Here is a 144,179-nt window from a genome sequence, read left to right on the forward strand (position 1 = left end):
TTGAAGTTTTCCCCTCGCCTACCTTGTCTCAGCTTAAAAGCACTAGGCATTATTTAACAGAAAGAAAACTGGAAGCAACTAAAAACAAATCCCTAATAGCTATTTTAGAAAAAGCCTTTAAGGTTTTAAATTTATAAATTCTACAGACAGTAAAAACAAAATCAAAACAATAGTACATTCAAAACAGAAAAAAAACCCATGCAAATCGACACCTGAGCATTCAAATTCAATAAACCAAAAATTCTTGGAAGCAACCCAGGGACTGGGCATTCAGAATACACACTATTGCAGAAATAGCATTTTAAAAGTTATTTGATACAGGTATTCTAGTGAAAAAACACAGTATTTTTGTTTTCCAGTCAAAGATTAAAACAAATGACTTGCATTCTGTCCTCAGGTTAAGAAAAGAGGTAGAACCATCCTACTGCTGGCTCAGGAAGCTTGACTTGGCCAGACTTGGCAGAACTAGCTAGAAAACACAATGCTTCCCATTTTAGAAGCTTGTAGTTTAACTTGGCTTGAACATCTTTTTGTCTCCTGGCACCATTTCACTGAAGCTTTCAAACAAATAACGCTTGATCTTTGCCTGGACATTTCTAGGAAAAACAGTCTTGTTTCTCCTGCCCCCAGTACACCTTCCCGTGCCAATGCAATGAGCTCTGGGGAGCTACTCCTGTGAAGGGGGGCAGGCAGCATGCAGGACCAGGAAACCACATGCTATCTTGAGCAGTTGCTTCTGCTGGTCCTTTAGTACCCTCCAGAGTGACATATCTGCCAGGGTCACTACCAGACTGTAATAATTTTAAAAGTGTTTACTACATTATCGCTACAGTTCTCCCACACCTATAGCCAGAAGATTTGAAAAATACTTGCAAATACTCACTATTGTGTGTGCCACTGCATGGTCCTGAAGCAAACAGAAGTGACTGTGATCCTCCTTGAAGCAAAATGCAGGACAATGTAGCACTTTAAAGACTAACAAGATGGTTTATTAGATGATGAGCTGTCGTGGGCCAGACCCACTTCCTCAGGTCAAATAGTGGAAGAAAATAGTCACAACCATCTATACCAAAGGATACAATTAAAAAAAATGAACACATATGAAAAGGACAAATCACATTTCAGAACAGGAGGGGTATGCGGGGGTGGGGGGAGGAGGAAGGAAGGTAAGTGTCTGTGAATTGATGATATTAGAGGTGGGGACGTCTGTGAGCTAATGGTATTAGAGGTGATAATTGGGGAAGCTATCTTGGTAATGGGTAAGATAGTTTGCGTATTTGTTCATTCCTTCCCGGAGAGTGTCGATTTTTAACATGAATGACAGTTCAGAGGATTCTCTTTCAAGTGCAGATGTAAAAGGTCTGGAAGAAAGGCACAAGGACCAAAAGGTGCATTCAGTCTCAGAAGTAAACCAAGACATGCAGCTCTCCAAACAGTACTTTCGGCTGCCTCAGATATTAAGGAGGAAAGCACCCAACAGCCTGCACCCTAAGGCTGTGTCTAGACTGGCTACTTTTTCTGGAAAAGCAGTGGCTTTTCCGGAAAAACTTGCCAGCTGTCTACACTGGCCACTTGAATTTCTGCAAAAGCACTGACGATCTCATGTAAGATTGTCAGTGTTCTTGCGGAAATACTATGCTGCTCCCGTTCGGGCAAAAGTCTTTTTCCGAAAAACTTTTGCGCAAAAGGGCCAGTGTAGACAGCAGAGATTTGTTTTCCGCAAAAAAAAGCCCCGATCACGAAAATGGCAATCGGGGCTTTTTTTCGGAAAAGCGTGTCTAGATTGGCCACAGACGCTTTTCCGCAAAAAGTGCTTTGCGGAAAAGCGTCCTGCCAATCTAGACGCGCTTTTCTGAAAATGCTTTTCCGTTAAAAGCATTTCCGGAAAATCATGCCAGTGTAGATGTAGCCTAACAGTCACTACACTGCATGGACAATACCTTCTTCGCAGGGCTAGATCCAAAACTCACTAACACCTCCCCTCCCTCCAGGTACCAGCATTCCCTGCAACATTAGTGATTCCAGTCAATGCACTTGGACAAAGAGAACTGCCATGACTACATGTACCTAATTTGTTATGTAGCCTAGAGCAACCAGCACCTTGCACTCTATTTTCTAGTGGCTGTTCAAACTCTATAGACAATCTTTCCACTTCTTTAATTCATCATGTTAATGTTTCCCCCTTCGTCTTTCAAATATTATGTAATACACACAACATACAGCAATAAGAACAGGAATAGTTGGCTCAAATATCTCCATCATCCCTTTAATTGCCAAATGCACACAACACAATCCAGCTGCACCTGCTCAAGCAATATTTAAATATTTCCCTAGCACTGTCCAGCTACTCTGCATGGGACAGGGAAGCAAAAGGATAAATTGGAATGCCTGAGAGTAAGGACTGGCACAGCAACCCCACCAATGTGAATATGTTGATATGGGGGGAAATGGCCCTGCTTGTCAGCTTTACAAAAACTTCTGAATAACTAAAGCATCCTGCATCTTCCCTGATCCCTCAATGGTAATGTTAGTGAAATGCCCACAATAATCCACTAGTGCTTGCATAAGCACAAACATAGTGGCTACGTCTACACTGGCCCCTTTTCCGGAAGGGGCATGTAAATTTCACCAGTCGTCGTAGGGAAATCCGCGGGGGATTTAAATATCCCCCGCGGCATTTAAATAAAAATGTCCGCCGCTTTTTTCCGGCTTTTTTAAAAAGTAGGAATAAGAGCCTCCGGAAAAGGGCGCTTTTTCCGGAGGATCGGGGCCAGTGTAGACGCTCTTTTCCGGCTTTTTTAAAAGCCGGAAAAAAGCGGCGGACATTTTTATTTAAATGCCGCGGGGGATATTTAAATCCCCCGCGGTTTTCCCTACGACGACTGGTGAAATTTACATGCCCCTTCCGGAAAAGGGGCCAGTGTAGACGTAGCCATACTGTTCCATGGTTATATGATCAGAAAAAAGATGGGGGGGAGGGGAGAAAGTGGAACAGAGGGATATACTTCACATCTATTGGCCCATGACAAACAGAGAAGTCCATTTCACCAATCTATTAACTCCTGCACATTGCACAGAGTCACAATGATAACACATCTAAGGGCCATGCACACGGAGATGAGAACCACTCCTAGTAGAAATCTGCCACTATCAGAGCAGTTTCCCACTGACTAATAGCATTCCAGGGTTGCAAGTGCCCAGTGGTGACTGTGCCCTATCTCTCTACTTCCAAGCAATGTGGGTGGGGTGAGCTCTGGGCTCACAACTGCAGGAACACAACTTTCCAAGTTAGGTGCAGCCACAACTGGCCAGGACAGGTTTGTATCACGCTGTGATTCCACCACTCAATACTTGTTTCAGAAGCCCTGACTCACCACTCCACCAAGTGTAGCTGGTCAGTATATGCCTGTAGAAGCTGGTGACTTCCAGTCAGTGTCTGTATCATCCACTGTTCTCAGTGTTCTCATTTTCATTCTTTCATGGCTAGCTGCTGTGGTGGTAGTTGTGACAAATATAAAACATCTGTCACTGTCTCTAAAACAGACCTGGTAGCCACCCACTGATGTGTTTAGTGCCCATGCTTCTGCCTGCGAGATGGCAGATATTGAAAACTGGCCTATAAATGGGGAAATTTTGGGCTGTCACAGAGGAAATTGTCAGAATATATTCAAAATGTCAAAAAAGTAGAGGTGGGTAGAAGTGAAGGAGTGGGACTTCTTGGCCCTTCACTCCAAACTTCTAGGATTCCAAGAGAACCACTGATATCCTACATTTCATAACCTAAATGTCCCACAAGGCACTGCACCAGATGGTGGGCCTAGAGACTCTGGGATGCCAATACAAGTGTGTGCTGTGAAGATGTGTAATAATAGCCCAGGCAGCCGTATGTCAATGTTACTTAGGGAAATAGCCATGTCTGCAGCTGAATGCTGCTGGAAATGTTATTGGCATAACTTTCTGGGGTTGCAAGGCCTGAACACCCATTTCCTCCTGAAACAGCCCCTTCCTGGAGCCCGTTAGTACTTACCCTCCAAGTCATGGAGGTGTATGGCCCCTATCTATTATATATTTTGAAGAGTTTATTTGTGGATTTGTTTGTACAAAATAAAGTCATACTATATGATTACCTACAGATACCACATTTTTCATAAACAATCCTGCCACTTAACTTAGCTGAGTGCACTACTGTTTACACCAGAATATGACAGGTGAAAGGTTTAAATAATTATTTTTGGTTTTCATCAGAAAAAAGTCATGACTATTATGATAGTTCATAAAAATATTGGCTAACAAAATTAAAATCAAGTCACCTATTCAACTATCATCATTTTAGTGCAAAAATAATGTTTACTGTTACAAAGCACTACATTCAAATTAGTTACTGAAAGAGTAATGGAGGTTTTACAAATTCACTATGTATGGTAATTATTCAAATTTACTATGCATGGTAATTATTCAATACAATGAATAATGTTTGAAGTTGAAATCCTACAAATTTAAAACTGTTCTTTCATTTCCCTTTTGCAAGCACATTAATCAAAAATTATATTATATATATTTCATTTCTTGAACTTTCCTATAAGTGTAATCTAGACAAAATGACTTTGCCCTGTCAATGATGGGCATCACCTGCTACTCTACAATACTTTGAGCTGTATTACACCCAGGGATAACAGTATGATAACTGGGGCCTGTACAGTCCTTTATCACTGTAGAGGAGATAGTGGAGTTTTAATAAGTCAATTTCAGCTCCTTCCACACTAAAAGAGAAAAATGAGTCAGTAGATCCACCACTGGACTGGGAAATTATAACACCTTGGCTATGTCTAGACTGGCATGATTTTCCAGAAATGGTTTTAACGGAAAAGAGCATCTAGATTGGCACAGACGCTTTTCCGCAAAAGCACTTTTTGCGGAAAAGCATCCGTGCCAATCTAGATGCGCTTTTCCACAAAAAAGCCTCGATCGCCATTTTCACGATTGGGGCTTTTTGGCGGAAAACAAAGCTGAGCTGTCTACACTGGCCCTTTTGCACAAAAGGACTTTTGCCCGAATGGGAGCAGCATAGTATTTCCGCAAGAACACTGACAATCTTACATGAGATCGTCAGTGCTTTTGCGGAAATTCAAGTGGCCAGTGTAGGCAGCTGGCAAGTTTTTTCGGAAAAGTGGCCAATTTTCTGGAAAAACTGGCCAGTCTAGACACAGCCCTTGCCTTTTTATAGCTCTTTCCACCGGGATCTCAAAGCACACAGGGAAGAGCCATCTCCTTATTATTTCATTTGGGGAGCAACTGAGGCACAGGGAGGCGTGATTTGTTCAAGGCCACCCAGCAGAGGAATACAGCCCAAAGTGTCTGGTTCCTAGGCAGTGCCCTATCCCCTGGAGCACACTGCCTCCCCTGCTAAATGTGTCTCTGGCGCCACCTCGGAGACAGGCTGTGGACACTTTCTGAGCCCAGCCGCAGCAATTGCCACACGCAGGTGCGGAGAGGGGCCTTCCAGCTACTTGCCTCCGAAACAAGGGAGGGAGGCACCGCAGGGAGGGGGGGGGACGCTCACTGGCCTCCATCCCCGCCAGTTCCAGCCGCTCCCACGTGGCGCACAGGGCAGAGCCACAGGAGGGAGAAAGCGCCCGGGCTGGACGTACCCGGGGTTGCCTCCCGCTCTGTGTTGACTGGGCTGGCCGGGAAGGCAGCTCTAAGGCTGGGCCGCGCAGGTCAGGCGGGCGAGGGTGTGCACGCAGCATTGCGCGCTGCCAGCCACTTCTCCCCACCCCCAGCCAAGTCCAGCCTCCCCGCCCTGTGCCCCTCCTCCCGCCGCAGGTAGGCGCCGCTCCCCCGACGAGCCCCCCTGGCGGGACCCAGGCTGCGCGGGAGCTGGAGGTGAGTGCGGGGCCGGGGCTCCGCAGCGCGCGGAAGGAGGCGGCTGGTTGGAATTACCGCGCAGCGCCCAGGGCGGGAGCGCGCAACAGGCGGGCTGGGCGCTGCCCCGCGAGCAGCCTGGAGCTGGACAGTGCACGCTGCACAGATTTGCAGCCCCCTCCCCCCCCATCGGGGCGGCTCGCGCTCCCGGGGATTTGTTTCCTCCTGGCTTCCCACAGGGAGGGACTGGCGCAGCCCCTGCTGCTTGCAAAGCGCAACCGTGGCGCGTACGTCGCACAAACTTGCCCTGATTGTCTCTAAGAGCTGCTGCTGGGCAGGGCGGGGCGAGAGCGCTGTTGTTCCAGGCTGCAGGTGCTTTGTGCTTTCTGGGCTGGAAATCCTGCGCCTGGGAGGAAGTTTTCCACTCCCGTGGCTCTTAGAAAAACAGCCCCTAGTGAGCCAATTACCCGGCAGTAGTCTGCCCAAGCCCTGCTGCTGGCGGCGTTTCGGGGGTACAGAAGCAGCCCGGTGTTCCAAACGCCTCTGAAGGGAGGTTGTGCCCACCTCTGCAGCGTGCGGTGCGCTGAACAGCACATTGGGGTGGCGCTTTTAAAAGTTTGCAACTGAACATTGACTTAATGCGGCTTCCAAACGTTATTCTGCAGAAGAAAAATGCGACTTTCTTTTTATGACTAGTAGTTTAGGCTTTACACAGTTCTAGTTTGTATTTGTTTTTTTTTAAACTCCTCCCACTAATTGAATTTGCAGTCCCAAATAAAGCATGGGTTGGTTGGTCCATTGGTAAGTCCGGTGTTCTTAAATCTGAAGTCAGGCCTCTTGGCCAACCAAACAATCAAAGTTCCCTATGGCCAGAAGGCGTAGGCAATCTAACAAAGCTACATCCTTTTGAAAGATGGGAAGTAAAGATAAAATGCTTCATTTTATTTAATCCAAGCACATTTTGTTAATAATTTCTTACAGATACTTGTTTTTGTGCTGCGTTTTGAATCCTGGGCACTCCTATATCCAGAGATATTTTAAAGCTCTCTCTCTCTCTCTGTGTGTGTGTGTGTGTGTGTGTGTGTGTGTGTGTGTGTGTGTGTGTGTGTGTGTGTGAGAAAGAATAGCTACTGCTTAAAAAAATGAGTAGTTCTGCGCACCTTAGCGACTAAGAAAAAATGTAGGTGGTATCATGAGCTTTCCTGGGCACAACCCACTTCTTCAGATTATCATGGCTACCCCTCTGAGACTTCGCTACTGCTAGGTTTTTATTATTTTCTCTGCTGTGTACAGTTATTCCTCATTTAACACTGTAGATGCGTTTCTGAAAATGTTCGTGCTAAGTAAAAGCGTGCTATGCAGGGACAATTTTCCCATTCAAAATAATGGAAAAGGTGGCGGTTGCGTTTCAGGTGGTGGTGGCAAAGTCAGTTTTTTGTTGGTGCTAGGTCGTCAACATTTGCTATCTAGCAATACAAGATAACTAGCAACACAAGTTGCCGCGATGTGTTAAAACAGAAAGATAAACACTTGAGTGAGTGGAGGAACACTGTGACCACGTGTATTCATCTACTCATGCATATTACCACTGTTTTCACCAACTTATACTGCTGTGCAAAGTAGTCTGCCACTTGATTATTTTCGTGTTATTTCGGGAACGGTCCTGTTATTCGTAAAACATTCCCTAAAAAAAAAAGTGCTATTGCGAAAACGTTTTAAGCGGGCATGTGTTAAATGAGTAATTACTGTAGCTAATGTCCAGAAATTTTAATGTTGAGCTATAATTAAAGTGCTTTTTCTGAAACTGATAGGGGGATGAGCAGCCATGACAGACATGTTCAGCAATCTGCCAGGGAACTAATAATTTCAGAGCCTCCTCCTGCAACCTAAACCCTGCATCCCCCAACCTGGTGCCCAGTCCCTTTCCCATACTCCTGACTCATACCAAACCTCTCATCCTCAGCCAGAGCCTGTACGTCAACCCTATGCCCCAACCTGGACTCCACTTCTGCATTCAGAATCCCTCATTTTTGCCTCACTCTGGAGTCCAACCCCTTGCCCCAGCTTAATGAAAATAAGTGAGTGAATGCGGATGGGGAAAAATACAGAGGGAGGGGACAGGGAGTGTGGGGGTGAGGTATTGAGGAAGGGGTAGGGTGGAATAGGGGTGTGTTCAGTTTTGTGCTATTAGAAAGTTAGGCACCCTCCCACACCCAAACCCCCTCCAGCACACCTGAGCACTCTGATGTAACATCCCATATTCTTTATGAAATATGCTTATGATATGAATATGCCGTAACAGAGCTATGCTTCATGCAAGATAATTCATGTAAGGTATCATTGGAAAGGCTGTGATTCACTGGATATGAGTATCCTATTCATATGCATGGGTTTGAAGTTAGGAATATTGACCTGTGTGACTGTATTTCATATTTGCTGCTTTGGGTCGCTCCCACTGCTGACGCTTCAGGGACTATAATGCAAAAGTCAGCCAGGGCTCGTAACATGGATAATCGACGGTGAACGTGGTTGGCCTTCCTGTGGAGCAAGAGTGGGCAAACTTTTTGTCCTGAGGGTAGGGATGTCAGTGATTAACCACCTTGCCGGGTGATGCTTAACGGTTACCGGTTAACTGGTGGCCTGGCTGGGCTGGAGCAATCCTCTGTCCCATGGGGGAGGGAGCTGCTTCAGCCTGGCTGGGCCACCATGCAGTGAGCTGGGGATGCTCTAGCCCGGCCGAAGCAGTCCCACCCCTCTGCCCATGGAAGGCTTCCTCCTCTCCTGCCCATAGGGTCCTGTTTAAGCAGTTAAATATTACATTTAAACAGGATCTTACATACCTATCTGAGGGCCACATCAAGATTCAGAAATTGTATGGAGGGCCAAGTAGGGAAGGCTGTGCCTCTCCTAACAACCCCTCACCTCCTAGCTGACTTCCTTGCTCCACATGGAAAACATTTAACCATTAGTTTTTATATGAAAAACATGTTAAACATTTGAAGATTAACATAGCAAAAAATCTGATTTTTTCTGTTGTTCTCCCATGATCTTCAGCTCCAGCCACCTTTCCAAATGATGTGCATTATATTATTCTGTAACTTCTCCACTGCTTCTTCCGGTGTTCTTCTCCTCCTTGCAACAAATCCTAGCCACAAACAAATGATTAAAAGCCTCTTCTTATTCAAATGTGGTGTTTCTAGCGGAACATTTTGGAGATAATCTAAGCAAAACAGTACTAGGATAATTTTCACTGTGTCAGTAACAGGAAGAAATTTTATACACGATCATTTTAAAGCTGCATCGGGGCTTAGACTCTGTGTAGAGAGTTGCACAAGAGAAAATTACATTTTTAATTTCTGAGTGAGGAGAATTAGAGGAAGATATGAGGCTCCCGGGGCTGCATTGTGTTTAGGTCTAGTGCTAAAATTCAAGGGTGACTTACAATATAAATTCTTCCATCTTGAATAATAAATTATGATGGTTTTAGAAATGTATGGGGAGGAAAAAGTTTGGTTTATATTTTTTTCTTTAAATAGGAAGATCGGTATTTCTGACCAAAAAAACCCCTGTTTTGGTGAATTTATCACGAGTAGACAAATGGAAATAGGGGAATTATGATGCAGTGGATAGATGCAGTAAGCTGTAGTATGGGTTGATGTTGAACACTGATCAAACCTCAGGCACTGTGGTCACCAGACATAGAATGCATTTGGGAACTGTGTTCCTTTGCTTGAAATTGCAGATTCTGTTTGGTTTAGCTGAGGGGTTTATGATATGCTAGGTGAACTGTAACCGTGTGTTGATGATATTGTAAATTGAAATGCCCTGTTATGTTACATATATATATTCAGTTATTTAAAAAGTCCTAATTTAATCTAGCCAGAGAAATCCCTACTGAATAATTCTGCAATTTAAAAAAACTGGGATCATGATGTATCCACACTTTGTCCAGTAGTTATCAAGTTAATTTAATTAAAGTTCGGTCTTTAAAAAATATATTTAAGTCTAAGATCCAAAGCGTTTAATCCCTGGAGACAGAATCTTTGGTTCAGCATGAATTCAGCCCAACATAATTCTTTCTCATTATTGCCTGTTACATTTTATTAGTTTAGTAGAAAGCAGATTCCTTATATTATTGCTCATTAATGTTAATTATGATTATAACCTAATAATGTTTAGTCAGTAAATATCTACACTGCTTCAGAAAGTGGTCTTGCAGTGTCTGATATTGCAGACTCTTTTTTTTATAATTTTTAGGGTTGTGAATGACTAGTCGACTATTCCTATAAGCAAATGCTTATTGGATAGTTGACACACTAGTCAACTAGTTACTTCCCCCACATACACTTGCTGCTTCTCTCAGAAAGAGGCAGCAGATTGGTGGGGGGGGGGGGGGGGGGGGGAGGGGTAATTCAAAGCTGGCCCAGGCTGCATGGAGTGTTTCAAAGTGATGGTGCTGTGTAGAGCCCAGGGTCTGCCACTCTGAAATGCCGCATGCAGCCCGGGGCAAACAGCGAGTCCATGTGACACTGCTGCTTTGAAACCCCTGCTGGCCCCATGTTCCCCGCAGCATTTTCGCCTTGGAAGTATAGCAACAGCCCTGGAAATGGATGACAGGAGAGAGATCACATGATAATTACCTGTTGTGTTCACTCCCTCTGGGGCATTTAGCATTGGCCACTGTCAGAATACAGGATACTGGGCAAGATGAACCTTTGGTCTGACCCAGTATGGCTGTTCTTATGATTATTTTCTCCTAACAATATAGCAAGGTTGCACAGTTTTCTATCTGGTTACAGGTTAGACAGGTTTATTCATGTAAATTTACTGTGCACGGTGAATAAATATATATGTTAAGAAAATACTGTTTCGGACATTAAAAGAGCATTTCTAAAACCTTTTGCTAGTAATGGGTAGAAATAGTTCTTTTGCATCAATACTTCTAGAACTGGGAATAGCTGATACATAGGGATTTTTGTGCCCAGAAAGGAAACAATTTTCATTTTGCTCAGGCTTACTTAATATCTTCACTCAGATAGCGTTGTTGTTTCTGACAACTGAAGAAATGACTTAAAAAAAACCACACATATGTTGTTGGCCCTCTGCATTCAACTGTGTGTATGGAGAAGAAATCAGTAATAAGGAATCTGGGTAAAATCTACTGGTAACGTATTTTCTTTATACCCACATACATGTGGTTACTAGTGCTTTTCTTCAAGGAATCTCCATAGGGTATGTCTACACTACAAAGTAAATTCGAACTAACAGATGTTAGTTCGAATTAACTTTAATAGGCGCTACACTAGCGCTCCGCTAGTTCGAATTTAAATCGAACTAGCGGAGCGCTTAGTTCGAACTAGGAAAACCTCATTTTACGAAAATTAAGCCTAGTTCGAACTAGCTAGTTCGAATTAAGGGGTGTATAGCCCCTTAATTCGAACTAGTGGGAGGCTAGCCCTCCCCAGGTTTCCCTGGTGGCCACTCTGGCCAACACCAGGGAAACTCGTCTGCCTCCCCTCCCAGCCCCGGACCCCTTAAAGGGGCATGGGCTGGCTACGGTGCCCGTGCCAGGTGCAAGCCTGCCAGCACCCAGCCAGCAGACCCTGCACCTGGCACGGATTGAGCCACCCACCCGATGCCCCCCAGCCCTCCCCCTCTTCCCGGGACCAGGCTGGCAGCTCCCGGGAGCTTGCCTGGGACTGCAAGAGGCGGGCACACGCCTGGGCTAGTGCAGACATCGTGGACCTCGTCCACGATCTCCGCACTAGGCACAGGAAAGTGGCCGGCTAGGGCAGGAGAGCTGCCAGCCTGGCCACCCAGGAGCAGGTGTGCAAGAGAATCAAGGGGGTCCACTGAGACCCCCGACCCTGAGCCCTGAGCTTACAATGGCCGTCCTGGGTCAGACCAAAGGTCCATCTAGCCCAGTAGCCTGTCTGCCGACAGTGGCCAACCCTAGGGACCCTGGAGGGGATGGACCGAAGACAGTGACCAAGCCATTTGTCTCGTGCCATCCCTCTCCAGCCTTCCACAAACCTTGGGCAGGGACACCACTCCCACCCCCTGGCTAATACCACTCCATGGACCCAACCTCCATGACTTGATCTCATTTCCCTTTAAACTCTGTTCTAGTTCTAGCCTTCACAGCCTCCTGCAGCAAGGAGTTCCACAGGTTGACTCTTTGCTTTGTGAAGAACAACTTTCTCTTATTAGTTTGAAGCCTGCTACCCATTCCTTTCCTTTGGTGTCCTCTAGTCCTTCTTTATGGGAACCAATGAAGAACTTTTCTGTATGCACCCTCTCCACCCAACTCCTGCTTTTAGAGACCTCTATCCTGTCCCCCCTCTGTCTCCTCTTTTCTAAGCTGAAAAGTCCCAGTCTCTTTAGCCTCTCTTCATATGGGACCTGTTCCCAACCCCTGATCATTTTAGTTGCCCTCCCCTCTCCCACCCTCTCCCACCTCCTTTTCCCAGTCTCCCCCAGTTTTGTTCAATAAAGACAGATTCCATTTTGGAAAACCCGTTATCTTTATTTTGTACATCAAGAAGAGGGGCTAGGGAAGCATAAGTGGAAGGAGGTGAGGGAGGAATGGGGCACGAGCCCCCGATGGGGAGGACTGGGCTGGCTCTGCGGGCTTCTGGGGGTGGAAGCTCTCCTGCAGCCCCCCAATTGCCCCCTCTCCCCAGATGGCAGCCTGCGGCAAGTGCAGCCGGGCTGATGTCTGAGTGGTGTGATGTGCCCAGTGTGGGTACTCCGGGCAATCCAAGCCAGGACTGCTTTGCAAGCGGGGCACCCCTGAGAACTGTCTGTCCGGGGTGGGGGTCGGGACCCTTTAAGCACAGCCCTCGACTAGCCTGAGACAGCATCTCCATGCTGTAAGTCCTCCTCTGATGCCCTGCCGGCACTGCTTCCGGCCATTCTTAAGCCCGGTTCAGGGTCCACTTAATGTGGACATGCTAGTTCGAATTAGCAAAACGCTAATTCGAACTAGTTTTTTAGTCTGGATCCGTTAGTTCGAATTAGCTTAGTTCGAATTAACTAATTCGAACTAAGTTCGAATTAACGTTGTAGTGTAGACATACCCACAGACAATATTCCCAGCGAGCAATCCTGCCTCACAACTGGACTTCAATCAGTTACCAAGGCAAAAAGAATAAACTCTCCTGCTGCCAATACAGCCCTATACAAAGCCTTGCATAAATATCAAAGTAACACACAGCGTGTCTTCCCGAAACATCACATTTACGAAGAAAATATATGTGAAGAAATAAGCTTTCTTCCTTAGCGCCCCCATGTGCATCTGAATTTGGATCCAAAAGTTGCTTGGATCATTTCCCACACATTGTTCTGAAACTAATCCTAAATTTGCCCATTTCCTGTGTCTTTCATGACTCTGCCACTTTACCCTTCTTAGACCTTAACAGTTTTCCGAACACTTAGAAACTAAGATGTAAAAGCTCCATTCTCTTATGACAGGATTTGAATCATACTCCCACGAGGAGGGAGTAATAGCTCAAGACAACGAAATTTGAATTCTTGTTACTTGAAGGAAAAATAGCCCTTGAGAAGGAGTTGGTTTAGGATAATACAATGGACAAGAATCTAGCTCAAATCAAGATTACTCTTTATGTATAGTGTCTCAACAAGGATTTTGTAAAAAGTTCTATTAATGAAGCAATGTGATAAACTTAGAATGCAATAGGAAAGGGATACCTTTGATTTCTGCTGCTCCGTGTAATTGTAACTGCTCCTTGTCAGGGTCCTGGACTTCAAAATGAGGTCTGTTACCATCGACTTCATATTAAATGAGAATAACTATTTATTCACTATATCCTATTACTCCATATCTGGAAAAATGTCGTTTTGAAATATTGCACATTTTGCTTTCAGGAAATATTTAGCCTTTAAAATAAGAGATGCTAGGCATTGGGCAATGACACCTCTGCCTTCTGATCTCCAGCCCATTGCAACATTACTTAATTCAAGCAAATGTGTTGAATGAGTCTAAAAAGCAAACAGACAAAATGTTGTTTGTTCTCCCAAACATTCCTTTTGATATGAGAAAAGTAATTATGATTTTGCACCCACCCTTCCCACGCTTTTTGATTTGTATAGGTGATGCTGATAGCTGACCCTTCAGTCCATTAGCCAAAGTCACCAAGACATTGAACAGACAGGTCAAGTTCAGAAATTTCAGTTGTAGATAATGTATCTAAAATGGATCTGCATACCAAAGATGTGCTCCTGACATTGTTTATACCATTCACTGCTGAGAATGAGGACTCATTAATACATGTAGATGTCTTTTTTGTTTAATAGCTATAATTCTGAAATTTAGCAAACACAGAATGATCATGTTTGACTTTTTTTAATAAAACACAATGCAGTAGCAATATACTTGAAAAAAAAAAAAAAAGCGCTGATAAGTTACCTGAATGACAGCATTGGAAACTGAAAGCCATTATCTGCTGCACAAAAACTAGTAATATAGTCTTACTAGTGCTTAATTTGTTCCAGGATGAATCCTAGAACCTCTAGGCTCAGCAGTTCATAGCCCCAGCAACTCTGAGCTTGCTCATCAGCTATGAATGTAAAAATAATTGCTTGAGACCTGGCACCTCTTTCATTACAAACGAAGTGCTGAAGCTAGCCCATAGTAACCCACAAACATGTCTCGTCTGTAGATGGGGTCTCTACACATTAGGGATGTTAAAAAATAGTCAACTAGTCGATCCCTCACCCCTTGCTGCCTCTGAGATAGAGGCAGCAAAAGAGGGGGGGAAGGGGTACTTCAAAGAGGCAGTGGAGTCCGGGGTCAGCTGGGTACTCTCCAGCTGATCTTGGGTTTCCACGCGGCACTTCCCCAGAACCTGAAGTGCCACGTGGAGCCCGGGGGCAGTTGGGGGAGTCCCCCGCTGATCCTGGTCTCCCTGGCTTTGAAATGCACAAGAGCCCCCACTGGAGACCCTTGTGCATTTCAAAGCAGGCACCCGCATGCAGCCTGGAGTCAGTGGGACTTTTCGCTGGCCCCGGGCTGTACGCAGAGTTCCGCATTCCTCCTATGAAATATACAAGAACCCCAGCCGGGGTTCTTGTACATTTCAAAGGAGGAATGCAGAAGTGCCTATTGACTAGTCCATCCACTAGTTAATTAACCTCATTTTAACATCCTTACTGCACATAAGGGTTGGCAATTTCCTTGGGAAAAGCTATTTTAGGACTGGGTACCGGATGCTGCATGCTGGTAATTACCAGTTTATAATTAGAATATCCTATGAAAAATAGAGAAAAAATATATAGCAATTTAGTAATAGTTTCACAGTGATATGGTCTTTTAAATTTTAATTAAAGTAAATAAAATAAAAAAGAAGCTCAACCTGAAGCTGTGTGTAATTGAGTTGCCTATCTTGGACACTGAAATGTCTGTATTTAGGAGTTCCTCTTCCTTGTTTAGCAATGAAAATTACCTACTTGTTTAGCAAACAAAATAGGGAGATTTCCAGAAGTTTCCATTTCAGAAGTTTCAGTTTCTGCATGGAATGAATGTCTTGCTAGTAGTATTTTGTCTCTTGATTTGGCTGACTGGAGTGCAACTGAACTCAATGAGTATAGTCACTCAATCAGAATATTCCAACATAAGCAAATATGGAAGACTACTTTGCTCAATTCATTGCTATTTTGAGAAAACATAAGGACGGACATATTGGGTCAGACCAAAGGTCCGTCTAGCCTAGTATCCTGTCTACTGACAGTGGCCAGTTCCTCTCTCCAGTCTGAAAACTTACCATTTATTCCTACCCTTTGTTTCCTGTCTTTTAACCAGTAATCAGTCCATGAATGTACCTTCCCTCTTATCCCATGACAGCTTACTTTGGTGAGGGACCTTGTCAAAGACTTTTTGGAAATCTAAGTATACTACATCCACTGGATCCCCGTTGTCCACATATTTGTTGACCCCCTCAAATAACTCTAGCAGATTAGTAAGGCATGATTTCCCTTTACAGAAACCATGTTGACTTTCCCTCAACAAATTATGTTAATTTATGTGTCTGACAATTTTATTCTTTACTATGGTTTCAACTAATTTGCCCGGTACTGACAGACTTACCAGTCTGTAATTGCCAGGATCACCTCTAGAGCCCTTTTAAAATATTGGCGTCAGGTTAGCTATCTTCCAGTCATTAGGTACAGAAGCTGATTTAAAGGATAGGTTACAAACCACAGTTTGTTAGTTCCGCAATGTCACATTTGAGTTCTTTCAGAACTCTTGGGTGAATGCCATCTGGTCCTTGTGACTTGTTACTGTTAAGTTTATCAATTTGTTCCAAAACTTCTTCTAATGACAACTCAGTTTGGAACAATTCCTCAGATTTATCACCTAAAAAAGAATGGCTCAGGTTTGGGGATCTCCCCAATATCCTCAGCCCTGAAGACAGAAGCACAGAATTCATCTAGCTTCTCTGCAATGACTTCATCATCGAGTGCTCCTTGAGCACTCGATCATCCAAGGGCCCCACTGGTTGTTTAGCCAGCTTCCTGCTTCGGATGTACTTACAAAACATTTTACTATTTCTTTTTGAGTTTTTGGCTATCTGTTCTTCAAGCTGCTTTTTTGGCTTTTCTTATTATATTTTTTACACTTAATTTGACAAAATTTATAAAGATAGCAGAATCTTTGATGAAAATGTGAGTGAGAAGGAAGACTATACAAGAGAGCATATTGCCTGGGGCTGAAAGCCTGAGCCCAACCCACTGTCCTGGTTGTCCAAAGTTTTAATCATGTGATCTGGCCTGGTCCCAATTAGATCAGGTCTACAGGGTTGCACTGTAGAAAATGTGTTAAACTGGTACAAACTAGTAAAAACTTGGATTTGCTTGGTTAAAAACACCTCTGATAGATAATCATGCCAACATCAAGAAGGTATTTAAACTTGTATTTATCCTCTCATCTGAAATTGCTTTTGTTTTTCCTGTTTTTTGATGGTGATTTGGTAATATTGATCTTGGCTTGAAGTTATGTCATCTAGACCAATAAAACAGGTGTCTAATAAAGACATTGGATTTCTGATCTCTGTTGACTCAGATTGGATTCTGAGCAATAAACTAGAGATGACAGGTCTACTGAGATATCTTGTTCCATCAACAATACCTGGTTTGGAAAAAAAAAAACCCTAAACAAAATCTGGCTAATTAAGTAGAAAAAATGCAGTTATTTCTAGAATTTTTCAGGGGAGCCTTAATCTACTGCCAGCTGTTGAGATGACTTTAACCCTAAATGAAGGAGCCAAAAAGCCTATGATATTGTACTAAGAAAAGCTGCCATGACCCGAGTGTATAATTTGTGTATTAAAATAATTGTGATCATCTCAGATATCTATGCTTCAGAAAGAACAGATTGTTTTTTAAACAGAAAGTGATTTTCTTTCTACAGAAAGTGAAAGAGTTTGTGAAATGAAAACAGAGACATTTCAAGAAAGACTTTATCAATACACTTCCTTGCTGTCAAAGAGCTCTTGTTGATAGGAATTTTAGCATCTAGTTATATAGTCGACTAATCAATAAGCAGGAGCTTATCGATTAGCACTATCAATGAGACGCTTCTCCCTGCTGTGGCTCTGCATTATAAAGCCCAGGGAAGCCAGCATGCAAAGTCACTAGGTTGGCCCCTGCTCCACAGGTGTCTTCATTCATCATGCACACACTCACACAGCTGCGGCTCTGCCTTGTAAAGCCCAGGGAAACCTGTGTGCGAAGTTGCTAGCTCAGCCCTGCTTTGCAGGTGTCTTTTCATTCATCACACCTCACACACACAGTGCATTGGCACAAGCCAAACTGAGCGCCACAACTGCTTACCATTGTCGACTAACAGAATAGCGACAGAAAATCTATCGACTATTCAATTAGGGAAGTAATTGCATTTTAACATCCCTACTAGTTGTGTGTATTTTTTTTTTTAATCTCATGGAACTGTAGATTCTTCTTTCAACTAAAAAAAAATTGGTGCTATCTGGTTGTCTATCTGGAATTAATTTTCCTAGATGCTGATATGTTTCCAAGGAAACTGGCCAATAATATGGAAGGGGTGAAGGGTGGAGGGCCTCATTGTAATTAGATTCCAGTGAAACATTTTTGGATGACAGGCTATTTTTCAGTGGCCATTTTTTTCTTCATTAGTGAAAACATTAGTGAGAAACAATTTAGTTAAGAGTTTTCATTTTTAAACAATGGTGACAAAGTGAGACTGTGCTCTTTTCCCAGTGGCTGGAATCTCTACCTGAGGAAACTTTGGTTCCATTTAGGTTCCTTTTTTCTAAATTTTACTGTTGTTTTGCAAAATATTAAAGTTCTGTAATTCTGTCCATTTTTTCAATTGTTGAAAAGTTTTGACCAGCCAAAACCAAAGTTTCTGATGAGCTTCTTTGCTGAAAATTTTGCATTCAATTTTTGTTTGAAAGGTTTTTTTTTTTATTAGAAATTCATTTTTAAACTAGAAATTCAGGAATTTTTCCCCAGCTCTGATCATTTTATTTGGCGTTCCCATATGTGCCCTGATCTCAACAAGACTAATACACTTGTTTACCTTTGCTACTGTGAATTGTCTTAATGAAATCATAGAACTACTCACAATAGTGAAGTTAAGGGCTTGTCTACACTGGCCAGTTTTGCCGAGGAAAAGTGTTTTCTCGTGAAAACTGTGAGTATGCACACTGCAACATAACTTTTGTTGCAAAAGATGGTCGTTTTTGTTGACAGAAATCTTCCAGCTCCATTAGAGGCTTTTTTCTTTTCCCTTCCTTGAGTTGTCAAAAAACGTGCAGTGTGGACAGTTCAAGGCATTTTGTCACTGATTCTGGCCTGCAGAATTTAGTGATGTAAATGGTTAGCTGGTTAACCAGTAAGCCTCACCCTTAATGGCCAGAGCAGCCAGTATGGGCACCTCGCAGGCTGGGCACCTCGCAGGCAGAGGTGATACAGCCCAGTCGCAGCACCCCCTACCTGCAGAGGGGGGGGTCTGCTCATGCCCAGCCAGGCTGGAGCAGCTCCTGCCCCACCCTACCTGGCCCCCCTTTAATCAGTTAACTAGTTGAACATTATGTTTAACTGGTTAACCAATTCAACAGAGTTTTACGTCCCTAACAGGAAATGTCCCACAATTCCCAACCAGCCACTCTAAGGATGTGTCTAGACTACGGAGTTTTTTTTTAAAAAGTGTCCTTTTTTCAAAAAAACTTCACCTGCATCTAGATTGCCATCGCGTTCTTTCGAAATTAAATTGAAAGAACACGGCGTTTTTTTTTTAAATTGGCAAACCTACTTTTAACAGGAAGAATGCCTTTTTTCGAAAGCGCTATTTTGAGAAAGGTTCTTGAACGGAAACAGGTCTTTTTCAAAAGAGAGCATCCATATTGCCTGGGTGCCCTCTTTCAAAAAAGAGGATTGCTTTTTCGAAACTCTTGTGGCTGTCTAGACAACCTTTTTCGAAAGAGGCTTGTAGTCTAGACGTACCCTGAGTTTGTACTCCACTGCCCTATAGCCAAGTGATCAGCCACCTTCCCCGCTCCCTCACAAATCTTGTGAAATGTAAATCCCATTTCTTGCAGGTCTGAGCACCCACTGTGAGCTAGTTCAGCAGTGGTCTCATGGTGTCTTCCCAGGTGTCCATGCCTAGCCATTGCACTAAACTCTCTCCCTCTTGAACCTCCATGGAGCTGTTGGATCTGATCAGTGTATGGGGAGAGGAGTCTGTCTCCAGCTGTGAGTTACCCATAGGACCTGGGACACATACGGGCACATTTCTTGCTCCTCGGGTGAAAAAGGATACGAGCAGGACACGCTTCACTGCAAAGCAAAGATTAAAGAACTGAGACAAGCCCATCGTAAAGCCCATGAAACAAACTGTCGTTCTGACACTTCATCGACTGAGGGCATGGAAAAATGGCTGCGTTTCAGGAGCTGCATGTATCCCTGTGTAGCTAATTGAGATGGCCAAGTAGGATGTTGGTGCTCGCCGTGATCACAGTGAAATCCAGCAGAGAGAGACTTTTGAAACTTTTGGAGAGGTACTTGTAAATTTTCTGCTGCGGATTCCATGGGCAGTGCTACTTTGTCCCCTCCCCCAATATTACACGCTAGCCCAAACCATTCATCAATCATTTGTGCAGGAACCAAAGCAGAACATAGGTGAGCTGGATAAGGAGCAGGGTGAAAAAGCTGAGTGAAAGCCATAAGCCTGGAGAAGTTGTATCTTGTTTACCCTGATTACCCTGGGCAGGAGATATCTGCCAGGGTGTTACCTGCCTCTGGAGAACTATGTTCCTACAAAGAGAATTTTGTAGCCCGTTTGGACTTTCTTTTGTCCATGTGCACAGCTGCCACCACAGCCACCCCTTGCTCACCATGATTAAAGTGCATATTGAGATGTGTTCCTTTAAGGGTCAGCAGGAAAGTGAGTGGAAATGTTGGAAAAGGGGTTTGTAAGTGAAATGTGACAATGTTGGAATCGATGTTAACCTACTCATGCTGAAGGCATGGAAGCTGCATATATCCCTGTCGATAGGGCCAAGCAGAACGTTGATGCTCGCTGTGGTCTCAGTGGAATCCTGCAGAGAGAGACTATCAAAGTTTTGGAGAGGTGCTTGTAAATTTTCTGTAAATTATCAGAGACCCTGGCGGCCCCGCTGTGCAGTGCCTTTGAGAGTTTGCAACTGATAAGGAAGCGCCGTTGGAAAAATAGGGAGGATTTGGTTTGTGAAGTGCAAAATCACTCTCAATTGAGTGCGGATGTCAGGAACAGCGCTAGGTAAGGGAACTGAGGAACCACAAGGATAACCAGGCCTTTGCCCTGCAGGCCACAGAACGCATGATCAGGGTCATGAAGGAACAGACTGAGTTCCTAAAGTCCTTGGTGAAGCAGCACAGTAAGCCAACATGCATCGCTTAACAACGCAATCTCACCAGTTGGTGCTGATTTCCCTAGCCCAGAAGCAACGATCTACCCTGTACAGCTGCTCTGTGATTGCCAAATGCAATGACAGGTTGCCGCTGTCCATATCATGCACTGTCAGGCTGCTCCAAGTCGTCTTCCTCTGTCAGTAGCTTCAGTATGGTCTCAACTGCCATTTGTGAGGTCCTCGTGACAGTTAACAGACCATGTGAGAGAAACCCGGTTCCATTCTTTCTTGCAGATGCTGGAGTGCACAGCAGAGAATGGCAATTGGAAAAAGGGTGTGAAAAAACTCCAGAAGCCCCTGAACAAAGCAGTGCCTGACAGGACTTTTGGTTTGGTCCCAAGATGCCCCACACTCTGTTCTGTGGTCCCACAATACCTAGTGACAGACGGTTTTGCCAGGCACTGTAGGATACATACTCATAATATATTGTTCCCGCTATTGACGGGGGGGGGGGGGGGGGGGTCTAAAAGTGCAAACAATCTGTCAACAGAGTGAACAAGTGTAAACACGCTTTGATGACTTTCTTTTGTTTTTTGGCAACTTCTGCATGTCAACGTTAGTTTCCTCAACAAAGCTCGGTATTGTAGGCATACCCTTAATGAGCTTTGCAGGCCCACTACTGTCTTTGTTAGTCACTGTTCTGGTCCTTCCCCTCTGGGGGCTCCTAGCTTTGGCAACTGTCAGAAAACAGGATATTGGGCTAGATGGACTTTTGGTCTCACCCTGTATGGCCGTTCTTATGTTATATTCGTATATACTGTTGTGCAGTGCTTTTTTTTGTAAGAAAAAAGGTGCCAGTACTCTGGGGCAAACTTGTTAAGCGAAATTTTTTTTTAAAAGGAACACTTGTTAAGCAAAAAAATTTTTTAAAAAGGAAAACTTGTTGAGCCAAACAAAAAAAACCGTGCCTGAAGAAAAACCCCGGGGGCGTCCTGAGCAGGCTTCTGTCAGTAGCCAATCCGCCCGAGAAAAACATGTGCCAGTACGTGCAGGGGAAATCCCATTCCCTTTTTGTGGGCTGGGAAAATAGGTGGCAGTACGCCGTTCCGGGCAGTACCATCGCAAACAAAGCACCGTCTCCCACCCTCGCTCATCCTCCCTCACTTTCACCAGGCTGGGGCAGAGGGTTGGGGTGTAGGCTCTGGTCTTGGATTACGGGATTTGGAGTGGGAGGGTCTCTGAGTTGAGCCTGGGACAGGCAGTTGGGATGCAGGAGGGGTTCTAGGTGCAGGCTCTGGGAGGGTGTTTGGATACAGGGGTGCTCGGGGCTAGGGCAGGGGCTTGGGATACAGGAGGAGGTTCATGACTGGGGAAGGGTTTTGGGATGTGGGCTCCAGCTGGGCATTGTTTACCTCAGATGGCTCCTGGGTGGTGGTGCACTGGGGCTAATGCAGGCTCACCCCTACCCTGGCCCTGCACCACTCCCAAAAGCAGCCAGCAACGTCCATCCCTGTTGTGCCCCCTCTCTGCTCTGTGGAGAAAGGATACAGAGTGGGAGGGGGCACCTTGACATCAGCACCCCTTCTCTCACTCCCCTGCCTACCCAGAAAGCAGGAGGCTCTTGAGGGGACAACTCCAAGGCAAAGGGCAGGAGGTACACTGCAGTGTGGGGAGGGGCAGCTGAAGTGCTGGCACTTTATGGCCTCTTGGCAAACCAGTTAAGATCACCTGTCAGAGGCTCAAAGATCTACCAGTAGATCCTGATCCTACTGATTGGTGACCACTGCAGTAAGGCGAGGGTGAATTTTTCTGTCACTAGTAAATAGGGATGTGAACGGGTAACATTACTGAGTGATACTTACTGCAACCAGTTCCCCGGGAGCAGTGCCCCACCTATGGCCTGCCACAGACAGAAGATTGGTTAAGTCCTGCCAGGCCCCTGCACAGGGCTGCCAATCAGCAGCTCGCCCCGGGGGGCTGACAGCTGGGGTCAGGAGCCGGCAGTCAGCCCTACATGGGGCTGGGAACAGGAGCGCTGCAGGCTGGGACTGCTCCAGCTGAGTTGAAGTGGTTCCTCACTTGGGATCCCATTTAGGTGAGTTAACCAACATTTGACCTGATTGATCGGGATTTTACATCCCTACTAGTAAAATAGACATGATTTCTATGGATACCTTATGGTTGTACGGGTCCTTGATTTGCCACTGTCTCTGAGCTGCATTCGGACCTAGTGGAGACTGATGGGTACTATGATGGCATGGACAAAGCCCAATATCCCTGCTGGAGGCCTTTTAGCAGCCTGGCCAGCAACCGGAGCAGTAGAGAGGTCCTCCGAGCAGAACAGAGTGGCAGCCTCCATTGCAGCCAATAAGGGTGCAGCAGGCTGATATAAAAGGAGCTGCTAGGCCAGGGCCTATCAGTTCCGTACTGGAGCTCAACCCAGGCAGACCTCAGTGCTGACTGGGGAACACCAGCAGTCTGGACAGCTCCAGGTGGGAGCTGGGCATAATACCTGGTCAGAGCCAGGTGCTACAGCTGAAGGCTAGCCAAAGACAACCCTAGACAAGGGGAACTTGATCACAAGGCCATAGAGAAGGGCTGGAAGGAACAGCATCCTGGGGAAGTGGCCCAGGGACTTGACAGCAACTAATTACTTGAAACTCAGCTGGTAACTACTATTTGTAGGGTCCCTGGGCCAGGACCCAGAGGAGTGGGTGGGCCTGGGTCTCCCCCAATCTCCCTGCAAACTGCACCCGGGAGGAGAGGGGGGTAAAAGAAGAGGCCTGATCTCCGTCCGCTTACTGGACACTGCTTTGCCTGCAGACAGGTGAGTAGAGACTGTAAGACTCCCCTCAGCCACCAAGGCGCGAAGGGTAGACCCCGTTACAGGTACAAAGAGTGACTTGCAGCTCACATATCTTTGGTTGCCCAGCCATGGCAGAATTTAGCACAGCACTGGGCTATTCTAATTTCTGCCACTGACATGGTGGAATGAAGTGCCATCAGGCACCAGCCGCACTATACAAGGCTCCTCACATGTGCCCTGTTTTAAACCCAGAGGTCAGGAAATGACTGGAGCTGGAGGCAGCAGATCCGCATCACCAGCTTTCTATGGCAGGAGAGTTCCCCTGTGCAAGTGAATTTCTCCATCAAATAGATCATACCACAAGTAACTTTAGCGGACTGGAGATTTTGGTCCTATGCATTGTTGTCTGGTAAGTTACTTATGTGAATGTCCACATGTTAAACAACTGCCCGACATAAAAGAGATGATCAGGAGAAAAAATAGAAAGGGAGATGACACCTCTTCCCCCCCCAAAAAAAGAAGAAATTGGTAAATGGAGATACAGGTGTCTGTGAAGAGAGGTGATGTAAGCCAGTACAGGCAGTCCCCGGGTTACGTACAAGATAGGGACTGTATGTTTGTTCTTAAGTTGAATCTGTATGTAAGTCGGAACTGGCGTCCAGATTCAGCCGCTGCTGAAACTGACTGCCAGTTCTGACTTACATACAGATTCAACTTAAGAACCCCAAGTCAGCTGCTGCTGAAACTGATCAGCAGCTGATTCCAGGAAGCCCGGGGCAGAGCAACTGTGCCTCGGGCTTCCTGTAGTCAGCGCTGGTCAGTTTCAGCAGCGGCTGACTTGGGGACGCCTGGGGCAGAGCAGCTGGGGTGCTGCTGGGTTGCTCCAGTAGCACCGCTCCTCGGCGCTACTGGACCAACCCAGCAGCACACCAGCTGCTCTGCCCCAGGGTCCACGAGAAAAGCCTGGTCTGCTGGGGGGGGCACACTAGCTGCGCCCCCCCCAGCAGACCAGGGACACAGGGAGCAAAGCGGCAGCGGGGGGGTGCCTCGCCTCTGAGGCTTTGCTCTGGCACCAGACCGCTTTGCTCCCGGTGCCCCTGGTTTGCTGGAGACGGTCCCCAGCAGACCAGGGGCACCGTGAGCAAACCCGCAGCAGTTTGCTGCGGGTTTGCTCCTGATGCCCCTGGTCTGCTGGAGACGGTCCCCAGCAGACCAGAGGCACCGGGAGCAGCTTTTCTCGCCCCGGAGCTCGAGGTGGCTGACCGCTGCCTGTGAGCTCTGGGGCGAGAAAGCCCCGTTCGTAAGTGCGGATCCGACATAAGTCGGATCCGCGTAAGTCGGGGACTGCCTGTATTAGAGAATATGAAATGAATCAGTGCAACTGAAATATTGACTATTAAATACTTCCAACAAACTGCTCATGAAAAAAATCTTTGAACTACCGTAAATTGGCATATATAACTCACACCCATGCATAACCCGTGGTTTTTCCTGAATGTGTAAAAAAAGTCTTAGATAAGCCATGCACTTGTATAGCCCACGGGTTATATACGCTACTTTAAAGTACCTGGTAATTGTACATACCAGCCACAGCCTCTGGGAGGGGGAACGGAGAGCACAGCGCAGGAGAGCTGGCTGGCCTGCGGGAGGGGAGCCGCGCTCGCACCCAGGCTCCACGCAGCCGCAGTCAGGCACAACCCACCCTCCTCCGGGTGGGGGGAACGGAGAGCGTAGTGCAGGCAAGTAAAAATAAACTTGTATACCCCGCGGACATGTATACCCCGTGGGGGAGTAGCGGGATTTGTAAAACTTTGTATAACCCGTGGATTATATGCGCTAAAACACGGTAATCATTCTTAGTACGCACTAAATCAGTGATGGGCAACCTAGACTAGTGAGTGGGCCATGTGAGTGGCTCTCCTTCATCTCAGTGGGCCACAAGATTATCGTAACCAAGATAGAAAAACTACCCTATCCCAGGAGGCTAACTGCGTGTGCGTACCTAGAATTTACGGAGAGTACTGATGGAAGCACAGCAGCGCCGTGATTGGATGCAGAGGGAGCTCAAGGCTCTTGCAGTCAATGTTGTGTGCAATCAGCATGTTCTTCACTTCATGTGTCCTTGCTTGATTGTGCATGTCACTTCAGTAATACTGGTAGGAAAAAACGATGTGGATGGAAACCAGCAGAATCTGGTAACAAACTGTTCATGGCCAATGGTAAACAAAATGTCTTGTGGGCCACACATAGCATCCTGTTAGGCTGCACTTAGCCTGTGGACCGCCATTACACTAAATAGTAAATAAATTGAGAAAATTATAAGTTCCTTGAAGATAGTCCGTGGAAAGGAAGAGAGGCTAAATTTGTTGAATAAATTATTCATAACAGTTCATTCACTTCATATGTATGAGAGAGAAAAATTCTTTTGGGTTTCTTATTGTATTTTTTTTGTATTGCCAATAATAAAATAATCATCTTAAACCTTTCTAGTTCATTTTTGCACCTTATGTTACATAAAAAAATATTGAGCCTATATATTATTTATATCTCAATTATTGTAGGGGTCGGAATGTTAGGAAAAAATGCGAGCAAAAGCATTCTATTTACATTTGAATAAGAAACAGCTGAAGGAACAAAAAAGAGGAGGCATCAAAGAGGCTCATATATTGACAAATATTGTGAGGGATCCCTTGCCTTTGTTTGAAATATCATAGATGCTAATTCATTATCAGACTGCTGTTTTTAAAAGTAACAAACTTTTAGGGCTGTTTGCAAACCATCTTGCATATGAAGAGATACAGATTGTAGTATATTGTAAAATGATTCCAAACATCTGTCAGAAAAAAATTTGAGATGGTGCAAGAGAGTTAAGTCTGGTAGTTTATCAGAGATGGTGATGTTTGGCATAGAATGTTCTGAAGAGATTATGTTATCACTGAGGAACAGAGAATGCTGCGGTCAAGAGGAAATCAATTGTGAAGGGTGCTGCAATAAATTTGTCTTGTAACTAGAAACTTTCTAATTGTAGCCCCCAAGGGAAAAATAAGCCCCAAACCAGGCAAATGGTTGCTTCCCTGTCCCCCTTTTTCTTTTTCTTCCTAATATGTGGAGAATATTGAAGACTAGAATTGTTGCTGTCACATGTATAGTAATGTTACTTGGCAGAAATCAGACCTTACTGAGCAGTTTTGTGGGGTTGTTTAAATGTTTCTGCTCAGATCACGTTATTAAAGCTAGAAGGTGTGGCCCAATTAGCATTAAAGAGAAGGAGCATTTTTTCCCTTCCTTCTGAAGGGTATGAAGAAGAGGAACCTTTTTTCTCAACTTTCATCTGAGGAAGTGGATTTTGCCCACGCAAGCTCATGGCACTATATGTGGATTTTTGTTAGTCTCTAAAGTGATACAGGATAACTTGTTTTTTTTAATATAAAAGAGAAAGTTTACCCAATTTGAGTCTTAAGAAGGTAACTGTATGAAATATTACTACTTCTTTACTTCTGTTCAGGTTTTCATTTCTCCCCCTAAGCATACTGGAGTGTTCGCTATAGCAATATTCAGAGACTCAGTTTATCTGTAACCCTGTTGTTCGTGAGTACTTTAGCTGGAAAAAAAAAATCCTCAGTGTGGAACTGGATTTTTAATTTTTTAAGAGTGTTGTTATTTCTGGTTGTAGTAGTGATATTTAAAGTGAGAACAAGTTTAAAATATTTCTTGCATTATTGTAACTTCAATTCTTTTTGGCCCTGATCCTGCAAGCTTCTCTGCTCTGTTGGTTCCCTGTTTTCATGCAGAAACTTTCAAGATGAGGGCCTTATTATGTTCTATAATATAGATGTTGATTTTAAGTTTGAAGTGGTATGGAAAGGTCTAAGGTAGCAATGGGTAACCTAAACAAGTGAATGGCAATCTTTCATCTCAGTGGACTGCAAGATTGTCATAACCAAGACTGTCCTTTGGGATAGGGTAGTCTTGCTAACTGTACCTGAATACCATAATTTGTGGGATGTGCCAGTTGGACTACAGTAGCACTTTGGATGCAGAGGGCATGCACAGTCAATGTTGTGTGCAGTCAATACGCACCTCACCTCCCGAGTCCTTGCTTTACATGTACAGGTGAGACCTCCCTGGTCCAGCATCCTCAGAACCTGAGTGGTCCCGAAGCATGGAGTTTGCCAGACCAGGGGAGGTCATGGCTCCCCACCGGGATGTCTGCTCCTGGCTTGGACTATGCTCTCTGCCACTGCCCCACTTCCTCTAGCGTGCCACCACGCCAGCCCTGCCTGGGGTCCAACCCTGCTGCCACCAGCCCCAGCCGGGGCTGTGCTTCCCACTGTCAGCTCTGGCTGGGGTTGCACCCTCCACCACCCTGCCACACCGGCCCAGGGTGCACTTCTGAATCTGGCCAGCCAGGCTCTCTGTTCCAGCAATATCTGTGGCCTGCCAGACCTGACATATGTCACTTGAGTCATCCTGGAAGGGAAAAAACCAAAGTGGATGGAATCCAGCGGAGTCTGGCAACCCTGCATGTATGGATGTAAAAGGTTGAACAGTTAGCCGGTTACCTGATTACCTTACTGGCATGCTTACCAGGTAACCATTTAACTGGAAGACCCAGCCGGCGGGAGCAACCCTCTCTGCCTATGGGGGCCCGAACGTAGCGGAGCTGGGCTGTAGCAGCCCCTGGCACCCATGGCGCAGCAGGGTCACGCCGGAGCAGCACCCATGGGTCAATGGGATGGAGTGGTGCCCATGGTGGTATGGCGCCCGACGATAAAGCAGGGCTGGAGCAGCCCCTGCAGCCTGTGGCAGAGCAGCTCCCAGCTGTGGCTGGTGGTTAACAAATCATTTAACTGTTTAAGTATTTTAATTGCTTTTTACATCCCTATCTGCATGTGGGTCTGGCAGTGAGATACAGTTTTCCCTCTGTAGTCTGCCTATCTGAAAGGGCAACTGAGGTGTGGCTTGCAGCACTTGATTGAGGTGAAAGGCCTCAGGAAATGAGCGGACCTGTTAATAGTGGCCACTCAATTGCTTTATTTGTCCTTAAGATTACCTGTTGAGTTGGACATTCTGACAGCCCAGAGTATAAGTGGTAGTGAAGATAAATTGGAAGAATTTAATAAAAAGGATATTTGGCTGTATAGTTACGGACATCTCAATATGCAGGGCTCGACAAATTATACAGTCTACTCGCCTGTGGCGAGTAGATTGTAACCCGGAAGAGCCGGGTTTGGGCAGTCTGCACATGCGCAGATCGCTGGACAGCGCGGCTGGCGAGCAGGGCTCGCTGCAGTTCGGTGAGCCGTGTCAATATGATTAACCTCTAGATTGAGCAAATCACTTAATGCTTCAGTACTTGGCTGAATTGGGGCCTAACACAGAGATGTGTATGAGGCTATAAACTATGCAAGATTCGCCTAGGGCTGATCAAAAATTTATAGTGGAATGTTCTTCCATTGTTTTACCAGAAGTGACATGTTTTTGAAAAGGTCAAAACAGTGAATCTTACTGGAACAGAATGATTTTTCATTCCTGATTTTTTTTTTAAATGTATATGTTTATATATTTTAATTTTTACAAAACTAATTACAAATTAGAATACCAAGCATGCAACAGCAGTTGAAAGACCAATTACCAATAAGCAAACTAAATAGCAGTTACAGTACCAAATTAATTAGAATACAAATTACTACATCAACAACGCGTTACAAAGCCAATCACATTGGTAATTCATGATGGTAAATGTCAATTACCAATTTCCAGTTCTGTTTAAAGTACCAATCATCAATTATTTTACATTATATTTTTAAAAAGATATAAAACCCTAATTTAAAATAATATAAAAATAAAATAATTTCAAAACTCTTGATTTAGCCAAAAGGATTTTTTTTATAGTGCTTCACAGAACATCTCAAAATTTTGACATATTTTTGTTTTTGGAGGAAAAAATTGTTTTAAATGTCAAAGTTTTTCATAGAATGGAAATTCAGCATTTCAACAGCTATAATTTAACCCTCTTTGTGAGCCCTTTTATAATCATCTCTGTCTGATATGCAGTGAATTTGTGTGCCCTGTCAACCTTGTTCTTAAATTAACATAATTAAAGAGCTGGGCCCCGATTCAGTCATGCTGTAAGCAGTGCATTAGCATTTGCTGCTGTCGAGTTGCAGCCTAAGGGTACGTCTAAACTACAACATTATTTCAGGATATCAGAGTATCCCAAAATAGCTATCCCATATCTTCACAGCAAGCCTGTTATTTTGAAATGTAATGGGCTTGCTATTCTGACGTGCCTGTAAACCTCATTCCACAAGGAGTAAGGGGCGTTTTGAAATAGCAGGTTATTTTGAAATCTGGCTCTGCGTAGACAAAATAAGCTATTTCGAAATAAGATACGCAATTTGCATTGCTCAAATTGCATATCTTATTTTCAGCTGCAGTGCAGAGTAGACACACTCTAACTGACTTTGGCCAGCAGTGGTTATGTGTTCATAATTCTCAAATATATGTAACAAAATAGGTAAGGCATCTGATGGAAGAAGAGGAGAACTCTGTCCAAACACTGTAAGAAAGGCTTTTGACTAGGTAGTTCACATGTACTATTAGCATTTTATGCAAGATCATTCTATTGATGTCGGTCCAAATTCAAAGCTTGTAGACGTGTTTAATATGGGATTTACTTATGCTTATAGATAAGCACGTGTTTACGTGCTTTGCTGAAATTAGCCCCTACTTCATACAGGGGATACTAGTAATATCTCAGTTCTCTAAGGCTTTTTTAAAAACCTATTTCTAGTGTAGTTTCAAAAAAAAAAAAAAAAAAAGAGGATCTCCCCTCCCCCCACCGCACACACAAAGTTTGAGTGTGCTTGTGTGAACTTTTCTATAGCTCAGCCATGAATTTACCAGTGTTCTTTTTAATGTTATAAAGAAAACAGTTACAGAATCATGTTATTTTTAAAAATGAAAGCAAAGGAAGAGTGTGAAAAGCTTGATCTTCTTTTGACCTCAGTTTGAATTAGATTATTTATTTAAGAGAAGTGCAGTATTGTCTAGTGAATGGAGCAGGATTTTGGAAGACAGGACTTGCAAATTCCATATCCAATTCCTGATGCAGAGTAGCAGTGTTGACCTCAGGGGAATCACTTAATATCTCTGTGCCTCAGTAAAATATCTGAGGTGCTGTTGTTCAGCAGTTGTTTAGTGGTATTATGTTTACCTGAGTATTCATGATTGTTTGATATGAAATACATTTCATCAAATCAGAATTATTGCTGTGACAGAACAAAATAAAGATGGCAACTGTGATAGGAGTATAGGCTTCCTCCTGGAAATGATAGATATGAGATGAATAAAAGGAGTGATGTAGCCCAAGAAGAGATTATTGACAATGCCTTAATTCTGATGGCTGTAGTCACAATATATTAAATGTGTTTTGAAGAAGGGAAAAAATCCAAAATAAATAATGATCTAGATCTGAAAATCCTGTTATTACGCTGTGCAGTAGCTTGACTGCTAAGTCAAAACCTAGTATAATCCTCTTTACTGTAACATCATTTTTACCAAATAAAAAGTATTTTGCTCCAATTACGTGATTATGATTGAATAATGGGATTTTTTTTCTTTAGATGTGTACAATGCAAATAAAAGCTGAAGGTTTTTTCATAGTGGTGATAACTGTTTGTTTTTCTAGGATTGACTGAGAACCAAAAAGAGCTGAATCCAGCAAATATCAACCAGCAAGACATAGGCTTGTTCCTAACAGAAAGCATGTCTGATATAGACATTGAGAAGTTAGCCGAAATAGGTAAACATTTTTTTATTGAACTTAAAATTATATCTTTGTAAAATTACAGTTGATTTAATAGTGGCTTCACTGAGAAACTTCGCAAGCACTTTCTAATACTACTTTAAGCAATCCAATAGGAGTTATAGCTACTGTACTGATGTGTACTCTATTAAAGCCATTAAGGTGAAAGGTTACTTTAATACATTCAGCTTTGATAAATTATTGGTATATGTTTGCAGTGCAATTTATCATCATCACATTTTTTGTGATACAAATAGGAGTCATGACTCCAAAGACACAAGTATAGAATGGGTATAGCGATGATAGTATTGCATGCTATCATCAAATATGTTAGAAGCACAGAACAGTATGACTTTAGTTGTAGGGGGTTTGCAGTCTTTAAAAATGAGTATTTAAAAAACCCAAAAATCTGACTTTTGAGGATGCCAGACTAAAGCACAGAGAGGGAACCTTTTCCAATCTGTTTTATTCTCTATCTTTCGAGCTTTGTCCCCTATTAGGCTTTGATTTCCCAATTATAATGTCCTTCCACAGTAGCTGGCAAGTCGTTTTAGTCCTGGGGACTGAGCCAAAATCCAGTTAAGTCAATGGAGATTGGGGTCCTATTGGCTGGCCTCAGTAGGCTTTGGAGCCAGCTTTTTGTTTTCCCTCATAGACAGGGTAACAGTAGGAACTGAAGCAGAGTGATGAACTATCATATATAGCAGAGCTACTCAACTTTGGAAGCCCCAGGGGCCTCAATGATACTCCCAGCACATGCGGAGGACTACAACTTAAGTGTGGTTGCATATACATGCAAATATATATGTAAATATATGCAAGTAGCTTCTTTCACACTGACGGGCATGAATATAAAGATTAAGGCAAGACTACACAACACATAGGCCTCATTTAAGTCAGTTCTGCTGATATTAATAAAATGCAATATTTACCCAATTTCCACCCATATGACAGCACTTTCTGTGAGCAATGACAGTCCAGGAATTTAGCTACTAAAATGTATATCAACAGGAGACCATTATATTGACTACTTTTTTGTTTTGGCTCCCATCCATGGACCACGTGTTGAGCCCCGCATAAAAACAAACTGCATTGTGGGCTGCAAACAAACGGTGGGCTGCCTATATAATGTACTGTATAGGCAAAACACAGTCAGTGGGTTATTCTCTGTTGGAAGCAATGAACATTTTTTACTCTGAGACATCCTCCCTTCTACCTTTGCCAAAAATTAAAGAATAGTTACAGGAATCGTTAAACTGGTTGAGATAATTTTCCATTTAAGATAGATAGTCTCAAAATAGTTCATGATTATCGGAAAGCAGTGGTTCCCCAACCTTTTCATTCCCAAGATCACTTTTGGAATTTAAGGGCAACTCATCCTCCCTGCCCCTTTCCCAAAGCCCTCCCTCACTCCCCCTCCACCTCCCCCCTCACTCTGTCACTTGCTCTACTCCACCTCACTCACTTTTACTGGGCTGGGGCAGAGGGTTGAGGTTCTGGAGAAGGAGGTATGGGTATTGGCTCTGGGAAGGGGCTCAGGTCTGGGATTTGGGGTTCAGGAGGAGGTATGGGGTGTTGGCTCTGAAAGAGGGGTCAGGGCTGGGTGCCTAAGGTGCAGGAGGGGAGTTGGGTGCAGGAAGGGGTATGTGTGCTGGCTCTGGGATGGGAGTCAAGGTTGGGTCAGGAGGTTGAGGTGCTGGAGGGGGTACGAAAGCTGGCTCAGGGAGGGGAGCAGTGATGGGGCAGGGGTGCTGGCTCTGGGAGGGAGAGCAGGGTGCAGGAGTAGGTACTGGCTCTGGGAGGGAGAGCAGGGTGCAGGAGTAGGTACTGGCTCTGGGAGGGAGACCGGGGGCAGGAGGAGGTGCTGGCTCTGAGAGGGGGACGGTTGCAGAAGGGGGTTCTGGCTCTGGGAAGGGACTGAGGGTTGTGGTGAAGGCCTCCTGCTAGGTGGCACTTACCCCCATGAGGTCCAGGTTGGCCATGCAGCGAGGCCAAGGCAGGCTCCCTACATGCCTGGCCCTAGCCCAACCCCAACCCCACACTAGAGTGCTGTGCAGATACAAATATCTACCCACAGATAGACATTGGTAACCACTGCTCCACAGGGCTCCACTTCCAGCAGCCACTGTTGCTAAAGGAAAGGAGCATGGTGGCGCCACTCCCAGGAGCCAGTGCCCTACGCTGGCAGCTCTTCCTGGCCTTGTGGCTGTTCCATCCCCAACCCCACTGCCGTTTGTAGACATGTGCATTCACACAAGGCTTTACACGCTGCTGCCCCAAGGGGCAACTCCCTCTAGCTTACCCCATAGTGTCAATGTGCAACTCTTTCTGTGCCTTTCCCCTTTATTGTTTTTTGTTTGTTTACTCAGGTTGGTTATACTGTGCAGGAACTTGAAATTCAGAAGCAAAATTGAACACAGTTGTCCTTTTTCTGATTTTTAATATGTTCTTAAGTTGGGGCGTAGGGTTGTTAGGTTTTTTGGGGAGGGAGGGGAGTTGTATTTAAAAAAAAATCATGTCTATGTTGTCGTTGTTATTATCATTACTTCCCAGCCAGCTAAGCATTGGTGTTCTGTCCTTACAGCCACAGCGTCCAGCTGTGCGGCTGTATTTTTGCTTTTGTAGTTCATCATTTTTAAAAGTTAAGGGAGTATAAATTTGTAGGTAATGGTATGAATTTATCTTTCAGCTGAGTGGAGGTCACAAACAGCTACAGCTCTTTTCTAAGATTTAGGGCGTGTCTACACTGGCAGATGTAAAGCACTGCTCACAGAGTACAGCAGGGAAACTGCTGTTGTGTGTTCACACGGTCAGCTGCTAGCACAATAGCGTGACCACACTTGCATCCCTTTCTGAGGCATTTGGAGTGGGACCTTGGGCAGCTATTCCACAGAGCATCTCATCATCTTCTGATGCTGAGGCTTGTGGGAAGGTGGAGGTGGGGGTCAGGCAGCCTTAGTCCTGTCCCAGTGATCCTTGGTGCATCACGTCACATCATAGCTACCCTGTGCTTCTGTCCACATTTCGGTGCCATCTTTCAAAGGCTTATGCTGTGCGCTCTGCCCCCTTGACCTACGGGAATGGATTCTGAACTATTGGAGAAAATGCTGATAGGTCTCACTAACATGTCAAGAATGGCAATCGAGTTATTCCTTAAACTACGTGAGAACGAGGAATCGGACATTGATCTTGCCACGTGTAGTAGCTACAACATGAGATTGCTTGTGACATTCACAAAGGGGCAGACCACAGTGGAAAGCTGTTTTTGGGCTCGGGAAACAAGCACTGAGTGGTGGGATCTTATCCTCATGCAAGTCTGGGTTGATTAGTAGAGACTGCAGAACTGTCAGATGAGGAAAGCCACTTTCTTGGGATTATGTGTGGAGCTCACACAATGTTGAGAGCTACCCTACCAGTAGAGAAATGCGTGGTGATTGCACTGTGAAAATTGGCTACTCCGGACAGCTACCAATCAGTCACCAATCAGTTTGGAGTGGGACAGTTGACTGTTGGATTCATGGAAGGCTTTTGCAGTTCCAGGCAAAAGAAGCCCAACAAGTGTCTTCAATGCTACTGAACCTCCCCTCTTTTCTTCGGGGTAGTGTCAACATTAAGAAATTGATCCCCAAGCCTACACAGTCTCTGGACTTCTTTGGGGCTTCAATAAACTCTGTCACAGTTTGCACTTACTTACCAACAGACAGATTTTCAGACAATCAGTGACATAACTTGCATCAAGAACAGTTCTCATGTACCCACCAGGACTTGCCCGTCCTTCTTTGGTCAAATGGCTTCCTGTACCCATATGACTTACCTTTACTGCATTCAGACTTGACTCCAGTCACACTTGATCATCACTCCATGGACCTATAATGTTGACAGTCTCTGATAAAGTACTGCCATCACTCCATTGGTGGACAAACTCATTTCATGTGTGTATGGGTGTTTCCTTCCTTCCCTTCTTTTCAGACAAGACAGTCATCACTAACACATCTCTGGTAGGATGTGAAGCCAACATGGAAGATCACATGGCACAGGGAACATGGGATCTCAGAGAATCCAGCCTGCACATAATTACCCTGGAACTTTGGACAGCAAGGCCTGCAAATCTTTTCTTCTATTCATTCACTCCTACCACATTCTCGCTATGTCTGGTTAACAAATGGGGGAACAAGAATGAACACATAAGCAAATGGAAGCAGTCAGTCTCTTGAATCGGTGCATCAGTCACTAAGTCCTCTTGTGTGCAGCCTACCTCTCTCACTAGGGCACAAAATGTACTCATAGACCCAATCTTCAGACATTTTGCTATCTGCCCTAAGGGGGAACTTTGCAATTCCATAATACACATTTTCATCTGGTGGGAGACCCTAACCAGAGTTGTACTGGCCCTGTATATGAAAAGCAAATGGCCTACGTACTGCTCCAAGAGATACCTCATCCAGCACTCGTAGGGCAATTCTCTCCTACTCTCCTGGTCAGACTAACTTAACTATGCCTTCCCTCCACTACTGCTCCTGCTTTGGGAACTGCACAAGATCTGACCAGACAACGATATGGTCCTTCTGCTTGATTGCCCCCTGCTGGCTAAGATGGTTCTGGTTTCCCAATGTCCTCCTCAAGTACCTCCCATTGATTCCCATCCTCGCTTCACCTGTCTGTTGATCCAATACAATGGTGAGATCTGACATCCTAATCCATGTGTGCTACATCTCAAGCACGGTATTTAGATGGGCCTTTAATTTACTTTAATACAGACGTTTTCTTCAGCTGTACAAAATGTTCTTTCCAGAAGCATGAGACAGTCTCTCCATAAAGTCATCAGATCTCAGCCTCTGTTCTTTGAGAGTCCACCTGATGGCAGTTGGAGTGTTCATCTCTCCAGTGGAAGGTTACTCTATCTGGGTATGTCTACACTACCCTCCTAGTTCGAACTAGGAGGGTAATGTAGGCATACCGCACTTGCAAATGAAGCCCGGGATTTGAATTTCCCGGGCTTCGTTTGCATAAGCGGGGAGCCGCCATTTTTAAAACCCTGCTGGTTCGAACCCCGTGCAGCTGCACGGGGTTCGAACCAGCGGGGTTTTAAAAATGGCGGCTCCCCGCTTATGCAAACGAAGCCCGGGAAATTCAAATCCCGGGCTTCATTTGCAAGTGCGGTATGCCTACATTACCCCGCTAGTTCGAACTAGCGGGGTAGTGTAGACGTACCCTCTATGTGTATCTGCTATGTTTTGGAAAGGCCTCATCAGAACATTCCCACCTGTCCAAATGATTGCATCTCAGTGGGACCCTGTGACAGGGAGGGCATGCCCTTCATGAATCAGATGGGGTTAAAACTCTCTGGGTGGAGGAAGTCCCACCCCTCAACCCAGACTGGGCATGTTCCAAATGCTGGGGCAGTATAAAAGGCAGTAGCACAGCTCAGTTTGAGCTGGGCACTGAAGGAGAAAGACCTCCACCAGGAGCACCAGAACCGTGCTGACCAGAGACTCAGACAGTGGGACCCAGAGCTCCAGGAGACCACCGTGAGTTACGAGTGCCAGAGGAGCACCAGGGAGAGAGGCAGCTGCAGGGGAACCAGAGGATCCAGAGACCTCCTGGAACGGACCTGCACCGGTAGGAAGTGACCCAGGGAGGGTTGTATGATAAAAGAAACAGCTGACATAAAGTGAGTGGCATGCTTTGGGAGAACAATAATTTTGCCTCTTTAAATCTCACCACTGTTAATTTAAGCCATCAGGGAATTTACATGTTAATATATCAGTTATAATTTTATTCTAGTGTGTTTCTCAGGATCAGTTTTCTGAAAAGTATTGAAATACTAATGGCAGTGACTTTGCATTCAGCTCACAATGTATTTGTTCACTTAGATATTTATTTTCCCACACCAAGTCCTGTGCATGCTTGGGATCATCTCTTGTCACACTCATTTTTGGTGAAATGCCATGTCCATGCCCAGTGAAGGATTATATTTACCTTTCACTGCAAATTTCAATGGAAGGTAGTTTGGGCCTTGAGAGTCCAATCCAGTGTTCAGTGAAGTAAATAGAAAAACTTCTATTGACTGCATTTTGCATCAGGTCCTTAGTGCTTTTCTTAGGCTGTCTCCCCCTCTATGTTCCCCAAGGCCTGTAAGGTTTCAAACAGTGGGTTTTTTTTCCTGTTTCAAAGAGCTTACGATCCAAGTAAGACAAGATGTGACAGACAAGGCAAACAAGGAAACAATAAGACAGCAGTGGTTATGACAAGCAGTTGTCACAGAATAACAAATGCATAACCATTGTCAAGTCTTTCAGGGCATCATAGCCAAGAAGAGGAGGGCAATGAGAAAGTTTTGCTGCAGATGTTTATGGGGAGCCCCTGCTATGTATGCAGGCCAAATTAAGAGAAAGTATGAAAGTGCTCCTTTGGAAAATGTAATAAATGAGTGAAGAAATCTGACATCACTGGGAGATGGAGGGTGGATCTCAACTTGTTTTATCTCTCATACAATATTAAGAAGGTTTTTTAGCAATTGATTTTATAAATTCTTGCTTTCTGCTTTAGAATTACAGAAAGATGAGGCAGAACATGCAATAATGGAAGAGCAAAAGACCTCCACACCAACAGCAAATGAAGACACTGAACTAAATATGAATCATCCATACTATGATGTTGCAAGGCATGGCATTGTGCAGTTAGCAGGTATATATAAAAATTAAAATACATGAGATTCCTAGATTTAGCAGATGTTGGTCAGCACCTTACCTAGTTTCATATTATAGTCTTTAAAGTTACTAGGGAACAGTGCCCCCTGCTCGTTACTCGCCAACCCCTCCCCCTCCAACCCCCCAGGTCTCTGGGGGTAGGCAGACCTGACTATCCCCATGGCTGTCGGGGAGGGCTGGGGCCATGCCAGTCCCAGCCTCTTGGCCCCTCCCCCCCAGCCACAGCTAGCCTCAGCCTCTTGTCCCTCTTCCCCCCTCGCCCCCGGCCTCTCTGCCCCATCCCCCTATGAGGGTGGGAGGACATGTGGTTCCCAGCCCCTTCCTGCGAGGGGGTAACCTTGCAGCTCCAGCTCTGCATGGTTCTCACCTCTCCCTGCTAGGGGGGAGACCTCATGGTTCCACCTGCCACCCTCTCCTCAAGGCAGGGAGGAGAGGGGAGGCCGTGTGGCTCCATTCGCTGAAGTACTGGGGAGGGAGGAAGCAGGGTGGCTGAGGGCAGAGTGAGGGGCTGTAGGATGAAGAGTGTCATGATGACATCACTCTGTCATTCCACAGGAAAAGGTTTTTTTATATATATATATAGAGAGAGAGAGAGAGAGAAATACATGGGAACAATGTAAATTCTTTGGACTGCAATCCAGAAAAGTACCTAACCATGTGCTTAACTTAAAATGAGACTAGAAATTACGTATATGTTTCAGAGCTTTGCTTGTTCAAGACCTTTGGTCACACATTCAAATTTGGTTTTATTTAAAAGAATTAGAAGACCTAAATATGAATAGATATTTGTTTATAAAAGTGAAAAATCTTGGTTTTCATTTCCTATGAGTTGTGAAGCCAGGCACATGATCATTCTACCAGCTTACACGAAACAGAAAAAGCAAACGAACAGTCTAAAATGTTACTGTGTAAAATGAATGAAATGCAAAATGTAACTATTGGTGTAAATGGTGAAAATATAAATTTTCGAAGTTGATGTCAATGGGAGCGGCAGGTGCTTCATACCTTTGAAAATCAAAGGAAAAAATCCATAAGGCGCACTATCAAGATAAACATTTTAAAGATATGCTTACCTATCACTAATGCAATGCTAAAAGTTATTGAAAACAGGACACCTTTGAAAATCAGGTTATTACATTTGTAAAAATTCTATTTTTAAGAACTTACAGCTTTCTATTAGTGATAGGTAAACATATCTTTAAAATGTTTATCTTGATCATACCCCTTGTGGGGGCGGGTGGTTTCCACTAATTTGTTTTTGGCACTATATGAATTTGGAGTGCAATGGTAATGCATTAAAATGAGCTTATGAGTAACCTTGACATTTTTGCACCTCAGCTTATAAAGCCTGGCATTATTAACAGAATGAAATAATTAAGAGTATTTCCCACTTGTCATCCTGATGAATTCCAAAATTCTTCACTTCCCACCACTTGGTCATACTACCCCGTACCTTGATGTGTGATAGATTGTCATGCAAACACTAAAGTTTTAAACACTAACAGATTTACCTGTCACTTTGGATTATGCTCATTTATTACGGTTACTCTTCAGGGAGCAAGAGGGAGGAGTTTCGATAATTCTGTTAATGTGCTGCTTGAGTCACTTGTGTTTTCATATGGAGCTCTACTTTTCCCTTCAGCCAATTCCCTCCCAATAGAGCTATTCTGTAGGATCTAAGTTCCCCAGGGTAAGGTTCTTCCCAAACGCACCTCAGCCATGTACACACACAAAATCTCACCTACTCACAAGATGACTCCTTATATGTCCCTGGACTCTAGGCTGGGTTGAACAGCAATTTTTAAGCTGCCACCCCCATCTGCCCTCAGGTTCAGCACATCCCTATCTCCATTTTCAATCACAATGATTCTGCTGGTAACCCACTTCTGAGCAAGCCCCACAGGATGTTTGGGCACCGCAGGGATCTTTAGATACAAGAAGCATTGCTGCAGAACAAATGGGGAAGCAAAAAATACCTACCAGGGGGAGGGTGGGGTGAGAGAAGCAAGTTGCTTAACCATGAAAATTATTTATTTCCAAGTAATAGCCATACAAAGGGAGCCATGCAAACAAAACAGTTACAATATTCAATCTAACTTAAATCTGATTACAAAAGTTAGGGCTAGCAAACCGTAACTGATCTCCTAAGGCAGGGTTAGGAAATTAGGGGGAGAGCCTGATCTCACCATTCTGTGCAGCTTGAATCGAACAGGGTCCCCAGGTGGTGTTGGTGGCTGAGACAAGCAGAGGGCGGGAGACAAGCAGAGCCCCCAGGAGAATCAGTCAGGAAAAGATGAAGTCTCAGTGGAACTGATGCAGAATTTGGATCCAAGCATCAGAACCCTTCTCATAATGCAGTTAGGCAGCTTCAGTATTTTGGACACTGTGATGGGGCATCGGGGCCCTGCACCCGTGTCAGGGCACCAGAGGAAGGGCCTGCTCCAGAACGCCATGGGTCTGCTGGCTCGGAACCGGCAGGAGCGGCGTCCAGAATGGGCGTGGGGGAGGACACGCCAGTTGTGTCCCTGAGCCCGAGCACATGCGCCGAGCGGGGTGTAGGCGCAGGTATGTCAGATGCCAGACCCGGAAATACGGGGCAAACCAGCAGGGAAAGGGAGGAATGGGTGGGGGAAGGGGATCCGGCCTGTAAAAAGGGTGCTCTGTGCACGGAAGGGGGGAGAGAGGAGGAGCGGGTGCTGGGGGCGACCAGGGTGTGCGGAGATTATGACGGAGAGGAGGCATCAGGGTGAGAGCCACAGGAAAGGAAGTGACCCAGGGCAGGGCTGTTTGGAGAATGCCCGCGGGCTGGCGAGTTGAGGCGTAGTGCCCCATCAGCCAGCTTGGGGAGGAGATTCCACACTCTTAGGGCCTTGGTTTGGGACTCGGAGAGAGGGTGGGCCCGAGTCCCACTTCCCCATAGGGAATCCTATTAACTTGAGCATCTGATTAAGGAGACAGCGGAACTTGGACGGTGGTTGCTGAACCGAGATGGGGTCTGAACCTCTCACAGATACCAATAAAGGCTTTATTGCTAGAATTGGTCTGATCATTAGTGAGTTAGGTGTGCACAGGCATGGGTTCATTAACATCTGGAGCAGAAGCTTCAAGGGGTGGCCGAGTTAGTCTGTACAAGATAAACTTAAAAAACAACAAATGGTCTGGTAGCACTTATAGACTAACAAAACACGTAGATGGTATCATGAGCTTTCGTGGGCACAGCCCACTTCTTCTGTGCCCACAAAAACTCATGATACCATCTACCTGTTTTGTTAGTCTATAAAGTGCTACCAGACCATTTGTTGTTTTTTAAGTTTATCTGGAGCAGAGATTCCCAACAAGCAATGCTTCCCGGCTCTTTGAGTCCCAGAGTTCAGTGTGGTTCTTGCCTTGGAATTTCTGTTCTCCATTCTGTATGCTAATGGAGATGCCTTTCTGACCTATCTTGATGTAAATGAGGCTAGGGGAGTTTCCTAAATCCTCTCACTCTTGACCAGAGGGGTTCAGGTGTGTCTTCTCCTGCCTTTTCATTGTTTTTTGTAAGTCTTCCTTCTGATCTTCTTTGGTTCAAGCAGAAGCTGAGAGGGGGAGTTTTTCATGAATCAGGCAGGGTGCCTGGTTCCCCAAAGAGTATGAGTACCATACTCAAAGAGGCTCTTGGAGACAGACCCATAGTCTCCTATAGACAACCACCTAACCTCAAGATGATTCTTACCAACCACCACAGGACATACCACACTAATACCAACCCTGGTACCTTCCCTTGCAACAAACCCCGTTGCCAGCTTTGTCCACATATTCATTCTGCTGATACCATTATTGGACCTAACCAAGTGAGTTATAAGATCAAGAACACATATTCCTGCGCAACCAGAAATATAATCTATGCTATCATGTGCCGAAAGTGTCCGTCTGCTATGTACATTGGACAAACATCTCAGACACTTCGCCAAAGGATTAATGCCCACAAAACAGATATCAGACAAGATCACAAAGAGAAAACAGTTTCTTGCCATTTTAACCAGAAAGGACACTCTCTCAATGACTTAACCACCTGCATTCTGCTACAAAGACCTTTTACATCTGCACTTGAAAGGGAATCCTCTGAACTGTCATTCATGTTAAAATTCGACACTTTCCAAAAAGGACTCAACAAACATTTGAACTATCTCACCCATTACCAAGATAGTTTCCCCAATTATCACCTCTAATACCATTAACTCACAAACATCCCACTCTCCCTACCTCTAATATCATCAATTCACAGACACTTACCTTCCTTCCCCCCCCCCCCCCTGCATCCCCCTCCTGTTCTGCAATGTGATTTGTCCTTTTCATATTTGTTCATTTTTTTTAATTGTATCCTTTGGTATATATGGTTGTGACTACTTTCTTCCACTATTTGATCTGAGGAAGTGGGTCTGGCCCACGAAAGCTCATCATCTAATAAACCATCTTGTTAGTCTTTAAAGTGCTACATTGTCCTGCATTTTGATTCCCCAAGAACACAGAGGTGGGAGGTAACAAGTGGTGAGGGAAAATACCAGGACTTGAAAGCTCTGCATGAAATCCCTCAAACTAAATTAACAAAGAAGTGTGACAGAGTGGGTGAACCTTTGAAACAGAAAAGAATTTTAGAAACACAAATAGAGAAGTTAACAGACTTTGAAAATATTACGGTCATTATAAAAGTTCCTCCAGCAACCTCTACCACCTGCCTCGTTACACATCGTGTTATGATAATATTTTTGTAAATAAAAGAGATCATGTTTTATAGTCCGCTTTAGCAGATCTGCCAGAAAATTGTCCATGAAGGCAATGCTTTTTTCCCCTCTGTTATACCGTGTACCTGAACTCTGGGGACCTGGATTAGAGTCTGAATTTTTCCTTCAAGCAGCACATTATACTTTGTCTTTTGTTGTAAGAGAAGTTTTCTTTTATATTTGTGTTCATCATCTTCCCTGCATTCAAAGACCCAATGGAACTCATTGTCACTTATTTGTTTACTGTGGATGCTATTCATTCTAACAGATACCTCAGCTTTTATCCCTCTTGGAGTATACTCTAGAAAGGAAGGGTTGGAAAGGACTTTGATAGGTCATCTAGTCCAGTCCTCTGCACTGAGGCAGAACTAAGCATTTTTAGACCATCATTATGTATTAATCATGGCCTATAGGCACAGTGATGCACAGCTAAACCTTCTGAAGGATGCAGTTTGAAAGTTCCTTCTGAGTGTTTTTGTTCATTTGTTTTGTTTTTGAGATGGAAGTTTTAGCTATTTCTCATGAGGAAATCAGCCTCAGGAAACTAGTTATTGATCAAAATATCTAAACACCATTGAAACAAACAGAAAATATATCTTCCATATTCTCAGCCAGGTTCTGCCCCTGGAGCAGGAGGAATTTAAGTGGTGGTTAAGTTCAAAGGGGACCAATTTTTTTTTTGAAGTAAGTTATATGCTCATCTGCTTGATGAGCATTCATTGTTGGAGAGCTACAGAAAAAGAGAACACAAAGTGAAGAAGGAATATTAAGTAGCCTCTCTGTTCCATAACAGTCTCACCTGATTTCTGTTTATGTGTGGATGTTCACCTCAGTCTTGTGACATATTGGGTGAGGGTCACGTTCATCAAGATTTCTCTGGAGTGAGAACCAGGATGTTTTTTTAAATGCTCATTTACAGCCTCCTTGTTTCATTTTAGTGCTCCCTTCTTAAGCATGTTTACTCAAACTAAAATCAAAAGGTCACAGATCTATCCCAGGTTCAACTCCATTAAAGCAATTAGAAGTACACCTGGGATTAATCTGGTAAAAGTTTACTTCTGTATATAAATATGGTGCCTTTGGTATTCTAAAACAACTGTTTTAAGATGAGAAAGCAGTGGTTACAGTCAGGAGTAACATGCTGGAGTTCGGTAAGCACATAGGACAATTTATATGCAGAACCCAAGTGCATTCCAATACCCTGCAGCTGCACATCAGAATCTTTGTTTAATATTTCAGAATCATAAAATTCTAGGGGAGAATCATAGAAAAAGAAAAGAAATTGAGGCAGTGGGGAGGGCTAACTCTTCAATTCAGCAGAGAAACTTTGCTACTCCCTCTTTTAACTGGTGCTAAATCAAATTCATATGCTTGCTGGATTTAAAGCAAATCGGAAAGGGGTAGTCTTTTCAAATCTCTTTTCCCTCTGGGAAAAGGTCAGTTCCTTTTGAAAACAAAAATCATTTAAAATTTGTGTGTACCTAGTTTATTATACATTTTAATCATCTCTCAAATAAAACAAATTATAAAGTCAGTGTTTAGCATGGCTTAGTTAAAGTAACTCTGCAAAGCTGTTCAATCCATTCTAATTGTATTGTTGAAAGACAATGGAATATATTATAAATGAATAAGGAATGAGAGGACAGAATTTAAATGAAGGTGGCAATATTTTCTTAATTTTATTTTCCACGATAATTTTTTTAAATGCAAAAATTGGCCTTTCATTATGTTTTAATCACAATCTAATTTCCACCTTATAAATCAAAATAATTTTTACCTGCTTACCATAACAGTAGCTTTGATAAGATCCAAAAGATTCTTTGGAGTCTATTTCACACTGTATAAATAAGAACAAAGTTAATCTAATTTCCACTGTCCAATAGTGTGGTGGATTTTTTAGAGTGTTAGCTGTAATAATTGTTCAGACTAAAATTGGGATGTTTACTCAGATTGACTTGTGTCATTAATGCTGGTATGCAATTGGCTATTTTACATATATGTCAGCTTGAAGCATTCAAATTATTCTGCTGGTCTGGTGATGTACCAATTTGTAAGCATATGAGCATTTTTGGGATCCCATAACTATAAAGGCGGCTGCGGTATTGATAATTTTGATTAGAATTAAAATTGAGAATTTTTTTTCTTGTGGTGCAAGTGGAGGAGCACATAAAAGCTACATAGTACATAAAGCTCTTTCCCTTATTTTCCCCTGACTGCCAGAAGTTGAGATAGGATGGATGGGATGGATCACTTGATAATTGTTCTGTTCATTCCTTCTGAAGCATCTGCGCTGGCCAGTGGGCTAGATGAACCGTTAGCCTGACCCAGTATGGCTGTTCTTATGGTCCATTATCTTCTCATATGTTACATGTTTTGCTAAGCTTAGTGGACAGTTGTTAAAGTTTAGGCTGCTTAGGTTATGCTGGGGACCCTTTTTGACCTTAACTACCCAAGTTTCACATAAGCAGAAAGGTAGCCCAAAATAACCATCTCTCACACCAATGAGGATTAATCACATTACAGAAAAACATAAGGATGGCCATACTGGTTTAATTTAACCAGCATGGTCAATTTAACCAGCATCCTGTGTTCTGATAGCGAACGGTTCCAGTAGCCTCAGAGGGGGTAAAGAGAAAAGGGTAATTAGCAAATGACCCATCCCCTTGTCATCCAGTCCCACCAGTTGGAGGAGGGTTAGGGACACCCAGTGCGTGAAATTGCATCCCTGATGGTCTTGACTAATAGCCATTGATGGACCTATTTTCCCCGAACAATCTTAATTCTTTCCTTTTTTAACCCAGTTGTACTTTTAGCTTTTATACATCCCTTGGCTAGGAGTTCCTCAGGCTGTTTGGTTGTTCTAGAGCAGTGTTTCTGAAAGTGTCCCGCAAAATCACTCTCAGAAACACATTAACTGGCCACCCCTGATTGTTTATGTACCGGCGCCGCAGCCACGGAGCTCGCATCTCCCATTGGCTCCGTTTTCTCCTTTGCAGCCAAGGGGAGCTGCGGGAAGCAGTGGCCTGGCCCATGTCACTTCCCGCTGCACCCCTTGGCTGCAAAGGACGAAATGGAGCCAGTGGGAGCCGTGAGGCCCCGTGGCCACAGTGCCGGTACATAAACAAATCGGGGTGGCCAGTTAATGTGTTTCTGAGAGTGATTTTGTGGAACACTTTCAGAAACACTGGTCTAGAGGATGTACATTAGTCTAAGACACTATTTTGGTATTATTTAATACTCTCCATGGAGCCTGCAGACATTTCACTCCTGTTGCTGTACCTTTTAATTTCCATTTCACTAGCTTCCTCATTTTTCTGTACTCCCCCTGTTTGAAGTTAAATGCTACTATGATGGATTTATTTGGCATTCTCCCACTGCCCCCCACAAGGATATTAAATTTAAGTACATTATGGGTGCTATTACAGATTGGACTTCCCTGGTCTGGCACCCTTGGGACCTGAGTGATCCCGAACAAGAAGATCAGGCCTCGGGGCTAGTGGAGCTCCGCTCCTGACTACTGGCCCCACTTCCTGACCCCGGCTGGCAGAGGTCCACATTCCTGGCCAGCAGGGCTCTCTGCCTCTGCCCCTGGCCCTGCTCTAGCTAACAGGGCTCGCTGAACCTGGCCAAGCGGGGCTCCAGTCACTGGCTTCACTCTTGCCAGTGGGACTCCCAACCCCTGGCTGGTGGGACTTCGTACTCCTGGCCAGTGGGGCTCCCTTCCCCCACTCCACTGGCATGGCAAGTTGCTAGCCCCAGCAGCTGGCAGTGTCCGTGGCTTGGGCTCTCTGTGATCCTGCTGGACCATGGATGTCACCAGACCAGAGTCCTGGACCAAAGAGGTTCAACCTGTACTAAGTGATTCAGGTATATTCACCGATCAGACCAGATCCTGTGCTCCATTTAGGACTAAATCAAGAACTGACTTTTCCCCTTTTGGGTTCCAGGACTAGCTGCTCCAAGAAGCTGTCATTAATTACATCCAGAAAGTTTATCTTTACATCGCATCCTGAGGTGACTTGTACCAGTCAGTATGAGGATAATGAAATCTCCCATCGTTTTTATGTTTCCTGTTTTTGTCATCTTCTTTGACCCTGGGCATTTCATAGTCACTGTCACCATGCTAGCCATGTGGCGAGTTGTATATTCCTATTGCTCTACTCTTATTATTCAAGGATAGAATTTCTAGCTATAGAAATTCTATGGTATAGTTTGGTTCTATCCCAGTACTATTAGCCATTGTGCCATTTGGTACAATCTGATACTATTATCACTAGGCTTAAGTTTATTTTGAAGGAATAAAAATATGGGCAACTTTTATTGCTGTTATGGCATTTGCTCCCATTGAAGTCAGTGGCACAATTCCCATTGACTCGAGCAGTAGAGGGCCCTGTAGCTATAACTGATATTATAGAAAACAAAATAAATTATCATAGTGTTTTATATTGCTTAATCAATACAAAAATCCTCAAAAATAATGCTTGACTTTACAAGAGTCCCAAGAGTTTATTTGCAAATTGGGATTAGCTGTAGCCATTATAAAATATCTTTGATCTGCAACATGCAGTTAGCAATTGCAATGCTATCCATGATCTTAATTAAAAAGTAAAACAATTAATTTTCCTACTTGCTCTTCTCTGCATTTGCTGGTTGGTGCCTTTTTTTTTAATTAAAACTTGTTTTGGGGATAAAAAAAGTGCTGTGCAATGTACATCTATTGCAGTGCTCAGCATAGACCTGAAATACGGACAGAAAATGCTAAAGGTTTTCTTTCCTGCGATCTTATATTTTAATTTGCACAAATCTTAATAAGGACGGTACACATTATATGCTCCTTCTCAATGGAGAGGTGGCTTCTGTCAGCACATAATGCAGAAGGACAGTTTCATTTCATAGTATTAGGAGAACTGGCTCAACACAGTCTGTTCCTGTTGATAGTCCTGATGCTGTCACAGCCAATAATCTGTTGAAGTTTCTTCCTTGTCACTCTTTTTGCTCTAGGCGCATCTGCATGATCTTGGGTGATTGATACAAGGGCAACACTTAATATCCTCAGTTGCCCCACGAGGGAAACTCATAAAACGGCTGTATGTGCAATTTGGCTTAATGATTTCAGAGGCATATACTGGAGTGAGAACTTCAGGCCAGATTGACAAAGGTCCTCAATATGCCCAAAGGAACCTAAATATGCCCATATCTCCAAGTGGGATTTTCAAAAGTTTGTAAGCAGGTTAAGTGCCTAGTTTCAATTGGCGTTAAATGCCTAACTTGTTTAGACACTTTTGAAAATCTCATTTGGCAAACATCTGCATCTCCAAGCAAGTAAATACCTTTGAAAATCTGCTCCTTATTCTGCAGCTGACTCCATGCAGTCAGATGGCTGCCCCAGGGTGGAGCCCCATTGAAGTTAACAGAGTTCTGCACAGTTTTGGGGCAACTTAAGGACTTCAGTGTGGGACCCCAAAATAATAATAATCTTTGCACTCACATAGCACCTTCTCATCTGAAAATCTCCAAGTAATTTAGATAGTGTTTTTTCCTTTCCATCTTTTTGTAGGCAGGTAAACATACTGAAAATGAATATGGAAACAAAACAAGTATTTAAGAAAAAAAACTTGATAATTTTAGCTTTTGTACATCTGGCTATGATGTAGCATAGAATCATAGAATCATAGAATAATAGGACTGGAAGGGACCTCGAGAGGTCATCGAGTCCAGCCCCCCGCCCTCAAGGCAGGATCAAGCTCCGTCTACACCATCCCTGACAGATGTCTATCTAACCTGTTCTTAAATATCTCCAGAGAGGGAGATTCCACCACCTCCCTTGGCAATTTATTCCAATATTTGACCACCCTGACAGTTAGGAATTTTTTCCTAATGTCCAATCTAAACCTCCCCTGCTGCACTTTAAGCCCATTACTCCTTGTCCTGTCCTCAGAAACCAAGAGGAACAAATTTTCTCCTTCCTCCTTGTGACACCCTTTTAGATATTTGAAAACCGCTATCATGTCCCCCCTTAATCTTCTTTTTTCCAAACTAAACAAGCCCAGTTCATGAAGCCTGGCTTCATAGGTCATGTTCTCTAAACCTTTAATCATTCTTGTCGCTCTTCTCTGTACCCTTTCCAATTTCTCCACATCTTTCTTGAAATGTGGCGCCCAGAACTGGACACAGTACTCCAGCTGAGGCCTAACTAGTGCAGAGTAGAGCGGCAGAATGACTTCACGAGTTTTGCTTACAACACACCTGTTGATACAACCTAGAATCATATTTGCTTTTTTTGCAACAGCATCACACTGTTGGCTCATATTCAACTTGTGGTCCACTATGACCCCTAGATCCCTTTCCGCCATGCTCCTTCCTAGACAGTCGCTTCCCATCTTGTATGTATGGAACTGATTGTTCCTTCCTAAGTGGAGCACTTTGCATTTCTCTTTATTAAACCTCATCCTGTTTACCTCTGACCATTTCTCTAACTTGCTAAGGTCATTTTGAATTATGTCCCTATCCTCCAAAGAAGTCGCAACCCCACCCAGTTTGGTATCATCTGCAAACTTGATAAGCGTACTCTCTATCCCAATATCTACATCATTGATGAAGATATTGAACAGTACGGGTCCCAAAACAGACCCTATGAGCAGTTTCATACTAAGAGATAGGAAGCAAGAGAAACCAAGGTGGAAACTCTCCCTGAGTGCAAATCAATGGGAAAAAACATTGGAAATTAAATTTAAACTTAAAGCTGCTTATTGACATATGTGGGTATGTCTATAAACATTCTCAGTGTGATTAACTTATTTTTAGCAGGATATAAGCCTAAATTAGGTCTGAACTGCACCATACTTTGAGAAGATTGGGATTCAAAATTTGTGGCACAGGCCTAGTTGCATGACTCTTATTTCTTCGCTGGATACAAATGGTCTCCAGAAACTAGAAAACCTGTGCCTCATCTTTGAGAAATGGCACCCCTTTTCCCTCTGCCCCTTTTCCTCTCCTTGAGAACACTGGTCTCATTACAGACCTCCTCCCCAGTGATCGGTGGAATCTAGTGCTGAAGCCAAATTTCTAACATCACAGTGGGGCTTGTTCTGCCCTTTCTGTTTCAGTACTTCTGTGGTTTTTCCCCCAGTCTTTAGAGGCTGTAACTCTAGAATAGGAGGAAAGATGGGCAGAAGCGGTGGTTTTACTCAAATGCACTTGCCTGAAGAAGGGGAATGGCAACAGATACAAGAAGCACCATTTTCAAGCAGGATTCAGAAGGTTATATCTATGTATTTTAACTTGTATAATTGGTGAAATAAGGGGCTATCTGTATGTTCTAGGTGCTCTTGACACAATAGGAAAAATACATCCTAAATACAGAAATGTAAGATAAGCTATCACAAACCCCACTCCTCCTTGAACTCTTCTCCACCCTTACCATTCCTTGCCACATCAAACCCGTTTTCAAATGTGCGAGTAAAAAATGCGAGGTCTTTAGAGTCAAACTGCTTCAAACTGAATGTGGTAATGAATTCCAAGCTGCAAGGCTCTCTCGCAGCATAATCTCCTCTCAGTCATACTAGTGGAACTCCAGTTTTGTTTTGGCCAGCCATTAATTTTTAAGAAATGGTTGTTTCTTCAAAATATTATTAACAAATTAGGCTTATATGAAAAACATGGGCACTTTTCTGTGCCTCAACATTCCTGTGAAGTTGGTATTGCTATTATAATACCCTTATTACAGATGGATAAAATTAAGACTCAGAGTGGGTAATGCACTCAAGACCACACAGTAAATCAGACAGAACTGGGAATAGACTCCAAGCATTGTGCCTCCCGGTCATCTTGTCTGAGTTCTGAGTGTAAGGTAAGGTAACTGTGCCTTCTCCCAAATGAGGCAGTGTGGGTGATGGGCTAGGGCTTATGGGTTGGGACTCATGAGCGCAGGATTCTCTGCTTTTGCCTCAGGCTTGGTAGGTAACTTTGGGCAAGTCACTTCACCTCAGTTTTCCTATCAGTAAAATTGGGATAATAATACTGCTTCCTTTATAAAGCTATGGATTATAAACTCTGTGTAAGATCTAGGTTGGGGGCATTCTAGCCTTTAGTGCAGGTGGTCAAATGTATGTTAAAAAGTAATTATAAGAGACTTTATTACTTTAACTGGAAACCAGCACAGATTTCTGTTGTTCATGGAGGTGATCTGATAAAGAAAATGGTGTAGTTGTACCTGTCTTCAAGGCTAGCTAATACTGGATTCTCAAAGGAAGGTGCAGAAACCCCCCAAAGCACCTACATCTGCTAATAAAATATTACCAGGGGGTTGTGCCTCCTGCTTGCTGTGCTCACCAACCCCCCTTTCTCAGGGGATAGGCAGCCCCGGTTCTCCCTCCGGCTGCCTGGCAGCCCTGGCCAGTCTCAGCTATTTCCCCTCTTCCCCCCCACCCTGCCTTGCCTTGCCTTGCCTTGCCTTGCCTTGCCTTGCCTTGGCAGGCCTAGCTTTCTCCCGCCAGTTGTCGGAGGATTGGGTTGGGCCAGGTGGAGGCCTCTCCACAGCTCCCATCATTCTCCCTCCCCTCTTCTCCCTCCCCCCACCCCCCACACAAACAGGAGATGGGGGAAACCACATGGCTGATGGCTCCCTGGAGCACGGGGGAGGGGAGAGGCCACATGGCTGAGGGCGGAAGCAGGGGCTGAAGGACACAGAGTGATGCATGATGTCACTCAGTCATCCCTCAGGAAAAGATTTTTTTATAGATATAAAGAGATGTCTCTATGTGCCTGTATTATATGAATGCTATAGACAAACATAAGATAGCTGTCAGACATGTGCAAACAGGTCAAAGAGTGTCAGAATTTAAGAAAGAAAAATCTTTTGGTAATGTTTGTAATGTGATGTTTGTGTATCATTTATTTAATGTTCATTTGTCAGATTTGAATGACTTGGTAAGTGCGCTGAGAATTTCAAATGAAAGGCACTTAAAAACAATCTCCCAGGAAATTAAATACAGTAGTGGAGTTTTTAGTGATCTGTTTCATAAACAGGCTACTGATACAAACTAATTGTTCCATTGCCCTATTCTTTCTGAAGTAGTATGTGAATATTCTAATTAGTATTTTAATATGAGTTTTTTATATGAAAATTTCATTAAATATTCTCCCTCCTCCATCATAATGGGATAGGTTTGCAACAAGATGCTCTTCTGCAGCAGATCTCTGAGGTACAGAAGAATCTGTACAGGGAACTCCAAACATATGTAGATGATGAAAATGTCCATGTATTGGACGAAATAAATAAAGGGATTATTTTTAACAATACAAAACCATTCAGTACAAAAGGAAGTGCTTGTGTTACATTGATTGAAAGCATGGTAGTGTCTAATAGATTGGAGACATTGTTTAAGAACAGTTCATCCATGTAAACTTTTTGTGGTTCTGTTTCTGAGAAGATTGTTAGCTTAGTGCTTCTGCTCTGGATGAGCATTGGTTGCACCTGTAAGAACAGCCTGAGAATTAGTCTTAAACTATACTCTCCTAGCTTTTCAGAAGATTTAAGTATTTATTCACTAAATAATTTTGTTTACCAGTTTCACCTCTCTTTCCTTCTCTTCACTCTTTCTTCTTTTTCTTTGGCTTGCTCATTATTAACCATTGATCAGGGAACTGGTAATGAAGACTACTATTTATTTATTTTGCTCCTGTGACATCAAAGCCAAGCTTTCTTGAGACTTCAGTGGAATAGGAGCAGAATCTAAGTGTAATTTACTTATGACCTTGCCTAAACTCAAGATTCAATGTGAATTAGGCCCATTAAAATGATGCAGAGCTTCCCATCATCATTAGTTATCCCCCTAGTATCTGAGCACCTCACAGTCCTTAATATATTTATCCTCTCACCTCCTTTGTGAGGTAGCACAGTGCCATTACCTCTCTTAGATATTGGGAGCCAAAGCACAGAGGGTATGTCTACACTACCCCCCTAGTTCGAACTAGGGGGGGTAATGTAGTCATACGGAGTTGCAAATGAAGCCCGGGATTTGAATTTCCCGGGCTTCATTTGCATAAAGCCGGCCGGCGCCATTTTTAAATGCTGGCTAGGTCGGACCCCGTGCCGCGCGGCTACACGCGGCACAGATTAGCTAGTTCGGATTAGGCTTCCTAATCCGAACTAGCTGTACACCTCGCTACACGCGGCACGGAGTCCGGACATTTTAAAATGGCGGCGCCCGGCTTTATGCAAATGAAGCCCGGGAAATTCAAATCCTGGGCTTCATTTGCAACTCTGGTTGCCTACATTACCACCCTACTTCTAGGGTGGTAGTGTAGACATACCCTAAGTGCCTATCTGCATCTTAAGAATCTGACTATAATGGTAATTCTGGACTGTGACTCAGGTCTAACAACTACCATCCACACACACATCAGTCAGGTTTGAAAGATCTCATGATTTGGGTCTGCAGACTCAGCCAGAGGTATGGGTCCAAGCAGCCCTCGCCCCCCTGTGATACAGGCCCTAGTCCAAGGATTTTGCCTTGTAGATACAGCTCAAGTTTGGGGTTATTGGATTCAGGTCTGGAGAGTCTGCCAACACTTTCCCACAAACCCCAGGCTTGCTTTTCTCAGTCCTTCCCTTCCAGAAATTCACACTTAGCTCCCATTTGGGGCAGCCCTGCAGAGTCACCCACAGCAGAACCAACACCACTCACACTTGCACTCTCCCAGACCTCAAGTCTAAATAAAATCAGGTGTTTATGTAGTCTATAGGTGGCTTGTATGCTTGTAAGGAGTCTGTACTGCATCTCCATGCTAAATCAGCAGCTTGTTAATTTTTACCACAGTTTTTCATCCATTGGCTGGTGATCTGCCTCTGTGGTTGGCCAGGGCCTGCATAATGATGGAATAGAGTCTTTTTGCAGTTTATGTGCCCACTTACAGAGGGCCAGCTAAGGGTACGTGAGTCCCATTGATAGCCCCAGCGCAGTTTGGAAAGCACCTTGTCTCAAAATTGGCAGTTATTTCAGCCATAGTTTCAAAGTCCTCCACCTTCGGGCATATCCCAGTCCTGATCACCTCCTAAACCTTCAGTGCCACAACTTCCACAGTGGACTTGTCAACTCCAAACTGGTTAGCAACATGCCTGTAGCAGTCTGGAGTAGCCAGCTATGGTGACCCCCTTCTGGGCCACCACATTGACTCTCCACATTGACTCTCTGAGTGTTGTGGCACTGGAAAGGGTTAGGGCAGACTGATAGCAATGAACCCCCCTACTTACCCACCCTGCCTTAGGGGGAATACCTGCTTTTTAATGGGAAAGTTCTGGAGCCACTGCTGTTCATCCCAGGTCCACATAATGATCCAGTCTCACTGACTGCACTTGTGACTCTCCACCAGACGTGCTGTTTTGGGGGTTATCTGGAGTTGTGGCAACAAGTCGAAGAAGCGTCAGCTGGGCCACCACTGGCATGTTAGTATCCCTTTCCACGAAATACCTTTGGCAAGTAAAAAAAAAAAAAAATCTACCAGCATCTGACAGATTCTCTGCCCGATTCCTGAAATAGAACTGACAGCATGATCTGGAGAAGTTCCTCCACTGGGTTGGGAATTAGGATCCATCTTGATGATTCCACCAACAGGGGGCAGGAGAAATGGACACAAAATGGCTTGGCTGGATACATTGGTGGGCTCAAACCATTTCTGGTCCAGTCACTATCTACTACAACCAAGCCCTAGAGAAATGAGAGCTGGGCTACACCTCCGGAAGTCGAAAGGTCTGACCCAAGTCTGCATAGTACAGTTTGAACACATCAGCACTCAGGCATGGACTCAGAAAGACCTATCTGCAGGCATGGGTTCCACAGACTCAGGTTTGCCATTCAGGGTGGACATGCCCTGTGACTTACCTAAGGTCACACAGGAAATCTGTGGTAAAGCAGGAAATGGAACTGAGGAAACTCAGGTCCCCAGGGACCAACTGAATGACCTAGTAATTCTCCTCTACTTAGTAGTACAGATATACAAAGCTACAGCTATTATAAACAGCAAAAACTGGGCATAAAATGTTTAAACTGTCTTTCTCCCATGTGGATATAAAAACAGAAGCCCAATTAAGGCCAGTCTAAATAGCAGGTCCCTTAATCTTCCTGGGTGTAGTTCTGCAAGGGGGTGGACTGCCTCCTGAAAGGACCTCCGCGCTCTCAGCTTCATTTGAATGTGGCATTCTTCATTTCTGTCCCCAGCTTACACTGCTTAGCAGCTTCTTCAGTTCATTCCGGTAGTGGGCAAAGGGATTCCTATATATAATTTGTCAATTGATGGCAAAATAAGCGATACTTCTGGAGTAGAGATGGGACTAATAAAGCTCAGGGGGTTTTTTAGAGTTCATATCCAGGGTTTTGCTTCATATCCTTATCCTGTTTAAAGATCCTTCTGCATATGAAATGAGCTACTTAAAAGTCTTCATTAACTGCTTTGTTAACCAGGTGATGACAATTCTGGGAGGAAGGTGATTACTTTCAGTTGCTGTCGTATGCCACCTTCCCATCAGCTCAATCACAGCAGACTACTAGAGTAAGTTTCTCTTGTTTCACCTTTCCTCACTCTCCAGCTTACCCTGCTTTAAATTTTAAATGGTGTTTCTCATGAATTCATTTGCAAATGAATGGACTTTCTGGAGAGAACATTTTGAGTACTTTTCAGATTTATTATTTGATCAATTGTACTAGTAATTATTGAATGTTATATTTGCCAAATATTTTTCATGGTATTTAACCAGCTGCAGGAAAAGCAAAAGTTATTTTTATTTTATTTTCTCTTCTTAAAAAACATTAGTAAGAATGCTGTTTCATTGTTTACACTGCAGTACTGTTTGTTTTTGATCATTTGATGATTCACATTAATTGCTAACATTTAATTAGCTAAGTATTTACTAAGCTTAGTATTTCATTATCTCATCTTATAATAGTGTTGGTTTTGCTTGGTCACAAATGGTGTAAATAACTGTTTCTTTTTAAAGATCAGTTGTAGTAAGATAACTGATATAAAATACAGCTATCTGGTAGCCTAGGCTTATCAGGTAGTCATGTCGACTACTTGTATTCCCTCTCCTCCCTCCCCCGCTGCATCTGTATCAGAGGCAGCAAGGTTGGGGGAGCAGGAGTTGGTGCTGGGGGGAGCCAACATAAAAGCTGGTTCCCACCAGCACTGTCTCTGCTGTGCCGCCTGTTCCCCCCTCGCTGCTGCCTCTATCAGAGGCAGCAGGGTGGGGTGGGGAGGCAGCAGGGGAGGGTTCTGCGAAGCAGCCTCAGCCCACTGTGGGCCCAGGGTTGCTGCAGGTAGAGGCCTGTCCATGGGGGAGTCCCATCTCCCCACTGGATCTCCCCACCTCCCCCACGGACAGGAGCTGCTGGACCCAGTGCAAGCCAGGATTGAGCAAGCCTGGCACAGTCCCGGCTTGTGCCAGGTCCGGGAGCTATCCCCACCTCAGCTCTGCATTTTAAATGTAGTAAAAGCTGGGCGGGCAAGCGGCCTGGCTCCTGCTATATTTAAACTGCAGAGCCGCAGCGGGGATAGATCCCAGATCCGGCGCGAGCCGGAACTGAATGCTTTCCCCTATCGACTAATCGTGTAATCGTTACCAATTCTATCGACTACACGATTAGTTAAATACCCGCTTAACATCCCTAATGTGGAGGACCTAGTTTGGAATTAGCGAACCTCAGTTTTTGGAACTCATGCCTGGGACCTGTCACTTTCCCCCAGTCATGCATAAGTAAATCAAGTTACTCGCCTGTGCTGAGAATTTTCCATGGAAGGTAATTATATGGTCCCCATTCCCATTGTATAGGGGTGAGCAAACTTTTTGGCCTGAGGGTCACATGTTGGTATGGAAATTGTATGCAGGCCCTTAAATGCTCACAGAATTGGGGTGTGGCATGTAGGGAGGAGTTGAGGGCTCCACCTGGGGTGTGGCCCCTGGGATGGGGTCAGGAATGAGAAGTTCAAAGAGCAGGAGGGGGTCTTCCAGCTGGGGCAGGGGATTGGGGCATGCAGACAGAGTAAGGGTTCTGGCTGGGAGTGCAGGTTCTGGGGTTGGGCCAGGAATTAAGGGATTTGGGATAAAGGAGGATGCGCCAGACTGGGATCAATCACTTTGGAGGGCAGGAGGGGGATCGGTGCTGGAACAAGGGGTGGGGACGGGGTGGCCCGGGGCATAGGATAAGGGCAGTCCTTATCTGAAGTGACTCCTGGAAGCAGTGGTCCATCCCCTTTCTGGCAGGAAGTCAAGAGACAGATTAAAAAGTCCAATGGGCCAGATGCAGCATGCACATCTTAATTTGTCCACACCTGATGTAGCATCAAAGCACCTCACAGTTTTCAAGCTCCTCTGAACACCTCTGTGAGATAGGAAAGTGCTGTTATCCCAGTGTTACAGGTGGGAAGCTGAGGCACAGAGCAGCTGTGTAATTTGCCCAAGGTCAAACAGGAAGTTTATGATAAAGCAGGGAATTGAACCTAGGTCCTCTGCCTCCCAAGCCAGCACTTTTCTTTCTGGGATCAGACCAAACAAATAAAGGTTGGAGGGAAAACTGTATAAACTGGGGTCAGTGTAGTAGATATTTTGCAAATGAAACCATATTGGAATGGATTTGGTATGGCAGCGTTTTCACTGTCATTCTGGGAAATACTGTGTCAGTGATAATGCTTCTATCAGTAATGTTGCCGCCGCCTTGAAATGGCAATTGGCTGTGTCAAAATGGGACAGATGCTCAGCTGACATAAATTGTCATAGCTCTATGAGCTGTGGTAATTTGCACCAGCTGAAACTCTGCTCCATTATTCTCAGAAGTACTCAGAAGTACTACATGTTAGCTTTAGCAAGCTAGGGAAAGGCAAAGAGGCTCCATAGACTCCCTGGGCACACAAATATGTTTGGGGATATTCTACCCTTAATTCTAGATTCTTTCATTATTTTGTAATGTCTTCTGATGACTATCAGCATGATTTCCATTGAAGCAACTCCAGAAAAACACAACTCCCCAGCCAGTGATGACGACCTTTGTACAAACAAGTACTGCAAAGACAATTCTTGTCCTAGGTAGTTCGCAGTCTGACTTCTAAAATAAGCAATGGATAATAAACAATAAACAAGGGAGTAAAAGGTGGGAGGACAAGGGAACTGTAAATTGAAGTGTATTTGCATAGGTAAGTAGTCACAGTGATCTACTCAAGTGACATCGTTGCCTTTTTTGAATAATTCAACTGTGGAAAACATCCCAACTTGCCCTATTCTCAATTGTACAACAAAGGAAAAAGAAAAGTAACTTAGTGCTAAATTTATTGCCTCTCTTCTTAGATACTTGAAGTATACACTGGACCAGTATGTGGAGAATGATTACACCCTCGTCTACTTTCACTATGGCCTGAACAGTCGGAATAAACCTTCTCTGACCTGGCTACAAAGTGCCTATAAAGAATTTGACAGGAAGTATGTTCTTCAGATATTCTGTGTCTGCCCTTTCTGTGAGTAGGGATCCAGAAATACCTCAGCTCTTGTATCCTGATAATGTCCAAGAAGGACATAAACACCCAACAAACTAAAAGTCTATCTCTTGGGCTTTCTTCGCTATTGAGATCCCAGAGTTAATTTCCATTTCATTAGATTAGATTAGTTTAGATTACATAGGTCTGCCATGCAGAAATAATGAACAATTCTAAATCGTAAACATTCTAGGTATTAGAAACCTTATACAGGGTGTAAAAATCTTGTGGAGCCATAAAAAGGAGGCCCAGCCATTCAGTGGCATATTTAAAAAGATGTTTGCAACACTTCAACATTGGTTATGTGTGATTATCTCATGACTTGAATAGTTCATACTGTGCAGCCTTTCTTTCTGCCAAAACCCATTCTAGTCATCCCAAACAGAAATCTAGAGGATGAAAGGAAATCAGGCAAGACTGGGTAACTAGACAAAAGCAGGCAACCTTACTACCATTATTTGAATCACATTTGGAATTCTTAGCACATTAACATTGGGAAGTTCACAGCAATATTCGCAACCCAAGATCCATGTTCAATTGTGCTCTAAAGGGGGAAAAAAATCAATACTCTGTGCACCTTTTGCACTAAACTTGTCCCTTGTATTCCTTTCTCCCCCAAGTAATTGGTAAGTGTAACAAATGAAAACACCCAAAATGAATGGGTTTCAAAGGAAATATTTCAGATATGGTACGTCCAAGGTTCAAAGAAGTTTTGGGGGGATGTAATTGTGCGACATAGATGAAGAAGAAAAATATAAATTTGTAGCTTTGTACAAAAGAAAATGGGTCCACCTGTTACCTCCATTTATAAAATAGATTCAAAATATGAACTTCTGTTCAATAAAACAACTGCTTTTTATTAGTCAAAGCATTCCCAGTTGCACAGTTCCAAATTTTGTTTGATGCTGGCCTTATAAAAGCAATACTGAGGGGTTTTTTTCCCCACTCAAAACCACTTGGGTGCAATTAAAATGAAAAAGAAGCGTCAGCTTATAGTTCTTGATTTCCCCCACCCATCCGTAAATATATAAGCTGTTATGAAAAGGTGGTCTTAACAATTCTTTATCAGTAGAGTATGCTACTGATGATCCTTTAAGGATCAGCATTCAAGAGGGACCTTCTCAGCTGGGGGGAAGCTTGGTAGAGAAAAGCAGGGGCAATTTTACATACAAATCTATGTATTTATTTTTTGTCTCTGCTTTGGTATAAGTTCTTATTCCTTCATACAACCCTAGTTTCCATTCCTGCTTGGCCCTACTATGATCCTTTATTTATGTTAACAGAAAGGTCACTGCAGGATCAATCAGGTTATGAGGGAGAGATTTTGTTTTAAGGACACTAGAGATGGGACCTCGGCTGATGTAAATAGTGCCATTGGCTTCAGATGAGCTGTATCAGTTAACACTAGCTAATGATCTATCACAGATTTCATCAGTAATTACTAGCAAACATAGCACCAAAATTAAGTGAATGGGTGTTGGTTTTAATTCTGAAAGAATAAAATGTCCCCCAGTATGGAATGCAATAATAGAAAAGAATGGAAAATGAGGTCAAATAATTATTTCTTTCACTGGAACTTTCAAGACGCTCTTTTTATCATTTACAGAGATGCTCCCTATCACTACCATTATTAAATCCACAAAGCAACCCAGACATTGGTTAGCAATGTAATAGTGTAATCTTGGCCTGCTTTGTACCATCAGGACTGACCAGCTCCTTTTTTCATTTTACATTCAATTTCCTCTGAATTTGATTTTTTTTTAGTGTACTTGAAAGAAATATATTTAATGTTGCAGTAATAAAAGCTTTTCAATCAATTGCAGCTACTTTGTGCTACAGCGTATGATATTAAAAATCTTCTAACAATTTAATTTTCTTTTCACAGGTATAAGAAAAATCTTAAAGCGCTCTATGTTGTACATCCAACCAACTTCATAAAAATTCTATGGAACATTTTTAAACCTCTCATAAGGTATAGGTGATTTCATTCGTTTCCTATACAGGTTAGGGGACTGTTTGTCTTTAGCAGTGTATTTAAAAAAAATACGTAATAAAATACCAAGCAATACTAAAAACATTTTGACTGTGGCTTAATGTAATATATTTTTAGAGTGAATCAAAGTGCTAAGTCAGTTTTGGATATTTTTTTTTTCCATGGAGATTCAGAGGTCTTAATTCAGCAGAGCACTTCAGCATGTGTTTCATTTTAAGCACATCTTATTCATCAAAGCACTCAAATGTGGATTGAAATAAATGTGACTGAAGCACGTGGTTTGATTGTAAGCTCTTTGGGGCAGGGGCTGTCTTTGTGTTTCTACAGCTGCTAGTAAAATAGAGCCCCGTGACCCATCACTGGGGCTCCCAGGCACTACCTCAATACAAATAATCTACTATCTATTTGAGAGAGGTTGTGTGTGTGTCCATGCGTCCGTCCAGCTGTCTGTGAGTCTATTTGTTCAAGACCTCCTCCTAAACGGTAAGAGCTAGGACCACCAAATTTGATAGGCAGCTTCCTTTTATTCTACCTGAAAGCAAGGTCAGTGTTTGGTTGTGCCACGATGCGATCCTTTCTCATCAAACGGAAAGGGAGGGCTGGGATAGCAGAGGACAGTTATACTACAGAATGAACTTGGGGGGCAGCAAGCATGGGGGACAGTTATACTCCACAATGACCCTAGAGGAGAAGTAAGGAAGCGAGTCCTTGACAGCTCTGGAGAGAGCTGTAGAGCAGCCACCGTCTGGACAGTGCAACCCCACTGCCCTCACCAGATTAGTGGAGAAGATCCCCACCCAGCCCAGGAGAGGTCTCTGCCTCCCTGACAGCCCTGGAGAGCCACAGAGCAGCTACCCCAGCCTGCACCTGGGAGCAGCCACTGGCTGTGCAGCATGGCCCCCACCACCCTGTTCTGGCTCTGAGGACCAGATTCTGGCCACCTCTGCCCTCAGTCCCCCTCACACACACAGACCTCCCAACCCTCTGCCCTAAGCCCCCACCATATCCCCAAGCTCCTGCCCTGATTCCTGCACCTCCCCCACCCTGAAGGACCCAAGCAATACCAAGTAAATCTTCTAGTAACTAATAAATTACCTGTACTGTTGAGTATGTGCTCAAGTGCTTTGATGAATGGAAACAAGATTACTCACGTGTTTCAAATTAAACATATATTTAAATCAGGGGTGGCAAACCTAAGGCACAGGGGCCAGATGTGGTCCCCGGCTTGCCTGAATCCGGCCCTTGAGGCTCAGGGCTCCTCCCACGCAGCATTGAGGATCCCACGCTGGCACTACAGCCCCTGCTACCTCTCGCCCAACTGAGCTTTCTGTGGGTCAGTGGCCCCAAAAAAGTTTCCCCACCCCTGACCTAAATGCTTTGATTAATCTAAGATATAGCAAGTTGGAAGGACAAAATGACTTTGACAAATTGGAGAGTTGATCTGAAATCAGCAGGATGAAATTCAGTAAAGACAAGTCCCAAGTACTTCACTTAGGAAGGAGAAATCAAATGGACAACTACAAAGTAACTGCAGTGGGAGTTTTGCTGAAAAAGATTATGGGCTGTAGTGGATCACTGTTGACACCGATTCAATCAATCTGATGCAGTTGCAAAAAAGGGGTAACTTTCTGGAGTGTACTAACAGGAGTGTTGTAAAACACAGGAGATAACTGTCCTCCTCTGCTCAGCATTGAGGAGGCCTCTTCTGGAATACTGGACCCAATTTTGGGCACCAAACATTGGAAAAATGTGGATAAATTAGAGAATGAATTAGAGCAATGAAAATGATAAAACATTTAGGCTACATCTACACTGCAGTGCTATCCGAAATAGCTATTCCGCATCTTTTGAGCATGCCCATTATTAAATATAATGGGCTCACTATTGCGATGTCCCTGTAAGCCTTATTCCACAAGGAGTAAGGGTCGTTTCGGAATAGTGATTTATTTTGAAAGAAGTGCTGTGTAGACTTCTGCATATTGAGTGGATGTTTTCAGAGAACTATTCACAATGACTCCAAAATCTCTTATTTCAAAATAAGCTATTTCAAAATTACATTGAAATAAAATACTCAATTTGCGTAGCTCAAATTGTGTATCTTATTTCAACCTACAACGCAGTGGAGGTGCACCCTTAGGAACCTTGACCTATGAGGAGAGGTTAAAAAACCTGCATGTCTAGTCTTGAGAAAAGGGGCTTAAGTCTTTAAATTTTATGCAAAGGGCTGCTTATTAAGAGGACAGTGATCAGTTGTTCTTCATGAAGGTCGAATAAGAACTAATGGTCTTATCTGCGGTAAGGTTTAGATTAGATATTAGAAAAAACTTTCTGACTATAAATATACGTAAGTACTGGAATGGGCTTCCAAACAAGGCTGTGGAATCCCTGTCACTGGAGTCCAGTTTGGACAAAAGCCTGTCAAAGATGGCTAGGTTTACTTGGTCCTGTCTCAGCACAGGAGGCTGGCCTTGATGACTTCTTGAGGTTCTTTCTAGCCTTGCATATCTGCGATTCTGTCTCTAATTCTACATGAATTTGCACAGTGACTGACTTAACTACTGGAACCAGAAGGTAACTTTAGGATTTGGTGCTTACTGCACATATCTATCCATACAAAACTTTCTCTGAATCTCCAATCTATGCAAATTATTTCTGCTAGAAGCTGGAACAATCTTTCATATGCATGGGGGATGGAAGAGTGGTTAATGAAGCTACACTGAGTTAACATCAGTGTGTACTGAGCAACAAAATGGCAGATGAATTTTAATGTTGATAAATGCAAAGTAATGCATATTGAAAAACATAATCCCAACTATACATATAAAATGATAGGGAACTAAATTAGCTATTACTACTCAAGAGAGAGTTTTTGGAGTCATTGTGAATAGTTCTCTGAAAATATCCACTCAATATGCAGCAGCAGTCAAAAAAGCAAACAAAATGTTATGAATCATTAAAAAAGGGATAGAGACTAAAACAGAGACTATCTTATTGCCTCTGTATAAATCCATGGTATACCTACATCTTGAAGACAGCATATAGTTGTGGTTACCTCATCGGAAAAAAATATCTTGGCATTGGAAAAAGTTCAGAAAGGGGCAACAAAAATTATTTGGGGTTTGGAATGGCTGCAATGCAAAGAGAGAGTAATAAAACTGGGACTTCTTAGCTTAGAAAAGAGGAGAGTTAAGGGAGGAGAATGATAGAGGTCTATAAAATCATGACAGGTGTGGAGAAACTAAATAATGAAAAGTAGGAAAAGTTATTTACTTGCTCCCATAACTCAAGAAATAGGGGTCACCAAATGAAATTAATAGCAGATTTAAAAGAAACAAAAGGAAATTTATCTTCACAGAAGGCACAGTTATCCTGTGGAACTGCTTGCCAGAGGCTGTTGTGAAGACTAGGACTTTTACAGGGTCCAAAAAAGAACTAGATACATTCATGGAGGTTAAGGTCCATCAGTGGCTATTAGCCAGGATGGGTAGGATTGGTGTCCCTCGCCTCTTTGTATCAGAAGCTGGGAATGGGTGACGGGTGGAATCACTTGGTGATTACCTGTTACGTTCATTCCCTCTGGGCATTGACCACTGTCAGAAGACAGAATGCTGGGCTAGATAAACCTTTGGTCTGACCCAATATGGCCATGCTTAAGTTACTCTTCTAGTGTAATTGCCTCCTAATTTTTGGGACTGTGTGGTTTATACTTATTTATTTAAAGTACTCACTCCCTTCTGAGTTTGATAATATGTCTACAATTAGATGAATATTGTTCTGGGATCAATGGTTTTAAATTAATGTGCCTACTGAAATGTGTGTAATATTAATATAATGTAATCATTCATATCAAATGGACTATTATGACCAAGGATGTAGCTACTGCTTCTGACTGTTATGTTCAAGTTTTCAGCATGATGCATTATTCTTCCGTTCATTTTATTTTTAACGTTCTGCATTTTAGATCTAACTATGTAAATGTTTCCTATTACAATTTTGTTAATATTCTTTTTCAATAATATGTGTGAACAAAATTTAAAAACAATAACCCTGAAACCAAGGATCAGTGTAGAAGAAATTGCAAGTATCTTATACATTCTACAGATGAAGACAGTTTGGGCTCCAAAAACTAGAAAGAAGCTTTTTCTGCTGCAGGTTATTTAAGTGTTACATACTCTCCCTTATGCTTCTGTTGGAGGAGGATTCCACAGTCTTTAAAGTAACATAAAATGCAGGAAAGGATATTTAAAATCAGGAGCATCTGCAAGTCTGTGTCATTAGCTAAATTGTAAAACATCCAGTTCCAGACAGTAGAGCTTTTTCTCTTTATTAATGCCGTATTGCTAGTGGGTTGTATTCTCATTAAAAATGGAAACCTACATATACAGTATATAACATTAATTTAACAGTATAATACGCTTTAGAAATTTTCTGTATCCTTCAGTGTACCTCCGCTTTCAAATTATTTCAGAGTGATTTCATGTTGGCAGTTTTATACTTTTATTTAAAAGTCAATATCAGCCACAGTCCACTAAAGGAAAGAGGGATATCAGAGTTTGTATTTCATAACTTCTGCTCAATTAACCATAACTCAAGAAAATAACATTGCTAATGTTTTTTCACAAAAATAATGAATAAAGTTTTAATATTATAAGTCCGATACCTATGTTTGCACTTGAGACTTGTTTTAGGAGTGCAGCATAGATGTATTTGCATGAACAGAGCATTTGCTTAGAAGCAAGTGGATAATGATGTAATGTGGTCAGAGAACAAAAGTGATAAGAAAGTGCTGAATAGTTGTTTGAATATATTTAAGTAAAAGGTTAATATTTATTTGACATTTATTGAGCCGCAGTAGAAGCTGATTGATCTCTTGAGACTGGCAAAGAGGGCTGTTAATAATTCTAAGCATACCCAAAAATCTGATATGAAGGGAGGAAAGGGTGGTGTTTTCTATGGATTAATTAGTAATAGTCATGAAACAGCAAAAATAGCTTAATATAGTCTCATTCAACAACGATGATGTAACAGTTTTATAGAACAAGAAAAATTCGTGACTGCCTGTGAGTGAATCGCAGATTGCCAATTTTGTAAAATTGTATTGCTAGAGTGATTTCTGAAAGACATTACTTTTTTCTTTAATGCAGTCTGTAGTCCAATTAGCTAATTGCATGGCATAAACCATTGACATTATAGACCATACTGAAAAAAAGCATGCTGAAAATCAGACCAGATGAGATGGTACATATCTATGAAATCTGTTAATGTTGCATAACTACTTCTCTGCTAGCAAAATCTAGCACTTCCTTTAAATTAGTATCTTCAAAATTACAGTATTAACTTTTTAAATTCATACTTTCCTCCAGTAGAGGGAGCTTGTGTATATATGTTTGATGGCTTGGTAATGAGCCAGTTACTGCAAGAGTATTGCTCTCCCAGTTCTCTGTGAGAAGTAATTTACAGAAAACAGAAGTGTATTTTATCTCACATTTCTGTTGATTTTCTTTAATTTTTATTTCAAGATAAATTTTGTTTTACAAAAAGAAATATAGTTCAGAAATATAATGATGAATGTACAGGTAAACCTTACTTTGAACACCTGAGCCAGTAAATGGGCCTTTACAGACTAAATTTTGAACTTTGACTATCAACAATTAGTGTAACAATCTAGGGGATCCCATTTTTTTGACTCTTTATGGGGGTATTGTTTTTCAGAACACATCCTTGAAAAATCAGGCCTTTTAAGGTGTCTATAACTTAGCATCCAAAACCTGAGGCACCTAAAATGCAGAGTCATTCTTGGAAAATTTAGGCCTTCCATTTATTAGATTATTAATATCTACTGTTCTTCTGTTTTCTCGTTCAATGGAGAGCAAAATTAAAGTGACACATAACGTCTTTCTATCATCAACATGGCATTCTTTCCAGAAGTTTACATAAAAAGTGTTCTGTTGCATTCCTTTTTTCAAAAAGTTTTCTAGTGCCTTAGTGAAAGCTGTTGTTCAGCAGTTCTCAAATGAATATTTTTCATATCTATGCAAATTGCTAAAGATTCAGTTGGAAGCCAGTTTTTTTTTTATTCAAATCAGACTCTCAGGAATTCACTGTGTATGTTTGATCATGTGAAAATTAAATACATCTTGTGTCTCCAGCTGCTTCAGTTATAATTTAATTTTGAGTTTCATTTGCACTTACATTCTGCAATAGAAAACAAACTTTTCATTGATGTTCCTCCCATGCTGATTATGCAATTTTTTCTACTATTTTGTTTAGTCATAAGTTTGGGAAAAAGATCACCTATTTGAACTATTTAAGTGACCTGAGAGAGCATCTCAAATATGACCAGCTTAATATCCCTGAAGATGTTATTCGGTATGTAGCATGTTAATAACATCTCCTGTGATGTGTTCTGAAATAGAGAGTTGTCTAATATTTGTTGTTTTTTAAGTAAGATCTAAACTAATTTCTTTAACAAGTAAAAGTCTAATTTGCTATTTGTCCTTGGCTAGATTTGGCTCTGAAAGCTTCATTGTCATCAAAGAAACCTGTAAAGAGGTTAAATGTTTACAAAAGAGAATATTGTATAGTTCTCTACCAGTTTGGAATATCCTCTTAGCCTCACGTGCAAAGTATTTTCTTAATATAATGGTAGTTGCTGTGTCTTCGTTAACAAAACCATATGACATTATTATTTATGAAAGGTGCATACAGTTTATTTACTGTATGTCTGCATAATGCTGTTTTATTGAGAAGAAAAAAACCTGACCTGTTATTCTGATGTCCTAGCAGAAGATGATTTTATGTCACTGCTGAATGAAAATAACCAGAAGCTTTTTATTATGAGCATCAGTGCTGTGTGGGGGTTTTGGACACCTTTGTATAAATATGCAATAACAAAAAGCATAGTACAGTTTTGTGTTTGTAAAAAGAATTGCAAGGGGGGAGTTGAACAGTTGAGTAGCAACTGTAATTGAGTTTTGCTTTTAAATTATAGGAGTGTTCCTATCTCTTGGACATGTTTATTACTATATTTTATTGATTGAAGCAAAACAGCTCTTTCATGTGTTACTTAATGATTCTCCCACAAATGCTTTCATATATCTCACAAACAGTACAATTAAAAATAACTGGAGGTATTTGTGGGTCTTGCAGAAGATAGGCATTGTGAGAAATAGATTGTTCAATCAATACGTACTGTAGTTTCACTCTTAATATGTACAAAGTCACTTTTTTGTGGTTGTTTTCAGACATGATGAAAATCTTCGGGGTAAACGGAAGGGAATACCTCCACCTTCAGCTAAGATTCCTCCACCAAGACCTCCTCTTCCTACCCAGCAATTTGGGGTCAGCCTACAATAGTAAGCTGTGAGATTTCTTTGATTGTACCTCTGAAATAAACTCTGGAATGTACTGTATTGTATCTCTCTGGATTCATATCCCACAAAATCTGTAAAATAATTTACCACTGAGGGCTTTTTCCTCTTTCTATGTTATTCTCTATCTTTCTTTCAAAACAGTTGAAGCTGATAACTGTAAGGTCCGGTAGTAATGTCTGGTGACATCAGGTAAGTCTACACTGAAAAAAAATCTGCAGGAGTAAATCTACAGCTGTAAGTTCATGGGACTTGCACTACAGTGAGAAAAATAGCCATGTGGCCATTCCTATGTGGACTGTTGCTCTGTAAATATTTCCAAATTTATTATTGACTTTTTCATTCACTATAGGTAAGGGTCAGAACTCCTCCACTCCCCCACCAGGGAATTTCCCTTGGCTCCCAGTACGGGATTTAGATTATGCTCAGGCTACCAGAATTTAACAACTGTGTCTCTTGTCCCCAGTTCAGTGAGGGGTGAAAACCAAAGTTGTCTTTATTGCCTCAGAGAGGCTCATAGTTCTGCTACGTGCAATGCATTTCTGCTCCTTTCCCAGCCAAACTTGACAGGCACAAGAACTCCAGCTTCAGAAGTAACTTATGGAGCATGTGAAGAGACTTCAGTCAGACCCTGACCATGGGTATTCCCTTGTTCACTGATGTCCAGTACAGAGGAAGTTTGTGCCTCCAACCCTTTGATGTCTGAATCAGGAGTGGGAAGGTATAGAAATAAAGATCCTTCACTTGTATCTTCTCAAGAGATCAGAGGACATGCTCATAAACCAGAGCTCCTTCTAAATCCACTTTGAAGAGGAGGGATCCCTGCCCTTGTCAGGTGAGTCTTCACGCCCAGGCACCAAGGACTTATGCTCTCCTAAGCCATGTTGCCATAATCAGAAAGTGCTTTGTGAGAGACATTCATTGGTGGTACCAACACAATCACGTAAAGGAGTGCTGACCACTAGAACCTTTTGCACACTGATACCAGCTCTGCAAGGTGCTAGAGAACTCCACAACCACTGAGGGGAGCAGAGACTTAAACCTCTTTGGAAGATATTTTCATCCTCCTGTACCCACAATCTGCCCTGTTACCAGGGCTGAGTCTCTCCTTTAAGAGTTGGGGACTCTAAAGGGAAAAGTCCAGCCCATCTGCCCGCCATCGCTTCCAGACTTCAGTGGCACCGCTGTTGGGGCTGGACCCAGCCTTTTCATCATCAAGGGAATCAAAAGTGACAGGAGAGCCATTGTCACTTCCACCAAAGGTGTTTAGCTCAAAAAGACATTTGGGGATTTCCTGAAATCAACCTTTTCCAACCAAACCAGGACTTCCTCCTCAGGATCGGAGTTCCCCAATGCCTTGGAGCCCTCCACAACACCTCTGTAAAGCCTTATTGGATCTGTGGAGCCTGGACACACAGCCTGTGTGCTCCAACCGGAAGTCTTATCCCTTCTCCCAATCAGAGGTCAGCAAGATCCAACAACTGGAGGAGGAAGATGGTAAATCAGAATTGATACCATAGGGCAGGGGTTCTTAACCTTTTTATTTTCACACCTCCTCTGAAAGTGAACTTCATGTTCACACCCCCCTGGGAGCCATTTTGTGCACAGCTTAGCCCCACCCCCTCACCTGACAGGAAACTAGGGGGTGTGGCCAGGACTATAAGAACTCTGCCAAGGAGCTCAGTCAGGGCCCAGCCTCTGAGGGAGACAGAGGCCTGCCCAGAGCTCCTGACTGATGAGGCTGAAACCTGGCCCGGGCCTCCCACAGCCGCCTTCCCTCAGGCCAGCGAAGGCTTCCCTGCCTGGGCCGCTGAGGCCTGGCCAAGCTGGCCAGCAGGGCTACCCTCTGACCTAGAAGAACCCAAGGCTCTACTGGTGGCTGGCAATTCGGAGGACCGGCCTGAGCTTAAGGCCCGGCTCGAACCCCGAGGCCTGCCTGAACCCTGGAACCTGGCGAACCAGCTGGATGCTGGACGCAGCCGTCTGAGCTAATTCCCAAGTCCGATGGCTGGTGGCGCTGTGGGGTGAGTGAACCCCATTACAATGCCTAAATGAATAATATGAGCTTTTTACTTTGAACCTTTTCCTAATAAATTTACATAATATTTGAAGATGAAAGTCAGCAATGCTCACGTACTGTTATTGTACTGTGTCGTTACATAGGCCTGATTGATTCGTACTGCTATTGTAGTGCACCGATCTCTCGAAGTTAATAAGAAATTAATGTTTATAATTTTAATTCATAATATTAATTATGAAGAAATCTAAACTTTAGAATTTTATCCAGTGAGAAGGCAATTGTGATAAATTTTCTGGGAGGCACCTCGCACCTCACTGGTTAAGAACCCCTGTAATAGGGATTATCTTCCTCATCTCCTGAGGAGATGCTTTCTCCAGCTTCACTCTTTCCTCCAGATAACCATAGACTATTCCAGGATCTGTTATGGAGAGGGGCAGATAAGCTTCAGATCTCCTTGGAAGAGGTTCAGGATACATGACATAAGCACCTGCACATCGTACAGCTGACAGATCCAGCTTTTGGTGGATAGTGCTTTTGGTGAATGAACCCATGCTGGAACCAGCAAGCGCCATATGACACATGCCAGCAACTTGTGTCCCTGTCTCCAATAAGGCAGAAAAATGATACTTTGGTGCTAAATAAGGGAGCAGAGTTTCTGATTACCCACCTTGTCCTCAACTTTCTGGACATTCAAGTGGTCATTGAAAGATTCAGACAGCAAAATGCAAGAACTGCCCCCTATAAATAAAGGGGACAAACATTTGGAACTCCTACAAAGAAAGGTAGTTACATCAACCGGCCTCTGATTTAGAATATCAAGCTACCAGGCCCTGCAGGCCAATTATGATTTTCATGAACAATTCAAAGTTTCTAGATTCCAAAGAGAAACTCCCTCCAAAGCACATAGCTCAATTTCAAGTCTTTATTCATAGGGGTAAGTTGGGGGCTAGAAGTTCACTGCAAGCCATAGCTGAAGTTGCTGACAGAGCGACAGAAACAGTGGTGATTGCCATAGCTGTGTGCTATGGCTTATGGCTATGCACTTTGAGATTCCTGAGAGAGATCCAAAATATGGCAGAGGACTGTGATAAAACTAAACTCTTTAGCAAAAAGATAAGCCTTTGCATTTGTTAAAAGACTCTCTCAGGCAACCCTCCACTCGTGGGCTGGTGTTTAATTGAACCCAAAGAGGGAATACCATGAGTAGCAATAAAAGCCCATGCCCTGGCCACAGCCCTTCTACCACCAATGAATTTACAAGCTGTCCCATAAAGAGCAAGGGATGCAAAAATCTAGGTGCGCAGCCCATGCACCCAACTTCACACCCCCCTGCCACTCACAACCAAACTTTAGATGAGTTGCTTGGAAATTGCAAATCCTGATGCCATCTCCTCCCAATTTCACTGTCCACTTTGGCAGGTGTCTCGCACACTTTCCCTACAACTGGAGAGAAATAATGGACAAATGAGTTCTATTGTCCATTCAGGCTATACTAGCAAGTTCATTGCCCACCCCTTCAAAAAAAAAATCCCTTGCTGTCCCTTTTCAGAGACCACTCTCATGAAGTGATTTGCATCGAGGGGGTAGAATCTCTTCTCTAGCCTTTCCCTTGATGCTGAGGTGGTACCAGCTCTACTGCCGCATGCTGGAGAAGAGATTCTACCCCCTCAAATCTGAAAAAGGTGGTTCATATCTCTTGACATGAAAGGTGCAAACTTCCTTTTAGATATTCACCCTTTCCCACAGATGATTCCTCAGATATATGGTAGCTCCCCACCATATATAGGGTCCTTCTGCTCAATGGAGCAACAGCATTGCTTTACTAACACATTTTCAGTACTAGTAGCACAGCTCAGATGCAAAAGTACCACCATCTTCCTGTTTGTAAAGGAGTGGCTTCTTACGGTACATGGTGTCTGGAAGTCCTCGTTTCAACTTCCTTTCCTAGCATTCTTTCTGATTCTAACATAAGCTATAGAATTCATAAGAGAAACTCTAGATGTGGTCAGGACAAGTGCTCTCTTCTCTGTAGACCGATTCCACCCCACAAACAATCTGATAAAATAGATTACGGACACATGGTGTCATGTCCTTAGAGGACGCCTTTTGCCAAGCTCTACCTCCATTGCCTGAAAGCTTGCGTCTGAACAGCATATGTTCTGAGCAGACACAGCATGAACAGGTGACTGTGGTCTAGGGTGAAAGCCTCACAAACGTGGTAGAAGAACGTAGGGTTTGGGGTTCTCCCCCACACAGAAGAGCAAACAGTTGTTTCAAATTTCTCCCTGCTAGGGTAGGAGAGCCACATGGATGTTCACACACCTTAAGGCATTTGCATACTTCATGGAAACAGAATGCACATAAATCTTCTGGTATGAAGAAAAGTCCGAGAAGCCTGCAAAGCTATTTTACCACAAGTACAATCCTGGCCTATTAGGATAATATCAGACAACCTAACAATAATCTTTTGTGTAAGCAAGCAGGGAGTAGTGAAATTCATCTACTCCTTTTCATAGAAGTGGTCAGTTTATGAAACTGGTATATCCATAATCACATCACCCGGGGCTCACAATTCATTGGCAGGCAGCCTCAGCAGATAGTTTGCCATCGATCACAGGTGGCTGGCACCGATTATGACACAGTGGTGGATGTTATCTTTGCTCAGTGGGCAAATCCTACTTAGAAACTGTTCACATCACAGAAGAACATTCTGTTCCACGGAAGCTCAGGAACAGGTGTCCAAGCCCAGAGGTCTTCGGCTCTCCTGGAATGGCCAGGTAAGAGCTGCCTTTTCTCCCAGCATGCTAATACCTCTAGTTCTGCAAAAGACAGGTGAGACAGAGTTCCAGTCATCCTAATTGCTGCCGAGTAGCCCAAACTGTATTGGTTTCCAAGCCTTTTGTAAATGTCAGTCTATCTACCTATCTTCCATCCTTCCCAAGTCTATTAACCCAAAATAATGGCAAGTTCAAACCTCCCTACCTGGACTCTCATCATTTCTATTTAGTATTTGGTTGGATGTCAGATGTAGAGCACCTGAGCTCAGAAGTCATTGAAGCCTTTCTTAGTAATAGCAGAAAGGATAACACTTCCTGGTGGAATCCAGCCAAGTGGAAATGTTCTCAATCTGGCCCAGCAAAACCCATGGTCCTAGAGGCAGCAGGTATTCCGTCTATTTTGGATTATCTCCTGACTTTCAAGATGGCATGTGTCTCTCTCTCGGAACTCACTTCAAATCCACCTCTCAGCAATCAACACATGTCACCTACAATTGAAGGGTAATCCATCTTCACTCAGCCGATGATAGCTTGGTTTCTGAAAGGTGTGATTACAGTCTTTTCCTCAATCATAGGATCGTAGGATAAGACAGGACCTCAGGACGTCATCTAGTCCCGTTCCCTGTGCTTGTAGCAGGACTGAATACTATCTAGACCATCCCTGACAAGCAGTTGTCTAATTTTCTCTTAAAAATCTGCAACAGTGGAGATTCCACAATTTCCCTAGACAATTTAATGAACATGTTCATGTCAGAATTCAGCTTAGATCGCTTAAACTAGTGATGCTCAAGTACACAAGGATATGTATCCCAACTATTAGCCAAACCCCTACCGAGGAACCTTCTTGTAAATTCCATATAAAAGGCAATGTAAAAATTAAAAACAAAGTAGCCAGGTCTCTACCCATTCTAAATGAGAAATACATGTATTAATTTAAATTGGATTTATGGAGAAAGGTACACTAATGAGGAGGAATAATGCAGTGGAAGCCTTAGAAAACATAAAACTGAAAATTATCAAATAAGTCTCAATGTCTTTATGGTGAACTGCTCTTATTCAGTCTGTCTCCTCTTATGATTTCTGTAACTTGCATCCATAATCTGTTAGTAATCTTGCATTTCTCTAGCAAAGTGACAGGTTGCAAGCCTTTGAGTCATGAGGGAAGACTCCTCACTTTCTTAGGAGCTAAACAGAGCGAGGGCAGTTTTACATCATGTAGCAAATAAGAATGCACATCTGCTGACAGCAGGTTGACTGTGACGACTGTGCTTGTGAATTCTTGCATCACCGGATTGCAGCAGGTCACTGCAGAATTGCACCTTGTATTGGAACTTTAGACTATGTCTACACAGCAGCGTTATTTCAGGCTAACTGACATTACTCTGAAATAACATAGTTTGCATCTACACTACAAGCAGTTATTTCGACATAATGTTAAAATAATGTTGAACTGGAGGACTTTTTTTACTCGGACTCCTGTAACCCTCATTTTACAAGGAGTAAGGGGAGCCGGAGGAAGAGTGTTCCTTCTCAGACTTCTTGCTGGGTAGATGGCACCAAAAGCTGAAATAAGCTATTTTGACATTAAGCTGCACAACTGATGTAGCTCAGGTTGCCTAGCTTATTTCAGCTTTAGCCCTGCTTTGTAGACATGCCCTTGGAGGGACAGTTCACTTGGGCCCTTGTTCTACCCTTGACTGATTCTGCACTTGAGAGCATATAATCGCAGAGCCCACATGCAGCTACAGTGAAGTACATAGTGCATGGATAAGGCTGCGATTCGGTCACGAAAGTCAAGGATTCTGTGATCAGCTACTTGGGCAGCCTGCGGCCGGCCACAGCTATAGTGGCCCCAGGCCAACTACTTGGGTGGTCCCCAGGTCAGCCACAGCAGTCCTCTAGTAGCTGGTTTCAGGGACCACCCGAGCAGGCGTCCCCAGGGCGACTGGCTTTGGGGGGGCAAGGTCTACTGCACTGATGGCCTCTGGAGTGTTCTCTGTTTTAGGCATCTAAATCCCATTGAAAGTTATGGGAGTTAGTCCCTGAACTCTTGTAGACTACTTTAAAATCCCAGACAGTGAATTAGACTTAATTTCCAAGTGGGTTGAAAAGCTTAGTGTCAATTTAGCTTACAGCTCAGCTCAGAGTTCTATATCTGAATATTAAATGGATACACTCAAGCTGTTTAAGCTCCTTCAAGGAGGTATGTGATCTTCATGAAAATTCTCTGGGAGAATTGGGGGAGGGAGGGAGAAAAGAGATTTTTGAATCTGTTGAGGGAACACACAATGATGTGTGGTTATATAAACATTTTATTGGCATGAATTAAGGACCACCGCATTATTCACGAGGACCACATGCAGAAATGAGTTATACAGGGCATTTCAAATGAGTACCAATACAACTTTTATACCACACCACACTCTTTTGTATTTTGTTTATGCCGTGTATATTACAGAATTTTAGACATTTTTTAAGTGTTTTAAAAGTGTATTGGTGCCACTTTTTGTAACACTCTGTCCTTACCTGCGAGCTCCCTTCATTTTATGTGTTCACCTGCATAGATGAAAAGACTTATTTTTTCCCCTAAAAAAAAAAAAAAAAAAAAAAAAATATCTTTCCAAATTATACTATTATTTCATTCAAGTCACTTACCTGGAAATCAAGATATGGATAATGGAATTAGGGCCTATACGTGGGAACCATTTTTTAAAGAGGACCTGGTCAGTTGTTTGGTCCCCTCTCTTCTCTGCCACCCAAATTTTAAAATAACGCCATATTGTATCTCTGAGGATTTATGAAAGGGGAAGGGGTGAGATACGTCTCAATTCCAGGCTCTGACACTGACTTCTCATTCAGGCCCTGATTCAGGCAGAGCGCTTAAGCATGTGTTCAACTTTAATTCACATCAGTGGGACAGATGCAGATGGAGAAATTTAAATGCACGCTTAAGAACTCTGTTGAATCAGAGCCTTAATCTCTATTAGCTTCAGTTTCCCATCTGTGAAATGGAGGTACTGTATTGAAACAGAAACTCTTTGGGGCAAGAGCTCACATACTTTCTCGCACAAGGGGGCGCTGAATTTGGTGCAGAGCCAGAAATACTATCTTAATACAAGTAATAAATAGTATTACTAAATACATTATTAAAATCATCCAGAAGTGCTGCATGGGATTTCCTTAAAATCTGGGGCATGGGGACTAAAAAGATTGACCATATCCCTTTAAAAATAGCTACCGCATTTAGGTAAGATCCTTGGAGCAGGGACATCCTTTGTGTTGATTTGTGCCTAAACAGCACAAAACACACTGTCATTGTATGCTAAAGAATAAGATGTTAATTGAATTTCTAGCTACATTGGTCAGATTGTTCTGGAGCCAAATACTATCTACTTCTTTGATCTAAAATAACTCCAAAGGTTTCCAAAAAAAGGTTGTTTAAAAAAAAAGTTGCCCTTTTGAAAACATAGAATGAGTCAAGCAGTGAAGCTGATAATTAACTTCATGCATTTCATCATATAGAAGGGTTGTCTTCTTCCAGAATGTTTTGTCCTTGTTTTGTTTGAACACTAATTTATTGAGAGATGAAGCCTCGACTCAAAGTCAGTGGTACCATTCACATAAGTAATTTGCTAAACTAGGCTCTTTGTGCTCAGATAAAGTGGGCAGTGAGTATTGTGGGACATAAAGACTTACTGTTATTCGCACTAAGTTCTCCTATGTATAAATCGAGGCATTTCAAATAATTTCCATATACAGTACACAAGCATTCTGATATGAAGCAGGACATATTTTCTGTTCATTCACCAAGCCTACATCCACAATATAAAATATATAGACCTAGATGTTGACCATGTAGAAATATTTGCACAACCTTGATTTAAATGGAAAGAGGCAGCATCACTGTTGCTATTCTGAAAGAAACCATCACTAAAGATTTTATTTAGATGAAGTGCAAGAAAATAAAAATCAAGGCACTTTCATCATATATTGAGTTGATGAATAGAACTGTAATGCATAAATGAGGTTCCAGTTTTCAACATGTATATAAAAAAATCACAGCATGTGTCAGGCCTGGCATTGTCCTTTGGCGTACACCCTGCAAGTGCCTGTAAACTCCTGTTGCTCCATTCTGTTGCCTTTATAATCAAGGAACACCACAGCTGAGCTCCAGTGCAGCATGCAGGGTTGACCTTGGCTAATTATTGGCATCATTCTCAATTGTCTCTATTTGGTTTTTTTTAGGAAATTTTTTAGTTCATCTAGTGATTACCATGGCTGGGGCAGAGGAAGAGGAGAAAGTGCAGGAATTGCAACGATCCCACAGCTTCCACTTCAGCTTTTTTTAAAACCTTGGGCTATTATCACAAACATTTTAGGGCTCTTTCATTTTTTTGCTATAATCTTTCCTGTTTGTGTGTGCTGTGGATGGGGGGGGGAGGGCGGGGAGAAAAATTCTAAACTGAATCCCAGCATGTCATATAGGGAGGAAATGAGAGAGAGATTATCAACCAAGAATACTTAATGGTGAATCAGAACAATGTTCAGCACCCGCAGTGAGTTATCACTAGTCCAAAAACTATAACTGAATTGTTCGACATATACCATGGTGCATTAACTGATAATACAATCTACTCTAGAAAATACTTCCCCTGACGTGTGTGTGTGTATTAGAACCCATCTCTTTAAAAATGGCATATTATTACAAAAAGATTCAGATGTATGAATATGTTCTGCTGTATTGCTGCTGTTTAAACAAAATGTAAGATATCGTTTATTCTAAATTGCCAGTAGTAATTGCTGCTCTTTATATTTGCATTGTCAGCCATCCAGCACAGCTGAGCATGTCACTGTCTGGGACAAGAAAGGAGAACACAGATTATGGGCTAGATTCCTAACAGTAAATGGGAATAGTTTTGCTGAGCTCAGTGGAGCTGGGCTCATATATCCCCGCTGAAGTTCCATTCATCTTCCCTTTTGTCTTCGCAAGTCCAATAATTTAACACTAACAGGCATATTCTAAAGTGCTGTAAGAGACACAGTGTAGACTTTCATTATCACTTTAGGAGGGAGGGATAGCTCAGTGGTTTGAGCATTGGCCTGCTAAACCCAGGGTTGTGAGTTCAATCTTTGTGAAGGCCAATTTGGGGCAAAAATTTGTCAGGGATGGTACTTGGTCCTGCTGTGAAGGCAGGGGACTGGACTTGATGACCTTTCAAGGTCCCTTCTAGTTCTAGGAGATAGGCAATCTCCATTAATAAAATGGCATTAAAATTAAGAAACATTTTTATGTGGTTTATGGTCAGTACTCTCTTCCTTATTCAAGTGTTCGCCTCAGGGACCTTCTTTTGTAGGTGGTACCTGTCCTTCAAAGGAAACTGGGATCCTATGCAAAGTACAGGCAGTCTCCGGGTTACATCAATCCGACTTACGTCATATCCCTAGTTACAAACGGGGGGCGGAGGGGCACAGCTAGTGCGGGGTGCCTCCCCCATTGTCGCCACCTCTGGCGGCACAGGGGGTGCTTCCCCCCAGCAGACCAGGGAGATGCAGAGCTAGCGCCCCGCCCCCCCCCCCCCCCCCCAGCAGACCAGGGAGACTCGGAGCGGCTTTTCTTGCCGCTGAGGACACGGGTCTGCTGGGGGGAACAAGACACCAGCCAAAAGGGGGCACTCCAGAGCAGAAAAATTAATTTCCTAGGGAACAGCAGGAGCAGCAGGCAGTGAGACCTATTGTGTTACAGTCCCCACCTTGGGAGCAACAGCTCTTTCCCTCTTCAGCACTAGAGCTGCAAGTATCTTGTTAGCATCACGTGAAATTAACAAGTCCCTTCCAGCCTGGCAGAGGTGAAGCTGAAAAATTACCCAGTGGTGTGGGTGGGCAAGAATGGGGAGGAGCAGGACAGAAGGGATAAGCCCCAACCCCACATCCTGGCTGGAGCGGAGCAGGGTAAGCCCCGAGGGGATGGGTCTGGTTGCAAAGTGGGTGAGTGGACAATGAGGACCCACCTGTGGCTAAACTCCTGTTCCCAACACAGAATTTTTCTTTAAAATTAATCCTGTGGATAGATTCACACACACACTTCACAGGAAGGGATTTCCATTTTCTGCTCAGCAGAATACAACAACAGCTTTGATTATATCAATATTTCACTGTGCTCTCCAATGACTATTGATTACACTTAATACCCATTTCACTGAACCATCTGTAGCAAATTCTATTTGGAACAGTAATATGCATTGAATAAACTTTTTTTTAGTTATAAAAAACAAAGATTCTGACTATTAAATGAATAACTGGGATCTTTCAGGTACCCCAAAAGGAAGATTTGGATATAGCATGAAACACTGAAATTTATGATCAATTTTTAATTAAAATATCAACCAAAAAAACCTTCATATCTAAACAGTATGTGTTTTTCTTAGAATAAGGAAGTTGTATGAGAATCAGGGTCTTTTCCACCTAACTCCAGCTCCCCTTCCCCCCCCCCCCAAAATATGTACCAGTTCCGACTTACATACAAATTCAACTTAGGAACAAACCTACAGTCCCTATCTTGTATGTAACCCGGGGACTGCCTGTAATAGAGCTTTCAGAAATTGTTCCCTTGCATCTATTTTCTCTCCGAAATTGAAAAAAAATAAAAATAAACTAATACATAGCACGAGCAAACACTATAAATAACAGGCTTAATATTTATGCATTAGAATGGAGAAATGCATTTATAAATAAGTATTTGTATAATAATTGCTGTGTATTAAAATTGGTGTCCCCATAGTGAATGCAACTTCTAAAGAGATGAGAATAGGTTCCATGAGTTTAGATTATTGAAACTGACTAATGGTGTGATCAAGGTTTCATTGAGTGCACCTGGGTGCTGTTGCACGAACTTCAGTGAGAGTTTCATTAGACCCCAAATGTTTAGGACACTGTGGGCACGTCTAAACGATGGGGTTTTTTTTCAAAAGAGGTTATGCAAATTCCTTGGGAATTTCCATATCTTCTTCTGATCTCACTTTTGAAAGAGGATCTTTCCAAAATGAGAGTAGTCTGGATGTGGGGTTTTTTTTTTCCCAGGGAAAAAAATGCTCTTCCTTAAAAAAGGAGGTTTACATGGGGTTTTTTTGAAAAAGGGTTTTTTTCTCCCCAAAAAACTGCATCCAGACTACTTTCACTTTCAAAAGATCCTCTTTCAAAAGTCAGATCAGAAGAAAATATGCAAATTCCCACAGAATTTGCATATCCTCTTTCAAAAATTCTAAGTAGTCTAGACATAGCCTGTTTAAATAGCATACAACTATTTGTTATAACAGGAGCAACTCTTACAACTCTCCTGATAAAGATTCCTGTAATCTCCTTACCTCTGTCATGATTGCTGTAACCTCCTTCTCTCTAGCATCTCCAACATCAACCTTGCTCCCTTTCCTGATTTTCTAGGATGTCCGTCCCCCTCTTTTCTCCATAACATCTTCTGACTTTTATGGGAGTTGGTATGGGATCCCCCCTCCTTTTAAAAGCTCCTAGTATCACAGTGTAGCTGCTTGTGGATATACTCTGGAGAGGAAGAATTCATGAACATAACCAATTCTCAGAGCTAGTACCATTGTATTTTAAAACATGTGTATATCGCTATGCTAGTACAGACTACTAGCTACACAGTACCACTATAGCAACATTACAGAGGTTATGACTAGAACTGAAGGCCAGAAAACCTTTAAAGCATGTCATAGGACTTCATTGCTCAGAGGGAAATCCATCTAGGAGTACTGGGCTGTGGATCTCACTACTCCACCAAACCATAAGAACATAAGAATGGCTGTACTGGGTCAGACCAAAGGTTAATCTAGCCTAGTAGCTTGTCTGCTGACAGTGGCCAGTGCCAAGTGCCCCAGAGGGGGTGGACTGAAGACAATGATCAAGCAATTTGTCTCCTGCCATCTTTCTCCAGCCTCTGACAAACAGAGGCCAGGGACATTTCTATCCCCTGGCTAATAGCCTTTTATGGACCTAACCTCCATGAAATTATCTAGCTTCTCTTTAAGTCTGTTATAGTCCTCGCCTTCACAGCCTCCTCTGGCAAGGAGTTCCATAGGTTGAATACGCACTGTGTGAAGAAGAACTTTCTTTTATTAGTTTTAAACCTGCTACCCATTAATTTCATTTGGTGTCCTCTAGTTCTTCTATTATGGGAACTAATAAATAACTTTTCTTTATTCACCCTCTCCACACCACTCATGATTTTATATATCTCTATCATATCCCTCCTCAGTCTCCTCTTTTCTAAACTGAAAAGTCCCAATCGCTCTAACCTTTCTTCATATGGGACCCGTTCCAAACCCCTAATCATTTTAGTTGCCCTTTTCTGAACCCTCTCCAAGGCCAAAATATCTTTTTTGAGGTGAGGAGACCACATCTGTACACAGTATTCAAGATGTGGGCGTACCATAGTTTTATACAGAGGCAGTAAGATATTCTGGGTCTTATTTTCTATCCCTTTCTTAATAATTCCTAACATTCTATTTGCCTTTTTGACCGCCGCTGCACACTGTGTGGAAGTTTTCAGAGACCTATCCATGATAACTCCAAGATCTCTTTCCTGATTTGTCATAGCCAAATTAGCCCCCATCATACTGTACGTATAGTTGGGGTTATTTTTTCCAACGTGCATTACTTTACACATATCCACATTAAATTTCATTTGCCATTTTGTTGCCCACTCACTCAGTCTGGTGAGATCTTTTTGAAGTTCTTCACAGTCTGCTTCTGTCCTGACAATCTTAAACAGTTTAGTATCATCCACAAACTTTACCACCTTGCTGCTTACCCCTTTCTCCAGATCATTTATGAATAAGTTGAACAGGATTGGTCCCAGGACTGACCCTTGGGGGACACCACTAGTTACCCACTAGCTGTTGGCCCCTGAATTGCTGTGGCCACACAGTCTTGCCTGCAGTATGCTTGTGCACCCCAGGTTTCCACGCAGCTTCACAGGCAGCTATCACAAGCTTATTTTACATAATGGTGTGATACTGTACATTGACCTGGCCTATAATGAAGGTGTAAATCCTTTCACTGGCTATTCAAGTGCTATTTTTATATTGAAATGAATAATTCTTGGCTTGCGTGGGTAAGAATAAGATTCTGATGAGATCTTCATATTGCACCTGTAAGCACCACTATAGGAATAGAAGTACATTGGTGTCCGTGTTCCATTCCTGGGGGAATTCTGGGCCAAAAAAATTAAAGTTATGTAAAATTTTGCATATATTATTTGTCAAAATAACACTCTGTAATCATGCCAGTTTTAATTATTTTGGTAATTTATTTCAACAGTAGATTTATCCAGCATTGCTGGAGTCCTTAACTTAAGTAAGTTTTGTTTTTCCTCATTTAAATCATTGTTCTGGGGTGGGGTTGGGGGTGAGGGATTCATTTTGCAGGCTGCCCTGTGGAGAGGGGACAATCCCAGCCCCCTCTCACTGCAACAGCTTGGGGCTAAGTGAGAAGCATCTCTCCATGGCTGCCGTGGGCGCAGCTGGGGGAGGGGTGCACGTCCCCCAGCTGGGGGACTCACAGACAGGTACGCAAACAAACTCTGAAATATTAGAGTCCCTTTCTCCATTCCTGCTTCCTGCTGGCCCAGTGGGGTTATAGCGGTCCCGATCCCCATCTTTGACCCCTTACTTACCCCCCTCCTTTTTCATTCTGCAATATAACTATCCATATTGTCTATTACTTATTATCCTGTTATCCTTTAGGCACTTACACATTGTTTGTTTAATAATTTGTTCCAGTATCTTTCCAGCTGTAGAAGGTAGGCTGACTGGTTTTTAATTCCCTGGATATTCTTTGTCCTCCTCTTTTAAGGATAGGTTCTGTTTCCCTTCTCCAGTCCTTAAGGATTTCACCAGTCCTCTGTGAATTCTCAAAAATAATCTCTAATCATTATAAGATTGCTTAAGCTACTCCCTTAAATACCTAGGATCAATTTTGTCAGGCCCTGACAACTAGAGTACATCTACCTTAGTCTTTAAACTTTTCTTTCCTTATTCTGTCCTGTGTTTCCTTCCACCTTATGGTTAATATTAATTGGCTTAAGCATCTGATCATAATTAATCTTCTTAGTGAAGACTAAAGCAAAATAGGAAGTAAATGCCTCAGCCTTCTCTCTGTTACTAGCTCTCCTTACCCTTTAAGAAACTGACCCACTCTTCATCTTTTTTCTTGCTTCTATGTTATTTATAGAACCTCTTATTTTCTTTTATGTCTCTTACTAGGTGTAATTCATTTTGTGCCACAGTCTTTCTGATTTTGTTTCTACTAGATTGTGCTGTTCTTTTGTACTCATCCTTAGCAATCTGTTTCCATTTTTGGTAGGATTTTTATTTCTTTTTATTTACAGATTATTAAAGAGTTCCTGATGCAGCCATATTGATCAGCTACTGTTCTTCCTATCTTTCCTTCTCATTGAGATAGTTTACTGTTGTGCCTTTAATATTGTCTCTTTGAGAAACAGACAGCTGTCATGAATTCTTCTTTCCCTTAGCTTTTGTTCCCATGGGAGCTTATTGCCAGCTCACAGAGTTTGTTAAATATACCTTAACTAATTAAATTATTTTTTACAAAATAATGAGTAAACCACATATGCCAAGGGAAAAAAGAAATTATAATAAATCTGAAATGAAAAAACATACCCCTCCACATGAGCTATTCCAACTAAAAATAGTGCCATGAGGATATGGCTTGGGGTGTTTGTTATCTTGAATGGAAGTCTTATATTTTCTGTGTATCTGCCATAGTGATTGTACTTTCTCAAATATCACTAGCACGTGCACAGACCTTTACATTTCTTTGTCTTAGTACTCAGGGAGTGTGATAGTAAACTTGATTTTTATTTATAATAGGAAACCCATAATTATGTATGTAAATATATACCATTTTTAAATTTGAGATCTGCCTTTTTTTTGTTTGCTTCGTGTTCTCAAATAGTTATGGAATGCTGAGCAAATACTGGCCATCACTTTGTTATATTTTCAAAACTTGTCAGTCAAAGATATGTATTCTGTTAAGGGAGATAATTGCAGAATATTCTTGTCTGTCTAGATCAAGAAAATACTGTATTCAGTTTTAGCCTCAACTGCTTACTTGGGGTAGGGGGGAGGGGAGAGAGAGAGAAATCTTATTTCATGGGAATCTTTTAGAGTATTAATACACTCAACCTCACTATATCACATTGCCTTCAAAAATAAATAGTACAACATCCTTTTAATTATACATATATAGTAGCTTCAAAAGGAGACAAATGACAAAGAAAAATCTGCATGATAAAAGCCCGCTAAACTTGCAGCCTCCCTTGATCAAGACTACTTATAAAACATTCACAGCAAACTCCTTCTCTATCTGTCTTTAAACCTTCCACTAAAAACGTACTGCAAAATCCAATAAAAAATATCACCATTGTCGTCACTGCATCATTGTTATAAGCAACCCTGCTGTGGCTTGCTAATCTCACCGCATAAGAACCAGAGTGAAAACAATCAAAAGTGGAGGAAAGGGGGGGTGGGAGAGAAAGATCTCGTGTATTCTAGGTTTAATAGGGCACTGGTTTGGGTTTGGGTTAGAGTTTTTCAGGGGGTACTTTTTTATAATTGTAGAGAGCTCATGAGTGTGGTGTGGCACTTGCTTAATGTATGGTATCAACTGTATCTCTTTAAATTTATTTGGAAGCTGCTCCTTTCATTTAGTCTACAAATGTCATTTAAATGCAGTGGCACTTTTATTTTCTTCCAACAGTCTCAAGGACAAAAATAAAGGCCAAGTAATCCCGCAAGTAATGAAGCAAACTGTGTCCTATCTGAAAAATAAAGGTGAGATCTGTTTTTTGTTTGTGGGGAGAGGAGGGAGAACGTCTTCATAAGGCATCATTATGAATATGAAGAGCCAATTCACCAGAATACTTAGGCACACACCTAGCATGAAGCATATGCTTAGATCCCAAATAAACCAGTGTCTTCAGTGAGAACCACGCATATGCTCAAGTGCTTTGCTTAATAGAGGCCTCACCCTGATAGGGCTGTTTTATTATTACGTTGTTGTCCCATAAGAAATAATGCTTGTGTGCGTGGTTTTTTTTTTTTATTTTGTTTTGTTTTGCTTTGAAGCACAGGAAATAACAACCGAGAAAAGAATTCTTGAAATACACATTGTGGCCCATATTGTGCTATTGATTTCTTTTCAAGTAGAACTCCCAGTAAAAATCAATGGAGGGCATTCAGCTTTAAAAAATATAAGAAACTCAGATTTGAAAAAAATCTATTTCACAGAAGTGAGCCTGCCATACTCATTCAGCAAAATATTCTTGTTGTTCATTTGCAGGTCAGACATTATATTTAGAGTTTATAAAAGGTATATCCGTTACCAACCAAGGGCAATATAATTGGTTTCCCTATTATACACCTATACAGGAAATATGAGAGCATGAGACACTCTCCCCTCTTTGTGCCAGCTACCCAAAAGGGTGCAACTTCCCTTCTCACGCAGCTGGGCAAAGCAAGGAGTTTGTGAGGAAAGTCATAAGAACAGCCATACTGGGTCAGATGAAGGGTCGATCTAGCCCAGTATTTTGTCTTCTGACCATGGCTAATGCCAAGTGCTCCAGAGAGAATGAACAGAACAAGTAATAAAGTGACCCACCCCCTTACCATTTCAAGCTTCTGAGAAAAAGGGGCTAGGGACACTATACCTGCCCATCCGTGTTAATAGTCATGAATTTAGCTATCTATTTTTGTAACGCTGTTAAAGTCCTGGCCTTCACAACATTCTCTGGCAAGGCGTTCCACAGGTTAACTATGCATTGTGTGAAGAAATACTTTGTATTCTTTGTTTTAAACCTGCTGCCTATTTCATTTAATTCATTTATTTCATTTAACTTTTCCTTATTTACTTTCTCCACACCAGCTGTGATTTTATAGACCTCTATCGTATTCCCTCGCCTTAATCTTCTCTTTTCTAAGCTGAAAAGTCCCAGTGTTATTAATTTCTCCCTATATGACTGCTGTCCCATACCCCTAATCATTTTTATTGCCTTTTTCTGAACTTTTGCCAGTGCCAAGAGATCTTTTTTGATATGAGGTGACCACATCTGCACTCAACATACAAGATGTGGTCATACCATGGATTTAAATAGAGGCAATAAGATATTTTCTGTATTATTCTCTATCCCTTTTTCTAATGATTCCTAACATTCTGTTTGTTTTGGGGGGTTGGTTTGTGTGTTTTGTTTTGTTTTGTGTGTGTGTGTGTGTGTGTGTGTGTGTGTTTGTTTTTGAAGTAACCACAGTGATTCCAAGATCTCTCTTTTGAGTGTTAACAGCTAATTTAGTCCCCATAATTTTATATGTATAGTTGGGATTGTGTTTTCTAATATGCATTTCTTTGCATTTATTAACATTAAAATTCATCTGCCATTTTGTTGTCCAGCCACCTAGTTTTGTGTGATTCTTTGGACGTTCTTCACAGTCTTTGGACTTAACTATTTTGAGGAATTTAGTATCATCTCACTGTTTACACCCCTTTATCCAGATCATTTATGAATATTTTGAATGAGATGGGTCCTAGTACAGATGCCTGCAGGACACCACTAGTTACTTCTCTCCATTCTGAAAATTGACCATTTATTCCTACCCTTTGTTTCCTAACTTTTAACCAGTTATTCTCTGATAGGACCTTCCCTCTTATCCCATGACAGCTTAAGAGCCTTTGGTGAGGGACCTTATTCAAGGCTTTCTCAAAATCTAAGTACAGTATATCCACTGGATCCCCCATGCTTGTTGATCCCCTAAAAGAACTCTAGTAAGGCAGGATATCCCTTTACAGAAACAATGTTGACTTTTCCCCAACAAATTATGTTCATTCACGTGTCTGACCATTCTGTTCTTAACTATAGTTTCAAACAGTTTGCCCGATACTGACATGAAATGTATCAGTCTGTAATTGCCAGGATCACTTCTACAGCCCTTTTTAAAAATTGGCATCTTGGCTCCACTAAATGCATCAGCCAATGCAACTGATGAGCATAAAGAAGCAGCATTGTGTAACAGGTACAAAATTTGTGTAGTTTACTATTCATTAGAGAAGAGGTGGGGCAGATAGGGACAGAGTATCCTATTGTGGTACCTGGACTGTTGCGGGCATATTGCAACTGTGCACTTTGATCCTTCAGTTTTAAATTTTGATCCTTCAGTATCACTTTTTGTCCAATGATCTCAGAGTTTCACAAACACAAATGAAATCTTCTGGCATTTCTGAAGGGTAGATGCCAGTATCATCCCTCTTTTATGGATGGTTAAACTAAGACGTGGCACAATTAAGTTACTTTGCCCAAGATCACATAGTAAGTCAGTGGAAAAAAGGAATGGAACCAAGATTTCAGACAGGACCTGTATGAAACCTGTGTGGATAGATTTAAGTGAAAAAAACACTGGCTCAAAGTCTCTTTTAAAAGCCTGCCTTTGAGTGTGGTGTGCCAAAAATTTCTAGGATAGATAACCTTTTAAATGGGTTTAGAAGTGATCTTGATTGGGTTCTTTTTGTTGCTTGCTTTTTGTATTTTGTTTTGCTTCTGGTGGAAACCACGTTCAGCTCTCTTTTGCCACCCAAAATAAGGCAGTTTTATCTGAGATTTCCTTTTTAAAAAAATTATTTATTTTGATGGTACATCAATACCAAGAGTAACAAAATGCCTCCAGGCTATAAGACACCCTCTTCAGAGAGAGGCCCACCTAAGGCCCTCTGAATATTGCACTCAGTGTTCATGTCAATTAGATTTGATTTGAATTCATAAGTTCAAATGGTTCAGACCAGTTTAAACTTCCTTTGGAAAGGATCCATGCTAAACGCTACAAAATAAAATTGCCTCTTTTTGCACTATTGCTGACTCCCTGGCAGAAATACTGACTCCAATGAAGTCAGTAACAAAGCTCCCATTGACTTCAGTGGAGCCCAGGGATTGACCCATAGTTTCTAGATAAAATCACGAGGCCATGTAGGCTAAAATTTGAGTTTATATTCCACATTAAATAACAATCCCTGTTGTCCTTACAACAGTTGTTTCACTACAGCAAAACTAATTCATTGGCATATTAGTTACATGTCCACATGGAGGAGATAATGAATGAGAACCTGCTGCTGACTTGGAAAGCATCCATAGAGCTTCTTTGCTCCCATAGACTTATGGATTGCCTCCACTCATCTGCAGTATCCAGAGGCCAAATAATGGAAAGGGGAGTCCAATTCTGCTGTTAATATTAACTTCAGGCTTTCAGGGGGTGAGCACCATTGCTGGAAGTTTTGCTGAGAACCTCTGGAGTTCCACTTTCTGGAGCTTCACTTAACAGTAAACTGGAATAATGCTTCCAGGCCAAATAGAATTAACAGCAGCTGCAGACTGTTTCTGTGATTGTGAGTGTAAATGGGTAACTGATAGTCTCCAGTAGCTATCGTGCATGTGCCAATACATTAAACCCTCCATCGTGAATACAGTTAGCTCTATTCCAGACACATGCCACTGTCAAGATTTTGACTGCTACTTTGGTATGTTATACTAAATATGTATACTAAATATGTTACCCCACTAACGAGTACAGTGTTAAACCAAAGATGAAGTTGTCTTGAATTATGATATATTTATTGTCTTTACACTAATTCTGAAAACACAGTTAGAACATTTTCTCAGTTTTTGGCTGTGTTTTGGAGCAGTGCACACACATGCACTTTCTCTTGAATATCTTTAAGGTTCAGCAGGAAATTGAAGGTATTGTTACCATGATAATGCTCTCACAATGTGTCTTTCTCTAACAGTCTGCTGGGGAGATTTAGTATCACACCCTTTGTTCTTTTTTGTTTCTTGATGCTCTCTCTAGTTTTCTGCTACACTGATCTCATGCTCTCCCACCTCACCAGCTGCTGAGTCTGGCCTAGATACTCTTCGTCTGCCATAGCAGCTACAGCAAGGGCACAAAAGAAAATGAGCAGGCGTTCCGTTTTCATTCTTGTGATGAAGAAAAGCGCTGGTTCAGCCTTATCATTGCAAAGTCTTTTCTAGATGAAGTGATTTTGTTACCGGGCAGGCAGTAATAATCCTTGGGCTTTCTCTAGACCACATTCTCCCTTCCCTCCCCCCCCCCTTTTCTTTTTGGCTAAAAAGCCACTGTAACCCACCAGCTTGTTCTGCACATTTTCCACAGCCTATGAAAAGCAGTTCGCAGTCTGAATACATTCAGTTCAGTTCCTCTGTAACTTTTTTCAAAGCTACATATTCTAGCCAAGCACTAGCAAGCCTAAGTACATCCCCATTTTCCTTTCTCTTTGTACTGGCGTAGGCTCCAGACACCCGCTCTGGGCACGGACTTTCCCAATGCTCTGCTATCCCATACTTAAGCACCTATCTGTTTAGGGCTGCCATGTTTCCAGCCAGAGGGAGTTCATCATGAACTATGCTTCTAAGGCTACGTCTATACTGCAGCGCTATTTTGGGATAGCGGAGGAATCCTGAAATAGCTATTCTGCATCTTTTGAGCACACCCGTTATTTCAAAATATAACAAACTCGCTATTCTGACGTCCCTATAAACCTCATTCCATGTGTAATAAGTGGTGTTTTGGAAGAGTGATTTATTTTTAAATAAGTACTGTGTAGAGAGCGCCAAATTTTGAAATAAGCTATTTTGAAATTGACTAGAAATAAGCTACGTGCGGTCCTTTAAAACTGAGAAGACTAAGTTCAGGGAGCACATAATGGATCATGTGACCACAAATAGCAGGGGACACCTGTGGTAAATAGAGACAGCCTGTCCATAGGAGAGACCAGGTTCAGAGAATAAACTGGGAGAAACTCTACATAGTAGCCAGAGTAGGCTTGTCTCTCTCCCAGATGGCAGAAATCAGGAAATGGTTCTAGCATTTTGTGTTCCTTTGAGCCTGTTGTATCTTCCATTGTTTAATAAAACTTGCCTTGGATCAAGCCATTGACCTGCTTCAGCTTGGTGAATCTGCCCTCTGGCATAGACTTCTATCAGGTTTGTATGATATCAAATAGCATTAAAAATTCAACACTGGTAAAGGTCACAATGGCTAATTATACATTTCAGAGTTGTTGGCCTTAGTGACTTTTTAACAAAAGCTGTATTTTTACCAGGATTCACTGAGACATTATAAATTTCAGATGTGGTTGAGAGGTCTGCAGAAACCTCAAGAAAAAAATAAACCTGGTAATAATAAGAACCAATTTCATTGGTGCCCAAGTATATTACATAATCAGAGATATCAGGTGTAACTTGAACTTATTAATTCTAAAATCCAAGGACTAGACTGTGCCATTTAAGCAAAGCACAATCACACAGTCCCATGGGGAGAAAACCACCGCTGTGCTTCTGTGTTGGGAGCAGTGCAACTAATCACAGTTGCACTGCTGGTCAGTGTCTGAATGGGACTGGGATCATGGCCTCACCTCCTACCCATGTGTATTTGTCACTATACACCCCCTTGGAATAGAAAGGGAGCAGCCCATTCAACTAACAAAGCCCACGGGTTGATGTTATACAAGGTATATGATATCTGCCTTACATAGGAAACACAAAGGGAAAGGAAGTTTCCTCAAACCTGTACTGTGATCCAATGTGAGGTCAAAGTAGAATATACTCCTAGGTGTTTGGGGAATTTTAAAACACAAAGATTGGGTATTTATGTATTGTGCTTCAGCCAGTGTGATGTTTTTTAATATAATTGCAGGCCCATCCCTCCTTTTAGTTCTACGAATTTAAATCACTAGCTCTCATTTTGAAAGAGGAATCCAATGTGTTTCTAATTTTTCTCTCTGACACATTTTTCAGTAAAATCATAACACAAATGTTTTTTGTTAATTTTTTATCAGTTTTGACCCTTCCTAAATATTCCTGTGTATTCATCCTATGGTACAATAAGTCTTGTGTTTTAGAAGAGATTTTTGTCTGTACTTTACTGATTTTAGTTCTGAGTGTACCACAGTGTCCTATAACTATATACTGTGCCATTACAGACTATGGCATTGCAATATACAATTCTGCCTATGGTATTAAGATCCTTTTTATTTAAAAGGCAAGATAGAGTATCCAGCTGTTTTCAGTGATGATTATGAAATAGTTTGAATATATAACCAGTTAAGTTCACAAAGCTATGTAGTTATTTGTCAGTGAATACATGTGGTAAGATAAAACATCCTCTTCCCAATTCAGATCACTGTGCCATTCTGTATAATAAAATATGTTTAATTCTCTCCTAATTTTATTTTTAATTCTGGGCTTTCTGAACCAGATCTTTATATGCTATACATTAGCACATCTTTGTTTACTTGAGTGAAGCCAAGCCAGTTTACACCAGCTGAGGATCTGCAACTTGGAGTGGGGTATGGGTGCATGACTTGGGATTGCAATGGATTGCTCCTAAGTAGTTCAAATTCATAAGCAAGCTTTTGAAGTAAACCATCACTTAACTTCCAAGGAATATATTGCCAAGGTCTGTATATACAATTGTTTATTCTATGGCTGGAATATGCTATTAATGGCAAAAGAAGTTAACTTGTCTGCCAAGATGAGGAAAACATATTTTTTTAAATGCAGCATTCTAAGTCATAATGTCTCAGAGTAGGGACCGTGTTTGTGAGACTACTTTTTTGCCATTCACTACTTTTATCAGTGCTGATGTGTTCACTGCAAAATTAAGAGCATTTTTTTAGCATGTGCTTGGCAGAGCTGGTGGTAAATAATACTGTATTAGGTTACTCAAAAAGGTGGTTGTGTCTCTCGCTCTTAACCCAACAATATAATATGAAGGACCCACACAGGGATAGTGCAGTCTGAATATTAAGTTTACTAACTATATACAAGACTATGTGAGTGACCAGATGAAAGTGTGAAAAATCAGGATGGAAATGGGGGTAATAGGCACCTAAGAGACCCCGAAATATTCGAACTGTCCCTATACAGTCTGTACATCTGGTCACCCTAAAGGCTATAGATACACACATTTCTGTTCTGGCAAGGTTCGTGGTGGCGTCTAAAAATGTGATCCACAGGAGGAACACTGCCTTTTTAAAGTGATACTATCTGATTCCTATACACTACAAAGGTCAAAAGGAATCAGTCAGAAAAAAACCCTCTCTTTATTCCTACCAAAAATGACTCTTCCACTATCACCTTTTTGTTCAAGTTATGACCTATGCTTTATAAAAGGATATAATTTTCAATCTGAGAAAAAAGGACTTTTGGTTTTGGGAGAAAATAAAATCATGCAATTCACTTCCCAAGTGAAAAGATAAATTAATTTCAGGAGTTTTGCTGTAAAGATAGCTGTGCTCGTTTAAAGGACTCAAAACTGGTTAATTTAAATAGTTTTATGCATGGGCTGATGAGTGGCTGAAATTTTCTGGAAGAAACCTACTTTTGGTAACTATCTGGTTGGTGCTTGTGGTTAAATAAATTGCAATTTATTTCTTACATTTTATATGTCCTGAATATTACCTTTGGAAACAGCGCAAGTGACATCAATATTCCATGTTTCTTTATGTGAAACTTAAAGTCACTTTTTTCTAAGACTGCTAAGATATTTACCTGGCAAGAGTTTGGTACTAAGTATCATTATTGTAATGAAGATGACAAGACTTAGTGCCACGCATGCACAACTGCTGTCTGCGCTTCAGATTAATGTATTCAATTAGACCCAGGAAAACTCTCTGTAAAGCATACCCGATAAAGGAATAAACATGTTAAAACTGGATGTTTATTACAAAGCAGTTTATGGAGGGAGAACTACATCAGATAAAAGCATTAACTGTTAAATAAACTCCTTAAAATGAAATAGTGAACAATTACGAGCTCCATCCCAAGGAAAACTCGTTCTCTAGAAAATATTCTGTGCACCAATGGCAGCTAGGGTGAAATTCTCAGAAAATGATTATATTGATTGATTGCTAAAGGCAATGCCCATTCTGCCTACCGTTTTCAGAATTGTAGTTTCACACATGTTGAGCTATAAATTTAAAAGAGCAGTTTTGCTGCAGTGATGTGGCTTAGAGTAACTTTATTCAATTTAAATATAGTTGGAAGGGCATAAAACAAGCATTCAGATAGTTATTTAGTCCTCTAATACCCACATTCTATATTGTCCCTCCTAGCCTCCGAGAAAGTGGGTTTTCTGGCATATTTTGATTTATAACCAGGGTCCTACTAAATTCACAGCCATGCAAAACACATCACGGACCATGAAATTTGGGCTTTTGTGTGGTTTTGCTGTATGCTATACAGATTTCACAGGGTAGATCAGCATTTCTGAAATTGGAGCTACTGACCCAAAAGAAAGTTGCAGGGGGATCATAAGGTCATTTTAGGAGGGTCATGGTATTGCCACCTTTCCTTCTGCGCTGCTTTCAGAGCTGGGTAACTAGAGAGTGGTGGTTGTAATGTTGGCCGGATGCCCAGTTCTGAAGGCAGTATCCTGACAGCAGCCATGCAGTACTATACCAATGTTGCCTTGACTTCTGTACTGCTGCTTTCAGAGCTGGGTGGGTGCCTGCTGACAAAGAACCCAGCTCTGCAGGAGCAGCGCAGAAGTAAGGGTGGCAATACCATACCATGCCAGCCTTATTTCTATGCTGCTGCTGCTGGCAGTAGCCCTGCCTCCACAGCTAAAATTCTGGCCAGCAGCCACTCTTCCCCAGTTGCCCAGCATTGAAGGCAATGCTGCTGCCAGCAGCTGAATAGAAGTAAAGGTAGCAATACCATAACCCCCATATAATAACCTTTCAACCCAGACACAACTACTTTATGGGTCAGGAGCCCTACTATTACAACCCTATGAAATTTCAGATTTAAATATAATACATGAAATCATGAAATTTACCATTTTAAAAATCATATGACCATGAAATTGATCAAAAGGGACCATGAATTTGCTAGGGCCCTATTTATAACTCTTCAGACTTGACCACATGTTCTGAAGTTTAGTATAAGACTTATATCCTGCAATAAGTCATCCTTATGCTTAACTTTAAATTGAGGAAAAGGTCTTAAATATTTGCAAAATTAGGAATTAAATTACTAACAGATGTTCTTGGACAGTACTGTAAACATTAGTTGAGTGTGCATTCAAATTCCACTGGCTTATTTCTATTTAGGTACATTGTTGATTCTGCTATTATATTAACTCACATTCTCATGAACAGCATTTAGTAGATGGCTAAAAATCACATATTATCCTATGTTTTTTAAAGAGCACCCTTTCACACACCAACTAGGGTGAATTTATGCTAATTTACATAGTGACTAAAAACTAGAGCTGACCTGAGTACAACATTTCAGTTTCACAGTGGAGCACAAATAAAACCCTTAGAATATTTTCACGCAAATGGGGTTAGGGTGGCGTAGACTGACTTTATTTTCTGCATACACAAGCTTTTATCTCCCTGCTGTATACCCCTAAGAGGTTGTGTAGAGAAAGAATTTCTCCAGTTTGGGATCATCTGCAAACTTTGTAAGCATGCTCTCTATGCTATTATCACTGATGAAGATATTGAACAGAACTGGATCCAGAACCAATCCCTGTGGGACCCCACTTGTTATTCCCTTCCAGCATGACTGCGAACCATTGATAACTACTATGTGGGAACAGTTTTCCAACCAGTTATACACCCACCTTATAGCAGCTCCATCTAGTTGGTTGTATTTTCGTAGTTTGTTTATGAATTTTTTAAATATACTGCAGCAGTGTCCACACTACCAGCCAGTGTGTGGCAGGCTAGTGTGAAGTTAGTCACACCCCATCTTGCCACAAATTAAGTTTATGTATAGCAAAGCCCTTAAGCGCTACTATCTTTGAAATGAGACTAAATTTCCTAAGTCATGTGGGGACTTTTATTAACTTTACTTTTCTAAGCAGCCACCTTTTCAGAAGAACTTCACTGGATTCTCAATTCAAAAAAATGGCAGGGCTTGAAAACCGCTTGCTTCTGAACCTGTCATGTCTACCTGTCACCAAACCCACTCGCTCTGTTTTAATATGATTTAAACCCATCAATACAAAGCAGTGAAGGACAGCTTTCACACAGATCACTTTCATTTTATTTTTTCAGGACTCCAAGTAGAAGGCCTGTTCAGAAGGTCAGCCAGCATCCAAACTATTAAAGATGTTCAGAAACTCTATAATCAGGGTAAGTCATCATCCTCCTGTTGCTGTAAATTAATAACACTCTAAAGGCCATATTGATGGTGTATCTGTTGGTGACACCGTATTTCTGTCTTTCATAGAGTTAGTTAATCACAAACCCATTTATAACGTAAAATGTCATATTAGTATCAGCAGTAACACAGAAACCTGAAAGATAACGACAGGCATTTAAAGCTTTCTAAATAATGAGCCATCTATTGATGTCAGAGCTGAAGTTTACAAGATCTAAAGCAGCTAATGAATTATGAGACTTAAGTCAAAAATGGGCTAGTTTTTCATAAACACTTTCATTGCCTCAGTGCTTGGTAGGTTACTTCAGCTAGTTACAAATTATCCAGAGCAGTATCTTCTTGTCATTTTGTCTCTACTGTTTTTCTGTGGTTATGACAATGAAATATAATTTTACATAACAGTTTGTGAAATGTGTTGAATTAATTTGCTGAAAATTTTTTGGAGGTGTGTCTCTGGAAGCTAGATTAATAAAACTTCATTTAAAAAAGTACAGCATGACAATGTTAAGATTTTTGCAGCAGCTGAAAACGAGGTTTTCTTTTTTCTAACTGTGATTTAGAACAGAATTTTTGAACCATAATTTTGAAACATGTTACTGAGCAGTCATCCTTTTTGGTTCTCTAGGCAAGCCTGTGAATTTTGATGACTATGGAGATATTCATATTCCTGCTGTTATCCTGAAGACTTTCCTCAGGGAACTCCCACAGCCTTTGCTAACCTTCGAATCTTACGATCAAATCCTTGCAATCACCAGTGAGTATAAATCACGTGATATCATGTAAAGGGATTGATATTTTGTAGTTGATATGAGTTTGGGTAATTTATAATCATTCAGTCGCTGACCCATGATACAATAGGATTTGTATAGAAACATTCGTCTCCTACATACCTCAGGGACTTGACTGTTGTGATAGGAAGTTCAGCATTCCGTCTAGCAGAGGGCAGAAGTAAAAATCTATGGTCAAAATGTTCAAAAATAGAGTGCAAGTTCATATGTAGGCAGCTGCTTAATTTTCAGAAGTCCTGAGCCGCTAACTTCTTCCAGCCTGGCAGATACATAAAAGTTGTTGTCTGTTCAAAGTTTCTGAAAATAGACAAGGGACCTAAATATGGACTGACTTATCAGTTTTATTTTGTATGTATTTAGTTGAAAAGGAAATACAAAACAGCTATTATTATATATCAATATGCACATTTTCTTCCATCCTTCCCTCTTTCCCCCATACACAGCCCACTTTGCTCTATTCCTTTGCCCAATACTAAAATCTGTTGTTCAAAGTTGTTTCTGTTCTTCTTGTATGTTTTTATATGGTGCTTTTATATCCTAGAGGTTTTCATTGTGATTTTTGTAACTATTTCTTGCTCCATACACAAATCATTTTGCTGCTAAAGTACAACTGCCCTTGGGAATGGAAGTTGGCAGCCAGGTGGGGGATTGGTGCACTGGTGACATTTGGCCCAGTCTCTATATATTTGGCCCTGCCTATACATATATTTCTTTGCAGTTTTAGTAGAGCTGCTACTCTGCAATATTAAGGAACAAACCAGATTGACTTAAAACTTAGAGAGGGGAATATATTAATTATCTAAATGGCTGATATCACATGAATTTACTGGTGGCAAAGCTTCCATCATATGACCTTTTTCCAGGCATGGAGAATTTTTTATGCTGACAAAGTAACTCAGTATATTCTGGTGTGTTTGGCATTTAGTGCCTGAGCTTGTAAAGATATATATTGTGCTGTCCACTAGTTCCATTCTGGGTGGATTCTAAATTCAGCTAAGCTAAGGGAGTCAACAGAACTCCTGGTCACAAATTGTGCAAGAGTAGTTCTAACCTCATGATCTTTGAGCTGGGGCTAACTACGGGTTGGCTGCTTCCTGCTTGTTAACATTCTGTTGGTAACTGTAAGGTTCTGCTGTTGGAAAGCTGAAATTGTTATCAGTGGCAGTCTGTATTGTGGCTGGTGACTATCATTGCAACCTTTTTCAGGCAGGGATTGCCTTTTCATTATGTATTTGTATAATGCAGTAGAGTCCCAATCCATAATTACAGTTACTAAGCATTTTTGCAAAACAGAGAAGAATATAAAAAATTGAACATGTCTGTGACCCTGCAGCCCATTGTATACATGGTTCACTTTGCCAATGTGAATAATCTCATTCTTGATAATCCAGGGTAGAGTACAAAATAATCAGTAACATTTGCTTCAAGCCTTCATTGGAGTTCTGTGTAGTTTACTATGTGTGGGTCTGTTGAGGAACACCGTAAAAATATATTCTGATGTTCAAGTAATTGTAAGTCAAATAGACTAGGTTGGCAGTGCAGGGTGTCATTTGCTTTCCATTGGTAGTCTTGGGTTCAAACCATATTTAGTTCATCGGTGAAAATGATCTTAATGACCTCAAGCTAGTTCTAGATAATACATATCCACAGAAATCATCGTCTTTTCAGTCTCTGCCTAGGACTTGAACATTGAGGGGTCATAACAGAGGTTTGTTTGCAGACATACATAAGTAAAGAGAGAGCGTTATGAGTGGCAGGCATCTCATGGAGAGTTTAGTCAGAAAATAAATACAGTGCAGCTGTATACAGTACATAAAGAGACCAAATAAGATTCAAATTTAGGACCATGAAATTTCCCTGTAGCAAGGGACCAGCACTAACTAACTCATCTACTACAGAAAATAACCTAATGGTTATTCTCTGGCTCTGAGTTGCACTATCCATTTACTATACGGAGGGCTAGAAATCAGATGGAATAAGATTCCTTTCATAACTCTGTCAATGACCAACGTCATCATTTTTTAGTAAGTTCACCAATCTGTATCTCCATTCTCTTGTCTATAAAGTGGGCATAATAGTCCCTTCTTACCTCAGAAGGATGGTGCATGACACTATTAATTCATTAATTGGAAGTCCCTTTGAAAATCTCAGTTGAAAGTGTCTTCACAATCCAAAGGCATGCTGCTAATTATATCCCAGCAAGGGGAAGTAGTGTACATAGGTCGAGCTAAATTCACTTCCCCCTGACAGAGATGTAGCTTCACCAGGTTTTTGCAGGAGTCACTGAGGATATAAATTGTCCTAAAAAGAAAATTGCAACCTTGTCTGTATTTTGATGCCTATTGGATTAGGTTACATATGATCTTAATATTACAGATGTGGAAAGCTGTTTACGAGTGACGAGCTGTAAACAAGTAATCCAAGGACTTCCTGAGTACAATTATGTGCTTCTGAAATACCTGATATGCTTCCTTCATATGGTGAGTACAGGTAACATTCCCATAATTCCAGGAGACACTTTTTTAGAGTCTGATTTTTACAAAATTCCACATCTAAAAAAGAAAGAAAGAAAAGAAAAATAAATTGAAAAGTTGGAGAAATGCAAGAAGGCTGTTGTGTTCTCAATGCAGCAATATGAAGCTGCAGCCCATCTCCACTTCTGATAAAAGTCAGAGTTAAATAATGACCTCAGTGATAACCTCAGTATGCAACTCTTCATAAATAATTGAAACCGCAGTTTAAATACAAATAAAACCACATGCTTGCTAATGTGTTTGAAATGGATAAGTCACATTTCTATTGCTTTGATTTTTTTTAACTTTCCCTTTTTGTGAGAAATACCTGTTTAGAAAAAGCATGCAAATAATGTTTTCCCCCAGTGTTTAAATAAACAACCTGTAAAACCTTTGGAGAAAGGTGTTGCCTTGGTAGCCCCTGGAGTCCAAAGTCATCTGTTTATCCCCAGAAGAGCAATATAGCAATAATAGCAGCAATATAATCTCCCTTCCTACAGCCCAATTTACCATCTCTCTGGGCTAAACTTTTCAAGCCTGGATGCTTAAATTTAAGCCCCTTCATGCATATTTATGAGGCACCTAAGTAAAGCAGCCTGATTTTCAGAATGCTGGGCACTCGCCAATCCCATTGAAATCTGAGGCGCTGTGTTGATTTATACCATCCGAGGAATTGGCCCTCAGGGGAAGACCTTGTGTGGCATGTACTTGTGAGCTACACTTCAGAAACGAGTAATTTTAATGCCTCTTTATAGCAAAACCCCACCAAAATACAGTATTAAAGCAAACACACTGATACAAGCTTGCCACAGACAGGACTAGTGGGCGCCTCTCATACCTACATATTCATTTGTCATTACTTAACTGAACTCCAAAAGCTATTATAAAAATCCTCACGTCATTTGCTATTATTTCAGCAACTGATATCTCTCTTCAGTGTTATGAATCGTGTAAGTGCCTTTGTTCCAATAATAGATGCACCATCTCAACACACTTCTTAAGAGCTGAACACTTGAGGTATTAATGAGGTGTGCAAAAGTACTACATAGTGTTTTCTATAATTGGGCAACAGAACATAGCATTTATTTTTGAGTATGCCTTGTTATGTAAAGCAAGAGTCAAGTTGATACTAGCACTCAGATCTGCAATTTTTGCTGATCTGTAGCTTTTAATCTTTCACGTTTGAGGGAGTTATTTGCATTCGTAAAGGTCAAGGGAATGTGAAGCAACCAGGAAGCTGGAGATTTCTGTTCATCATAGGTCAGGTGTGCTATGCAAGCAGACACAATTCAAATTTTAACACACTGATCTTCCAATAATCCCAGTTTTTGCCTGTGACCATCACCCATCTTACATATAAGGGACAATTTAATTCAAGCCCAGCCTTGAATAGTGCAAGAGGTACTTGTGGTAATTTTATGAAGTTGGATGAAATGTAATCATGAGATACCATTTTTAAAGATGATAAATTTGACTCAAGCTTGTCAACAAAAGACCAACAGTTTAGTATGCATTCTCAACCCCCTTACTTAACAACATGTCTTCTTGTGACCAAAGGATACTACAACAAGACAACGTGATTCCAACAGCAGTAAAAAACCTGAGTTATAAGAATGGGTTCAAGTCCTTTGACCTTAGACTAGCAGTGAATGATTCCTGCAGTAATAAGCTGACTATACCGAAAAAGGAGCAAAGTGTCTATTTCCCACTCAGGAATATCTCAGACTCTTAGAAAATGATTATTTTAGCTAACAGCAGTACCTTACTACTAAAAGCAAATCTGAGTAGTGGAAAATGTTGCATGTTTGTGGAGCATCTGACACAGTGTCCTCCTCTTTGAGGTATCTATGCATTACCACACTACAAAAAAATTGGAACAGAAGCCATGTTTTCAAGACTCAGGCTCGAAGTGCCCACAAAAGCTTCACATGCATGGATGCTTGGCTGAGTTCATAAAATGTTTGTGCATGCCCAAATAAGTATTTATATGCACAAGTTTCCATCTGCATATGCAGTAAGTTTATTTATGCATGAACAGATTAGTTTAGTGAGCTCTGAAAACAGCTTATATGTGCACAAACTAATTTGTGGAAGCACTATTTTGGGCTCCAGTTATAAAAATAGGGCCAAAAATGTACAACACAAATTTACAGTTCAATTTGTTTGTCAGAAAATGGGTTGTTTACCTCTTTATAACCTGATAGTTTGCTGTTACAGGTTGAATCTCTCTAGTCCAGCACCCTCGGAACTTGACTGGTGCCGAGCCAGAGAATTTGCCAAACTCCAGAAAATCAATATTGTCTTGCAGCATTACCAACACTTCCCCTGCTTACTGAGCTCTTAGAAGACACTTGGGGGTAAATTAAGGCTTAAATAACAGCTCAGAACACTGGTAGCCAAGACTGGTGGCTGTAAACAAACTTTACGGGACTGTGAGAAACTTGGCCACAACCATGAAAAGTGAACATCCAGCTAACTAAAATCATGTCAGACCATGGATGTTGCCGGAGCAGAGAGTGCTGGACTAAAGAGGTTCAACCTGTACTTAGTTTCCTTGAAGACAAAATGACCCCTTATTATTTTTAAAACACTTGAGGCTAAATCTTGAGGTTTATGCAGTGGTGAGCAGCAGTAAGGGGCACATAAACCCCAGAGGGCTGAGTAAATTGGATAGATCAATACTGAGTCCATGTTTGCAACATAGGCACTAGAGCAGCATAGCTATAGTGCCATGGCTATGCTACTGTAGCCCCTTAATATAGGTGCAGACAACAGTGACACGTGAACTTTTTCCATCACTTTAGGAATTCCACCTCCCTGCATGACAGTAGCTAGGTTGATGGAAGCATTCTTCTGTGCTCAGGGATGTGCATTTTTCACACCCCTGAGCACTGTAGCTATGTCAACTCCAGTTTTAACTGTAGGCTGGGGAGGAAAATTGGGTCATGTATGGAAAGCTGCTAGACAGAGTCAATGTCTGCTTTCTCAGGCAGAGGATCCTTAGAACTTATGCACATGTCAAACTACTCTCTGTGAATTGTGGTCCTTCGCACTCCTTGCAGCTTGGCTTCAGCTGCAGTAATCCCCGGGCCTACTGCTACCTCTTCATGGGGGGGATGTCTACCTTTTAACCAAGAAAGAGTAAATTTCAGAGGGAGATTGGGAATGGTATCCTTGTCTGTCTTTATTTCCCCTCTCAAGCCACCGTAGGAGAACTATAGTAATCCTTGGTCCAATAGAACCCATATTCTCCAAGTCATCAGCCAGTAAAACCCAATTTCTGACTGTATGGCCATGAGCTGTTACTCAGATTCCTTTCATAGGATTTGTGAAGCACTCTGCTTTTTTAGTGACTCCCCAATGCCACGTGAGTGGCTCAGAGTGGTGGGTTCAGCCTTGGGATGGGGCATAGACTGAGCACGTGCATAGCTACAGTGTGTCCAATCTTGAGGTGAGCTAACATTTCAAGATCCATTTAGGCCCCTATGGTTACAGAGTATTCATGCCAGGCACCTGCATGCGGGATCTAGCCCTTTGGTATTGCTTGCATGGGTCACTTTCAGTGGAATCTGTCTTCTTTTCCAGGTATCCCAGGAGAGTATTTATAACAAAATGACTGCATCGAACCTAGCCTGTGTCTTTGGGTTGAATTTAATCTGGCCACCTAAAGGTACTTCTTCGCTGAGTGCTCTGATTCCTTTAAATCTCTTCACTGAATTACTGATCGATTTCTACCCCAAAATCTTCAGTTCACGAACAGTACTGGGTGAGATCTTACCTTAATGCTCAGAAAAAGAGGAAGAGAAATATGCCTACCTATGCAAAAAAAAAAAAAAATCTCCACATATAAACCTGTGAGAATTTACTATATACAGGACTTTGCAGAAAGAAGCATATTTCATATTATATAACAGAAGCAAAATCCTTTTCTTTCTCTTGCATCACCATGATTTTCCAAATATCAAAGATGTTAGGGGAAATATGTATACTGATACTTCTTTGTATTTGGTGTGTATAAAACATCAGGTTAAAATAACATGAACTTTCCTCTTTTCATAGTCTTTAGCAATTTTTAAATATTTATTGGTTTAAAAATTCATCACAGTTCCTTTCAGCATCTAGAGGTTTCCTTTTATGTTTGGGGTTCTTTCCCCGAGGGTGATGCTAAGTCATCACTTGGGCCATAACTTCCGAACCATCTTCCGCCTTCTTGCAAAAGGGCTGTCTGGGCAATTTTTTCCTCTTGAAGAAGTTTCCTCTGAGGGCTTCAAATATATACAAATTCTAGATCCTTTTTGCAGAATTCCAGGCATTCATTGCCACACACAAATGTGTGAGTACTTATGTCTGCATTACCACAAAAACCAAAGTATTTGCTTGTGTCATTTAGATTATGCATACATCTGGCTCTTTGTGCTTTTAAATATCTAATATGCCTGTCCAAACGTTACAGCTGCACATGCAAACTGAGTGGAAGATGATGCACACACTCTTCAACTTTTAAAATCAAGTCATTTGTGTTTTTATCTTTAAGGAATTTCTGTTTGTATCAGTATAATGTTAATACATAATATGAATAAACATTGTTTGAAAAAGGCATTAAATGTTTTCATTATTTGCTATATTCTGTTCATGCTTTATGAGTTGTTAGAAATCTGCTCGTAAAATCAATCCCTCTCCTCCACATCCTAAAAACAGAGAAAGAAAGTCTCAGCCCAACACCCTGAGCCCTGTAAAGTAATCTCCATGGCATCTTTATAAATCTATGTATTTTCTCTCTACATACTTATATTTGACTACCATTAAGTTATGTTCCCTCAATGCCTGCTACTGATCATTAGTACTACAGGATAGGGACGTTATCGTAACAGCAAAAAAGACTGAACTAGTGGTGACCAAAGTGAACACTGTTTTCCCCTATGAGGAGTTACGTTAGTTTGAACGCATCCCGGAACGCACTTCCTGGTTCGAATCAACTGGCAAGCGGAACAACGCGTGGGCGAGATTATGCTAATGAAGCACAGGATATTTAAATCCCCGCTTCATTAGCAATTTTGATCGGCTACATTTGCATCCCTAGTTCGAACTAGGGAGCAAGTGTAATCGTACTCTTAGTTGTTGGTAAGATGACAGTCGAGAAGCACAAGCACTCAGCTAGAACCACGGGAAGAAAAAGGGTTGATTTTGAAGGTGAAGGGTAGCCTAAGTGCCTACCTGTGTAACAGGTACAGGCTTCCAATTTTTTGTTGGAGAGAGCAAATAGTATTTTATTCTTTTTTGGCCATTTAGAAAGAATATTAATGAGTACCCCATCAAGCTATGGTATGATAGATATGTGACTCCTATGTTTGCCCAGTAGATGTCATCTACAGCATAATGTTATAAAAGGAAATACTTAAAAAGTAAATAATCAAAAAGCTATAGAACAAGCTGTACTGTATGTAACTTCGTTTTAAAATTTAAATCGTGTTGTAATTTTCTCTTAGTTCATAAAGTGTTTCAATTAAAACAATGTTGGGGTTTTCAAATATTTGTTGTTAAGTGTCTGGTTTCTTGCTAGTATCAAGGGGCCAGTTTGGCATGACTTTGGTAGTTAAGTTTAAAATGTTGTACAGTACACAGAGAATAATAAAGAGAAGGTTATGACTTAAATGATGTTGCACTTTCAGGAAAATGAGGTTGCAAAGTACTAAATGGGTTCATTCTCTGTTTTATGTCATAAATTGTTAAACAAATTCCTGATCAGTGATTTGAAGGGTACAGCACAGTGATTTGAAGATATTATTCTGTGAATCTGCCGCAAACTTTTATGTCATAGGAACTTGGCCTGCAAGCCAATGCATGAAAATAGGAATTAGAAAACCTGATTTATAATAACATCTCTGCCACTGAATAGCCATCTCACCATGAGCACGTTTGTTCATCTTTTTAAATCTCCTTTTCTCCTTCAGTAAAAGGAAGTAATAACACTTTTTTAAAATGTACTTTGATATCACTGGCTGAGGATAAACATAGAAATACAAAATGTTATCATACATATTTTTCCAAAATCCAGCTGAGTAAAATGGCACTTGCAGTACAGTACTAAAGGTTTTCAAATGTTGGGGAACATTCACTGATCAGTAATTTTGAGTATAGAAGAGGTTAGGCAAAAAACGGTACTAAAATACCTTGGGGTGAAATCCTGACTGCTGAAAACAATGGGAATTTTGCCATTGACTTCAATGGGGCTGGGATTTCACCACTTTCTCTGGCCCTCTTTTTGTGTATCACTAGATACAGTGAAAGAAGCATCCCAGTATCCATTCCAGCAGAGTGAATGAAGTCAGAGCCCTTGCCAGTGTAGCCTGCTAACTCCACAGTAATTCAGAGGAAGGTTTTTTGTGGTTTTTGTTTTTTTGTTTTTCCTGATACCTTGCATTAGTTTTCTGTTCCCCACCTCCTACAAAGATGGATTTGGTATATACTACATCATCTGGCTGATCTTTGACTGTGCAACTCAGAAACTGATCTCTTACTATGTGAATCAGTGGCTGGTGCCTAGCAACAAGTAAAAGTACCTTCAGCGTGCATGGCTTTAGCTACTTTATCTGCTTCTGGGCACTGGGAAATATTTAAAGAGTGGAGCTGTTTTACATATTTGTCACATACCAAACTGCAGGTTTTCCTTTTAGCCTTTGTAAATGATTGTTTTGCAGAGATTGCTGGCTTCCGTCATTTACCGACTAAAGTACAGAATAGAGGTTCTGACCCCAGGGCGCTTTGGTTTTTAAGGGCCGAATATAGCATTATCCGGTAGTTTGAACAGTTTGATACTGTTTAGAAAAAGAGGGCCTCTGCTTCTGATTACGAGCAATGAACCTGTTGAGGATGGTACATTCCCGCTTCTAGTCCCTTTGTCTTGGCTGGCAGCCTTGAAAAGTTTGGGATATGAGAGCCAGTTCTATCCCTCCCTAGCTCTCCTCTGACTTTGGGAAGCTCTGCACTTTAAACACTGCATCCATGCAGCTGTGCTGCTGTAGTGTTTTAGTGAAAATGTTACTGTGCTGTTGGGAGAGCTTCTCCCAATGGCATAGTTAATGTATTTCCATGGTTTTTCACATCCCTGACCAGCATAGTTGTACCAATGTAGATTTATAGTGTAGACACTAGGCTTCAGCACTGTCATTAAAGAGGACCCTACAAAGACAGAAGGCACCTTGATATCTAAAGATTTGCAACTACTGCACAGCTCAGGTGCTAAGAAGGGTGTGTGAGTAAGGTAATCTGCCCTAAGAACTCCTGTTATCTGGGACTGAATGCCAGAATTAACTATGATGTTAAATCAAATCTTATGCATTATTCAGAGGGGTTTAAAGTGAAATTCATGGTAAAGAAATGTATGTTTCAAATTTCCTGACTCCAAGAGGAGTCCTGGAGATGTCCCCTGCAGTTACTTTGATAACACTTTCTCTTTACAAATGGTAATTGCACAATTCCGACAATTGTACAATGTGCCCTTGCGAACTCTTCCCTTGTATCAAAGAACAATTTTCAGATCATTTCCATAGCAAAAAGAAAATGATTGTAGAGATAATCTGTTGGAAACACATGTGCTGGATTTCAGTTTAAAACAATAAAATGTATTCATGAAATGAGAAATAGAGTGTTGCCTCTATTGACAATATGCAGAGAATAAATTGCCTAAACATTCTAATTTACTGTGCTATTAGGAGTTTAAAATTGTTCCCAGGATTAGTCTGATTATCAGATATTCCTAGAAATAATGTAATATTTTTGTTATCCATAATCTGTAAGGAAATGTGAAAAGATAGAACAGTGCTGTTAACCAAAGGAATTGTTATAATTCTTGATTATCATAAGTCTGAGTGATCACATTACTGTATCTGTTACCTCTGTGTGTAATATATAATACCTTGCACTTGTATCTTTCATTGGAGAATGTCTCAGAGCTTTAAAAAATATTGTTATATTCACCTACCATAGCATGATGGTTCTAATAGAAAATTAAGGATACTTTATTGAAATGTAAAATATTTGCTTACTCACTTAGGTGGGGAAGCAAGTAGAATGTATACAGTAATACAAGGCTCAGCCATTCAGCTTTATTTCTTGATTACCTACCTGCATTTGAAGCGTTTTGCTGCACAAAGGGACGTGTCTTCAAAACTCCAAGGGTATGTCTAGACTGCATCCCTCTGCCGACAGAGGGATGCAGATTAGGCAGGTCGACATTGCAAATGAGGCAGGGATTAAATATCCCGTGCCTAATTTGCATAAAAGTGGCTGCTGCGTTTTGCCAACTCAGCACTTTGTCGGTAAAAAGTGGCAGTCTAGAGGGGGATCTGTCGAGAAAGAAAGCCTTTTTCGACAGATCCTGTAAACCACCTTGCAGGAGGCATAAGGGATCTGTCGAAAAAGGCTTTCTTTCTCGACAGATCCCCCTCTAGACTGCCACTTTTTGCAGACAAAGTGCTGAGTTGGCAAAATGTGGTGGCCATTTTTATGCAAATTAAGCGCAGGATATTTAAATCCCTGCCTCATTTGCAATGTCAACCTGCCTAATCTGTATTCCTCTGTCGACAGAGGGATGCAGTCTAGACATCAAGAAAGGGGGTTTCCCTTTTACACCTTTCAAGAAGCAAGATTGTTGCCATCACCAGCCAAACTATAAAGCTGTATGGTTTTGTTGGAATTCTCCTGGTCAATCAATTTCCCCCGCTTATTCTAGTTAGTTTTAAAACATATAAGATAATGGGGCCAATACAGCCTTAGGGAGTGAGCAAGGGTAGCTCCACTAAAGTCAATGGCTTTACACTGGCAGAGAATTAGGTTACAAATTTGTATAGAGTACCTGCTCCATATGAATGAGGACAGATCTGTAGCTTGTATAGATTGGTGTAACTCCATTGCTTTCAATGGAACTATGCTGATTCTCATCAGCTGAGGATCTTGTCTATGTTTTCCTTTATCCATGTGCATATAGTAGATATTAGTATGGCATGTAAATAACCTATCACAACATTCTCCATAAAATCCTCCAATATTTTAGAGCCAACTAATTTAAAGACACAATATTGGAGGTTCTTAAAAAGGTGCAATGTGCTACAAACACTTCTCATTCAGTTTTCCCACTTATAAATTAAGTTGGCAGAATTTGATTATTACTTTTTTATTATTTTGACATAATTACTTTTCAACATTTTTCAATTTTTGTCAATATAAATGTTGTCAGTATAATTAAATTTTCACAATTGCATAAAGCTTTTAAGAAATTTTAAACTTTTATTTATCAATTTAAATTTTCTCAGCCGTGAACAATTATAGGGGGAGTCCAACAAGAAGAGAGAGTCAAACAATAATTATCTAATGACCGTAAGCATTGACATTCCAAAAGTGAAAGCTCTGTAACCATTAAAACACATTGCATATTTTGGAACAATTTGTTGACAAAATAAATAGCCTTAAATCAAACAATAATTTCTCAAACATTATTTTTCCTACTTTGCCTATCTATAAATTTTGGTTCTTCTCAGTGGAAATATTTTTCCATTGTTCTGTGTGTGTATTGTGAAACTGACATTCTGCTAACATTCACCGATAAAAATCTAATCCTTCGGGGCCTATTTATGAGTATTGCCATTTTTCTGCTTTAACTCTTGCAGCTGTCTTTGTAATAAGTTGATGGATAAAGACATGGCTTGGACAATATACTAACCAGTGGTTCAATAGCAACATTTTCAACTGTGTCTTACATCCAGGCACCTCAGGGTGGCGTTTTAAAAAGTGACTAAGGAGCACAAGTCTCATTGAAGTCAGTTTCTTTGCCTAGTTCTAATTAACTTGCTTTTAAGGTGTTTGTTTCTACAGTGAAAAAGAATTCACATGTGAGCTCTTTCCTGGAATTCAATTCCATTGTTGAACCCCAGTATGCTTTTGGCCATTTTGTGATATACCTCCATGAGAGTGGTGTTGACAGCCCTGGTAGATACAGTTAATACCATCTCAGCTAATCCACCAGTCTTAGAAGATTCTGTGCTTTATAGCAATATTTAAACCTATTAAAAAAATTAGAGATGATTGGTAAAATTCCTGCAAAATAATTTTGTCAGGATTTGGGAGTTCATTGAAATTGAAAAGTTTAGCAAAGTTTGCAAGTTTCATTTCAGTTAAGTTTCCCAAGGAGCACTGCCTGGTTTCCTACCAGCTCACTGGCCTAACTCTTCAGCAACCTACCACATCACCTGCCCAGGAGAAGTTTTCATTTTAAATCCTCCATGAAAAAGAATTACTTTCTCCACACAGCTCTAATAATAACTAAATTCAAGAGAAGGAATCCAGCTAACTGCAGCCCAGAAAAATGTATCTGTAAATCACTTTTCACAGGACAAACTTCAGTTATGCTGCTACTGTAATTTTCCGTTGGCCTCTTATTTTGAAGGTGCAGTAATTTTGCTGGCGCTATTTACACCTCTTAGCAGACTGAGTAATGACATGTAACCCTTACATATCAATGTGCTAGGAATTCTGCCTACAATTCATTGTGGATGCAAAGGTTGGTTACCCTAAATAGTTTTGGTTGCAGAATGGGATTCCTCTTTTACTGCTGTACCCAGGCCACTTCTTCAAGTAATAGTTCACTTTTGCTTCTGTCCTCAAATTGTTATTTACCTTAAGCTTCCTTGTCACCATGGTGACATCCATGGGAAGTTCAACAAGGCGATTGAACTTTAAATCTACATGAAATCAGGAAACCCCGCTCCCCCCGGCCATGTCTTTAATGAGTCCCTGATGCCAGAGTGTGCTCTCAAAGCTACATTAATGGCGTAGCTTAAGTTGAAATAGCTTAATTCGGCTTTTGGCACTGTCTACACAGCAGGAAGTTGAAGGAAAAACACACTTCCTTTGACTTCCCTTACTCCATGTGAAATGAGGGTTACAGGAGTTGGAGTAAGAAGTCCTCCAGCTTCACATTATTTCAAAATCAAGGCTTGTAGTGTAGATGGTGCGCCATGTTATTTCAGAATAGTGCAGATATATCCAAACTGTTCCTGTGCTTTCAAATGGCCTGGCTTCTCTTCAACGTTAATCATTCACAAAAGCGGTTTATTGCCTCTGACTCTGCACCACCAACATTATCCTCTTAATTCATTCGGCAATAAAAAGCATATGTAAAATGTACCGGATTGCATCATCTGCAATGTCTGAACTTAATTTCTATAGCAATGATGTGGGTCTTTTTCTGGGCAGATTTTGTCACTGCACCCAGCACCGTAGACACTAAGTCCTAAAAGTTCCAGGCACAGACATTATCTACCTTGCACCTTTCTCTTTTTCCAACTTTTAAAGAAACTCTCTGCCACCATAGCTCATTCTGTCCCGTGTCCTTTCCCCCCACCCCCATGCTCTCTTAGGGTGTGTCTAGACTACATGCCTCCGTCGACGGAGGCATGTAGATTAGCCAGATCAGCAGAGGGAAATGAAGCCGCGATTAAAATAAATTTAAATGGCTGCCCCGCTCTGCCGATCAGCTGTTTGTCGGCAGATCGGGGTAGTCTGGACGCGACGCGCCGACAAAGAAGCTTTTCTTGATCGGCACAGGTATGCCTCGTGAAACCAGGTTTACCTGTGCCGATCAAGAAAGGCTTCTTTGTCGGCACGTCGCGTCCAGACTGCCCCGATCTGCCGACAAACAGCTGATCGGCAGAGCGGGGCAGCCATTTAAATTTAAATGAATCCGCGATTATTCTAATCTGGCTAATCTACATGCCTCCGTCGACGGAGGCATGTAGTTTAGACGTACCCTTAGAGGTGTAACCTGTCTTTCCCTTACCCCACACTCTGCTTAATCCCCTTTCTGTCACTTCCAAACTTTTTCTTAAATATTTCCAGACCAACGTGTTTAACCAGGCTGATTCCAGTGACCCACCCAGACTCACATGCTTAATTTGACTGCTAATAATAATGCTCCTTATACATCTGCTGCTTAGCCCACATTCCCCTTCCTCTATATCTTTAAACCTCCTTTCAGTTCACCTTTTCCATTTTGGCCACACAAGGGAAGAAGCCACTCATACTTTCACCACTTATATAAGACTGTGGATAAATGCAACTGAAATGACAAAGGGTTTAATTCCACGAGGAAATGTGAAATCACAATGTTTGAATGGGTATGAAATTGCCTAGGCATGTTTCACACTCTCTGGAACAGGCAGATGGTTATGCTTCTGAGAAATGGCTTACATTTTTATAGTTAATAATATCCCAGCACTGTTGGGATGAGTATAAACACATGAAAAAACTGTTTTCCTTTTTCCTCACCTCCCTTGCCTCCCGAAAATGTACCACATTGGTAGGTAGTTGAAATGCAACCACAGCTGATGAGTTCAGTGAAGCTAATATTGCATCTAACAGCCGTGCCCAGAATGGAAACAAAATCACACCGGGCAGTGTCATTTTCCATTCTACATCCAGGCACAGAGCTGAAGAAGGGGTGTCAATGTATTTTTTCACTGTCAGTAATTCCCCTTCTTCCACATACCAGGTCTGAAAAGAGGATTTCTTTACCACCCACTCTCTATACAGTAGTCTCTCATACTAACTGGGCTATCATGTGAGCAGCTGGTAACCCCAGGGCCCTGTCTACACTGGCATGAATTTCCGGAAATGCTTAAAACGGAATACTATTCCGTTTTCAGTTTTTCCGGAAAAGGAGCGTCTACATTGGCAGGCTGCTTTTCCGAAAAAGCCCTTTTTCCAGAAAAGCGTCTGTGGCCAACGTAGACGCGCTTTTCCGGAAAAGAGCCGCGATCGCCATTTTCGCGATCAGGGCTTTTTTCCGGAAAAGACGACTGGGCTGTCTACACTGGCCCTTTTCCGGAACAGTGTTCCGGAATAAGGACTTATGCCCGAGCGGGAGCAGAATATCCGGAATAGTGGCTGATTTTGTACAGTAGAGCATCATTGCTTTTCCGGAAATTCAAGGGCAGCTCGCAGCTTATTCCGGAAAAGCGGCTGATTTTCCGGAAAAGCGGCTGATTTTCCGGAAAAGTGGCTGATTTTCCGGAATAAGTGGCCCAATGTAAACACAGCCCAGTTGTTTACATACTATATGTTCTTCATGGAGCATTTAACACCAGAGTAAAACACATTTACCAAACCCCCCCTATACTTTTGTAGAAGGATTAGAAGCCCTCTGCTGTTCTGAAGCTTGAATAAATCTTTATTCTAGTCTATGCCTTGTGCTGCAGTATTATTGGAGACTGCAGCAATTCCTTTCAAGGTCCAAGATGCAAACTAACAGCCCTGGTGGGTAAATGGCCCATGCCCAAGGAAGAAACTAACCCGTTACATTAAAAATAACATTTGAAGTAAAATAATACCACTCTGTTTTTACATCAAAAGATCTTTACAGAAGGGTGCAAATAAGCAGGGGATTTGTATCCATCTCTCACATGCACTGAAACCAGGTTTGTTCCTACAAAGAGAGTAATAATAAAACCATATTTATATACGTGATACGATATCACAACTCGTTTTTATAATTTGACAGTTAATAGAACTACACTCCAGGGGCAGCAGCTATATAACATTCAGTGTGGTCTGTACTGTATAGTGAAAATGTAATGCTGGAGAATTGGAGAATAAGTTGTTTGGACTGTTATAAATTGGGTGATTCTTTTAGGACTGAAGTATTGCTATTGTTTATTGATTGCATTACAGTAATGACCAGGCCTGCTGATGGGGAGAGGGCAAAGAGGGCAGTTGCTTCAGGACCCAGCGATTCAAAGGGGCCTGGGATTCCTGGCCACCGCTGCTGCTACTGCCTGCCTCAGGCCCTTTGAATTGCTGCAAGGCACTGAGGGCTGTGAGGGAGAGGGAGCATGCTGCAGTCCAGCCAGCACTGAGAGCTGCTTGCCCCAGCTATGTCCCTTCTGCCTGAGCCCCACTCTTGCCAGGGGTACAGAGCCTCCCCACATCTTTCCCTAGGGCCTGTGGTTGCTGCTGACCTCACTGATAATGACTAGTATCAGAGGGGTAGCCGTGTTAGTCTGAATCTGCAAAAGCGGCGAGGAGTCCTGTGGCACCTTATAGACTAACCGAAGTGTTGGAGCATAAGCTTTCATGGGCAAAGACCCACTTCGTCACGTGCATCTGACGAAGTGGGTCTTTGCCCACGAAAGCTTAGGCTCCAACACTTTGGTTAGTCTATAAGGTGCCACAGGACTCCTTGCCGCTTTTGATAATGACTAGGTTCCTATAGCAAAGGGGTGTGGCCTTCTAGGGAGAGTGACAGCGTGGAAAGGCCCAATGCCCTTAGCTGGCAGGAGCTAGAAAAGCCTCTGTCACGGTGCGGTGTTGGAAGTAGAAGGGCGGAGCCTCCACAGGAACAGGAAGTATAAGAGGTGAGCCCTGCAGCTCATTTGGGAGCCAGCCACTGGAGGAAGCAGACTCCTTCTGTCTGTGTTCTGGCCAGGAGGCTGCCTGCAGCCATAGGGAACTGGAGGGCTGGCTGGAGGTGTCTAGTCACCCGCAGAAGCTAGCTGCAATGAGGCACTTTGCCCATGCAGAGATGGATTCTTGGGATCTTGGATTGCTAGATATGCCCAAAGCCAAGGAACTGCTGGGACTACCCCTCACGGACCACCCTGAAGGGATCAAGGATGACCACGAGTACAAGCAAGGGGGAGTTTAGGAAGAAGCCCAAGAGAGTTATACTACTGTCTTGACTGTGGATCCCCTGAGTTGTGGTTGGTTTGTTGCAGTTGGATCTCCATTGATTCAGTGGCAGATGTCTCTGCTGCTGATAGGGCTGATAGGTTGGGACAAGGTGGAGTGAATGGGTTCCTACCAGCCACCACTGGGGTGGAAATACTCTCCCTCACTAGCTTTTAGTGTCTGACTCTTCTCCCCCCTCTCCCCCCGGATGGCTGAAGGTACCTGACCCCTCTCATTACCCCCTAGACTGTTGTGGGTGCCTGACACCTGCTCCCTTGCTACAGTCCCCTAGAATGTTGAACAAAAGTTTGCTAATTCCCAACTTCTGAGCTGTAGCAGGTGTGGCAAAGGAGTGTGGCATTTTGCATAGGGATGTAAGCAACTAGTTGAGTAGTCGACTATCTTTGCAGGGAGGTGGGGAAGCCCTGTGCAGCATCTGGCAATGGGCCGGCTGGAGAAACCCAGCCGCTGGCCTGCAAGTGGGGGTGGAGGAGAGGGCGCAAGGTGTCTGGCAAGGGGGAGTCAGCGGGGAATGGCGCGGCGAGCGGCAAACCCTCCGCCGCTTTGCAGGGAGACGGGGGAAGCCCCATGCAGCTGCTGGCAATGGGCCAGCTGGAGAAATCGTGTTATTCCGGGGACGGTTGTGTAATTCAAAAACGTTCCCTAAAAAAATCATTCTATCGTGAAAACGTGTTCAGCGGGCATGTGTTAAATGAGGAAATGCTGTACTTCCAGTATCCCGAAATAGCTTCACAGTGTAGATGTAGCCTGACCATCTCCATCTGTTTCCTTCCCTGCAGCATTAAGGAATAATGGAGCAGCTATGTGTTTTGAATTCACGCCTACCTTACTATGAATTATTTTTCAATATAGACAAGCCCTAAATTATTTAGAAAGCAGTGCAAGGAGAGAAAGCTGAGAGGTGGCATTCCAGCTGTTAGGCAGGAATGTTACAGAGGGAATTTGTCCTCTTCTCCATGGAGGATTGGGTTAAGGATAAGAGCACACAATGCCAATGCATAGGGGAGGCGCTTCGTGCTGCCGTCAATGAGTCATGAATGTGAGCCAAAAGAAAAACCCCAAGAGGAATTGGTGGGGGGACCATGCAAGTGGCTGGAATGGTCACTTGTCAGGTACTCTGAGAGTCAAAAGACCCTTTGTTGCCAACCTATCATCACATGGTATCATTTTCCCATTTTGTGCCAGCAAATGGGTTGTATTTGTTGCTGCCCTCCCGCCCAGCCAAAAGACATTGCCCCTTTCGGCCCCCTTCCAGCAGAATCCTTCAAATCAGGACAAGGTTGGTTCTTATACCTGCTGCAGCATCCCGGCCAGGCAGCTGTCTGTCTCCTGTGCCAGCTGACCCTGCTGCCTTTATAATCAAAAGAACAAACCTGCCCCTTCCTTCTAATCAGGAGGAGACTAGATCAGAAAAACACATACTGTAGAGCATAAAAGAAAGCATTGCCATGAAAATTTTTTCTAAAAATAAAAATCCCAATGGGGGCTTAACCATGAACAAAAGACTTTCTTTTTAGAGGTGCTGAGAGGAGGAGAAATGATTGGAATGATGGTAATCAAAAAAACAGACACTCAAGCATCTCTTTCTACACCATACTATCTGCAGTATGCTAGATGTTGTCGAGCTGTTCTGTTTATTACCTTCACCTGCAGTGCTATCAACATTATCATTCTGAAACAAGCCTCTGCATTTTAACTGGTCATTTTACCCCAGCAAAATCCCACCATCATTTAAGATCTATTTATTGTGTCTGTGGCATGAGGAACAAAAAATGATTGATCAAGTAATGTAAACACAGCGTCAAAGTGCTGGGAGAGGGAATGAAAATTTTACCAGTCATTTTATTCACCAAAGATTTCCTCCTTCATGTTGTAGAAATTAAAAAGACGACTGAGATACCCAGAAATCATATAGTAAAGAAAGTCAAAATTAATTATTAAAAAAAATTGAATTCCCTTTGTGGCTGATTTTCCTCCAGCTGCACTCCACTAAAAAGAGCTATCAAAGAAAACTATCATTAGTTTTTAATTCAGAATGACTTCAGAAAGCAATTCTGACACCTCTGTTGATAGCTTTCTTGACAGCCTTTTAATCTCCACAGGTTGTTGACAAGAGCTAAAGGAACTTGCTTTGTCAGTATTCTCAGCTCTTACATTTTTAGCTCAAAGAAATGTTTTTACTTAAAAGCAACTAATCTTTCTGGAGCATTTCTATGCTAGCTACCTAGAACTTACCATGGGCTTGCATGACAGGTTCTTGTATGCAACTCTGCTCTTCATCCCACATTAGTGCATTGAGTATATATATACAAATCGCTGTGAATGCTGAAGATGACCCGTGCTTTGCGCGCGCGTGTGTGTCTACAGTTGTATGTGTATAAATATGATCCTTAGGTCTGACCAAGTGATGTTCAGTGGGATTTAGGGGACAGATAACAATGTGTTAACCCTGACTGAGAAACATTTCTTCCTACAAAAAAAGAGAGGAAAATGGAGGGAAAAAAATGGTTACCTCAAAATTTTCTGCAAAAAATTTGTGAAAACTGGAAAAAAACAGAAGGGGGGTGCCTGAAATGTTTGTTTTCAACAAGAGCACAATAGGGCTAGCTGCAAAGAGACATTTTTATGCAGAAATGTAGATTGATAAGTTTTTTCCCCAATAAAAACCCCTTCCAAACAAAAATGACTCATTCTATTTTATGTTACCTTTAGTCCAGTGTTCCCTCTAAGCAAGTGGTCACCAACCAATAGATTGGGATCTACTGGTAGATCTTGGAGCCTCTGACAGGTGATCCTGACTAGTTTGGCCAAGAGGCCATCAATTGCCAGCACTTCCGCTGCCCCTCCCCCTACTGCTGCTCATCTCCTGCGCTTTGCCTTGGAGCTGTCTCCCTCCATTTCTGGGAGCCTCCTGCTTCCTGGGCAGAGCAGGGGAGGGAAAAGAGGGGGGCCCACTCTCCCACCCTGTATCTTATCTCCACCAAGCAGGGTCAGGGGCACAACAGAACTTGGGATGGAGTTTGCTGGCTGCTTTTGGGAGTGGTGCAGGGCCAGGGCAGGGGTGAACTTGCCTTAGTCCCACTGCACCACCACCCAGGAGCCACCTGAGGTAAGGCCCAGTTGGAGCCCACATCCTGAAACCCTACCTCAGTCATGAACCCCCTCCTGCATCCCAAACCTCTGCCCTAGCCCTGAGCACCCCTGCATCCAAACACCCTCCCAGAGCCTACACCTAGAACCCCTCCTACATCCCAACTGCCTGCCCCAAGCTCAGCTCAGAGCCCCAAATCCCTTAATCCAAGACCAGAGCCTGCACCCCAACCTGCTGCTCCTGCCTGATGAAAGGGAGGGAAGATGAGGGAGGGAAGGAGGATGGAGTGAGCAGGAGCGAGGCCTCAAAGAATGGGCACAAAGGAGGGGGGCAAGGGTGTTGGGGTTTTAGGTAGATCTTGGACTGCACTTAAATTAAAAAAGTGATCCTGTGTTTAAAAAGGTTGGAGACCACTTCTCCAAGCTGTGTGGCAGCGCTGCTTCAAGGGTGATTAATCAGCCTTTCCCAGTCCGTCAGCTCCCTGCAAGGAACAATGCTTTAGTTTAACTTGCCCCTCTGCCTCCCACCTTGGCTTCTCTAACAACTGTGGATCACTGGAGCATATTGGAATGTAGCCATGTACCTTCCTTTCCCATGCACGTCCCTTGTATTGAGCAAGAGTGGCCCAAGACTGGCTACAGTGGTTCTACCCAAGCAGGTGATCCCTCCATACACACTAACAAGAATAAAAAACTTCCGACTTAGAGCAATGTTATGATCCGTTGGCACTACCAGAATGGTGCGGGAAGTGGGGCAGAATCTATGGGATCCCATGTATTTAAAATGATCAGATGAGTGTGTGCATGTGTGTGTGTGTGTGTGTGTGTGTGTGTGTGTAGTCATAGTTTTCACAAAAGAGAGAAGGTGGTAGCTTAACTTCCATTTTTAAACTCCATTTTAAATCTGCTTTCCCCTTTCCGTACTTGCTTTCAGTCCAGCACTAGTGTTTGTTTTTCTTTTTGGAAAGCAAGAGTAGGATTTAAAGTGGGACAGTGGGACAGCAAGTGTTATTTTCATTCTTGAAATAAAGATTTTAATGGGTGTTGTGTAGGTGGATTTTAACACAGAAGTATCCCTATAACACTAGAAAAATCACCACTGTGCTAGTTTGGAAACTAAAAAGAATTACAAAATGAAAAGCAAGCATCTGTGCATGCCTAGTCCAAAAAAATTGCTGTTAATTTTTTAATTGCTGGCAGCTCTGTACGGCGTCACGTTTAACACAGTGTTCTTACTCTCCATTGAAAGGGGATACTGCTGAGTGCCGAACCTGCTCAGGTTTTGCTAATGGCCTATTATAAAATCCACTTTTAGTTGGTGGCTTGTAATAACCTTCATGTTCCTTTTGGGGTTCAATTCCACGTCTTGATACAATGTTTCTAAATCTTTAAGAAATATTTGTTTATTATTTGGGTATATTATGGTAGCACCCAAAGGGTGTATCTACACTGCAATGTTATTTTGAGATAACTAGTGTTATTTCAAAATAACGATGCGAGTGTCTACACAGCCATTCTGTTATTTCAAAATAATGGACGGCTTATTCCGAAATCTGTAAACCTCATTCTATGAGAAATAATGCCTATTCTGAAATAGCTATTTCAAAATAGTAGTAGAAATGTAGCCGTGTTAGTCTGGTGCAGCTGAAACAAAAAACAGCACTGTGTAGCACTTTAAAGACTAACAAGATGTTTTAATAGGTGATGAGCTTTCGTGGGCCAGACCCACTTCCTCAGATCAAATAGTGGAAGAAAATGGTCACAACCATATATACCAAAGGATACAAATAAAACAATGAACACATATGAAAAGGACAAATCAAATTTCAGAATAGAAGGGGGATGGAGGGGTGGGAAGGAAATGTCTCTGAGCTAATGATATTAGAGGTGATAATTGGGGAAGCTATCTTTGTAATGGGTAAGATAATTAGAATCCTTATTCAAATTTGAGTGTAAAGTGTTGAATTTAAGCATGAATGACAGTTCAGAGGATTCTCTTTGAAGTGAAGTCTTAAAAGGTCTTTGAAGCAGGATGCAGGTAATCAAGTCGTTGAGATATAGATGTCATAGAATCATAGAATAATAGGACTGGAAGGGACCTTGAGAAGTCATCGAGTCCAGCCCCCCGCCCTCAAGGCAGGACCAAGCTCCGTCTACACCATCCCTGACAGATGTCTATCTAACCTGTTCTTAAATATCTCCAGAGAGGGAGATTCCACCACCTCCCTTGGCAATTTATTCCAATATTTGACCACCCTGACAGTTAGGAATTTTTTCCTAATGTCCAATCTAAACCTCCCCTGCTGCACTTTAAGCCCATTACTCCTTGTCCAGTCCTCAGAAACCAAGAGGAACAAATTTTCTCCTTCCTCCTTGTGACACCCTTTTAGATATTTGAAAACCGCTATCATGTCCCCCCTTAATCTTCTTTTTTCCAAACTAAACAAGCCCAGTTCATGAAGCCTGGCTTCATAGGTCATGTTCTCTAAACCTTTAATCATTCTTGTCGCTCTTCTCTGTACCCTTTCCAATTTCTCCACATCTTTCTTGAAATGTGGCGCCCAGAACTGGACACAGTACTTCAGCTGAGGCCTAACTAGTGCAGAGTAGAGCGGCAGAATGACTTCACGAGTTTTGCTTACAACACACCTGTTGATACAACCTAGAATCATATTTGCTTTTTTTGCAACAGCATCACACTGTTGACTCATATTCAACTTGTGGTCCACTATGACCCCTAGATCCCTTTCCGCCATGCTCCTTCCTAGACAGTCGCTTCCCATCTTGTATGTATGGAACTGATTGTTCCTTCCTAAGTGGAGCACTTTGCATTTCTCTTTATTAAACTTCATCCTGTTTTCCTCTGACCATTTCTCTAACTTGCTAAGGTCATTTTGAATTATGTCCCTATCCTCCAAAGAAGTTGCAACCCCACCCAGTTTGGTATCATCTGCAAACTTAATAAGCGTACTCTCTATCCCAATATCTACATCATTGATGAAGATATTGAACAGTACGGGTCCCAAAACAGACCCTTGCGGAACTCCACTTGTTATCCCTTTCCAGCAGGATTTAGCACCGTTAACAACAACTCTCTGACTACGGTTATCCAGCCAATTATGCACCCACCTTATTGTGGCCCTATCTAAGTTATATTTGCCTAGTTTATCAATAAGAATATCATGCGAGACCGTATCAAATGCCTTACTAAAGTCTAGGTATATGACATCCACCGCTTCTCCCTTATCCACAAGGCTCGTTATCCTATCAAAGAAAGCTATCAGATTAGTTTGGCATGACTTGTTCTTCACAAACCCATGCTGGCTATTCCCTATCACTTTATTACCTTCCAAGTATTTGCATATGATTTCCTTAATTACCTGCTCCATTATCTTCCCTGGGACAGACGTTAAACTGACTGGTCTGTAGTTTCCTGGGTTGTTCTTATTCCCCTTTTTATAGATGGGCACAATATTTGCCCTTTTCAAGTCTTCTGGAATCTCCCCTGTCTGCCATGATTTTTCAAAAATCATAGCTAAAGGCTCAGATACCTCCTCTATCAGCTCCTTGAGTATCCTGGGATGCATTTCATCAGGACCTGGTGACTTGCTGACATCTAACTTTCCTAAGTGATTTTTAACTTTTTCTTTGTGTACCCTATCTTCTAAACTTACCCTCTCTCTGCTTGTATTCACTACGTTAGGCACACCTCCAGACTTCTCAGTGAAGACCGAAACAAAGAAGTCATTGAGCATCTCTGCCATTTCCAAGTTTCCTGTTACTGCTTCTCCCTCCTCACTGAGCAGTGGGCCTATCCTGTCCTTGGTCTTCCTCTTGCTTCTAATGTATTTATAAAAGGTCTTCTTGTTTCCCTTTATGCCTGTAGCTAGTTTGATCTCATTTTGTGCCTTTGCCTTTCTAATCTTGCCCCTGAATTCCCGTGTTGCTTGCCTATATTCATCCTTTGTTATTTGTCCTAGTTTCCATTTTTTATATGACTCCTTTTTTATTTTGAGATCATGCAAGATCTCCTTGTTAAGCCAAGCTGGTCTTTTGCCATATTTTCTATCTTTCCTACACAGCGGAATTGTTTGCTTTTGGGCCCTTAACAACGTCCCTTTGAAATACTTCCAACTCTCCTCAGTTGTTTTTCCCTTCAGTCTTGCTTCCCATGGGACCTTACCTACAAGTTCTCTGAGCTTATCAAAATCTGCCTTCCTGAAATCCATTACCTCAGTTGTGCTGGTCTCCCTTCTACCTTTCCTTAAGATCATGAACTCTATTATTTCATGATCACTGTCCCCTATACTGTCTTCCACTTTCAAGTTCTCAACTAGTTCCTCCCTATTTGTTAAAACCAAATCCAGAACAGCTTCTCCTCTGGTAGCTTTTTCAACCTTCTGAAACAGAAAGTTGTCTCCAATGCAGTCCAGAAACTTATTGGATAGCCTGTGCCCCGCTGTGTTAGTTTCCCAACATATGTCTGGATAGTTGAAGTCCCTCATCACCACCATATCTTGGGCTTTGGATAGTTTTGTTAATTGTTTAAAAAAGGCCTCATCCACCTCTTCCACCTGGCTAGGTGGCCTGTAGTAGACTCCTAGCATGATATCACCCTCGTTTTTACCCCTTTTAGCTTAACCCAGAGACTCTCTACACAGCTATCTCCTACGTTCATCTCCACTTCAGTCCAAGTGTGTACATTTTTAATATACAAGGCAACCCCTCCTCCCTTTTTTCCCTGTCTGTCCTTCCTGAGCAAGCCGTACCCTTCCATACCAACATTCCATTCTGGTTGAAATGGCAAGAAACTGTTTTTTCTTTGATCCTGTCTAATATCTGTTTTGTGGGCATTGATCCTTTGGCGAAGTGTCTAAGACGTTTGTCCAATGTACATAGCAGACGGACACTTCCGGTACATGATTGCATAAATTATATTTCTGGATGCGCAGGAATATGTGTTCTTGATCTTATAACTCACTTGGTTGGGTCCAATAATGGTATCAGCAGAGTGAATATGTGGACAAAGCTGGCAACGGGGTTTGTTGCAAGGGAAGGTACCAGGGTTGGTATTAGTGTGGTATGTCCTGTGGTTGTTGGTAAGAATCATCTTGAGATTAGGTGGTTGTCTATAGGAGACTATGGGTCTGTCTCCCAGAGCCTCTCGGAGTTTAGCATCCTGTTCCAGTATAAGCTGTAGTTTATTGATAATGTGTTGGACAGGTTTAAGTTGGGGGCTTTAGGTGATGACAAGTGGTGTTCTATTGTTGATTTTCTTGGGTCTGTCTTGAAGTAGTTGGTATACCTAGAAACCACGAGGAGTAACAGTTAATCCGAACTAAGGACTTAGTTCGGATTAACTTTAAACTGCCGCTTGTAGCCGTTCGTTCGGACTAAGGATTTAAAAATGGCAGCCGGACGGGAACATGCAAATAAAGCCCGGGATATTTAAATCTCGGGCTTCATTTGCAACCCCGGCTCCCTGATTAGCCTATCTCGCTTGAATTAACGTGCTAGTGTAGACATACCCCAAGTGACATGAGCACATGCATTGCTTTAAGCACTGAATTCAATAGGATTTCTCACTTGCTTAAAGGTAGGCAAGTGCCTAAGGTTCTTCCTGAACTGGGGTGCTCAGCTACCCAAATGCTTCCTAGTTGAGTTGCTTCACTGATATATTCCATGTATTTTTACTATGGCTATGTTGATATTTGGGGCTACATATCCCAATAAGAAAATGATTAAAATTCCTGTACATGGATTCATAGTGACTGTGCCTAGACTGGCCAGTTTTTCCGGAAAATCAGCCGGTTTTCCGGAAAAACTTGCTAGCCGTCTACACTGGCCGCTTGAATTTCCGCAAAAGCACTGACTTCCTACTGTAAGAAATCAGTGCTTCTTGCGGAAATACTATTCTGCTCCCATTCAGGCAAAACTCCCTTTTGCGCAAAGCTTTTGTGGAAAAGGGCCAGTGTAGACAGCTCAGATTTGTTTTCCGCAAAAAAGCCCCGATCATGAAAATGGCGATCAGGGCTTTTTTGCGGAAAAGCTCGTCTAGATTGGCACGGACGCTTTTCCGCAAAAAGTGCTTTTGCAGAAAAGCATCCGTGCCAATCTAGATGCTCTATTCCAAAAATGCTTTTAACGGAAAACTTTTCCGTTAAAAGCATTTCTGGAAAATTATGCCAATCTAGACGCAAATGGCATAATTCAGTAAATCAAAGCTTTTCTAACAACATCTTACATGCCACACTTTGCACAAGATTTGTTGCAAAGGTGGAATAGCGGTTGCAACAGTGAGCCCTATGGTCATATGTTAATCAGCTAACCTCACAGTACGCTCTCACTGGTTTGTGGTCAAAAGGCAGTCTTTGGCAACAAAACTGGGTAGTGTAGAAAAGCTTAAGTGTCAGCACCGCCTACTCCTCGAGGACTACTGAAGAACTGGGTTTGCTTTTACAAGGGCTGGATGCTTCCTCTTGGTCAAAGTTCGACTGCCCTACAGTGGAGGAGATTGCATAGAACCCCTCTGTCTCTAACTTGGGAAAACATATGGGATGTGCAGCTGTTAAGTCCTTCTGCAGCTGGAGATAAGTGGTATTAATTACAGAGGGGCCTGTGTTACAAAAGCTAGGTCTGGATCTGAGCATCATTAAATGTGAGCTGCCTAGCTCAGTGCATCCGGCTTGGCTCAGTTTGTTGTATCTATTTGTCATACAGTTTGTGGTATATTGAGAAATTAGTCCCGCTTCCCCCTTGGACTTTGCAATACGAATGAGTCTCCACAGCAGACCGCTGCAATGGGTGAACATGTGTGCTAGCCCCCCCCCTCCTCCACGGATTCAAAATTATACACAGCTCAGCAAGGGTTTGTCTTCTCTTGGGGCTGAAGATGGCTGGGGGAGATGAACATATGGTCTAATGTAAGAGGCAGGAGTGTCAGCTCCTTTGGGCATAAGCTGTTTTTTTATAGTTCTGTAATAACAGTGTCCCATTAAGATCACCCGATGCTAATGAATAGAGCTTCACTCCATGCACACCCCAAGGTTAAACAGCTTTATGCCCTGGGCAAAGCCTTTTTACTGACCCTGAATTTGGTGATCAGTTTAATCCTGTCCATAGGAGCAAGAATCTCCAGTTAATCATATAATCCAGTTACACTCCTCGGTGTCAAGTAATTGTTCATTTAGAGCTGGAATCTTCATTCATAAGGACGAATGTCTTGTTTGCTAGCTTGTGTCTTTGTGACTTATTGCCATATAGTGGTTGTCAGCCAGCCTGAGCTGGAAAGCTACCTCTGAACTGGGGGCATTGCTAATATGGGCATTCTCATTCCTGGCAGTAGTGTTTCCAGATGTGTGTGGGCAAGAAAGACAGAATCTGCAGGACAGAGATTACTTTATTACACAGCAGTCATTGGTAAAAACTGTGGCGGAATTCCTAAAAATGCAGCTTCTTACCTCCTATTTGGGCACTAATTGGTAGGTGGGTTATTTGGGGACTATCTTGAAGTGGAAATACCACAGTTCTCAGCTAGTTGTCTAGATAAGGCATTTGGAATACAACAAATGACCATTGTCTTTTGGGAAACTTAGAACTGGTGCAGTAAAAAGCAATTCTGCTAGCTTGGCAGGGAGCGGGGACTGCTAGATACACATGAAAAGGCCAGACTTGTTCCTTCCAGTAGGAGACATTTGTTTACCTACATAATAAAACATGTCGGACGTTCAGAGCTGGCAGAATTTTTCTTTTCTTTGCAAGAAACCTTAGTTCATTGACAGATAATCTTTCCATGGCTGGGAAGTAGTTCACTAAACTTGACTTCTAAATTTTTAATCTTTCACTGAAATTTTGATCAAACCCAGCCTTGAAATAGTAGAGTTTCAATTACATGCATTTTCGATAAATGAAAAGGAGCTGCGGAAATGTTGATAGTGGCTTCTTTAAAACATTTATCATTTGTTTAACAAAAATGGCACATTTGAAATACTGTACTCCAAAATGGAGAACTGATACTTTTTTGCAATTTGTATTTTTAATCTTTCACTCTGCTGTAATAGCTAGCGTAAGTTGTTTTCACCACTACCCTCATTCACCTCACAAAACTGTCAACTCCCATCTTGCTTAGAATATGGGTGCTCCTGTTGTCTGAGGAGTGGAATTGGAGAAGGAGAGGGTCATATTTTAGCTTGGTTCAGATTCAGATTCTCCAGAGGCTGAGGAATGCAAGCTGAACCCATGTTGGGCCTACATAAACCTCTGAGGTACGTGGCACTGGCCACTCAGCATAAGGCGTAGAAAAATTTTCCCCCTACAGCTCTGCCTGACTGACAGATCAATTACTGCTAACAAAACAGGGCCCCCTACAAAAACTCAGATCTGAACCAACCAAGATACTATTTTGTTGAGGGAAGCACGAGGGAAAGAAAGAGGAGACAATGGAATTAAAATCTAGTTCTGAGTTTCATTTCTGGCCATTTTATCTAATGGCCAATCCCAGTCTAGATATTTCCCAAATTTGTCTGTGTTTTTAATCCAGATTTGAATTTTGCCAGACGGAGGGAGAAAACAGGCCCGGGGGGGGGGGGGGGGGAGAACTAAGGTTGTCAGGTCTCCGGTTTTGAACCGGACAGTCCAGTATTTGAGCTTTCTGTTTGGGAACTAAATTGAGAAAATAGAAATGTCTGGTATTTTCTAAATAAGATGTAATGTAGATTGTGATGGAATGTCGAGTGTGTCTGGTATTTTTGTTGAAACCATCTGGCAACCCTAGGAAGAACAGGTCCCTGTCAGGCTGGGGCAGTGACAAGACTAGGTAGGGTGGGGAGGTAGTTTGGGAGGGAAAGAATAGGACTGGGCCGGCTGGGGTCTGGCCTGGTATGTGGAAGGAAGAACAGGCCCTGGGCAGGCTGGTGTGGGTGGCCTGGTGTGGCGGCGGGGGGGGGGTGGCCTGAGGGAGGAAAGAACAGGCCTGGCCAGGGTAGGTGGGGAAGTCTAGGGGGGAAGAACGTGCCCCTGGCCTCCAGCCTCCCATTTTGCCCCCCTTCCATTCCCAGGGCCCTTCCCTGAAGTGCCGGGCACCCTGCCAGTAACCTTAAAGACACCAACTAGTGCTTTTGCTGCTTCCTTTCTGTTCTAAAGAGACCTTGATTTTTCTTGCTCACATCTGAATTTTACAGATGCTTGTTCTTTAGAGAGTTCTGACTCCTGTTTGTAAACGTAGCAGAAAGGGAAATATTTACACAGCTTGACATGGTGGCATTACATTTTAGACATGGCTGCCATTCCATAGTCTGTTGTCACACTGCTGCTGCTGTAGCTCCTTTTACAGGGTATGGCTGCTGTTTGGAAGCAAAATTTGTGGACTAGATGCAAATCAGAAACTGAGTTAGGGACCCCCTAGAGGCAAAATAACATCTGCTTATCTTTGATAAGAATTTGAATGTGAAAGTGAAGTATTTAGAATGAAATTAAAAGCTTTGATCTGGGTTTTTTTGTTTTGTTTCATTATTATTTCATGTTTGAGGCCTTTAAATGTTCCTTTCAATTCTTATTAGGCTGTAGTATTTTTTACAGTTATCTCAGACTCACATAATATATTCCAGGACAAAAAGCGACATTTAAATAACATTGTAGTTTGGAGATGAAGCAGCAATTGCCTGGCAATTGAAAACTGGAATCTGGAACTTTAGCTCATGGGACCAGTCCCATACAGGGAGGTTGGGTGGGGTAGGGAAACAGACACAGTGTAAATGATGAAGGGAATCTTCACCTGATTTTCCAGCTTGGGGCTATGTCTACACTACAGAGGGGTTTTTTGGAAAAATGGTTGTTTTTCTGAAAAAAACTTCACTAACATCCATACTGCAAGAAAAAAATCCATACTGAAAAAAATCAAAAGAACAGAGGGGTTTTTTTCTGGCATTGGTAAACCTCTTTCTATGAGGAAGAAGCCTTTTTGTGAAAGAACTCTTTTGGAAAAAGGCAGATCTGCACAGGGAAGAGGGAATTCTTTTGAAAAGAGGAAAAAGCACAGGTGCCCTGGTGGCCACTCTGTCCATAGTAATCACAGCTTACATGCAAGATAGTGTCCATTCAGTGTGGATGCTATCTTTCGAAAAAGCAGTTCCCAACTTCTACTTGATCTGGGCTGGCTGTGACACTGCACTATAAAGCTGAAAGGTGCATTATAAATAACTCCTTGCCAGAATTTGACTTTTATTTTTTCACTATAACATTTACCCAGAGAGGCTCAGGTCTTTACCTCAATTAATTTTTGTTTTTCTTCATTTAAATCATTGACCTGGGCTGCGGAGGAGGGGTTCAGAATTCAGGCTGCCCTGGAGGAGAGCGGACAACCCCAGTCCTCTTCTCACCACAGCATCTTGGGGCCAGGTGAGAAGCACCTTTCTATAGCTGCTGTAGCTCCAGCAGGCACAGCCGGGGAAGGAGTATATTCCCCGGGTTGGGGCAGGTCCAGCCTTATCTGCCCCAGCCAGAGCAAGGAATGCAGCAAACTGTGCCTTTTCCCTTCTCTCCCTGAGGAAAGGGAACAGCCAGCAATGTTCCTGTATGAAAGGGGGGAAGGGGATCTTCAGGCCCCCCTACCCTCCCTAAAGGGTGCCCAGGGGGTGGGAGGCTCGAGGCTGGGGCAGTCCTGGACAGGGGTGCACACGCCCCAAGTCAGCCCTTTTCACCTGCCTGGTGATTGGCTTTTTTCTCTTTTTCTTTTATGAGAAGCAATCCCATTCCAGACACATCTAAGCCCTTATTTTGCCATAAGTTATGATAAGAGGAAGATGTAAATTGAATTTGGTGCCCCTAGCTCTTATCGCTTAGTACAGGGGTGAGGAACCTTTTTTGGATTGTGGGCCTCTGACCAATAGAAACATCAGTCAAGGGCCGGGAGCTGTGGGGAGGCAGTGCGGGGCAGAGAGGCAGGAGTGCCAGCATAGGCTCCCCACTGCTGGGGGAGGCCCTAAGTCTCAAGGGCCAGATTCAGGCAACCCAGGGACCACATCCAGCCCCAGGCCTTAGGTTCCCCACCCCTGGTTTAGGAGGAGTTCTTGAACAGACTCTCAGACAGATACACACACTCTAAAACATATATATAGATAATTGACAGGTAGCGTTTGTTTTTAAAGCATGTTTTTATTTTTATCAGTTTTTACAGTTGTGGGACATTATGGTGGGGTTAGCCAATAAGGAGGTCAGACAATAATTCCTTAATGACAGTGGACTCTGATTGAGAAAATTCAGTCTTTATAAACACTAAAATACAACTGGTCAGCATCACGTGGCAGAATACACAGAATCAGGATCCTTAACTCAAAGTTTCTCAAGGAGTCTTTTCCTTACTTTGCTGATCCGTACATTTAAATTATGATTGCTATATTTCTTGGTTTGGGCTTTTACGGTTAAATGGATGTTTGCAAACACTTACCAACAAAAATCTAACCCTTCCATTTGTACCCATTAATCAGTCCCTGAGGCATGAAGCCTGCCTTCTTGCAGGATGCAATTTTTTGAAGAAGATACTTAGTGCACAGGAGCAGAAAACAATATTACTATATATGCCAATTTGGTCACTGTGAATTTCTCTGCCAAACAGAAACAAAAGGCACTGGGCTTAATAGCCTGCAATATTTCAGTTTTAACAGAATCCTCCTAACATTGACGTGTCTTTGGTTCAGTGGTGTCGTTTGACCTTTTATAGCAAGAAGGGGCTGTCTAGAGTCTGAACACTCTAAAATCAAGGATAGTTCAAAGCTAGGAGGTTTATCATCAAAATCCTACTGAATGTCTCTTTTTAGAAAATAAAGTTTTAATCCTTTCCTTCCTTCTTCCCAACCCCCCATTCATAGTAACTGTTTCCTTCTTCACATGGTTATGATTTTTAAAAAGGCCCTTTTTGCACAGTTTATGAAACACACCAGCTTCATGGGTTACAATCCTACCTGTCAGGTCTGAACAACTTTTGTCTCTAAGAAAACCCACCTATGAAAGCAACTCTATTCACTTTACTGCAGAAGGGCCAAATTCTGCTCTTGGTTACACTCTTGCAGTTCTTGAAGGAAGATTTGGCCTTAAATGTATCAAATTTGACAATAACGTGCTGATTTTGCTTTGTTGGGGGAAAAAAAAATCAATCCTTTTCTGGTTTTCCATAGCCCTGTTTGAAGGCTGCACAAAGTTAAGCCATCTGACAGCAAATCAAATTTCAAATCAGTCAAATTAATATAATCTGCCCTTGGCCGGGTGCATTTCCCCACCCCTAAAACCAAATTAGGCCTCTTGACCTCCAGCCCTGTGAGTTAATGGCACTTTTTCTGGCCTGCGAGTGCAGTGGATGTGGGGAGGCGGTAAAGTACATTCTATATTACTCTGATTCTATGAGCCTCTATACATCAAAAGGATCTGATCTCTTCACAAGCTTCTTGGTGACAGAGACTGACATTTTTGCTGGGGTGGGAGAACAAAAGCACTTTTTGTGAAAGTCCTCAGCTGTCTCCTGTCAACTCATTCAGTGGGAACCCCCCAAAAATAATAGCAGCAATGAGCAAGTGAACAGCCTCTTAATGAGCCTATTATTGGCTGCAGTGGCTCAGCTTTACCTCAGATCAGAAGTCTCCCCATTGGCACAAGACAAGAATGGAGCTACATTTTTCTTCACTTTGTTCTCTAATCACACTAGTTGGAAATGTGATGATAGACCAGTTCCTCCCTCCCCTTTTTTTCTGCTGTTAAAATTTTTCTCTGAGACAAATTTCCTGTGAGACCTTGGTCAAGTCACTATCTCCATTCCTCGGTTTCCTATTTATAGAACAGAGATAACAGTACTGTTGTCTTGTGTATTTAGACTGCAGTACAAATGACATTTGTCTTAATGTAGTAAGGAGGAAAATCCTATTTACCAAGCAACGAATCATTGCATTCTGTGACCAGCACTGTGAACAAAAGCAGCGGAGCAAGAAAAAGGTAAGAGAAACCTAAAACACAAAGTGGGACAAATGAGTGTGCTTCAAGGATTCTGCCTAAGTAATAACATTGTAGCCCATCAAGCAGTCTAAAAAAGCCACTAACCCTGGAACCTCAGAAAAGTAAACCTTGCCTATGGGAAGTCCTGAACCTCAGTCCTTCCTGTCCCTTCCCCTCACCCCGTGGAGCTGGAGACCAAAGGAGTCTCATTTGGGGACCACATCTGTGAGGGTTTGGGGTTTTTGGAGGAGGTGGTTTGTTTGGTTTTTTGCTCCTTATCGGAGTGGGCCCCAGCTGATTTTTCTGTGAGGAACTGGCCTCCCAACCCAAAAAAGTTTCCCCACCCCTGCCATAAATAAAGAAAACATTGGAACCTTTTGTGTTGGACATAAATTAATGTTTTACTTTATTTAAAATGAAGTTTGATAAACTAACATGGCTAAAATGGCCATCAGAGCTTTCTTGCGCAAGAAAGCGTCCATACTGCCATGGGAGCCCTTGCACAAAAGCAGAGCTCACACAGGCAGTGTGGACGTTTTCTTGCGCAAGACTTCTTGCACAAGAACCCGCCAGTGTAGACATAGCCCTAGTGTGGTTCACTGTCCCATGTAGTGGCAGTCAGTCTACTTACAGCAAGAGATAAGAACAAGTGAACTCTACAGCCTAAACTAAGCACCAGCTGGCTTTATAGCTCAAGCTGAAGAGGCTACGTTGCTACACTCCAGAGGTCCTCGGTTTGAATCTGCCTGGTTATCAGTGCACAGCAGAGAAAAAGTGTCTTAGCTCCCCACTTGCTTATTAGTATCTATTTTGAAACATACTCTGAACATGAGTCAGAAATCCAGTAAATGTTTTTTCTAGCTGCAATTTAAGAAAAGATTTCTTCAAACTCTGACTGTTCCATTTTATTAAAGTACAAATCAACCAACATAAAATTTCCCTTCCTGCAAAGCCTTAAAATGGCTTAGCACCATTAGGTGGTGGAATACCTTCTAGTGACTAGCTTATGGGCAGGGGCATAAGATCCACACTAATAATGCATCAGTTACTTTCAGTAGTTTCATGTACAACACAAATGAATTCCAACTTTCTGGTGGAGAAATAGCAAGAGTGTTAGTAACTGTCATTCATCAGTGATTCAAACCCAGGGAAGCAGTCTCCTTAGTAAATCTAGACTGGGTACCTAGATTCATATGACAGGCTTGCATTTAAGAATTATATATATGTGTGTAGATCATGCTCCACTTTGGCTTCTGAAGAATGGGATCTGAACAACTGCCTGGCTGGGAAATGATTCACTAGCATCAGAAAGTGTCACTGCCTTAAGAATGGTACATGCACTGGGTTGCTAGGTGGGTTCCTCCAACCATGTCCACCTCTACAGTGTTGGTTGGTTTTGGTTTTGTCTACAATCACAATGGCAGTGAGACCCTTTCAGCTGGAGTTTGGTGACTTGTGCCTGTGAAAACCCTTTGGAAATATAGTGATACAGTATTTAGTTGTTAGAATTGATTTCTAGCTGCCAGCCTTTACAACAGAAAGCATGCAATGAAACCTGTAAATACTAGTGCCACTGTGGTAACAGAGTAAACCCTTTGCAATATTTTGATTATGTGCTTCATTAAAATCATGTCTAGTTTCGCCATATGGAAAATACCAACCATAAAAGAAACTAGAGGAAGCTTAGTGTGTTTCATTATCACCACTTACCATACATTATAATACCAAGGCAGCCTCTGATAACAGCATTGGCATTGCAATTGTTATTAACTAGTTGTCTCCTATGTGAATGAATGGGGCTGTAAGAGATGAAAGTCCCACAGACGAAATGGCAAAAATGATTGAAAATTTGAGCTGTAACTGCTTAATGAGGAACATTGATGATCAAAGTGCCAGTACAGTGTTTCTACGGCTTTTGAACAACAACAAAGTCACCTACTATCCTTCAATAAAAATGCAAACAGCAAATTCAAAGCCCAACACCATCTTTTTCTCTAGGAATTTTTATATGCCTGCATACTCTGTGTAGTAGTCTCCATCATGACAATTTAATGTTAATAAAAACCTCTGAACTTTAATGGTATTCACTGTGGTTAACTTAAAAGTGGCTTAGAGAGGCAGAGTCTGGCATTTTCTGCTTATCCCAATCAGTCTCTTCTGATTGCTGTCAGATGCCTGGGTTTCATTTTTCAGGTGAAATGGGCTGCAGTTGGTAAAATCTGATTAAAGTGAATAGGACTAGTCTGAAATGAGTGGCAACAGCCACATCAGATAACGCTCTCCTTTGTAACTACAGAGAGCCTGCAGAATACAGAATGAAGTGTGCTGAGTAACAGATGCAGGATTTAATTTTGTTTTTCAGCAATAGGCCATCAAACCAACATACTCTGGGTATGTCTGCATATGATGTTGTTTTTGTCTTGTCACCCTTAGCTTTAGACACAACTGGTGGCAGAATGGGGATGTAATTGCAGTAGTGCCAGTCCCAAGTGCTCATAAATCATGAGTTAGGGATGACCTGCGATTGGCCTAAAACTAGGGGCTGCGTCTAGACTGGCGTTTTTCCGCAAAAGCACCTGCTTTTGCGGAAAAACTTGCCAGCTGTCTACACCGGCCGCTTGAATTTCCACAAGAACACTGATGATCTCATGTAAGATTGTTAGTGTTTTTGTGGAAATGCTATGCTGCTCCTGTTCGGGCAAAAGCCCTCTTGTGCAAATGCTTTTGCACAAGAGGGCCAGTGTAGACAATACATTATTGTTTTGCGATCGGGGCTTTTGCGGAAAAGCGTCCGTGCCAATCTAGACGCTCTTTTCTGCAAATGCTTTTAACGGAAAATCTTTTCTGTTAAAAGCATTTGCGGAAAATCATGCCAGTCTAGACGTAGCCAGAGAGTGTGTGTATATTTGTTTAAAAAAAAAAATCTAATGAGTTTTCATTTGCTTCTTGGTTTCTGAGCTGCTTAGGGTCTATGGCAGGGGTGGCTAACCCATTCCGGGCAAAGAGCCAAGATAAAGAGCCTGGGTAAAATTGTTGAGTAAAAAAATAAATTAAAAAAAGCCCCTTTAAGAAAATGTATTTAGAGGCTGATGTGCCATCTTTAATACTCCAGTGAGCACAGGGAGCCAGGAGGGGAGGGCAGTTTTCAGGGGCACAGGCCGGCTTTATGAGCCGTGGTTTTATGAGCCGAGGGGGCAAGCTTCATGAGCCACACTCTCGGGGGGAAGGGGAGGAGCCACATGCAGCTCGCAAGTGGACCACAGCAGGTCTATGACAACTTACATTTTAAAGTTTTGCGCTGTATCCATGATTGCTAGAAACTTAATTTAAAAAAAATGTGAAAGACTGAATTCCTAGATTATATAAGAAAAAAAACGTAAGAGCAAGAAGCTTGCCATAAAGAGCAGACAACACTGGGATTCTATGTAGGGATGTCAATGTGTAGTCAGCTATATGATTAACTGATAAGCCCAAGCGGATTGGTTAATTTTGTCAATCCCATGCATTCCCCAGCCCCTGCTGCCTCTGAATCAGAAGCAGCAAGGGGGGGGGAGCAGGAGCTAGTGCTGGGGGGAGCCATCGTAAAAGCTGGATCCCCCCAGCACCAGCCCTGTGGGGCCACCTCCCCCTCCACCTCTGCAGTGTGGGGAGGGGAGCAGGGGAGGCTGCCGTGAAGCAGGCCTTGTCCAAAGTGGTACCAAGCACCCTGCAGACAGAAGCTGCTACGTCTTCTATGGAGCAGCTTCTATCTGTGGCAAGCCTGGGACTGCTGCAGACAGAGGGTGGTCTCTGGCAGCAGCCCCTCTAGAACACATTTCACCTTCCTGCCTTCAGGGCATCCCTTATCCTGCCTTTCCAACACGGGAGCCAGCTCTATCCCTGGGGCAGCTGGTGTTGGCTGCTCTGCTGCACCTGGGGTGGGCAGAGTGGGGCAGACCTCAACGCTCCCTGCAGACAGAGGCTATTCCACCTCCCACAGCAGCCCATCTGTGGCAGCAGCGCGGCATAGTAGGGGGCTCCCGAAGAGTGGGGCTGGAGTGCATTACTCGAGTAACCAATAAGAATTCATATGGTTACTCGACTATTCAATTACCTGATATCTAACGTCCCTAGTTCTATGCAGATAGCTGACAACCTGGTATAAACAAGTTGGGAATCGCGTTCTTGTTTGTTGCTTACACCCAGTAAGGCTGGCCCTATCTATGAACTATTTCTACAGTACCTGAGCAGCTCGCGTTCAGTAGTTGTGTACCCTTCCGACAAAGAAACCAAAATGACATTTAGAGAGGTGCAGTGCTCATATAACAGACTGGACACTATCAGTCTTTCACATAGCTATTTGAGAGCCCTCTGTAATGTAACTAGCAGGCTCTGAAAAGGCATCATACAGGAGTCTTGCCATATATTGTAATGATGTGATCCTGGTCTGATTAAAATAAATCTTTATCAGTAGGGCAGGAGGATCCCAACACTGTTACTGTTTTCAAAGGCTGTTGCTTGGTGCCAGAGCTTGCTAGTTTGAGGCTACTGTGCCTGCTACAGCGCTCGCCACCAACACCATCATTTGAATTATTACTAAAGATTAAAGGCTACAACATATTAATTAATAAGCCACCATGCTGAGCACTGTAATTGGCTCCTGCAACTCGTAGAGTGCTAGCTTTATAGGGTAACATTATGTTGATGGCCATTAAAAGACTGGTTCTGTTTTGGGGCAGAGGTGTCTCATGGAATTGGAAGAAAATTGTATGACAAAACACACCAATCCCCTGGAAACAGTGCAATAGTTCTACATTCCCATGGCAACACTCGCCTGAAATTAAACACTGACACAGTATGAGGATGAAGAGCTAGGAAAAAAATCAAGCCTGTCCAATCTGCCATACCTAGGAGTGCCAGTATGCCCCACTTGGTTAGCAAGCCAGCTTTAGTTATTGTAATTATGCATCTATATCAGGCATTAGCAATGTCTCTTTTCTTGCTCCTCCAATACTCTTTTCTTCAATCACATAGAAAATGGATAATCCCAGTACAAGGCCCCATCCCACTGATCTTAGTTGCTACATTGACTTGCACCACAAAGGATGGTAAAGAGGAGCAGAAACAGGAATGTCAATAGGGGAAGGGGAAAATGATTATATACATTGTGCGCTCTATGGAGGGATAGGGTCTTTTTTTGTTAGACACTGTAGTATGCCATTATGATGTGCATTGGTAATCTGCAAGTACAGTGCCTATGCATTATTGGAGAACATATAATTCGTATGGAGGTGGAGGAGTCAAAGATTATTTTAAAGACTGTGAGCTTCCCTTAATCTCTGGAGGTGTTTGGTCTGAGAAGGGACTGAAGGATTGCAGCCAGGTTGGATTCCTGAAAGAATGAATATCACACCGTCCACACCACTATTAAATTGTCAGTCAAGTTTAATGCATCATAAAGAAGAAAAACTACATTGGCATATTTAAGACAAACACTTTTTTTCTATGCACACTATCCACTGGACAGTCCCCTTTTCAAAATAACTACTTTAACAGTCCAAGACATGTCTTCAGAAATTCTTCACATGTTCAACCTTCCATATTTTCCTTTTTTAATTTGTCTGAGAAGAAAAAAAAAACATTAAACCTGAAAACACTTACGTTGCAAGCCACATTAGAATGCATAATTGGCATACAATAATCAATGTATAACAATTGTGTTTTACTTAGTTCACTTTGTTCATCAATAAAAGAATATAAAAATCTTGTTCAACTGAGTGTTAAGTGTATTAAAATAGATTTGTATAGTACTGCACAGTTTCTCCCGGAGTTGTGAAAATGGTTGAAGGGACCATGTGCTGCCTAGTGATGGGCAACTGAAAAGGCCAGTCCCTCATTTTAAAAAAAAAATCACATTCGGCACCATGTCATATGCTGATATGAGAGACTAGCTGTGTCATGCTCCAGTGGTTCCTTGCTTTTGTTTTACTTAATACCTGTTGTGCTACGTAGCTAAAGGCTTGGAGAATGGAATTAGTGGTTGTGTGAAACTCGGCATTGTTAGAGGAAAAGGGGTTGCCCATCACTAACTTCTGAGCTAGGCCTCAGGATTACATTATAGGCCTGTGACCTACTAAGGCGCCAGACTGACCCTTGTAGTATCAGGAAGACTCGCTAGTGAAACAAGCAGGAGCTCTAGGATATTCTCAGACTAATGCTAAACATTTTCAAATGTGTTACAAATCAATAAAATTTTAAAAAGGACTCGAGTTTCCAAAAAGCCAGCAAACCCTTAATTTTCCACAAACCACCCCTCCCCCAAAATTCTTGCTATTATCCAATATGATAAACAACCCCTTGAGGCAGTTTTTTTTCCTGTACCATTTTTGCAGATATTCCTGCAAATAAACAAAACAAAACAAAAAAACCCACCAGCTTTTATCCATGTTACCTATTTTTACAATAAAAATGCAGTACAAAAATGTAAAATTATTTTTGGCATATTATCTGTACTGGCAAGAAAAGAAAAAAAAACAATCTTTATTTGCTTTTATTAAAAAAAATAGGTTCAAAACATAACAAAAAAAATTTAACCCAACCTGCCAAAGCTATCCACTATATGGTTTATGCTAAAATTTGCACAAAAACTCCATGAGAAAAATACATCAATAGCAAAATAAGTAAAAAGGACCTGCAAAAAAGTAAGGAGTTTTACAGTCATACCTCTTTAAATACTTCAGAACGCATATACAGAAGCATCAGCATGAAAATACTTCAATATTTTACTAGAAATGCTAACTTCATACAGTTTTTTAATTTAAATATCTGCAATTCAGCTATAATACTGAAAAAAATGATCTTTTTGTTTTAAAGGCTCTATGAGCGTCCATGACGTCATTCCTGTCAAACAGCCCATTTCCATTTCACCTGAATCAGTGAGGCAGACCTGTTCACTTTGCTAAGAATCCATGTCAAGTCCTAAGTAGGTCCGGTTCTTTTATATTACCAGTTTCCTCCCGCCAAGAGCTTTAAGCCCAGCTACCTCCCTACTAGTTTCCTAACCCTTTGTATTTAACATTTTTCCCTTTAAATCAGACATGTAAAATTGTCTGCCCTCCAAAAAGGATACTTCACTTTCTATCAGCCATACTTCTTCTTTTCCTTCTCATTCATAAATACATTAAGGCCAACAAAACAAAAACAAATCTCTTTAGCACTGAAGGTCTTGGCAAATACAGAACTGCAGCAAAATCTGCTTTGTGGGAAGTTGCTGCCACAGTGACCTACAAACTGGACTGACTGGTTTAAGTTCTACATATGTCAAAAATGAGATTGTTTTTTGTTTCCTTCATTTCCCTTTGTTTCGGTTTAATCTCTCCTTTGCGCGTGTATAAAGTTTTTTTTCCATTTTTTTCCAGACAGCTCTGTCAGTTGTTACCCTGTGATTGCTGCAACGCTTTGTGCATGGCAGCAGAGGCAGATGAGGGTTTGATCCAGGGGACAGTTAGCAGGGAGGAGGTGGTGGTTGTTGTCATGGTAACCTGAATCATCTGCTCATTTTGTATCAGTCTAATGAGAGTTTTGAGACGTTCCAGCGATGACTGAGTCCCTTTCTGCTGGGCCAACAGGCTGTTTTTGAGCTCTAAGCATTTCTGTTACAGAGAGAGATGGGGAAAGGGAAGGAGAGACTGAGAATACATTCAGATTGGCAACATCTCTCCAAACATGCTTTACATGTCTGGAGAACATGTCAATCTCAGACAAATGCTGCTGTTCTTTAGGGATAGCAGAAACACAAGCATAGCTAATAGAATACCACCCATTAGTTCATTACCTGCCTTAGCAACAATATTCACACTTAGGGCACTTTTGACTGTATCTTGTTGAAAGACAGGAAGAATACGTGATTGCATGATGGCAGTCTACAGATTCTTGGCATGAGTTTGCAATGGTCACATTACTAAAAAGTGGCAAAGTCACAAGAAAGCACTGTAAGTCTTCTCAAATGATTTCAATAAAACCTTCCAATCAAATACACTTTGGTGTATTTTGTATGTGGCACATATTTCAGTCCATTTTAGGGTGATTAAATAAAGTAATGTTTGTTTTAAATCCCTTTACTTAAAGCCAGTAAACGTAGTGACAAGGATGCCAATAACCACATCTAGCCCCTTATTTCAAAGTAATGGGCTTGGTAGTGTGGACGCTCCTCTTGTAATTTCAAAATAACTCCCTAGTGTACACCAGGGCTAAGAGAGAATGCTTCCCAGCACCTAATTCTGCTTCTGTGCCAATTCTAATTATTAATAGTCCTATAGCTTAGGGGGTGTGGTTATGGTCAGATAGCACTGCCTTAAGAAAGTCCTGATGTCCATGGCAGCTAGGTATTTGGGTTCTGAGCCCAGGCTCACACTCTCTAGAATGGCAGGGACTGGTAGGAGCAGTGTACACTCATATCTGGAATCAGGGTATGGCTTGGGTGACCCCCTCTAGGAACATTTGGTTCTAGTTCCTGTAAGAGATGCTGAAAATTGCTATAATACTAGACCTTTTGAGAGTGGTGACAATGATCATATCTACCTAACCTTTTGGCACTGGAGTGGTTGGTCATGCACAGACCTTTCTTGTGAAAGCTAGGAACTGCTATACAGTAGTTAAACAGCTCTGACTTGTGTTATAGCATAGGGTAGAGGATATGTTTAATTCTGTTTTGACATTTGAGTGGAGAAGTGCTCCAATAGCAGATCTGCCACTGCCTCCTTCTGCTTCTCAACCTGCCAGTGTATCTAGCTCACCTCCTCTCCCTCCCCCCAAGAGACCCATATATGTTTCTTTGTAAAGAAACATATTCACACTTGAACATTCAGAGATTGTGAGCATAACTCCTTCCCAGCAATCAAATTTCAGTTTTTCAAGCATAGATCTTTATAACCAACTCTGGAGGAGACATTATGCTCCATAGTCTGTAGTCTTACTTTAACTGCATTGTTGAGCAGTCTCTCTTTCTCTTCTAACTGTCTATGTTCACTCTTCAGCTCGCTGCCTTTCTTTAACAATTTTCTCTTCTCTTCTTCTTTGACTGTAAAACAATTAAGGTTTAGAATGGATGTTAAGGCAAAGACTGAAAAAAATGGTGTATGCTGACTCATGAGAATACAAGTGTTCTAGATGGAGACTTCCATAGGTCTTCCCAATCCCATCTCAAAATGCACAGCCAAGGAAACGTAGTTTTCAGCTACACATAAGACAACTCTCTCTCACCTTTGAAATGGTTCCAGTTCAGGACAGACATTATTCCAGAACACGCTTTTGAGAGACTATAGAATCCCTATTTTCTAGCTAGGGAAATGAAGGCGGACATTAAATTACCAGATCAGGGCAACACAAGTTCATTTAAGGATATTTCCTCTGACAAATGCTAGGTACACAGTTTTAGAACATTAAATCAAAACCAACGCTTTTTTAAAGCAAAGGCATTAGTTCTTATCAAGGACTGAGTTCGTGTCAAGTTTCATGTTTTCAATCATAAGCAATTTTTACACTGCCTTTGTAGTCCAAAGTGTAATTAGAATTAGAGCTTGCCTTAAAATCTTGGCGAACAGTAAACTTGCCACAAAAAGTGCATTTGTGGGGACACCAAAAACTATTTGTGAATTGGGGTCAAATTCAGTGAGCAGTTTGGATGAAAAAAATGAACACAAACATTTGGAAAATAGCTAAAGGTTTTGTTTTGAAAAAAATCTAAAACTGTTTCAAGATAGTGTTGGATGGAAATGATTAATTTCTAAATGAAATGTTGAATCAATACAATTTGACATTTCTGAATAGGCAAACAAAAGGTTTTTACCTGAACGGAAGTGTTTCATTTTTGTTAAAATTCTAAACAATATTTTTGTTTTCTTTTTGTTTAGCATCTCTACCAAAAAAAAAAAAAAATTGTTCACTCAACCTCAGAATTTGAAAAATGTATATTTTTGTGTCTCACCAAAGATTTTTTTTCTTTCAAACTCTGAAAAAAAACAATTACTCTTCAATCCATGACTATTGGTATGTCTACACTGCACACTAATTTCGAAATAAGCTATTCTGGAATAGTTATTCTGAAATAGCATATTTAGAAATAGCACGTCTACACTGCAGGGAAGCCGCAAAATTAGTCCGAGGCAGGCTTCCCTAATGTAAATGTGCTATCTCGATTTAGAGCCCCAGGAGGCATTGGGGAGGAATAACTTAAAATGGCCCTGGTGAGGGGCTCTTTTGAAATACCAGAAGTGGAGTGTCTACACATGCCTTATTTCAAAATAGCTATTTCAGAATAGACGTTATTCCTTGTAGAATGAGATTTACAGATTTCAGAATAAGCCGTCCATTATTTAAAAATTATTTTGAAAAAATGGAATGGCTGTGTAGACACTCACACTGTTATTTTGAAATAACACTAGTTATCTCAAAATAATGGTGCAGTGTAGACCCTAAGTATGGAAAACTTCAGCTAAATGGTAAATATTATAAAAAATTGTGTGTGAAAGAAAAATGGGCTGAAATTGAAAAAAACATTTAGTAATACTGACTAATAGGCACCACCACTGCTCTTACGGAGCATTGGCTCACCCGTGCAACTTACGAACATGACTTTAAACCCGTAACAGTATTCGAAGTTAGACAGTTACTTCCATTTTAAAGGTGAAACCAAGGACCAGAAAGCTTCTTATCAGGAATCATGCCATTCTGTACCTGTTTTATGAGTAACATAGGAATGAACAATAGCCAGAGTTCCAGTCCATGGCACGTTTTCATCTTTCTTTAATACCTGTAAATCCAGGGAACAACAAAAATAAGTAATCCACACACACACACACACACACACACACACACACACACACACACAACATCTTCCCACTCAGCCCCACAAAAATAACTTTACTATTTAAAATGGGTATAATTGGAATTGTAGATTGTAAGATGAAATAGTGAACAAATTCTGGAATTTTAATTTTACTTCACTATAAACAGTCACTACATAATTGCTAAGATGGGGTTTTCAAATTTCATACTTGATCATCACCACAAGTTACAGGAGTTACAGCAGTTACAGGAGTTTTGCCTCTGTATTACGTACAGGACACCACTGAAGATAGAATACTAGACTTGATATACCATTCCTCTGAGCTAAAATTGCCAGTTGTCTTGGGTAGGAGAAAGAGAAGATAGGCTGGTTCTACTGAATGTAAATATAGGCCAGCAATTCTCTTTGAAATTTTCAAGTAAACTAAATAGTAATTTTTCCTATGGGTGAAAGCAGAGAATTCTAAGGAACAAAAATCAAGCCCTCTCATTCTGAAATTCACCAAAATTGTATTACAGCTCTTACAAATCTGATGCTGTCAGAATAGCATTTGTAACATGGTTATCAATAGCTGGATATAGTAAATCTCAGAAAGAAGATGATGTACTCTCCTTACAACTTTCAGATCCTCTGGTGCATTGTCTGTTCATGACACTGTCTCCTCCATCTGCAAGACCTATATTACTTGCTTTGAAATTGTACACACAGGTGGTTTTTATTGTAGAGAAGAAAAACGTAAAGGATATGAACAGCCACTTTTAATCTTTCAGAATAAATCTTGAGGGATGCAATAGCATGAAATCAAGAGGGGACAAATGTAAGGTATGAGACCAGTACTGGGAAACTACCAGTCCACAAAAACAGCAAATTACTGAAGAAATTTCAGTACAGTAGAATCCCAGAGTTATGGACACCTCGGGAACAGAGGTTATTGGTAACTTTGAAATGTTCATAACTCTGAACAAATCACAGTTCAGGCTCCAGATCCAGCAGCTGACACACCAGGCCAGGCTCTAGCAGTAGTTGAGCTCCCTCCTCAGTGTTGGCAGCTTCCTTGCAGGCAGCTTCTTCCCCTGGGTCACACTGAGTTTGCAAGCTTGTTACCTTCTCCACCTTTTCCCCCTGCCAGGGGTATGTGTGTGTATGTCAAACCAGTGTCCCACTCCCAGCTAGGGAAAGGGGTGGGGGAGAGCACAGCATCTCTCTCTTCCAGTGGGGGAAGCAGGAGAAGGGGTGAAAACAGCATAGACACCAGTGCTGCTCCTGCTCTGCTAGCTCCAGCTGCCTTAGGCAGGTAGCCCCAACAACTTCACCTTGTAGCCTAGCTGTAAGTGGCTGCCCCATGGGTGGGAGTGGCTCTACTTTTAAGTTGCATTACAGTGTTTGGGTTTGTTTGTTTTTAAAGTCTGCTACTGCATGATGGATTACTTCTGGTTTCACACTCTGCCCAGTTTACTGGCCAGTCTGCAGCGCTGGTGTTCATTTCTTTGAGGTTCCAGTATATTACTTTTGAGATAATCTTGTCTCCTTAGCTAGTATTGTGGACTAAAATAGCCTCTAGAATTCTTATGTGCAAACTCACTCTTTCCTTTTTCTTTTTTTTGAATGACTATAATACACAGACCTGAATTCACTCACCTTTTGTTGGCACTTTGGGCAGGCCCAAACCCCTTTGGGGACAGTTTTGAGAGGAGGGTCCAAGCAGTTGAGATGATATGCTCTTGGACATGTACCACATGGTTGCAAGTTAATGCCACGCTTGCATGCTGTACAGTGTTCATCGTGGTGAATTTCATTCTAAAAGAGAAGAAAAGGGTAGGTTGGGCCAAATCAACTCTCAGTGCAGCTTTCCATGAGCAGCACTTGGAGCCACTACTTCACCAGAGAGACCAAGCAAACTATCTTTTTTCATAAACTTCCTGGCTGCTATCGAAGGAAAGCCAACAATTTTGTCCTCGTGAACAGCAAAAAAGGCAAAATTCAATGAATTGAAAGAAACAAACAAAAAAAAAAGACATAATCAAACAATCACACAGAAAGCAGTCACACACGGATGAGTCAACTAATGTTTCCAGACTGCAATGTTATAATTATGCTGCTCTATTTTTGAGAATGTGTCATTGTCACTTCCAACACACATATATCACCAGGTGCAGTTCTACTTTGAGTGGGCCAACGTCAATATGTAGATCGCTTGTACGTCAAGTCCAAAGTAAAAGCAAGCAAGCAAAAGTTTCTGGCAGGGGAAAAAAGCACAGTTTCAAGTCTTATGCACATTGCTTTGAAGAGCATCTAGGGAAACAAACTTGAATACTCTTTCTCCCACCTGCCCAGTATCAGAAATTTCCTGTAGAGGGCCCTCATTCCCCTCGTTTCTATTTCGTTAATTATTATTTTCTGATTTTAAACCATGCAGATACACTATGACAACCTTTCTCAAACAAGACTGATTAGTACTTTATCTGTAGTTCATTTTATATATTGCTAAGTCTCATTAACTAAGTTACAATGTCACACAGTAAATTGCTATGCTAATCTGGTGGCAATGTTAATTACTCTTTGTATAATTAAGTACATTTTAATAAAAGAGAGACTGATTTTTGAGCTCTCATGCTTTGTGACTCATTACATAAACCTCAATTTTCTTACTAGATTCTCAAGATGAAAAAAGTGATTTATTTAAATATATGTATTTTATAATCATTTCAGAATACCATTTTTACAAAGTTTCAGGTCAGCTTTATCTAGTATCAGATCCTGAATGCAAAATTATTTTTGTCCAAAATACCTTTCAAAAAATGTCAATATTAGAAAGTGCCATTTAAATATAATACCTTACCAGAGAGAGATTTACTCAAGTAGAACATTAAATATTTTTAGATGTTTATTGAAACCATAAAGCTAAGCTAACATTTTCTCAATTACTGGATTCTACAAAGTATTAAATTTAAACCTATAAACATGAAAGCACCAAGTTCAGTTTGTTCTGAAACTCTGCTTTAATGACTTAGGTAAACTGGAGAGATTCCAGAAATGATGGTAGAAAAGGGAAAGAAAATATTACAATTTTGTATTCCATCAAAGACTACATAATTAGCAGACAGTCAGTGGTAATATACAAATCTTGCTAAACATACCTTCCAACATGGATCCTCATTTGCTAGCACATGAAAGAAGGGCAGAGAACAAGTTAGTGGACAACACATCACGCAACGAATTTTAGTCAAGCCATGACACAAGTGATGAATTGGCAGGGGGAGTTATAGCCAGTTATTTTAACATGGACATGAGAGAGTGACACTTGAAATGGCAACAATGAACATTTTAGTACTCAGAACTGCAGGGTGTTTAGGTTTCAGGAATTATACAGCTGAAACTCTAAAAATACTGAAGATGTTAAAAACTTGCACAGTACTACAAGGTTGATATCTATCCTAAACATCCAATGGATAGCAACTGCCCGTGCTTAACTAGATAAGAAAAAATCTTAAGGGTTTGACTTTTCCAAGGCTGAACATTCTTGCTCCTAACCAGACAAGAGCTCTTAAGTAGATGCTTACATTTTAAGTACAGGAATAGTTCCACTGACTTACAGTTAAGCATGTGTTTAAGTGCTTTTTTGACTCGTGGACAGAGTGCTGAACACCTTGCAGGATATGACATTCTATTACCATCAATTCTTTGACATCAGAATTACTCACATCCAAAATCTGTGTCATGGTCTGGCCTATTGCTGAAATGACTCTTTAATGGTTGTAGCCCAAGCCTGATGGAAGGAGGACTAGTTAGAGGTGATTGAAAAAATACATTGCATTTTTTAAGAAACTCTTTGTGGCAAAATACATTCCTTGGGGGGTTTTTTCAACCAAAAAAAAATTGGATAATGTCTATCTGCTCTATGAATACTCTGCACAACAGGGAAGCTATAATTTCCACTGTGAGTCAAAAAACACTTGGGCAGAAAGCCCCACTAGAAACCCCTGGAATGTCTCTCCTCAGTTCCTGTCAGTCAGCTGATAGCATGGCCACTCTTTGGACTAGGGAAGGAAAGTTAGGTGGAAGCTTCTTTTTTTGTGCTAATTTTCTGATCACATATTAGATGGTGTGTGTCTATATACTGCCAGATTTTGATCTATATGCCCAAAGCTCCATCTGTTGTGCATGTACACATACACGCACACACAGCACAATGGAATGATGATTATTTAGATAAATGGGAGACATAAAAATCATTCTGATCAATAGTGGCATGGAAATGAAGAGATTTCCCCCAATAAACAAAATCTGAATAACTGACATTTCACTAAGAATATCACAAGTGCTATTATCTCCTATATTTTTTGTAAAGGACAGCTGTTTCATTGAGGTTTTTTAAAATAAATATACAATACTTTTCAAAAGTAAACAAATTATTTTTGGCTCACTTTGGTAACATAGTTAGCCTACTCTAAGTGTCCACTTGTTTCT

The 144,179-nt window shown here is 42.0% G+C and overlaps 2 protein-coding genes across 9 annotated transcripts in view; one reads left to right on the forward strand and one right to left on the reverse strand.

The window, feature by feature from the left end:
- The first annotated feature begins 5,542 nt into the window (after nucleotides 1–5,542).
- Nucleotides 5,543–106,264, forward strand: ARHGAP8 (Rho GTPase activating protein 8). 4 transcript variants are annotated; one of them, XM_075899760.2, is made up of 13 exons: nucleotides 5,545–5,883; nucleotides 31,250–31,363; nucleotides 37,916–38,053; nucleotides 55,298–55,385; nucleotides 58,171–58,302; nucleotides 60,241–60,327; nucleotides 66,619–66,717; nucleotides 67,593–67,703; nucleotides 84,309–84,382; nucleotides 94,674–94,751; nucleotides 95,405–95,533; nucleotides 97,944–98,047; nucleotides 101,666–106,262. In XM_075899760.2, the coding sequence occupies exons 2-13, from the start codon at nucleotides 31,327–31,329 to the stop codon at nucleotides 101,861–101,863; spliced, it is 1,275 nt and encodes a 424-aa protein (XP_075755875.2). In that variant the 5' UTR covers nucleotides 5,545–5,883; nucleotides 31,250–31,326; the 3' UTR covers nucleotides 101,864–106,262. The 4 variants fall into 4 exon arrangements, with proteins under 4 accessions (XP_075755895.2, XP_075755875.2, XP_089626307.1 ...); XM_089770181.1 differs by lacking the exon at nucleotides 5,545–5,883 and adding an exon at nucleotides 23,811–23,965; XM_075899773.2 differs by lacking the exon at nucleotides 5,545–5,883 and adding an exon at nucleotides 26,684–27,020.
- Nucleotides 106,265–134,293: 28,029 nt separating this feature from the next.
- The window catches only part of PHF21B (PHD finger protein 21B), a 235,638-nt gene continuing 225,752 nt past the window's right edge, over nucleotides 134,294–144,179 (reverse strand). For 4 of the 5 annotated variants that reach the window (XM_075899836.2, XM_075899842.2, XM_075899821.2 and 1 more), the window contains 5 exons: nucleotides 142,850–142,872; nucleotides 141,351–141,509; nucleotides 139,601–139,676; nucleotides 137,842–137,945; nucleotides 134,294–136,518 (listed from right to left, as the gene is read on the reverse strand). In XM_075899836.2, coding sequence (XP_075755951.1) covers nucleotides 136,294–136,518; nucleotides 137,842–137,945; nucleotides 139,601–139,676; nucleotides 141,351–141,509; nucleotides 142,850–142,872 — 587 coding nt within the window. In that variant the 3' untranslated portion in view covers nucleotides 134,294–136,293. Of the gene's footprint in view, nucleotides 136,519–136,700; nucleotides 136,827–137,841; nucleotides 137,946–139,600; nucleotides 139,677–141,350; nucleotides 141,510–142,849; nucleotides 142,873–144,179 lie in introns of all 5 variants that reach the window. The other variant, XR_012896208.2, reaches the window with a different exon arrangement.

This window comes from Pelodiscus sinensis, chromosome 1 (genome assembly GCF_052426305.1).
Source record: "Pelodiscus sinensis isolate ZL-2025 chromosome 1, ASM5242630v1, whole genome shotgun sequence".
In the NCBI taxonomy this organism is placed as follows: domain Eukaryota; kingdom Metazoa; phylum Chordata; order Testudines; family Trionychidae; genus Pelodiscus; species Pelodiscus sinensis.

What these genes read in the sequence shown, in the direction of transcription:
- ARHGAP8 (XM_075899760.2), top strand. Translation starts at nt 31,327, where the DNA reads ATGTCTGATATAGACATTGAGAAGTTAGCCGAAATAG. An exon ending in TGGCATTGTGCAGTTAGCAG is followed by an intron (nt 38,054 to 55,297) that starts GTATATATAAAA and finishes TTTGTTAACCAG; the next exon opens with GTGATGACAATTCTGGGAGG. An exon ending in TGATATGCTTCCTTCATATG is followed by an intron (nt 98,048 to 101,665) that starts GTGAGTACAGGT and finishes CTTCTTTTCCAG; the next exon opens with GTATCCCAGGAGAGTATTTA.